This window comes from Podarcis liolepis, assembly GCF_965112155.1.
Source record: "Podarcis liolepis genome assembly, chromosome: 15".
NCBI lineage: Eukaryota > Metazoa > Chordata > Lepidosauria > Squamata > Lacertidae > Podarcis > Podarcis liolepis.
Window position 1 is genome coordinate 2,747,057 of NC_139566.1, and position 139,002 is coordinate 2,886,058.

General features: G+C 47.9%; 2 protein-coding genes and 1 long non-coding RNA gene across 5 annotated transcripts; all 3 read left to right on the top strand.

Annotated features, from left to right (window-relative positions):
- Positions 1-15,237: 15,237 nt before the first annotated feature.
- Positions 15,238-108,861, top strand: RORC (RAR related orphan receptor C). Of its 3 annotated transcripts, none has more exons than XM_083477187.1 (11): positions 15,238-15,286; positions 55,549-55,578; positions 92,046-92,131; positions 95,045-95,186; positions 96,546-97,061; positions 98,258-98,379; positions 101,348-101,480; positions 104,822-104,929; positions 106,481-106,591; positions 107,368-107,477; positions 107,886-108,861. In XM_083477187.1, the coding sequence occupies exons 2-11, from the start codon at positions 55,560-55,562 to the stop codon at positions 108,048-108,050; spliced, it is 1,512 nt and encodes a 503-aa protein (XP_083333313.1). In that variant the 5' UTR covers positions 15,238-15,286; positions 55,549-55,559; the 3' UTR covers positions 108,051-108,861. The 3 variants fall into 3 exon arrangements, with proteins under 3 accessions (XP_083333313.1, XP_083333312.1, XP_083333314.1); XM_083477186.1 differs by lacking the exon at positions 15,238-15,286 and adding an exon at positions 16,501-16,702; XM_083477188.1 differs by lacking the exons at positions 15,238-15,286; positions 55,549-55,578 and adding an exon at positions 62,900-63,022.
- On the top strand, positions 56,222-60,415 carry LOC310694454. Its single transcript, XR_014519719.1, has 2 exons — positions 56,222-58,335; positions 58,492-60,415. It is a non-coding gene; the product is annotated as an uncharacterized lncRNA (long non-coding RNA).
- A 19,484-nt stretch (positions 108,862-128,345) lies between the features above and the next one.
- Positions 128,346-131,211, top strand: LINGO4 (leucine rich repeat and Ig domain containing 4; the record flags this gene model as incomplete). The annotated part of the gene is made up of 1 exon (XM_083477163.1): positions 128,346-131,211. The coding sequence occupies one exon, from the start codon at positions 128,346-128,348 to the stop codon at positions 130,134-130,136; it is 1,791 nt and encodes a 596-aa protein (XP_083333289.1). The 3' UTR covers positions 130,137-131,211.
- Positions 131,212-139,002: the final 7,791 nt, after the last annotated feature.

A 139,002-nucleotide genomic window follows, 5' to 3' on the forward strand; every position in this document is an offset into this window, starting at 1 on the left:
GGCGCTCCTGTCTTCCACTGCCTCCCGCAGTCTGGACAAACTCATGCTGGTCTCTTCGAGAACACTGTCCCACCATCTCGTCCTCTGTCATCCCCTTCTCCTTGTGCCCTCCATCTTTCCCAACATCAGGGTCTTTTCCAGGGAGTCTTCTCTTCTCATGAGGTGGCCAAAGTATTGGAGCCTCAGCTTCAGGATCTGTCCTTCCAGTGAGCACTCAGGGCTGATCTCCTTCAGAATGGAGAGGTTGGATCTTCTTGCAGTCCATGGGACTCTCAAGAGTCTCCTCCAGCACCAGAATTCAAAAGCATCCATTCTTCGGCGATCAGCCTTCTTGATGGTCCAGCTCTCACTTCCATACATCACGACTGGGAAAACCAGAGCTTCAGTATCATAGCTGCCAACTTTTCCCTTTTCTGGAAAGGAAACCCACTCGGAATAAGGAAATTTCCCTTTTGAAAAGGGAAACGTTGACAGCTATGAATTCTGTATCTGTATCTCTCGATCTACATGGCAGGACAGAGTCTCAAACAAAGGTGTTCTCTCCGAGTTCCACGTCCCCAGGTGGGATAGCTCGGTCGAAAGAGCATGAGACTCTTAACCTGAAGGTCATGGGTTCAAGACTCGTGCTGAGCAACAGATTCCTGTATTGCAAGCGGTTGGACTAGATCAGTGTTTTTCGACCACTGTTCCGCGGCACACTAGTGTGCCGCGAGATGTTGCCTGGTGTGCCGTGGGGAAAATTGAAAAATTCGAAAGATTTTTTTAAAAAGAATGTCACATTTTCGCCCACTAGGCGGGTGCCGGACTGTGTCCACCCTATTTTCCATCCGTCCTGGGTGGGGATCAGATCGGATGGGATCGGATGAGAGTGGACAGGCGGTCTGCTCTCATCCGATTCCCCATAGAGAGCAGCGGGGCTCTGACATCTCCCTCTCCGCACACAGTGCGGAGACGGAGCTGTCATCCGCCGGCTCAGCGGGGATCAGCGGATCGATCCCCACTGAGCAGAGAACGGTCTGCGACGTTTTTGTTTGCCATTAAAGAAAAAATATTAAACCATGCTTGAATGTCGGAACTGGTTACTAAAATTTTTGAATCCCACCACTGATGTTAAGTGTTTGTGTTTATTTGATTTGTGTTTATTTGATTCCTATTCAAGAGAATTACTTTATATATAGTCAATATAGGCAAAGAGTTAAATTTTTTAACATTTTCTAATGGTGGTGTGCCTCGTGATTTTTTTCATGAAACAAGTGTGCCTTTGCCTAAAAAAGGTTGAAAAACACTGGACTAGATGACTCTCTAGTGGCCCCTTCTAACTCTACAATTCCGTGTTTGCACTCCGGCCTCAGAGATGCTGGCTTAGCCTTGTGCACAGAACGGAAAGGTAAAGGTAAAGGGACGCGGGTGGCGCTGTGTTCTAAACCCCTGAGCCTCTTGGGCATGGGTAGGCAAACTAAGGCCCGGGCACTGGTTGAACCACAGAGCCTAGGGCTTGCCGATCAGAAGGTTGGCGGTTCGAATCCCCGCAACGGGGTGAGCTCCTGTTGCTCGGTCCCTGTTCCTGCCAACCTAGCAGTTCAAAAGCACGTCAAAGTGCAAGTAGATAAATAGGTACCACTCTGGCAGGAAGGTAAATGGCGTTTCCGTGCACTGCTCGGGTTTGCCAAAAGCGGCTTAGTCATGCTGGCCACATGACCCAGAAGCTGTGGAATGCACGCCCCCTTTCAAATTTATCTGTCGTAATCGACAAGGAGGTGAGCTTAGTTGTTCATCTTTATTTATAAAAAAATAATATAAGATTTATACATGGCCGGATTGTTTATTTTTTATTTTATTTTATATTTTATTTTAAAAAACAAAACCTTGGAACAGTCTACAAAAAAGATGGAACAATAAAATCCTCCATAAGGGAAATTAGCAATAATGGAAAACTTTCCAAAAGTTGACATAACTGTAAACTAGGAAGAAATTAAAACTCACCGCAACTTTCTAAGCATCTGGGTAGGCTTGTCTAAACAAGAATGCTTTTCACATGCATTAAAAAAAAAAAAAAACAGTGCAAGGACAAGGAGTTCCGTTTATTGTGACATTTCTGACAGCTTCCCATTTCAGCCTCACTACAACCCCATGAGGAAGTTTCGGCTGAGAGAAAGGGCGGCTGCGAACTTCATGGTTTCATCATCATTTGCTGACATTTTGTGGATATTATTCCTGCCATATTATATGAAATCCATTATATTGGATTTTGCTGATTGCTGACTACTTGTTGGATTTTGAAATGCTTCTATGTTGACCGTGGGACTTTTTCAGAGGATAGAACCGTGTTAGATATTTTTTAGAAACTGTTTCAGCTATCCTCTGGGATAGCTCAGTCAGGAGAGCATGAGCTTCTTAATTTCAAGGTTGCAAGTTCGAGTCCCACATTGGGCAAAAAGATTCCTGCATCGCAAGGGGTTGGATTGATGACCCTTGTGGTCCCTTCCATTTCCACAATTCTGTGAGTCTATCCTTGCCAACAAAGGTCCGTATAGTTCAAGCTCTGGTTTTCCCAGTAGTGATGTATGGAAGTGAGAGCTGGACCTTAAAGAAGGCTGATCGCCGAAGAATGGATGCTTTTGAATTCTGGTGCTGGAGGAGACTCTTGAGAGTCCCATGGACTGCAAGAAGATCAAACCTCTCCATTCGGAAGGAAATCAGCCCTGAGTGCTCACTGGAAGGACAGATCATGAAGCTGAGGCTCCAAGACTTTGGCCACCTCATGAGAAGAGAAGACTCCCTGTTGTTGGGAAAGATGGAGGGCACAAGGAGAAGGAGACGACAGAGGACGAGATGGTGGGACAGTGTTCTCAAAGGTACCAGCATGAGTTTGACCCAACTGCAGGAGGCAGTGGAAGACAGGAGTGCCTGGCATGCTCTGGTCCAGGGGGTCACGGAGAGGCTGACACGACTAAACAACAACAACAGCAATCCTTCTATAGTGCCCTGCAAATGGAGAGTTTTTAGAACTGGGTGCATCGTTTAGAAGTCCAAAAATCTCAGCTAAAAGTCGTCATTTTTCTAGTCTCCTAAGACGGGGTTCCTTGGTTTTGGTTTTCTGTTGCAATTAAAAAGAAAACTGTGTTGCAACAACAGCGACACAACAAGGTTATGGCTCTTGGTGTCCCATGGTCACCCACCTCCCTGAGCCCCCTAGAGGTCAGGAGGAGGCAGCGCACCAGAAGGCAGGCGTGACCAAGAGACATGGGGGGGAATCGATCATCATCAGACGTGGAATATTTCACAACAAGCTCTTCACGCCTTGGAAAGATTTTGACCAATTGCCAAGAGCGTTGTTTAGGAGGAAGCCAACCGGAGTTGGGAAACATACAACTTCAAACGCAGGATGGAGGGAGGGAAAAGGGATCACCTGCCTTTAAACCGGGTGCCTCCCTCGCAGGAGTGGGAGGAGGTGTCGATTTCAGAGACAGGAGTCACTCCAGATTGGCACGCAGGGCAGATAAGCACCTTCGCAGACCTGGGCTCAATGGCAACACAGCCCTGCAATATTCAAATATTCAACACCCATCTTGGCCCCGAGGGCAACTTCTTGGCGTAATACGAGTGAGCTTCACCTGCCTCCCGAAAGACAGAAATGCAGGGGGTTTTTAAAAAAAGAAAAACTAGATCAGGACTCTCCCCCCCAAAAAAAAAATCCAATTGCCCGCATGTAGAGGCAGATTTATGCAAGGAGATTCCAGGCTGTTGCCATGTTCAGATGAGAGTCATCACATGCCGGCAAATCCAGGTGGTGCAATTAGAGTGGATTGGATAGTTGTGGCGCCATGAAACCTGCTTCCGCAAAAGAAAGGATGTTTTGCTGTAAGGAAAGTGACGGGGAAACACAATGGAAACAGAACTTGCTTTGATGCGCCGTCTTCCAGCCTCCCCACAAACAAACCAGAATGGGTGATCGACCCAGAGCCAAAGTCGAGGAGGAGGGTGATGCAGGAGGAGGGTGATTGATTGATTGATTGATTGATTGATTGATTGATTGATTGATTCATAGAATCAAGGATCGGAGTAGAAAGGGACCCTGAGAATAATTTAGTCCAACCCTCTACAATGCAAGAATGTGCAGCTGTCACTTATGGGGATCAAACCTGCGAACGTGGTGTGATTGATCGATTGTATTTCTCTCCCGCCTTTCATTCGCATGGTTCGCAATGCAGCTTGCAAACTTTCAATGAAAATATTGTATTAGAACATCACAAACATATATCATATAGAATAGCAAGCAAATGTCAGTAAAAACAATTGCAATCTATGAAACACAATTAAAATAACTAAAAATAATAATACAGCGGTAATTCCAGTTACGGACAGGATCCATTCCAGAGGCCCGGCTGTATCCCCAAAGCCCATAACCGGAGGCACCCTTCTGCGCACGCACACGGCGCAATTAAGCGCTTCTTCACATGCGCGCACAGTGAAACCCGGAAGTATACACTTCTGGGTTTGCCGCATTCGCAACCCGAAGTTTACGTATCCAGAGGGATACGTAAGCAGAGGTACGACTGTACTTGAAACAGCACAATGACAACAAGAGTCATATTACAGGATTCAGAAAGTGTCCCATTAACAGGCTTTCTGGGAGTGCCACAGTGACACCCAGAATTCCTTTTTCTTCTTGGATCAACTGCCTGAGCAAACATATCCCTCTTCGGAAGATTTTGACCTGTTTGAGGAACAGTTATCACAAACTTCTCCAAACCGCAGGGCAACACAATCTTTTTCTTTTCTTTTCCCTCTTTTAAACTTTATTCCAAAACCGAAAAAGAATCGCAAACATCAAATTCAAAATCCATATTCGTTTTGTAACATAAGCCTATTACATAGTTGACTAGATTAAAATATACCTAATTGCTATGGACTTCCCCTTGCTGTATATGCAACGCAATTAGAAATATTATATTAGAATTTTTTATAAATTCCCCTATACCCCCCACTTCCCTTCACCCATGTGTGATCTCAATATTATTATTTTTTTACTTCTTCCATCTTGTTGTGTTGTTGTAGTTTAATAATTATTCAATTGATTCTTTTATTATTTCCTTGCTTACCCCTGCACGTTTTACACATTATCTATTAATATTCAGGGCAACACAATCTTTTGGGATGCCCGAAGGCCCCTTGAAGGCCTTACTAGTCAGTAGCCAGCTCTTATCTCATGCCAACCAGACAGGGCATAGTGATATCTTAAGGGGAGAATGGCATTAATTTGGGGGTAGTAACGAGAAAGACACATTAACTGAAGGGCAGTGGGCTGCGTGAGTGATCATTAATGCGCTTCGAAAGGGAACATGGGGTATCGGGTGTATCTGTGAATGAATGGAGATTGAATCGGCAGAGCTGCACCAATTCTGAAACAGTTCCCCATCCATGAAGGTTTCAGAACTAGGCACAACATCCCCTGCTCCAAACCACCTTAAAAAGAGAATCAAGTTTCCGGTCCTCAAGAGAGCCTTGGGAGACCACAAGATCTCAGAAACCACCAGTGGGCATTGTTGTTCTGAAGGGCTGCCTTCAGATGTCTTCTAAAAGTCAGATAGTTGTTTATTTCCTTGACATCTGATGGGAGGGCATTCCACAGGGTGGGCGCCACCACCAAGAAGGCCCTCTGCCTGGTTCCCTGTAACCTCACTTCTCGCAGGGAGGGAACCACCAGTTGAGGAGAAGAAGAAGAGTTTGGATTTGATATCCCGCCTTTCACTCCCCTTCAGGAGTCTCAAAGCGGCTAACATTCTCCTTTCCCTTCCTCCCCCACAACAAACACTCTGTGAGGTGAGTGGGGCTGAGAGACTTCAGAGAAGTGTGACTGGCCCAAGGTCACCCAGCAGCTGCATGTGGAGGAGCGGAGACGCGAACCCGGTTCCCCAGATTATGAGACTACCACTCTTAACCACTACACCACACTGGCTCTCACCAGAAGGCCCTTGAATCTGGATGTTGGGGTATGGGCAGAATAATGGGGGTGAAGACGCTCCTTCAGGTCTACTGGGCCGAGGCTGTTTAGGGCAGGCTTAGGCAAACCCGGCCCTCCAGATGTTTTGGGACTACAACTCCCATCATCCCTGACCACTAACTAGGGATGATGGGAGTTGTAGTCCCAAAACATCTGGAGGGCCGAGTTTGCCTATGCCTGGTTTAAGGGCTTTGAAGGTCAGCACCAACACTTTGAATTGTGCTCAGAAATGTACTGGGAGCCAGTGTAGGTCTTTCAGGACTGGTGTTATGTGGTCTCTGTGGCCGCTCCCAGTCTCACCAGTCTGGCAGCCACATTCTGGATTAGTTGCAGTTTACTTTAACCTTCTCTATGAAACACAGATCCTCTAGCGCTGAGCTATGGTCCTTCCATAAAGCACCAACATGAACACAATGAGGATAAGGCCAATTCCGGACAATTCAGGGAAAGGCCAATTTCAGAGGCTGAGTTCCTGCTCTGCAGGCAGAAATTCCCCACTTAGAATCCAGGTGTCTCCACGCCATAGCTGTCAACCTTCCCTTTTTTTGCGGGAAATTTCCTTATTCCAGCGCCGCTTCCCACTGCTATCCTGGATTGTTAGATATCCCGTAGACTGTCCCCTGGATAGGTGAGGCTGCTGGTCCCTTATTTTTGAGGCTGCTATTCCCTTATTTTCAAATCTGAAAGTTGACAGCTATGCTCCACGCAGGGCTGGGCAAGGCACCCTGGAGAGCAGCTGCCGGTCCGTGCAGACATTACTGAACGAGATGGGCCAAGAGGCTTTCTAATCTGGGAACTTCCCTGCCTCTCAGCCCCACACGTTGCGTCAGCCAGCCCTTAACAGATACGGCGTTGGCCAAACTGCACTTGTGATACGGTTGTGCCGGTAAAAGCTGCACCTGTGAAACTGCGGCGCTCCCCGTCTGCATATCGTCGGTGAGGAGAGAGAAGCACCGCCAGAGCCCTTCTGGCGATGAGAAGGAGCGAAGGTGGCATCCTGCCCGGGCGAGTTGTTTTCGAAGGCTCAGCAACACCTGGCATTGTCAGGGAGCCAGAAGCAGCAGAGGGAAGGCGAAGCCCGGGGGCGGTGGGCAGGATCGGGCCCCTCAGCCCAGCCGCGCCCTGTGCTCTAGCCACTGAGCGTCACTGTCCACGTGCGGCCCCAGGTGTGGAGCCATATGTCTCCGAAAGTCATCCCGGTAAACAGTAATTATCCCCGGGTCAAGCAACTGGGTGTGTCCCATAGGAGAAAGGGGTTGGGAAATTTTAATGGGGATGTCGCCCAATTTATGCGTTTATGGCCTAACTCTTTTTTTTTCCTCCAAAGAGCTGAAGGTGACTTTTAATCCTCACAACGACCCTGCAAGGTAGTTGAGGCTGAGGGGGATTTTGACTGGCCCCCAAGGTCACACACCCAATGCATTTCATGGTAAGGTAAAGGGACCCCTGACCATTAGGTCCAGTCGTGGGGTTGCGGTGCTCATCTCGCTTTATTGGCCGAGGGAGCCGGCGTACAGCTTCTGGGTCATGTGGATGTGGCCAGCAGGACTAAGCCGCTTCTGGCGAACCAGAGCAGCGCACGGAAACGCTGTTTACCTTCCCGCCGGAGCGGTACCTATTTATCTACTTGCACTCTGATGTGCTTTCGAACTGCTAGGTGGGCAGGAGCAGGAACCGAGCAACGGGAGCTCACCCCGTCACAGGGATTCAAACCGCCGACCTTCTGATTGGCAAGTCCTAGGCTCTGTGGTTTAACCCACAGCGCCACATGCGTCCCCATCAAGACCTTTAGAGGGCTTCAAAAGATGTTGGTGCCCCCACATTGATCTAATTCAAAACAGAAACAAAAATAAAACGTAAAATAAAATGTTGGTTTTTTTCCGAAATGAAAGAAAACCTACTGTGAGATGGGAAGTGGTGTTTTAGTTTTGTATACTTCCACTTTATTTATACATGAAAATAATAATAAAAAATTTATTTATATCCTGCACTCCCCAGCCAAGACCGGGCTCAGGGCAGCTAACACCAGATATAAAACAATTGATTGAAATACAACTTTAAAAAAACAAGATTAAAATACAACATTAAAATGAAGCCTCATTTCAGCAGAAGCTCAAAAACTTTTTTGAGGACAAAAACGTCAAGTCTTCACCAAGGATAACTATCCAGATTGGTCCTACCTGGGCCAGAAAAAAGCCAGGGAAGTCCCCAAATAGGAGTTCCATCAGTTCCTCCTACTTTTTCTGATGGCAAAGGCTTTGATCTGATCTTCAAAACAAATCTTACATAACCCGTCGGCTTCTGTGCTTAGCAGAGATATGGCAACTGGCCGGCCTCGCTGCAGAGTTGTGCAAAGTTGGGATTTTTGATACACTAAAAAATGAATGCTCAGCTGAGCAATTTGGGACCATTAACGTTAAAAATCCGCCAGTGGAAATTTCTGTGGTTCCTCCCCATTTCCCTCGATGCCCTAAAAACCCGGGCTTATTTTGCTTAATCCAGCCCTGTTCATGTGGCCGAGTCAGAATTCATTTGGGCAAAAAAAATGAGAGGCACAAATACAAGATGGGTGACACCTGGCTTGAGAGCAGTACATGTGAAAAGGATCTAGGAGTCTTGGTTGACCACAAACTTGACATGAGCCAACAGTGTGACACGGCAGCTAAAAAAGCCAATGCAATTCTGGGCCTCATCAATAGGAGTATAGCATCTAGATCAAGGGAAGTAATAGTGCCACTGTATTCTGCTCTGGTCAGACCTCACCTGGAGTACTGTGTCCAGTTCTGGGCACCACAGTTCAAGAAGGACACTGACAAACTGGAACGTGTCCAGAGGAGGGCAACCAAAATGGTCAAAGGCCTGGAAACGATGCCTTATGAGGAACGGCTAAGGGAGCATGTTTAGCCTGGAGAAGAGGAGGGTAAGGGGTGATATGATAGCCATGTTCAAATATATAAAAGGATGTCACATAGAGGAGGGAGAAAGGTTGTTTTCTGCTGCTCCAGAGAAGCGGACACGGAGCAATGGATCCAAACTACAAGAAAGAAGATTCCACCTAAACATTAGGAAGAACTTCCTGACAGTAAGAGCTGTTTGACAGTGGAATTTGCTGCCAAGGAGTGTGGTGGAGTCTCCTCCTTTGGAGGTCTTTAAGCAGAGGCTTGACAACCATATGTCAGGAGTGCTCTGATGGTGTTTCCTGCTTGGCAGGGGGTTGGACTCGATGGCCCTTGTGGTCTCTTCCAACTCTAGGATTCTATGATTCTATGATTCTAGAATTCGAACCCTGGTCTCTCCTAGGTCCTAGCCACTACACCACCCTGGCACTTGAGGGTGTGCCTTGCAAGGCCGCAAGATGCAAATGCAATAAACAGAACTGTAGAATTGGAAGGGACCCCAATGCAGAAAACCTTTGCCCAGCGTAGAACTTGAATCCACAACCTGACATTAATCATACTCTACCAGTGGAGTTCTCCCTTGGATAGAAAATAAATTAGCTCACTTTCCCATTAGCACTTATTGAACATCAATTTTCCCATCCTTCCCTGGTTGGGGCAGGGGGCTATTTAGAGGTGCATATCCCCCCCAAAAAAATCCTGACATATTTGATGGCCTCTGTACTGCCCCCTAGTGCCTGATCTCAGTCTCTCCAATAGGTGTTTTATAACAAGAGTTTCTGCTTGGCGTTCACAGGTAGACTTCCTCGGTTCACGGAGGTTGTGGTTATATGCTTTAAGGTCCTCGCCTTCGTATGATCACACCTTGCTCTAATCATGGGTATTTAAAAGCAGCAAAGGAATAATTACATAAAGAACATTACATTAAGAACATAAGGAACAGGCTGGCTGGCTGGTTGTGGCCAAGAGTCTGGCATCCTGCTGGCACAGGGACCAAATAATAATAATAATAATAATAATAATAATAATAATAATAATAATAATAATTTATTATTTATACCCCGCCCATCTGGCTGGGCTTCCATAAGAAGCTAGGAATCTTTTTTTTTTTTTTGTCATTTTAGCCTCAGAGAAGAAACATTTATCCATTTCTTATTCCTTGCCCTGTGTCTTCACCCGACCTTGATATTATTTTGTAACTTTATTATTGAGATTGGAATTTTGTATCTTAATAATTAAACATTCAATCTTATATACCTGCTTAGTTTTCATTGTTGTCGTTTAGTTGTTTAGTCGTGTCCGCCTCTTTGTGACCCCCTGGACCAGAGCACGCCAGGCCCTCCTGTCTTCCACTGCCTCCCGCAGTTTGGTCAAACTCAAGCTTCAAGAACACTATCCAACCATCTCGTCCTCCGTCATCCCCTTCTCCTTGTGCCCTCCATCTTTCCCAACATCAGGGTCTTTTCCAGGGAGTCTTCTCTTCTCCTGAGGTGGCCAAAGTCTTGGAGCCTCAGCTTCAGGATCTGTCCTTCCAGGGAGCACTCAGGGCTGATTTCCTTCAGAATGGAGAGGTTGGATCTTCTTGCAGTCCATGGGACTCTCCAGAGTCTCTTCCAGCACCAGAATTCAAAAGCATCCATTCTTCAGTGATCAGCCTTCTTTATGGTCCAGCTCTCACTTCCATACATCACTACTGGGAAAACCATAGCTTTAACTATACGGACATTTGTTGGCAAGGTGATGTCTCTGCTTTTTAAGATGCTGTCTAGGTTTGCCATCGCCTTTCTCCCAAGGAGCAGGCGTCTTTTAATTTCGTGGCTGCTGTCACCATCTGCAGTGATCATGGAGCCCAAGAAAGTAAAATCTCTCACTGCCTCCATTTCTTCCCCTTCTATTTGCCAGGAGGTGATGGGACCAGTGGCCATGATCTTTGTTTTTTTGATGTTGAGCTTCAAACCATATTTTGCACTTTCCTCTTTCACCCTCATTAAAAGGTTCTTTAATTCCTCCTCACTTTCTGCCATCAAGGTTGTGTCATCTGCATATCTGAGGTTGTTGATATTTCTTCCAGCTTAGCTTAGTTTAGCTTAGCTTGACTTTGTGATATCCGTCTATACATATCAATATGTTCTTGTTGGAGCATCTTTTGGTCATGTGTTCTTCTACACGTTTCCATTCCTGTTGGAGATTAGATTGCAATGCAATCTAAAGAAGCTAGGAATCTTGATAGACTGCTCCTGGACCTGGAGGCTCCAGAAGAGGGTCAGAAGAAGCCCTGGTGGATCAGGCCAAAGGTGGGAGGGAGAGGGAGAGAGAGAGAGAGAGAGAGAGAGAGAGAGAGAGAGAGAGAGAGAGAGAGAGAGGGATGGAAGGAAGGAAGGAAGGAAGGAAGGAAGGAAGGAAGGAAGGAGAGAGAGGGAGAGAAAGATGGATGGAAGGAAGGAAGGAAGGAAGGAAGGAAGGAAGGAAGGAAGGAAGGAAGGCAAGAGAGAGAGATGGAAGAAAGGAAGGAAGGAAGGAAGGAAGGAAGGAAGGAAGGAAGGAAGGAAGGAAGGAAGGAGAGAGAGGGAGAGAGAGATGGAAGAAAGAAAGGAAAGAAGGAAGGAAGGCGAGAGAGAGAGATGGAAGAAAGGAAGGAAGGAAGGAAGGAAGGAAGGAAGGAAGGAAGGAAGGAAGGAAGGAAGGAGAGAGAGAGAGTGCTGTAGTTGCCAGAAACATCTGGTTGGACTGAGAAGCTTCACTAAATGAACATAGCTTCCAACAGTGGAAGTGGCCTCTGACAGCTGCTGACCAATCTCCTCCATATATTTGCCAAACCTCTTGCTATTTAAACCAAGCGGCAAATTCCCACATTTCTTCTCAGCGCTGCACCAGTTGAACTTCTGCCTGCGGCACAGCTGTTTAGAGTTTGCTTCTTTAACTGCGAGAGAGAGAAAAGCTCAATGCCTTATTATTTTATATTTTTGTAAACAGCCTCCTCAACCTCGGCCCTCCAGATGTTTTGAGACTACAACTCCCAGCATCCCTGACCACTGGTCCTCCTAGCTAGGGATCATGGGAGTTGTAGTCCCAAAACATCTGGAGGGCTGCAGGTTGAGGAAGCCTGGTTAGAGGCTTGGTAATTGTTTCTTGCTTTTATAATCAACCAGCAAATAAAGTGTTATAATAATATAATTGAATAATTATTCAATAATAATTTTTGAAGCAGGTCTGTCTGATTCTGCTTTAAGTTTGCAGACCAGCATCCAGAGGGGTTGAGGTTTAGGGAAGCCTGGCCTAGTAGGTAGAGCTGACGCAAGAAGTGTCCAGTTCAGGGTAAGGCCCTCAAGAAAAAGGCAAAGGCTGCAGTCCTAACCTGGGAGCAAGCCATGGCAGGCGGAAATACTACTGGTGCAGCTCCCACTGCCACTCTAATACAGAGCTGTCAACTGTCTTGGTGTGGTTTTTCCTGTGGATCTTTGTTCCCGACCAGGAAAAAGGCGAGTTTTCTAAATGCAAAACAAAGAGAGAAAACAAAACAGATGAAAAGCATTGGTCTTCCTGCAAAACAGGGGTGCACTCTTGCAAGAGAGTCTTTTAAAATGGGAATATAAAGTTGGGGGGATTTTAAACAACGGGCAACAGAAGGAGGAGATTCTTCTCAATGCAAAAATCCAATATAAATTCGGGACATTTTATAGATGCCTTGAAAAAGAGGAAGAGGGCATTCTTTAAATGCAAAGCAACCATATGAACTTGAGGGTTTTTAAAAACGCCTCATCAAAGATGGAAAGCGTGGGATTCTTTCAATTGCATGTGAAATGCAATTGCATGTGAAATGCAGGAACTAAGAGCCTTATAACAGAGAGAGGAGGAGGAGGAGTTTTAAAATAAAATAAAATAAAATAAAATAAAATAAAATAAAATAAAATAAAATAAAATAAAATAAAATAAAATAAAATAAAATAAAATAAAATAAAGGAAGCTAGCCTCCGGACGCCCATGCCCGGCTCCACGTGACGGGTGGGGAAGGGGTGGGCGGGGCGGCGGGGGATGATGGACAGGGCGAGTCACGCGGCCTCGGCGTGGCTGCCTGCGCGGCTGTGTTTACCGCCCGGAGTTTGGCGAGGCGCTGCTGGCCCCGATCCAGCGCCCGGGCTGGAATGACACGGAGCAAGAGCTCGTTGTGTAATGTGGCAGAGCAAAGCCCAGCCCCGGCTAATCGAGTGCTGCTGGTCGGAGCCGCTGGGTACCAGCCGGGCTCGCTCTCTAGGTCTCTTTTTTAATGGAAAAGGGCCGAAAGCCGTGGGTTTGGGCGTGCTGCCCCGGTTGGATTTCGGCCTGTCAAGACAGATGTTAAAGAGGGGGAGGCAGTTCGGCCGCGAAGGGGGATTGCAAGTGGCATCCGCTGGGAAATGATTGGCCAGTGGGGTTGCGCGCTCGTGGGGAGCTGCACCGGTTGTGTTTCTGCCTGTCAATGAATGAGATGTGCCGAGAAAAGGGAACGCAAATGCAAAAAAGACGGTGGGGTTATTTCGTAGGGTTAGGGTTCCCGTGCCTCACAGGGGAGCTGCACCGGTTGTGCTTCTGCCTGTCAAGGAATGAGATGTGCCGAGAAACACAAATGCAAAAAAGAGAGGGGGGGTATTTCGTAGGGTTAGGCTTCCCGTGCCTCTCAGGGGAGCTCTACCGGTTGTATCGCTGCCTGTTGCGGCAGCTGTCAGAGGAAGGAGAGGGGGCGGCCAGAACGGGACGTTGGTCGGATAACAGAATGGGAACGGGGTCCCCCAAAGGTCATCTACTCCAACCCACCGGAATGCAGGCATCACAACTGGAAGAATCCCTGACAGATTCAACCTCTCCCCCCCCCCCTGCCTGTTAATGCAACAATTAAAGGAAGATACCGCAGGGAAACGTGGCGCCCCCTGCAAATGTTTTGGTATGGAGGGTGGGGTGGTGGAGCTATACCGGTTGGATTCCTGCCTGCCCCTGTTAAAGTGCCGAGGGATTTGAGGAGAAGAGGTGGTACCCCATGTACTGTTGGGAGGAGAGGCGCTCCGGTTGCATTTCTGCCTGAGAGAGAGAGATGGGGAATTGGGGGTGGGAGAGACAGCCAAAGACCAGCTGGGGAGAAATAGTGGGGCTGGGGGACAGGAGCGGGAACTGCGTGCGCAGGACGCTGTACCAGTTGCATTTCTGCCAGCTGTGCAACTTTTACGCATAAACAAGAGGAGGAGAATGGCAACCGCTGGCCAATTCTTTGTGAGGATGTGAGATCTGTATGCCTAGAAAACTGCTTTTGTTGTACTTCTGCCTGTCAAAGAAGGCGTTTAAGGAAGCAGACATCTTCGGGACACATCAGAAAATACTGCAAGGGCAGGCGGCGTTTCATACCCAGACAACCGCACCAGTTGTATTTCTGCCTGTCCGGCAGTAGCTAAAACCACCACAGCCTCACCAGGAAAAAAAGAAATAAAAGGTTGCAGGTTTCTAGTGGAAAGTACGTTTTCAGGGTAGGGATGTCGAAGAACAGCACCAGTTGGATTTCTGCCTGCCGTGGGACATTTCAGTGCGCAAGAGACGAGAGTGTGGTCACTTTGGGGAAAATACGGGCTGGGGCTATGTGGCTTTCCTTCATTTTTTTCGCAAAATGATTCCTATCCGAAACTTTGCCCAAAAAATGTAATACGCTGCAATTCCTAAAAGAGATTGTTTTAACAAATGCCTATGAAAATACAGCCGCTCTGTTTATAAACGAGATATAATAGCAACCTGCACAATCCAATAGAGGGGGAGATTGTATATACCGGACTTAATGTCAGTATAAAAACTTTTACGAATAGGAAATCATTTTATTTATTTGTTTTGCAGACCTCATCCCAGTTAATTTGCAGCGTGTAGTTTGGCAAATGCACGTTAAAAACACTGATTCCGTTTTTTAGGGGGACACACCACCTGTTGAGTTTCTGTCTGTTGTGCAAGCTATTACGCGGGTGTTAAACGCAAAAGAGCAGGCCTCGCTGGGGCAGCTGGCAAGCCTGATATTTAATGTTTGCATGCGGAGCGGGGCGAGCAGATAAAGCTCGTTGCCGTCCAACAGGTGGGGTAGGGCTGCCCGAGAGGCAGAAAAACAGCTGGTAGTGTCTTTTCTTCCAAGTAGGTGAGGTGCTAGTTGCAGGAAAAGCTTCACCTGTTTAATTATGGCCTTGCTGCGCTGTTGGTAGGGATAGAGGCCTCATCGGGGCGGGGTGGCAGTCTTATATAAGAGGCAGGGAGGGGCCGAGGGTGGGGCGAGCTGGTTTCTTGGCCAGCAGAAATGCAACTGGTGATGTTGTTTAGGGAAAAGCTTCGCTGGTTTAATGGCAAAGGGTCAGAATAGGGAATGTGGCAGACAGAAATTCAACAGGTAATGCCCCCCAGATTTATTTATTTTTTTGGTGTTGGATTACTGTTCAGTGCTTAAAGGCACAGACGTCTTATGAGAGAGGGAGTGGGAGGGGACCTTCCTTGCCAAGATAAAGGCGGTAGAGCAACAGGTGATGTTTCTTCAAGTTTGGGAGAAGGATAAGAAGAAGCTTCACCTGTTTAATGACAGCCCATAATTGTGCAGTTCTTCAGCATCTAAGCTTAAGAGCTGAGGCAGAGCAAGCGTTTGCAGGACAGACAAAAATCCAACTGGTGAGGTCTGCCAGGGTGACACCTTCTGATTCACCTGTTTAATTAAAACCTGTTGCCGCAGTTATTAAAAGCTTCAGACGCCTTGTAAGAGAGGGGCCGCTAACATAACCCTCTCCCTAAGAATAACAACAATAACTATGGAACACCTGGCACAAAACAAGCGCCACGAAGCAGACAGGAATGCAACAGGTGCTGTGCGTGCGTTTCCCCGACCCAAGGTGGTTAGGAAAGCTTCACCAGTTTAACGACAGCCAGTTTTCCAGTTGTTAAACATTAAAAAAACAACTTCAAGCAGCGGTTTGAGTGACGCAAGCAGAAAATTAATGGATTATTTTTTTCCCAAGGGGGGAGCATTAATCAGAGAGGGAACGCTCGACCGGTTTAATTGCTGCCTGTTGCACGAGGTGAAGGGAGCGAGTGTCTGGTTAAGCATAGGCGAAAAGTCTACGGGTGACAAATCTTTTCCAACGAGGAGGGAGGAGCATTAATCAGAGAGGGGACGCTTGACCAGTCTAATTGCTGCCTGTTGCACGGGGGACGAGAGTTTAGTTAAGCACAGGCAGGGGAGAAGAAAAAAAATATATACGGGTGACGAATCTTTTCCAACGCGGCGCTGGCGAGTGGGGGAGGGGGAGCATTAATCAGGGCGGGTAAGCTTGACCAGACGAACTTCTGCCTGCTGCCCAGGCGGGAGGTGTTTGTTGGCGAGAGTTTGGTTAGGCAGAGAGGCAGAAAGCGCAGGGCCCGTCGCGCGATTTCCCAGCCGGGAGAGTGCCGCGGTCCGCGCGGGGAAGCTGAACCGGTTTAATTGCCGCCTGTTGCGCAGGCAGGCCGCGCGGGGAGGAGCCGGGCTGCGTCGGTGCGCCCCTGGCGGCCGCGCGCGGCCGGTGCAAGCGCGCCGCCGCCGGTTCGGAGCGCCACTGCTCTCCCCTGCTCCGCCGGAGCCGCGTCTGCCTCTAGCCAAGTCAGCCCAGCAGGGTCCTCCCGGAGCGCCGGCGGCTGCGCGCTCTTTCCGCGGCCGGAGCCAGCTGGAGAGGCGCAGGGCGGCGCAAACTCCGCGCCGGCTCCATGGACTTCAACGCCAGCCTCGGCAGCCCCGCGGGAGCCAAGCGGGGTAGAGAAGCCGCCGCCGCCGTCGCCAGAGGTAAGCGCGCAACGCTGCCCGCGAGTGCGCCCCTGTGCGCCCTGCTGCGTCCTGGAGACGCGCTCTGCCCCGCTGGGATCCAGGCGGCGGGGAGCAGAAGACCCCCAAAGGGAGGGGGCGCGGGGCTTTTTCCTGTGTTGGGATGGAGAGAAGGAAAGCTGTTTCCTTCCCCGATGGGAGGGACAAAAAGTGAAAAGGGGGGTCGTCAAAGACGGAGAGGGGGGAGGCGGGGTGAACGCGAGGTGGATTCCGAGGCGAGGTAAGTTTGTCAAGTGGGTATCCAGTTCGGAAAAGTGGGTGGCTCAGGGAGGGAGGGAGGGGGGGTTGGCGTTGGACACACCCACCCTCCGCGATCCAAAGGCAGGAGGTTTATTTGGGGAAAGGCATAGTTATTCCAGGGAGGGGGGTATCAAAAGAGAATTAAGTTGGGAGGGGGCTATTTGGGTGGGTGGAGAAAGGGGTGGTTGCGTCTCAGCGAGGGGCTTCAGTGACTCCGGTGAGGACGGCGATATCTGGCAGAAATAAGGGGGGGGGTCCGCAAAGTAGGGCTCTTTTCCCATCCTCTTTTAAGCAACCCTATTTAGAGAGTATCACTGTGGGGACTCAGCTTTCCCAAAAATTGGGGGGGGGGCTAGCCAGAGGGGGTTTCTAACCCTTTTGCAATCACTTCGAGATCATAGAGCACCAGTGCATGTCCTCTTCTGCTGCTGTTCCCCCCCTAAAAAAAAAAACACTCCCCTTAAAATTTCCATGGTTTTCCACTATGCTTTGCAAAAATCAGATTTGTTCTGTTGCTTTTTCGGTGAGAGTGATTTGCAGTTATATTCCCCCCCCCCCCAACCAAACCGGCGGTGATTATTCTTTGCCTTCACCTCCTAGAGAATCTCAGAAGTGCCATGGATTATTTCCTCAATCTGTTGGTATCAGGCTGTGTCCAATGTGTGGGGGTGTTTTTTGGGGTGGGAGGGAATGTTATATTCTCTCTTCCAGCGCTTTTTGTTTTCCGGGGGAACTCACCGGAACTCAGTTCCGGCCCCTCTCAGGTGTGTGGCATTGCCACTCCAAAAGAAGGAGGGAATTGTTTGTGGTGAATTCCGGCACCTCTTCTTTTAAAGAAAACAGCACTGCCCTCTTCCCTCTGTATCAGGCAATAAAGACATCGGATAGGGCTGTGTGAGCTGGCATCCTGTTCCAAACAGTGGGCAAAAATGCCCCTCAGGACCCAGAAGTGTGGATAGACTGCCGCTGGACCTGGAGGTTCCATCCGAGCCTCAGAGGACAACCACCAGATTCCCCGCTTGGGCTTCCTCAAAACTGGGATTGAGAGTCAAATGTGGCTCCAATAGGGGAGGCTGATCATAGGTGTCATGGCTAGTAGCCCCTGATAGCCCCCGCCAGTGGCGTAGCGTGGGTTGTCAGCACCCGGGGCAAGGCAAGTAATTTGCGCCCCCTAACCCGTGGATTTGCGCCCCCTAACCCGTGGATTTGCGCCCCCTAACCCTAACCCCCAGATGTTGCGCCCGGTGCGGCCGGCCCCCCCTGCACCCCCCACGCTACACCACTGGCCCCCGCCCCTGTGAGACATGAGTGATTGCATTGCTTACAAAAAAAATAATAATATTCTGTCCCACATCTTCCCTTGCAAAATGACCTATTGGCCATTGGAACCACGTCTCCAAAATAAGGAGAAGCCACGTTTATGCCTCAATGTCTTTTATTGCTTCCTCCCTTCTCCTTCTCCTTCTCCTCCTCCTCTATTTTTGCGGGATTTCAGTTTTGGCATGCTCAGTTTACTGCACAGAAAAGTCTCTTGGGAGTGGGGTCCATTTCGCAGAGAGGAAAATTGAGGCAGCTCTGTGGGGCAGGTGCAAGCTCCTCTTTACCAGTGTGCGGGAACAGGCATTTGTGCATAATTTAGGTGGACTAGAAGCTTAGTTCTGGACCTTGAGTACTGGCTCTGGACAGTCGGGGTTGACAGTCCTGAAGTTGAGGGACCGATTCCACATTCCTTCGTTCTTTTGACACCATCTCCTGTTTCTTTCTCAAGAGAGAGAATCTTCACAAAGGCACATTCTCCCCAAATAAGCCCCCAAAGGAAAATTATCCGAAATGTGCTTGCAAACACCCTTTGCTATTAAGAAGGAGAAAGGCATATAGTTCATTCTCCAGACGTTTGCTTTTTCAGGTGGAAGGTTGCAGGTTCAAATCCTGGCATCTCCAGGTGAGGTCAGGAATGTGCCCTGCCTGAAAACCAGGAAAACTGTCAGTGTAGACGAGGCTGAGCTGGGCGGACTAAGAGTTTCACACGGTACACAGCATTCTGGGGTCAAAGGTGAGGCTGGGACATTTCCCCTGCGCATTTTGACACCAACCCCCAAACCTTTTGGGATTATGTCTCTCTAGCCTGATCACCTGTTGAGGCACCTTCCTGGGGGCATGCCATACATTTGAAGCACATTTTCCTTCACCCCAAGAATCCTGGGAACTGTAGTTTTTGGGGGTGCTGGGAACCGAAGCTCTGTGAGGAGTAAGCTACAGTTCCCAGGTGCCTTTTATTGGGGGGGGGGTTATAATCTATGGTGCGTACACAGGCAAAGGGAGGCCTAGGCTGAAATCCAGGTAGGATTAATTATTCTAAGGCCCAGATTGCCCACCGCCACCCCTTCAGTGCGATTTTTTCTACCCTCTCTTTTTATTTTTATTTTTTTGTCCCCTTTGGGGTTGTTGACAAAACCCTCCTCCCATCTGAGAGAGAGAGAGAGAGCGCCCCAATTAAGTCATTTGCATGGTGGTTACGGCACAGCGGCAATCTCGAGTCCTTTGCTCTCTCCCGCAGAGAGAGGAAAAGAGATCATATCTCTCTCTCTCTCTCTCTCCGAGGCAGAGAGAGAGAGATGAGTTGTGAACGCGGCTTGGCCAGTTTCAGAGCGAAGCTGGGTTTCGTTCCGCAGCGTCTTCTGCCTCCCTAATGAACACCTTCACTCTCCTGTTAAAGCCATCTCCTGACACCCCAGAGGAGACTCCCTTTCTCCATCTCTCTTGGGACTGAGGTGGCCCAGAAACCTTTGGATTCCGTGGTACAGAGGGTGCACCCGGCCTCCTCCTCCTCCTCCTCCTCTTCCTCCTCCTCCTCCTCTTCTTCTTCTTCTTCCTCTTCCTCTCCCCCCCCCCCAACTGCTCCTCAGCCGTGACCTCCAAGAACCGGCGCTGCTCTCATCTCGCCGAAATCTTTTTCAACCTCTCCCCGCAAGAATACTTTCAAAGTTTTCAGCTCAACATCTGGCTTCCGTTTTCACTCTGCAAATTTGACATGTTTTGTCTCCGGGAGTTTGGGGGGGGGCGTTGTTAGAGGAGAGGGGCTTTTTCTGCTTTTTAAAAAATTATTTAAATATATATTACTTTGCTTTTCAATGTTCCCGGGCACTCCACGAAGAACCCTCTCCACTTAGGGCAGAGGCTGAAATTTGCATCTCTCTGTGTGTGAATCAGCATATGCAAATTGGGGTGCAGGTTAATTACTTCATTTATTTAATGAAAACACTTGTGTGCCATAAAAAGAAATCGAGGCGGTTCGTGGGAATCAAAACATATTCAGCCAACCAAACGGCAGGTTGGACTACATGACCCTCTGAGGTCCCTTCCAGCCCTACAATTCTTTGATTCTATTTTTCTATTTAAAAAATGTTTAAGCATTTGTTTCACAGGGTGAAGCCCTTGAGACTTAAAAAAGCCACAAGTATGCAGTCTGTCCCTGCCGGCCTTCTCAATAATGTCTAGCTCCTTTATTTATTTGGTTTTTCTTTCAGAGGTTGTGTTCCTCATATCAGAGCTTCCTGAATAGCAGGCTGTTTACTATCCCGTGCATTTAAAGCCTGCAACCTCCCCCCCCCCCAACACAAGAATCCTGGGAAGTATAGTTTTACCGGCTCACCAAACTACAATTCCCAGCACCCTCTGCAAACTACACTTCCCATAAATTCTGGGGAGCTGTGCACTTTGAAGATGCGGTGAGCACCCAGCACAGAGTAGACCCATGTCAAATGAATGACCCGTGTTAATCAGTTATTTCCCCTTTCCACTGATTTCTAATAGATTCGCAACTTTGACTCCATACTATAGTAGCCTGTTAGCCCAAATATTTTCCACAAAGTAGCCGGGTTGTTACTAAATTGTAGCCCTGCACCTCTGTAGTCTGATTTCTTCTCCCAGCTGACGGCTGCCAAATATTTACATCCGGATCTTGCGTCTTCCCCAATTTTTTATTTCCTTGCAGAACTAGCAGGTGAGCATCGTCTTGGGTTGTTTGCCTGGGTGGTCAGTTTGGGGTTCGAAAGCAGAATCCAACTATATTTTCCATCCTGGCTCCACAACCATGATGATTAGGAACATTGGGGGGGAGTGCTTGCATGTCATGTTGCTGGGATTTTTATTCCTAGTTAGGGTAGTGATGCCTAACAGTCAGAGCAGAGGTTTTTTGGCCAATTCTGGAAAGGACGTGTGTAGTCTGCAAATCTCAAAAGCTGAGAACTAGATTCCTTGGAAGTGTGTGCACTGTGGGACAGTGGAAGAGGCACCTAATGGCTTCAGGTAGCTGGCATGGCAGAGCTTCATGCGGCTGCAATGCTGTTCATTTAACTACAGTGCATCTGTTTCTCTCGTTGTTCAGGATTGTGAATATGTGTTTGCGTGTAGAGAGTGTTATCACAATGTCCCTTGAGCTCATCTTCTAACCCAGGCATCCCCAAACTCGGTCCTCCATATGTTTAGGTACTACAACTCCCATCATCCCTGACCACTGGTCCTGTTAGCTAGGGATGACGGGAGTTGTAGTCCCAAAACAGCTGGAGGGCCGAGTTTGGGGCTGCCTGTTCTAACCCTACTACTCCCCTCTTTACCAAAATCCTGAATTTGGTCCAGGGGTCAGCAAACTTTTCAGTCCACTGTCCCCCAGACCTTTTGGGGGGCCAGACTATATTTTGAAAAGAAAAGAAAAATGAATGAATTCCTATGCCCCACAAATAACCCAGAGATGCATTTTAAATAAAATTACACATTCTACTCATGTAAAAACATGCTGATTCCCAGACCGTCCACAGGCCGGATTAAGAAGGCGATTGGGCCAGATCCGGCCCCTGGGCGTTAGTTTGCCTACCCATGATTTGGTCTGCTTGGAAGAAAAGCCAGGTGAACTCTGCATCTGCTCAGAGGCACTCTTTCCATCCTTATTAGATGCTCCCGGTGGGCTTCAAGGCAAATTCTTTGGGCTGTGGTCCTGAGCTAGGTTGGAGCCTCCATCGAAAGCCCATTCCCCTCCCACCCGAAACAGAATGCTGGGAACTGTAGTATATTCCCCCACCCATAGCTACAGTTCCCAGCACCCAGTATTCTTCCTTTGGATGTATGAATGGGAAACCATGCTTTTGATGTGCTTTGAATGTGCAGCGCGTACTTCGTCTGTGGTCACAGTGCCTCTGAGCATGTACAGAGCGGGGGACCTTTTCAAGCACATCAGTCTAGCAGCTGGGCCATATAGTGTTTAGGGAAGCTTTTAATGTTTGATGCATTACTGTATTTTAATATTTTGTTGGAAGCCGCCCAGAGTGGCTGGGGAAGCCCAGCCAGATGGGCAGGGTATAAATTATTATTATTATTATTATTATTATTATTATTAGGCTCTCCTCGTTTAATCCCCACAAGAGCTCTGTGAGGTACGACAACCTGAGAGCCAACCACTGTCGCCCAAGCCAGCTTCATCTGGCAGAGTGGGGATCCGAATCCTGATCTCTCCCAGGTCCTAATCCGCCACTCTAACCACTACACCACCGCTGCCTCTCCCCTAGTGCTATTCCCAGGAGACTCACTGTATTGGTCAACATACCTAACATTTCAGTGAATTTATTCTAAGTGGAATGTAGTTGGAAAGGAATGACTAAAGGTATCTAAGGACCCTCCGGAGGCCTCGCAATTTTCCCGGCTGATTGGCATCCCGGGAGTTGGACCCGGGTAAACTCTGTTCCCGCTCCCTTCTTGCAAGCAATTGCTTTTATTTTTAACCGCTTAGGATTTCAGCTAATATGTTAATGCGCCGGGCAAGGGCTCTTTGCTGGGGGAGCAGCTGATCTCCCTCAGACGTGATTCCTAAGCTGCTGGTAATCTCTGCCCCACCTCCCAGCTCCAAAATCACCCCCCCCCCCAAATGGGCTGGCATGGCCCCCTTCGGTCAAGCCGGCCGTCAGGTGGGTTTGCTGCATCCTTCAGGGTGGGGAGGGCGCTTTCAAGAAACCGGCTGCCTTTCCCTCGCGAGAAACTTACATTTTCTCCCCTGGGTAGATGAAGAGACTTTTGCTGCATAAAGCAAAACAGAAAAACCCTCTTTGTTTGAGCTTTGGGGCCTCGGCTCTAGGGAGATGAGGAATTTCAGTAGCTTCCCTGTACCCAGTTAGACCATTGGCTTATGTAGCTTAGCACTGCTTGCACTGACTGGCAGCAGTGACGCTCCTGGTTTCAGAAAGGGGAAATCTTTCGCAGCCTGGCGACAGGGGTGCTCCGCTTCCTTCCGAAGAACCTGCGGTGGACATGAAGGGATGGATTTGACCCAGCAGCCCCACCCAGAAGGGCCACTGGTCAGGGGTGCCCCACCCCTGATCTCTCCCCCCCCCAATAGTGAGGCGGCACATCTCCTTCGGAACTCCCTGCCACTTGACATTAAGTCGGCGTCATCACTGTTCCCTTTTAGACCCCTCATGGAAAACATCGCTGCTGTAACAGGCTTATATCCAGACATCTGATTTGGTTTACATTTGCGGGTTTTCTTTTTGCTTGCTTTTTAAATGATTTGTCATGCTTAATTGTTTTCTCCATGTTTCTAACAGTGGTTTAAATGTTATTTTTAATTTAAAAATCAATAAGCAGGTGCATTTGCCACCCAGGGCTCCTCTGGGAGCTGCGTTTGAATTCTACTCAAGGTACTAAATTAGTTGCGCCAGCAAACTGCCCTGAGCAGGGCTTACGTTGAATAACGACGCTGAATACAGTGGCACCTTGGTTCTCAAACGCCTGGTACTCAACCAACTTGGAACCCAAACACTGCAAACCCGGAAGTAAGTGTTCCGGTTTGTGAACCTTTTTTCGGAAGCAGAACGTGCTCGGTTTTGAGTGTTCAGCTTCTGATTTGAGTGCCGCACTCGTGTTTGGAATGTTACGCTGAGGTCTGCCTGGTTTTGCTATTTATTTTGCGTTTTTGTTTTTGCGACTCTTTTTGTTTTGCTTTTGCGACTGTGTGGAACCCAGTTTAGCTGCTGATTGATTGATAGATTGTGTGCCTGCAGTACATTGTTTATTGCTTTCATTTTATGGATCAGTGGTCTTGTTAGATAGTGAAATCCATGTTAAACTGCTATTTTAGGGGTTGTTTTTAAAAGTCTGGAACGGATTAATCCATTTTGCATTCCTTTCTATGGGAAAGCACACCTTGGTTTTGGAACGCTTTGGTTTTGGAACGGACTTCCGGAACGGATTAAGTTTGAGAACCAAGGTACCGCTTCAAAATCATTTTTAAAAACGGTTTACTACTGACCGACAGAGGGTGAAGTATCTCAGGATTGGGGCCCCAAATGCACCCATCCGGTGCACTAGGTAGGGGGACGTAGCGAGCTGCATTTTACTGCTGTCGCACCTCGCTCAGCGTTACCAAGACAGGGTTGCCGGAGCTGTGGGAGCCTTTCCCAACCCTGCTGGCGGATCCCAGGGATTAAACCCGGGATCTGGTGCAGGTGAAGCCAGCACTCTCCCCCCTGAGCTGTACCCTTTCCCCATGGGAGGTGGGAGCCCAGCAACTTCCTGGAGGGGCCACAGATTCTCCGGAGAACGCACCTTCCTGGTGGAAAAGGAACACAAGGAGAGTTGGGGGAGAGAAACTCCAGGCCAATCCAAGAGCCGGAGTTAGCAGAGAGGGAGATACTCAGCAGTACCCCCAGGATCCTGGCTCTGGACTAGCTGAAAGTTTCACAGCAATTAAGGAGGTTGTGAAGACTTGGAGAGGTGATGGGAGCAGAAGAGCAGAGCGAAGTCCAGGGAGATGGCTAGCCCCCCCCCCCCCAAGCACCCAGCGGTTCATTCTCACCTGCCCAAGGGTGATGCTGATTTTGGAGGTGCAAAATTTAGCAGAGAGAGAACGCCAGGGCAGGATTTCGGTTCAGTAGCTGGCCGGCCCTGCCTTTCCCGCCTTGGTTTGCCCATCTGTGAAATGGGAGGGATGTTCGGCGGCGCTTTAAGCCGCGAGCCTCTCCGCTCGGAAAGTGGCTATTGAACGTAAAGGCTTTGGAACCCCTCTCTCAATCTGCCTGTTTTATAAAGTACAGGGGTACCTTAGTTCTCAAACTTAATCCGGTCCAGAAGTCCATTCCGAAACCAAAGCATTCCAAAACCAAGGTGCGCTTTCCCATAGAAGGGAATGCAAAACGGATTAATCCGTTCCAGACTTTTAAAAACAACCCCTAAAATAGCAATTTAACATGGATTTTGCTATCTTACGAGACCACTGATCCTCGATGGGCATCTTCTTATGGAGCCTCCAGGTCCAGACACAGTCTATCTAGAATTTCTGGGTCTCCGGGGGCGTTTGACCACTGTACAAACAGGACGCTGGGCTGTGACAGACCATTGGACTGACCTTTCAGGTTTTTTTTCCTCGTGTGCTTGTTATAAACAGTAAAAACCACACGGAAAAAGAATTCAGAACAAAGCTAGCGCTTTGTGTAGGGGTGTCAACCTTGAACCAATAGGGACTCCCTTGTTCACCTGTCTTGTGAGCCCGCCACACATTTCTAAGCACTTGCAGTTCCTTAATCCATTCACCCAGCTAACATTTGTCCTGGGTTGATTTGTCAGGAAAGAGGATGTTGTTGTTTTTCCTTGTTGGTTAAAGGTATTCCACAGAGAAAACCATAGGTAAAGGTAAAGGACCCCTGACTGTTAAGTCCAGTCGTGGCCGACTCTGGGGTTGCAGCGCTCATCTCGCTTTACTGGCCGAGGGAGCCGGCGTACAGCTTCCGGGTCATGTGGCCAGCAGGACTAAGCCGCTTCTGGCGAACCAGAGCAGCGCACGGAAACGCCGTTTACCTTCCCGCCAGAGCGGTACCTATTTATCTACTTGCACTTTGACGTGCTTTCGAACTGCTAGGTTGGCAGGAGCAGGGACCGAGCAACGGGAGCTCACCCCATCGCGGGATTCGAACTGCCAACCTTCCGATCGGCAAGTCCTAGGCTCTGTGGTTTAACCCACAGCGCCACCGGCGTCCCTAGACCCTTACAATCCCTTTTCCATCTTCCTGGATGAACTCTTCCAGCTCCAGGCAGTAAAATGAGAAGAGGTCAAAGATTTGATGCGTTCAACTAAGTCTGTTTCGGAGTTAGGGATGGGCAGATACGTCCAGTTTCAGTTTTTCCAGTATCAAACTCAGTTCTCCATATTTCCACATCAGCTTGTCTTTTTAAGTCCTTCAGCGTTCAAGTGCAAATCCCTCCCAATATACCCGTGTCTGTATGCATTTTTGCCTAAGGCATCCATTTTTAACAATGTGGTTCCCGCTATTTTCACTCAAATATTTACCTTTTGCACTAAACGTGAGAACGCTTTGCACTCTTGTTTTTAAATGTTTCGTGTCTGTTCTGTCCTGGGCTCCTTTTGGGGAGGAAGAGGCGGGTGCGAATATAACAAATAAATACCCTGGTATGTGCATTTTTTGGCGACACGTTACTGAACTGGGGAATTTTGCATTGCCACATCTGGAGAAGTGCGTATTTCAAATGAAACGACTTTGTTTTTGATTGTCTACTCCTCCTCCATCCCTACTCAGACCCAGCAAAATCAATGGGCTCAGAGAATCAGTGGGGTTCGGTAGCTGCGATTCTTCTATTCCATTAATTTCTGTGGTTCTGTTCTGTTCTGCATTGGACTTGGTTGGGTTCTGCTGGTGTTCTCAGCCGCTCCAGAGGGCATGGCTTGTAGTGACAAAAGAAAGGCACATTTCCTTTTTTATATATATAAATTTTTATTAGTTTTTCAACATATCATTTTCAACAATAATTAAGCGTACTTTTACATCATACACAATTTTTTTACTTCCATCAATCACATCTGAAAATTTTTCAATCTATTCACTTAATTTACGTTTCTTAGTTTAATAATAATAATAATAATAATAATAATAATAATAATAATATTTTTATATCCCGCCCTCCCCAGTCGAAGCCAGGCTCAGGGCGGCTAACAACAATAAAATAATACAACATTCTAAAATCATTTAATTATAAAATTAATTCAAATCAAATTGATGGCAACCATTGGGCTAGAGTTCTGTGAAGATTGCCAAAGGAGGGAGTCAGGCTGTGCCCTGGCCAAAGGCTTAAGGTCCTCTGCGGGGCAGACCAGGAGAGGCATTCCCATAAATACGAGGGCCCTAAGCCACAAAGTTAGCCTGGCCCCCTGTTGGCGGCCATGCAAACTACAACGTGACGCTTGCAAAAATATAACATAGGAGAGACGTTCCCGATCTGAAATGTGGTGTTTGAGAGAGGGGGGCCCAGGCTGCAGTTTGAGCCTGAAATACAGAGGGCATCTTTCAGACTGGTTTTCTATATAATATACTCAGGAGGCACATGCCCGATAGGGGCATCCTCTGGTCTCCGGTGAAAGAGCAGGAACGCTACAGCTCCTGGCACCTTTAACTCTACAGTTCCCAAGATTCTTGGGGGGGGGAGCCATGTCCATTGAAATGGCAGGAGTCGTGCCGACGTTCACACCCACATGCCCATTTAATGCCCACGTAGAATCACGAGAACCATAGTTTACCCCCTTGCCGTGCTACGCTTCCCAGCACCTCCAACAATCTACAATTCAGGTGCTTTAAGTGAGTGTTCTGGGAATGAGGCCAATTCCCCAGAAAGCTGTTTCTGCTTTCCTTCCTCCCCCACCCACCCCCAGTTTCTAAAGGTGTGTATGGGGGCACATCCCATCAATTAAAGCTTCATCAACGAGAAACTGAGTCACTGGTGAAACTGATACGGCTTTCTCTTGTCCTGACTAACAGCTGACACAACAGAAGTTTATAAATCTATATTCCAAGTGTGGCTGCACCATAGATTTTTATAACGCCATTAGGATCTTGGCAGTTTTGTGGAAGACACAAGATTTACCCACTTTGGAAGAATGGCAGATGAAGGTGATGGACTACATGGAATTGGCAGAAATGACTGGCAGAATCCGAGACCAGGAAGAAGAGTCGGTGGAAGAAGACTGGAAGAAATTTAAAGACTATCTACAGAAATACTGTAAAATTAATGAATGATAGAATTATGTTGGATAGTAATTAAGGGGTTTCCAGCTGTAATGATCTAAGAGAATATGAAAAAAGGGTTATAAATGGGTTATAATCTAATGGTAAGGATTTGCTGAACCAATAAATTGAAGTGGAATACAAAAAAGGGAGGTATGAGGAGGTCCGGGAAATAAGCTAAAGGAAAATAAGTAATAGGAAATATGTGTGTTTTTAACTGCTTTTATTTTGTATTTTTCTTTTTTCTTTTTCATTTTTACTGTAATATTTCAAATAAATATTTTATATATAAAAAAAGGATCTTGGCAGTTTTGCTTCCAAGTCCTTTCCTAATGATTGCTGGGATCTTTTTTTTTTTTTTTACAGCTGCCGTACACTGGTTCAGCATTCTGTTGTTTTTGTTTTATATATATATATAGCTTTTTTAATTGATTTTCCATTTAAACGTATATAGTAACATCGTTATTATTCACTTTCCTTCCTTGGCTCTTTAGAGCCTTTCAACTTCCTTCCCTCCCAACCCCTTGGCTTTCAAAAGTAATCACAGCATTTTATATATTTTCCAATTCTAATATAACTCGTTACAAAATACCTCATAATATAAATAAATATAGAAAGGGGGGAGGGAATTCTCATTACTAGTCTTCGGATAACCCTACTAGTGTTGTTATTTGCTTACAACGATCTTTTAAATATTGTGTAAATTTACTCCAGTCTTTTTGGAATACTTGGTTGTGCTGGTTTCGGATTTTTCCCATCAGCTTCGCCAGTTCTGCAAAGTCCACTATCTTCATCTGCCACTCTTCTTTCATTGTGGTTCAGCATTTTGTTTTATGTGCCACGACCCCAAGGCCTTCTGTTCAGATGCCATTAGTGTAAAATACGGGTAGGCAAACTAAGGCCAATTGCCTTCTAAATCCGTCCCGCGGACGGTCCGGGAATTGTCATGTTTTTACATGAGTAGAATGTGTCCTTTTATTTAAAATGCATCTCTGGGTTATTTGTGGGGCATAGGAATTTGTTCATATTTTTTCTTCAAAATATAGTCCGGCCCCCCACATGGTCTGAGGGACAGTGGACCGGCCCCCTGCTGAAAAAGTTTGATGACCCCTGGTGTAAAACAAGGGCAGCCAAAATGATGAACGGGGTGAAGCAACTCTGTGAGGAAAGGTGGCGGCGTTTGGGACGTCTTAGTTTAGAGAAAAGTCAAATAGGAAGTGACCTACTAGAAGTTTATGAAATGATAAAGAAAGTGGATAGAGGGGGGAAGTGGTTTTTCTTTCTGTCTCATAACACAGGGACTTGTGGACTTCCAAGGGAGTATGAGGTTTGGGAGATTTGGGACAGATGGAAGAAAGTCCTTTGTGCAGTGCAGTTAAACTGTGGAACTCCTTGCCACAAGAGAGCAGGATGGCCCCCAGCTTAAAGGTAAAGGGACCCCTGACCATTAGGTCCAGTTGTGGCCGACTCTGGGGTTGCAGCGCTCATCTCGCTTTACTGGCCAAGGGAGCCGGCGTACAGCTTCCGGGTCATGTGGCCAGAATGACTAAGCCACTTCTGGCGAACCAGAGCAGCGCACGGAAACGCCGTTTACCTTCCCGCTGGAGCAGGACCTATTTATGTATTTGCACTGGTGTGCTTTCAAACTGCTAGGTTGACAGGAGCAGGGACCGAGCAACGGGAGGTCACCCCGTCGCGGGGATTCGAACCGCCAACCTTCTGATCGGCAAGTCCTAGTCTCTGTGGTTTAACCCACAGCGCCACCTGTGTCCCTTAATTAAATCCATAGGTAAAGGTAAAGGGACCCCAGACCATTAGGTCCAGTTGTGGCCAACTCTGGGGTTGCGGCGTTCATCTTGCTTTATTGGCCGAGGGAGCTGGCATACAGCTTCTGGGTCATGTGGCCAGCAGGACTAAGCTGCTTCTGGAGAACCAGAGCAGCGCACGGAAACGCCGTCTACCTTCCCTCCAGAGCAGTACCTATTTATTTGCACTTTGACGTGCTTTCGAACTGCTAGGTTGGCAGGAGCTGGGACTGAGCAACGGGAGCTCACCCCGTTGCGGGGATTCGAACCGCCGACCTTCTGATCGGCAAGCAATTCTTCTGAATATGAGTTGCTAGAAACCGCAGGAGGGGGGACAATTGCTCTTGCGTTTGGGTCTCGTTTTGGGGTTTCCAATAGGGGCATCTGGTTGGCCACTGTAAGGACTAGATGAGCCACTGGTCTGATCCTGCCGGTCATCAGAGGAGCCCAAAATTGTCACTTTAAAAAAAATAGGTAGTTTTATAATAAGGTGATCAAAATATAAAGCCCAGCAACTAAGAATCACAAATCTACGTAATAAAATTACGTTGCCGTTTAGGGTTTCTTTCTTGAAAGCGTCTTCGCCTCTCTTCTCTTTATTGAAACAACGACAACCACTCGAGGTCCTGCTTATCAAAATAACCGAGTACGAAAAGACTGAAATTGAAGTTTCGAAAGGAAACATGGCAACCACAGCAGAAATTCAGCAGATTGAAAGTTAAGGCCGTTGAGAGCGGCAGCTGTCGGTGGGGCAGAGCCCTTCGTGGAAGGGAAGGTTTGAGCTGACTTTGAGAAGGCGGATCGAGACATTTGGGGAGGGTTGTAGCATGTGCCTTGCATGCAGAAGGTCCCCGATTCTGTCTCCTGTCTGAATCCCCGGAGGTCCACTGCTGCTGCCAGTCAGTGCTGGCGATCCCAAACTACTGGCTCTGCAGAAGGCATCTTTTCTTTCTTTCAACCTTTCTGCTCCCAGACCCTCGAACTCGCTCCCTGGAGAAGCCAGCCGGGCTCCAGCCTTGCTGTTGGAAACGTTCTTGTTCCAACAGAACATCTGGGACCTGACTGCTTTTAATGAAAGGGCTGTTGCCGTGATGTTTTTATTATAATTATCGGTATGGTTTTAATAGATTTGTGTGTGTGTGTGTGCATGTGTGTGTGCAGTTTTAATTCTCTTAATGCTTTGTTGTTGTTTTAATTATTGCTTTTCCGTGTTTTTAGCTGGACTCATTTCATCTGTAGCCTGCCCTGAGTCTGCGTCAGGAAAGAAGGCGGGTTAATATTATCATTATCGTTATCATTATTATTTCCTAGAATGCAACAGGTGCCTTCCTCAGGAGGGTGTCCCGGGGTTCAGCCATTGTCATGGAGAAGGCTGCATCACTGGTCGTACTGAAGAGCCACTCCAGACTGGGGTTTTTTTGGGGGGTAGGGGGTTGTGATTTGCACGATGATAATGCACCAGTGAGAGCTGGACCATAAAGAAGGCTGATGGCCGAAGAATGGATGCTTTTGAATTCTGGTGCTGAAGGAGACTCTTGAGAGTCCCATAGACTGCAAGAAGATCAAACCTCTCCATTCTGAAGGAAATCAGCCCTGAGTGCTCACTGGAAGGACAGATCCTGAAGCTGAGGTTCCAAGACTTTGGCCACCTCATGAGAAGAGAAGACTCCCTGGAAAAGACCCTGGTGTTGGGAAAGATGGAGGGCACAAGGAGAAGGGGACGACAGAGGACGAGATGGTTGGACAGTGTTCTTGAAGCTACCAGCATGAGTTTGACCAAACTGTGGGAGGCAGTGGAAGACAGGAGGGCCCGGCGTGCTCTGGTCCAGGGGGTCACGAAGAGGCGGACACGACTAAATGATTAAACAGCAACAAATGCACCAATGATTGGTTGATACCAGACTGTTTGCACTTTATCCTGCTTTCGTAGCTGCCTGGGAAGAGGGATTGATTGCTAAACCACTCTGGAGAATATAGCTCTGGGAAGGGAATCTCCTAGTGACTCTCATAACAAACTGCAACTCCCAGGATTCTTTGGGGAAAAGCAGGAGTGTTTAAAGTGTTTTCATGGTGCATAATAATAATAATAATAATAATAATAATAATAATAATAATATATTATTTATACATCCGACTGGGTTTCCCCAGCCACTCTGGGCAGCTCCCAACACAATATTGAAAAGAGATTCAAATATTTTAAAATTCCCTAAACAGGGCTGCCTTCAGATGTCTTCTAAAAGTCAGAGAGTTGTTTATTTCCTCGACGTCTGATGCTTTCAACCTGTGCTGTCATCTTGGTCTAAATCTGGACCTAAATCCTAATGCTGTATTGTTTTTAACACTCGACTAGGAGCTGCCCAGAGTGGCTGGGGAAACTCAGCCAGATGGCCAGGGTATAAATAATAAATTATTATTATTAATTATTATAAAGCCCCCATTGTCCTTTGGGGTGGGTGATTCAATTCAGTTTGAGTGGAAAAGCTAGCTTAACCTCATTCGTCTGTGTTCTGTAAGACGTTCAGGCAGGCTTATATCCCAGACGGTTGTCCTTTTTTATTTTTGATGGTGAAGATATATTTTTATATTTCATTTTGTGCTGCATTCTGTATGTATAAGGCGGAGGGGACAGTTGGATAGCAACTGATGGAAATAAAACAGCTTTAAGCAGGGTCCAGTATGGTTTCAAATTGGATGGGGAGCCCCAAGTTATTACTGGGATGTGAGTTCCAGCCTTGCCAGGTGTGCTGACGGTTATAGCTGTCAACATTTTATTCTGAATAGGATTCCTTGCAAGAAAAGGGAAAAGTTGGCAACTATGCTGACGGTTGATCCCGGACTTTAAATCACTTAACCTTAGGAGTTGGAAGGGGGGTCAGACAAAGTTAAAAAAAGGGGAGTGGTTTTTTATGTCAAAGAAAAATGGAACCCCAAGTTGTTGTTTAAGGATGAGGAAGGAAGATACATTGCCGTGAAAATTACAGCACAAGGCGATAAATATCTTTTATTGGGAATTTATGCACCAAATGACGGAAAAGTAGAATTTTTCAGAAATTTGGATTCTAAACTTAATGACTACGTGGAATACAAAATAATATTAATTGGAGATTTGAATGGAGTAGTCTCCACATTTTTGGATAAATCACAAGAGCAGAAAGTTCAAAATGCAGGCAGACTTCCAGAATTGTTTTTTGATATGGTAGACAAATATGACCTGTCAGATATATGGAGACTACACAGAACCTTAAGAGTTGGAAGGGGGACCGCAGGCGACATCTAGTCGAACCCCCTGCAAGGCAGGAACATTATTGAGCCATGCTATGCGGACTTTTTTGGGAAGGGGGAGGGGATGGCAACTTGACGCATCAATCTGGAGAACCGAATTCTTTTTTAAAAAGAGGGAGAGAAACCGGCACGTTTTCATTTGCCCTTTGGTACTGCGGAGTCGGCTGCCTTTCGGAGCTCCCTGCTTCTCCCAGTGGCAAAATGTGCCTGATTCTGGGGTGGAGCGATTGGTAATTCAGGCACTCGGGAGAGAAAAAGGAGCTGGAACAACAGCAGGAGAAGGAGGAGGAGGGCAGGATTTGGGAGGGGTGCGTCTCTTGGGGCGAAGCTCTTGGAGCAGATCAGGGAGAACAGGCTATATGTGTGTGTGTCTTCACATATGTGTGCGTTTCAGAGAGAGAGAGAGAGAGAGAGAGAGAGAGATCGGATCCGCCAGCTCAGCGCTGAGGAATTCTAGGAAGGTGCCACGGAAATCTTGGCTTTCGAACCTTCCTTGCTTCCGGAGGCCTGGGCGAAAAGCTTTGGGGACATTCCTCCCCGCTCCCCTTATATTCCGGAAGGCAGCAGCTGGAAGGCAGTAACGTCAACAGCTGCCTTTGCACCGAGTCCACCTAGCGCAGTATTTCTGGCACTGGCTGGCAGCAGCTCTCCAAAGGGGAGAGATTTCCCCAGCAGCCCTGAGATGGAGTTGCCGGGGTTTCCTAGACGACTTGCAGAGTTAGAAGGGGCCTTGAGAATCATCTAGTTCAGGCACGTCCAAAATCCGCCTTTGATTGATTTAATCTGGTCCCTGTGGCAGTATATGTCCTGGCGTAAAATCCTAACTATATGTGTGTGTGTGTGTGTGTGTGTGTGTGGTGGTGTTGTTGTGTGTGTGTGTGTGTGGTGGTGTCGTTGAGTTGTGTCCGCCTCTTCGTGACCCCCTGGACCAGAGCACGCCAGGCACTCCTGTCTTCCACTGCCTCCCGCAGTTTAGCCAGGATTCCAGGTGTGCTCTGACCTCTGGGAATTGTACCTCCAGGTGTGCTCTGATCTCTCAGAGTTGTAGTTCTGGGAAGGGGGAACAGAGATCTCCTATGAACTCTCAGCACCCTTGTGGTTGAGTCGTGTCCGCCTCTTCGTGACCCCCTGGACCAGAGCATGCCAGGCACTCCTGTCTTCCACTGCCTCCCGCAGTTTGGTCAAACTCATGCTGGTAGCTTCGAGAACACTGTCCCACCGTCTCGTCCTCTGTCGTCCCCTTCTCCTTGTGCCCTCCATCTTTCCCAACATCAGGGTCTTTCCCAGGGAGTCTTCTCTTCTCCTGAGGTGGCCAAAGTCTTGGAGCCTCAGCTTCAGGATCTGTCCTTCCAGTGAGCACTCTAATTGGAGAACAGCAACCTTGGCATTGTCTGAGCTATCCGAGGCCTTCCTGCATTCGAGGCCAGGGCTCTGCTTGCTGAGCTGTGTGGCTTTTGCTCTCATAAAATAAAGCAAGCTTCCAGTCCTCATGACTCTGCTTGGAACTGATTTCAGGAGGAACCTAGGATGTGGCCCAGGCAGACCCTCGGCCCGTCTCGCTCAGGAGCTGCCTGCCTGGAGATGTCGGAGGCTGAGCCAAACTGCGTGGCTTGCCACCCAGGGTTAGCCCTTCCCTTCCACATAAACCAAGGAGGCAGTCCTCATGGTTCTAGATAGAAGGTAAAAGGTAAAGGGACCCCTGACCATTAGGTCAAGTTGTGGCCGACTCTGGGGTTGCGGCGCTCATCTCGATTTATTGGCCGAGGGAGCCGGTGTACAGCTTCTGGGTCATGTGGCCAGCATGACTAATCCGCTTCTGGCGAACCAGAGCAGCGCACGGAAACGCCGTTTACCTTCCCGCCGGAGCGGTACCTATTTATCTACTTGCACTTTGACGTGCTTTCGAACTGCTAGGTTGGCAGGAGCAGGGACCGAGCAACGGGAGCTCACCCCGTCCCGGGGATTCGAACCGCCAACCTTTTGATCGGCAAGCCCTAGGCTCTGTGGATTAACCCACAGCTGCCTTGTATACCCAGTCCGGCCATCAGCCTCTCCAGATTGCGGCTGCCTACTCTAACAGGCAGTTACTCTCCAGGGTTTAAGGCAGGGGAGCCTACCTGCAGAGGCCAGGATCCGAACCTGGGACCGTTTGCGTTCAAAGCAAGACACAGCCATGCTTCCGGCAGGTGCCAGGAACCAAGCAAAGTGAGAGCCCCACTTACGGGGGTTTTTGGAGGTGCCTGGTTGGTCACTGTAAGAAGGCGGCCCCCAGAACTCCCTGCCTGGCCCTCGGGGTTCCACACTGCCCCCCACAGGTTGCTTTTGCCTGGCTGGAATTTGCCCCTGAACTTAGGCAACGCCTCTTGCAGTCCTGGGAGGAGGAACCCCCCCCCCCGCAGATGCTCGACTACTGTACAAAATGTTGAGCAGTCTGTGTGTTGCTCCGCCGACGTCTGCCTCTCTTGCCCCACTGGGTCCCTGGAGATTTCACCCAAAGGGTTTCCCCTGCTTTCAAGGGAAGTTTCTCTCCCCGGCCACCTTGATCTCCCCTGAGGCAAATGTCCTCTGCCTGTCTGAACCCTGGAACGGTAAGTCCCTGATATAACATCCTAGATTTCAGGGAGCGTCCTGTTTCCCTTTGTGCAAAACACAGCTGGATCTTCCTTCCGCTTCTGGGAGACGTAGGTTGGAAGAAAAGGAAGGAGTTTATTGCTCTTGCCTTTCCATCCTTTCTGATCTGATCTTCCAGATTTAATAGTAATAATAATTTATTATTTATACCCCACCCATCTGGCTGAGTTTCCCCAGCCACTCACAGATTTCAGAAGCGGGTTCAGGAAACCTAGAATCCCTCCCCGACTGTCTGCTCTCGTGGGACATTTCAGAGAGAGAATTTGCAAAGAAGACATTTTGCAGGGGGTGGACTAGATAACTCTTTGGGGCCCTTCAGGATCTGTGATTGTGATGGGTTTGGGGAGGGCTTTTTCTGTTGTGTGTGTGTGTGTGTGTGTGTGTGTGCTTCAAAGTGTTTCTGAAGCAGCCGCCTGTGTTGCATTTTAGAAACCTCTCCTTGACAATATATTCCGAAATGTCCTTCCTTTGAACGTGATTTTCCGCCATAAAAAAAACCCCAAGCAGCTCGGTGGTTGTTTAATTTTGCATTTTTAAAAGCTTTCTTGTAGATTGCTTTTGGATTTTTAAGTGGGAGCCGACTTCCAGATTTAATAAACCTCACCGTGATGGATTTATACTCAGAGCTGGGGGGTTCTGACCCAATCTCGTTTTACTAGCATTGAGCTGCCATGGGTATCAGCAACCTGCGTTGATCTGAACTGCTTGTGTCTTGTCAGATTGGTGGGGTGTAAATAAAATAATAATAATAATAATTTTATAAAACTTATGCTCCACTTGATTGTAAAAGAAAGAAAAGAAACAACTACTTGAAAGAAGCTTACAAAAGAAGTTGAAACAATAAAATTATCCATAAGAAAGACTAACAATAATAGAAGACTTTCAAAAGTTAAAATATCAAGAGACTAAAAACTGATTGAAACTCATATCAACTTTCTAAACATCTGGGTAGGCTTGTCTAAATAAGAATGTTTTCAGTCAGCTCCAAAAAGAGCACAGAGAAGGCGCCTGCCGGATATTCAAGTGGCAGGGAGTTCCAAGGTTCAGGTGCTGCTACACTAAAAGACTAGAGTTCTTACAGCTGTGGAACGGGTTAGGGTTTTAGATACCCAAGTAGTTAGAATTGAGCTTTCCTTGATACAGAACTTTAAGAAGAAAATAACCGCAAAATTCAAAGGTGTCTGTTTTTTTAATGAACGGCTTGTCTTCATGGGATTTAGGCATTGTAAGGTCCCTTCCCAGCGCCCTTAACTGGCCTTCCCTGAGGCCTGTGGAGAAAGCACAGCTATTTATAAAGGCGGATTATTAGCCGAGAGCCGATTTGCTCCGTCTTAACAGAGCCCCTTTCCCCACTTTCGACTCTCTGGCTTTGCAGGAAAGAAATTAGCTCAGAGAAAGGAGTTTACTCGGATTTGAGGTGGGGGGGGGAGGGAGAAAGGAGATAAACGCACTCCCCAGAAATGTTCCCTCAGGTGAGAGATTTAGATTTTCTGTTGACGTGCGTCAGGCAGGGTTTTCGTTTGAGTTTTTAAGTAAGGACGAAGCCGTCTTGCAAGGTTTTGCTCCCAAGATATGCTTCTGCGTTTAGGCTTTTCAGGGGCTGAGTTAATGTATTGTGCAGAAGCCCCTCCCCTCACAGGCAGTGTCCCCGCCCCTTGAGCTGAAGCCGCACCCCCTCCAAAGAGGGCGGGGCTTAACTAGCAGCTCCTTAAAGTTGCCAACGTTCTGCAGCCAAAAAAAAAAGGAAGTAAAGGGACAGAGTTATGCAAAAAAGTTGGGATGCGAGGACAGGGTGGTAGAGCTATAGGGCTCTTCGGATGTCCTTATGGAGCCTCCATGTTCAAAGGCAGTCTATCCATAAGCTTAGGGTCATTGGGCCCCTGCGAGAATGAGATGCTGGGCCTAGGGTTGCCATATTTCAAATAGTGAAAACAGGCAAACTACTGCCAGTGTCCTGGAAGAAGCAAAGATCGCCAGTGTTGAAACAATGATTCTTCAACGTCAGTTTCGTTGGACTAGTCATGTTATGCGGAGGCCTGATGATCGTCTCCCAAAGCAACTGCTCTATTCCGAACTTAAAAATGGAAAGCGTAATGCTGGTGGTCCACAAAAGAGGTTTAAAGATTCTCTCAAGGCAAATCTAAAAAAATGTAGTATAAACACCAACAACTGGGAAACACTGGCCTGCGAGTGCTCCAGTTGGAGAACAGCCTTGACCAAAGGTGTCATGGGCTTTGAAGACACTCGAACTCAGGACGCAAGGGAGAAACGTGCTAAGAGGAAGGCACGCTTGGCAAATCCACACCGTGATCAACTCCCGCCCGGAAACCTATGTTCCCACTGTGGAAGGACGTGTGGGTCCAGAATTGGCCTCCACAGTCACTTAGGGAATCATTGTTAAAACGGTGTTTATGGAAGACACTCAGTTATGAGTGATCGCCAAAGATGAAGACTTAGGCATAGCTGTCAACGTTTCCCTTTTCTTAAGGGAAATTCCCTTATTCCAAATAGGATTCCTCGCAGGAAAAGGGAAAAGTTGACAGCTATGGACTTGGGTCTCATCTGTCCAAAGGACATGGTTCCAGAAGTCTTGTGGCTTGTTCAGATGCAACTTTGCAAACCTAAGCCGTGCTGCCATGTTCTTTTTGGAGAGAGAAGGCTTTCTCCTGGCAAACCTTCCAAACAAGCCATACCAATGTCCCTGCTGTGGAAGGACGTGTGGGTCCAGAATTGGCCTCCACAGCCACTTACGGACTCACGGTTAAAACCGTGTTTATGGAAGACAATCTTACTCGGCTATGAGGGATCGTTGAAGAAGAAGAAACTGGGCTAGAGTGGCCTAGGCTTCCATATTTCAAACAGTGAAAATCAGGGACATAAAAGTTGTTGAGCTTTGGCCAAGTTGGGGGGGCAAAATCTCCCCAAAAAGAGAAATTTGAGCTATTTCAGGTAGTCCGACAAAACCTACACATCCAACATGGGTTGCCATACGTCCGGATTTCCCCCGACATTGAAGCGGGGATGCTCCCTGGACACTGTTTTCAGTTCCAGGCATATGGCAGCCCTAGATCGGCCACCTTTGGCCTCACCCAGCTCTTCTGACGGGAACATGGCGTTGTGAGTTGTCTTCCCAACCCAGAGTCCACCTTTGGGACCGGCTTGAGCTGCCGGCTGCCTCTGGAACTCCTTGCCCCATGATGCGCACAGAAGCGCACCCTGAAATTTCCTGGAAGTGCCACCGGGGCCACGTGCGCGGGCGCCTACTTGGGCGACGGCCTTTCCGACAACAGCTGGCCAAGCACCCGAGGGCGGCTCATCTAATTGTTGCCCTGCTGTGTGCCCGGGGGCCGGAGCCGGGATGAAGTAAGCAGATCTGGCAGGGTGCGTGACTTGGGCGGAGGCGCATGCCTCGCATCAGGGCGTTACATAATCTCCTTGCACAGGGGAGGGCGTGCCGCCTGGCGTTGGCACACCTGGGCGCGTCCGTGCCAAAGCCCAAACCGTCTCCACGGATGGAATGTGTTTGTGTGTGTGTGTAATGCCCTTGTTGTGAGCTGCGGGTGGGACGATAGATTGCCGCAATGCTCTCTACGTGGGGCTTCCCCCGCACCCGATCTGAGAAGCTGCAGCTGGCGCAGAATGCTGCAGCACAATTGCTGACGGGAGTGAGGCCGGGTTTATGTATCTCACCTGCGCTCCGAGGTCTGCGCTGGTTCCCAGTTTGTTACTGGGCCAGGTACTATTAGACCAAGCTTCTTCAAATACAGCCCTCCAGATGTTTGTTTGTTTTTCAAAAAAGTTTATTAATTTTCCACATTTCTAACAAATATAGGGACATGGGTGGTGCTGTGGGTTAAACCACAGAGCCTAGGACTTGCCAATCAGAAGGTCGGCGGTTCGAATCCCCGCGACGGGGTGAGCTCCCGTTGCTCAGTCCCTGCTCCTGCCAACCTAGCACTTCAAAAGCACATCAAAGTGCAAGTAGATAAATAGGTACCGCTCCAGCGGGAAGGTAAATGGCGTTTCCGTGCGCTGCTCTGGTTCACCAGAAGTGGCCTAGTCCTGCTGGCCACATGACCCGGAAGCTGTACGCCGGCTCCCTTGGCCAGTAAAGCGAGATGAGCGCCGCAACCCCAGAGTCAGCCACGACTGGACCTAATGGTCAGGGTTCCCTTTACCTTTACCTTTATAACAAATAGAACATATAAAAGACACAAAACAGAATACATTACAATACTAAAAATAAAAAACAAAAACACTTATTACTTCTTAAATCCAAATTAACTTTCATTGTTATCTGACTTCCTCAAATCCCCCCTAACTGAATTTCATTGTGACACCTTTATGGCAGTTCTCCAAGATCATCTTTCCAATACAATTAACTCTTTCCATTGACTATCTTCATCTCTCTTCTTACTAGTTTAAATCCATATTACTATACAACATTCCTATTCTAATCCTAGGCCTATTTGATACTTTCAAGTACCTTCTAATTATCCGGCCATCCAGATGTTTTGAGGCTACAATTCCCATCATCCCTGACCACTGGTCCTGCTAGCTAGGGATCATGGGAGTTGTAGGCCAAAAAACATCTGGAGGGCCGAGGTTGAAGAAGCCTGTATTAGACTATAAAGCACTCGACAGCTTGGGACCTACGAGATTGCCTCACCCCATAAACGCCCACTCGACTCCTTCAGTCAGTTGAATTGGCATGTCCTCAGGTGTCACGTAATGCCTGTTCCATATTTGAAAGAAATTGATCTTTTAACGTGGCTGCACTTTGGAACTCCCTGCCACTTGATACCAAGCAGTTGTTTTTGTTGTATTCCTTTCAGCACCTGCTAAAAACATCCTTGTTTAGGCAAGCCTACCCAGAGGCTTAGAAATGCTGGTGGGAATTTTAATCTGCTGCAGTATATTGTGTTTTTTTTTTTGTATGTTTTAAAGCAGGCAGCCGCAAACTCGGCCCTCCAGATGTTTTGGGACTACAGTTCCCATCATCCCTGACCACCGTTAGCTAGGGATGATGAGAGTTGTAGTCCCAAAACATCTGGAGGGCCGAGTTTGGGGTTGCCTGTTTCAAAGGATTGTAATACGTGTCTTGGAAGTTCTAGAAAATTAGCAAGAGTTTAAATCTGTGTTCGGTCTGTTATTGCTTTAACCTTTCCGACATCTTAAATTGTTTTTCTTGGTGGTAATTTTATCTCTCTTTGAGGGGTTTCCCTTTCTCCAAACTAGCAGTGTATAAATATATATATGATAAAAATCAGGTAAGAGCATTGGACTGGAACCTGGCAGTCCAGGGTTCGAATCCTCGCTCAGCCACATGCAGCGCACTGGGTGTTAACTTGGGCCAGTCACTGCCTCTTGGTTTATTTTTATTTATTTTTATTTTTTAAAAAATAATGTTTATTAAAGTTTCACAGACAATAAAAAGTTTCAGAATTTAAACATAAGAAGAACTTCAAGAATAAAAACATACGAGAACAAAACATATAAATAATACCCAATAAACAACAATTAGCAGAAGAAAGGAAGAAAAGAAAAAAGAAAAAACAACCAAAAAAGCAAAACAGAAAATAGGTTAATATTTTCATCTCTTATACTTCATTCACTAGTTTCTTGACCTCCTCACACCTCCCATTTTGTATTCCAGTTCAAATATTAAATTCAGCAAATCCTTACCCTCTAGCATTTATCCTTTATCAATCCCCATTTACATTTTCTTAAAAGTCTTTTAACCAATACCACTTCTTTTTAATCAGACATCATTTTAACATTCCTTAATTTTACAGTGCTTCTGCAAGTGGTCTTTAAATTTCTTCCAATCTTCTTCCACCGACTCTTCTCCCTGGTCACAAATTCTGCCAGTCATTTCTGCCAGTTCCATGTAGTCCATCACTTTCATCTGCCATTCTTCCAGTGTGGGTAGCTCCTGGGTCTTCCAATACTTCGCGATGAGTATTCTTGCTGCTGTTGTTGCATACATAAAGAAAGTTCTATCCTTCTTTAGCACCAATTGGCCGACTATGCCCAGGAGAAAGGCCTCTGGTTTCTTCAGGAAGGTATATTTAAATACCTTTTTCATTTCATTGTATATCATCTCCCAGAACGCCTTAATCCTTGGGCACGTCCACCAAAGGTGAAAGAATGTACCTTCTGTTTCTTTACATTTCCAGCATTTATTGTCGGGCAAGTGATAAATTTTTGCAAGCTTGACCACTGCCTCTTGGTTTAACTTACCTCACAGGGCTGTTGTGAGGATAAAAGGGGGAGTTGGAGGAACCATGTGATCCCCGCTTGAGCGCCTTTTTTATAGGAAAAGTGATATATAAATTCAATAAAGAAATAATACACACACACACCAGCCACAGAAAGCAGAATATTCAGTCATGAATATTCAGTTGCGAATATCCAGAGAATCTGGATGTTGAAAGATTCAGGAAGATTTAGGTTCGATGTTGCTGGACTACAACTCCCAACATCCTTGACCATTGGCCATGCTGGCAGGGCCTGATGGGAGTTGGAGTCCAACCACCCATTTCCATACTGACTGCTGGTTGGTCAGAATGCTTGTGAAACATTCCGTGAGGTCACATCAGCTCAGCCAATGGGAGGGAGGGAACAGAAGCTTCCAGCAAGTTCCCTTAGTCCTTAGCTGGAAGAGTTTCTAGGCCAATGGGGTGATGTTTCTCTGCCTATCAAAGGAGCATCTATAGGTCTCCGACCCACTGATTTTTACAGTGGTACCTTGATTCTCAAACTTTATCCGTTCTGGAAGTCCGTTCCAAAACCAAAGCATTCCAAAACCAAGGCACGCTTCCCCAAAGAAAGTAATGCAAAATGGATTAATCCATTCCAGACTTTTAAAAACAACCCCCAAAACAACAATTTAACATGAATTTTACTATCTAACGAGACCATTGATCCATAAAATGAAAGCAATAAACAATGTACTGCAGTCACACAATCGATCGATCAGTAGCTGAACTGGGTTCCACACAGTCACAAAAACAAAAGAAAAAGAGCCGCAAAAACACAAAATAAATAGCAAAAACAGACAGACCTCCGCGTAACACTCAAAACGGAAGTGCGGCACTCAAAATGGAGCACATTCGACTTCCGGAAAAAGTTCACAAACCGGAACACTTACAGTGGACGCTGGGGTTGCGAACATGATCTGTGCGTGATCTGGGCTATGTACCCATGATCTGAACATGCAAGTTCACAACCTGCAGCGCCGCGTCTACACACGCGCAGGTCACGATTCGGCGCTTCTGCGCATGCGCAAAGCGCAATTTAGTGCTTCTGTGCATGTGCGAGCGCCGAAACCCAGAAGTAACCTGTTCCGGTACTTCCTTTTTTTAAAAAAAAAAAATATTTATTAAAGTTTCCAATTTTTTACAAACAAAAAGCAAAAAGCAAACATAAAAATATTAAAAACACATAAATTTCAAAACTTATTTTCTCATAACATATTTCCCCGACCTCCTCATACCACCTCCCCTTCTTGTATTCCAGTTCAAATTATTTATACAGCAAATCCTTATCTCAAAGCATTACAGCTTAAAAAGAAAGAAAAAGAAAGAAGAAACACCTTATTTTCTCTCCAACATCTTAAATTGTTATAACTTTAAATTCTTGCTTTAAAAAAGAAAAAGAAAGCCATTTTATCATAACTACAGCTTGAAACCACTTAATTTCAGTCCAACATCATTCAACATTCCTTAATTTTGCAATATTTTTGTAAATAGTCCTTAAATTTTTTCCGGTCTTCTTCTGCCGACTCTTCTCCCTGGTCACGGATTCTGCTAGTCATTTCTGCCAGTCCCATACAGTCAATCAGCTTCATCTGCCATTCCCTGTTCCAGTACTTCCAGGTTTCAGTGCATCCATAACCTGAAAATGCGCAACCTGAAGCGGCTGTAACCCAAGGTATGACTGTACTTTCGGGTTTGCAGTGTTTGGGTTCCAAGTTGTTTGAGTACCAAGGCGTTTGAGAACCAAGACACCCCTGTACTTATTTTTACGTGGAGGGAGAACAACAAATAAAGTCTCTGGAAGGAAGGAGCGTTGAAGGAAGTGGAAACTTTTAGAAGAGGAGGGGAAATAAAACGGGAATTAGGGGGAGAGGAAGGGGAAAACCCCATGGAATGATTTCTGTGTCCCCACGAAATCCTGATGTGGTAATTCCAGGAAACTCCAAACCTGGGAGCGGGGAGGTGGGTGGGGTGGTTACATCTGTTTGGGAATCTCTGTATCGCTTCGGGGCGAGGGGGGGAATACTAGGAATATTCCCGATTCCTGCCCGCCCTCGCCTCAATAAATTCCACAAAATGTCCTGCTTTGTTTCTGGATATATTCAGAACATAATAATAATAATAAATTTTTATTTATACCTTGCCCTTCCCGGTTCAGAAAACCGGGCTCAGGGCGGCTAACAACAAATTTAAAACACTTAATTGATGCAACAACAAAACAACATAAATACAGTATAAAACGTGAATAATAAGTTCGGAATTCAAAAATCAATTTAGGGGGGAAATCCATCCAATAAACATTAGATGGTACCAGGGCTAAATAAGTCCTATTTGGGCCAGCGAGGAGACCAGGGGAGAATTAGCTGTGGGATCCCAGAGCGGGTAATCTTCATAAAAAGGGGAGGGGGAGGGAAGGAAGGGGAATAAAAGATCAGGCTGAATTCAAATTAAAGGCCAGGTGGAATAGCTCTGTCTTACAGGCCTGACAGAAGGAGATTCAATCCTGCAGGGCCCTGGTCTCCTAGGACAGAGCATTCTACCAGGTTGGAGCCATCACTGAAAAGGCCCTGGCCCTGGGGGAGGATAGTCTGACATCCTTAGGGCCTTAGGGAGGAGGTGTCTCTTACGGCACGGTTTGCTTTGGAAAAGAGGGGAAATACGATGCAGAGGGAGAGCAGACTCCCCCCAGGCTTTGGGAAAGGGTTTGGGGCTGTGTGCGGAGTGCTCAAAGCCATGTGCAGAGTGCTGCCCCCACCAGGAGAGGACAGCATAATCTGGGAGCAAAAGCAGAACACATTAGAAGGAAAGTATGACACCCCTCGAAATTAACTAGATGGCTGGACTTTACCTTGGAGACAAAGAAAATCCTCTTCTAAAAAGATTTTTTTTTTGGCAATTTGTAAGAGCAAATTTGGGGACGCGGGTGGCACTGTGGGTAAAACCTCAGCGCCTAGGACTTGCCGATCGCGTGGCCGGCGGTTCGAATCCCCACGGCGGGGTGCGCTCCCGTTGCTCGGTCCCAGCGCCTGCCAACCTAGCAGTTCAAAAGCACCCCCGGGTGCAAGTAGATGAATAGGGACTGCTTACCAGCGGGAAGGTAAACGGCGTTTCCGTGTGCGGCTCTGGCTCGCCAGATGCAGCTTGTCACGCTGGTCACGTGACCCGGAAGTGTCTGCAGACAGCGCTGGCTCCCGTCCTCTAGAGTGAAAAGAGCGCACCACCCTAGAGTCTGTCCAGACTGGCCCGTACGGGCAGGAGTACCTTTACCTTTTTAAGAGCAAAGTAGCAACGGGGGCGGAATAATTATAATGTTGTTATTATTATTATTTGTGCCCTACTCACCTGGCTGAGTTACCCCAGCTACTATGAGTGGCTTCCAGCAGATACAAAAACATTAGACATAAAAAACTGCTTTCAGATGTTTTCTATAGGAGCTTAACCCTTCCCCTGCCGAGTGGTTTTCTGCTGCAAACTTGTCCCAGTCTCATTCGTTTCTCCCTTCAGCAAGTGGCAAAGAGGGCTAAGGGATTTCTGATGGGGAAGTCTGACCGGAGAGGGTCCCCCGCCCAGTTGTGTCCAGCCCCTTTGCAATTCTACTCCCCAAGCTCCTTTCTCCCTTGCAGGCAGGACTGGCGCCATGCGAGTCAACCCAGCCGGGCATCACTCATGGGCCCACATCTCCCGTCTCCCTGGACCTGTCCCTCCTCTCCAACATGGCGACCTGCTTGCTTCCTCACCTGCCTCTCGCTCTGGCCCAAACAGTGGCGGTGGGGGAGAGGAAGATGGAGTAGTAGATGCCATGTCTATTTCTTCAGCGGCTGCTTGCCTTCCAAGAAAATGGGTACATAGCCAAGAGGAGGAGCTGGTGATGGTGGCAGGAAGCAGGAACACTCACCAAGGGAAGGGGGCTTGCAGATGGGGGGCTTGCTCAAGAGATTCCCAAACCTGGAACAGACAATGTCTCTGGGGCTCAAAAAAGAGCGTGAAGAGGAGCTCAGGGGAGGGTTGCGATGGAAAAGCGACAGGCGGGGAGAGGGTTAAGCAGGCTTCTCCCTGCTGCTTCTCTAGTCTAGATCACTCCAAGCTGCTTCTCCTCCTACAATTACAGTGGTATCTCGGGATTGGAAAGGGATCTGTTCCGGAGCCCTGTTCACATCCAGAAGCAAATGTAAATAGAGACGGCACGTCTGCGCATGCACACGTCGCTTTTTGCTGCTTCTGCGCATGCACGTGACGTCATTTTGAACGTCTGCGCATGTGCGAGCGGCAAAACCCGGAAGTAAGGTGCTCTGTTACATCCGGGTTTCCACGGAGCGCAACTTGAACGTGCTCAACATTAAGCATATTCAACCCGAGGTAGGACTGTACAGTGGACCCTCCGGATATGAATTAAATTCCTACCAGGGGGCCATACTTAACCTGAAAAGTCCGTAACTGGAGGTGCCGCTTCTGCGCACATGCACAGCATGATAGGGCACTTCTGTGCATGTGTGCATGGCGAAACCCAGAAGTACAGTGGTACCTCTGGATGTGAACGGGATCCATTCCGGAGCCCCGTCCGCATCCTGAGTAGAACGTAACACGCGACTGTGCTTCTGCGCATGCGCCGTTTCGCCGCTTCCACGCATGCGTGACATTATTTTGAACATCTGCACATGCGCGAGCGGCAAAACCCGGAAGTAACCTGTTCCGTTACTTCTGGGCCGTCGTGGAGCGTAACCTGAAAACGCTCAACCTGAAGCATATTTAACCCAAGGTATGACTGTAAATAGGTACCGCTCCAGTGGGAAGGTAAACGACGTTTCCGTGCGCTGCTCTGGTTCGCCAGAAGCGGCTTAGTCCTGCTGGCCACATGACCCCGAAGCTGTACACCGGCTCCCTCGGCCAATAAAGCGAGATGAGCGCCACAACCCCAGAGTCGGTCACGACTGGACCTAACGGTCAGGGGTCCCTTTACCTTTACCTATGACTGTATACACTTCCGGGTTTACTGCGTTCGCAACCTGAAAGTTGTGTATCCAGAGGGGTATGTAACTCGAGGGTCCACTGTATCAACTGTCCTGGCGGAATGCTCTGTCCCATGAGACCATGTTTCTGCCTCCCCCTCCTCTTTTATGAAGATCTGAGACCCCACAGTTAATTCTCCCCTGGTCTCCTCGCTGGCCCAAGTAGGACCAATTCAGCCAGCTAGCCCTGGGGATTATGTAATTGATTTTTGATTTTTGAATTTTATTGTTATTCATGTTTTTAGACTGTATTTTATGCTGCTTTTATAATTGTTTCAAATTTGTTGTTAACCGCCCTGAGCCCGGTTTTTGAACCAAGAAGGGTGGGGTATAAATTAAAAAATATATATTTTTATTATTATTATTCCCCTCTGCCGACTTTCCCAAATTTAGCGCGGATTTATGGGTGCCTATCCCTCCCATCCCTCCTCGCTTCCAAATGTATAAATGGAAACTGGCTGGTGGGCTGCTCCACCCCAGAACCGGCCGCAGCCCCGTGCCAGGCGATCGATTCCCGTTTGCCCCACCTGCCCCGCTTCGGGGCCTGAGTCAGTGGTGTCTGTTGCCACGCTTGAGAGCTGGGTGTTCGGAGTGCTGCACTGTGAAAGCCTTCTGGGGAGCGGAGAGAGAGATTTGGAGAGGTGGTAGGGAGAGTGTGGTTGTTGTTTTTCTGTGCGTGATTTTAATAAGAATAATAATGATAATTGATTTATATCCCGCCCTCCCCAGCCGAAGCTGGGCTCAGAGCGGCTAACAACAGTAAAAATAACACAATTTACATAAAATCACAATCAATTAATTGAATTGCATTCTAAAATCAATTCATTCAAAAATCAATTCAGAGTCAGATTAATGGCAACCATTGGGCTAGAGTTCTGTGAGGATTGCCAAAGGAGGGGGTCAGACTGTGCCTTGGCCAAAGGCCTGGTGGAACAGCTCCATCTTGCAGGCCCTGCGGAAAGATGCCAAGTCCCGCAGGGCCCTAGTCTCTTGGGACAGAGCGTTCCGCCAGATCGGGGCCACGGCCGAAAAAGCCCTGGCTCTGGTTGAGGCCAGCCTAACCTATCTGTGGCCTGGGACCTTCAGGATGTTTTTATTTGAAGACCGTAAGGTCCTCCGTGGGGCATACCAGGAGAGGCGGTCCCATAGGTCTGAGGGTCCTAGGCTGTATAGGGCTTTAAAGGTCAAAACCAGCACCTTAAACCTGATCCTGTACTCCACCGGGAGCCAGTGCAGCTGGTAAAGCACCGGGTGAATGTGATCCAGTGGCGAGGACCCCGTAAGGAGTCTCGCCGCAGCATTCTGCACCCACTGGAGTTTCTGGGTCAGCTTCAAGGGCAGCCCCACGGAGAGCGAGTTGCCATAATTGAGTCGGGAGGTGACTGTTTCACATAGCTGTCAACCGTCCCTTTTTTTGTGGGAAATTCCCTTATTCCAGTGCTGCTTCCCGCTGCTATCCCGGATTGTTAGATATCCCGTAGACTGATCCCTTCTTTTCAAATCTGAAAGTTGACCGCTATGCTGTTGCACGGATCACAGGGGCCAAGTCCCTTATCCTTGCCACCTCTTTTTGCAGCCGTTTCTCGACAGCCTCCCCCTTCTCCCTCTCCCTCTCCCCTTCCTGGCCTGTACAGGGCTGCAAGCGGGGTGGAGAAGGCGAGAGGCACTCCCCAGCTGGCGTTGGCTCGGCTCGGCTTGCTGGAGAAGCTTCCACCCGCTGGGGCCTGGCTGCTTGCCAAGGCTTGGTAGCTGAGTTATGTAACGGCCGGGTTCGCGTGAGGACAGCTCTCTCATCTGGCTGCAGGCTCCCCTAGCGACCGGCTCACTTCCTTATTTAAACCTCATCCGTGGAAAGAGAGGGAGAGGGATTTGGCGGAGGGGAAGGAACGGGGACTCGCTTTTCGCTCTCGGATCCGTGCGGTTCCTCTTTTCCCCTCCCTCCCCTCCTCTCTTTCTGCTTTGATTTTCCTTCCTCCGTTTCTTTCTATTAAATGATTTCAATATACGACAACAACACTATGCGGATCAATGCTTAAACCCAGAAGTTGGGTGTTTAGGCAGTGCGCATATTCTTCCTGTCCCTTCCTGCTTTGATTTTCCTTCCTCCATTTCTTTCTATTAAATTATTTCAACATGCAACAACACCGTGCAGATCACTCCTCAAACCCAGAAGTTGGGTGTTTAGGCAGTGCTTGCAAAATGACCATCTTCGCCCCTGGATCTGTAGAGTTCCTTTTTTCCTCCTCCTCCTCTTCTTCCCGTCTCCTTCTGGTTTGATTTTCCTCCCCACCCTCCCTCTCTATAAAATTATTTCAACGTATCGCAACAGCATACGTATAAATAATGGAATATCCCACCCCAGCCTGGACGTTTAGGCAATATGTGCAAAATAACATAGCAAGTTCTTGTCGCAGGCTGCTCTTTGTAGAGAAGGCAAATCTTTAGCCGTTTTATAACATGAGAGGTTGTCCTTTATTTTCATTTTTCTTTTTTAATCATGTGCTTTCTAAAGCTCTGCCGTTCAGTTGCAAAAGAGTCTTCGTGCTTCGGCCTTGTGCCAATCCTTTTTTTATATATTTAAATGTTTCCACAAGGGCTGTGTTTGCTATACTTCATGGTACCAGTTTGTCAGAGAAGGACCTTCGAAGTTCTGGCAGCGTTTTAGTTATTATGAAAGCTGGCTGCTAGGAGAAGAGAACTCCTCTCCACCCAAAAACTGATGGATTTTGCAGTTTCTTCAGAGAAATCGAAGTTCAGGGGCAAAGGAAGCAAACAGAAACTAAAGGCAAACAAACCTTTGCTGTTTTTCTTATGAAAAATAAAAAGTTCAGGTGGGGAGAAACAGAATGCTAGAACATGCCAGATGTGTTTAATTTATTTATCTTACGAGATGTGGCGATAAAACCTCAAAGCGGTTGATGGAAAGAATAACACGGTTAAATTACAGTCATACCTTGGAAGCCGAACGCCTTGGGAATCGAACGTTTCGGCTCCCAAACGCCGCCAATCGGTTGCAGCCAATCGGAAGCCGCGCTTTGGTTTCCGAACGCTTTGGAAGTCAAACGGACCTGCGGAACGAATTCCGCTCGGCTTCCGAGGTACGACTGTATTGGCAAAAGAAACCCCAGTTCAAAGCAGCCGGCGGTGGTGTAGTGTTCAGAGAACCCTGGGAGAGACGCGGGTTCAAATCCCGCTGGGTGTGTGACCTTGAACTCGCAGGGTTATCGTGAGGATAAAAGGGGGAGGAGGATAAGTCTGTACACTGCCTGGAACTCCTCGGAGAATGGTTTTTTGGGGGCCGATCCTGTTTCATTTCCAGTGGTTTCCCAGCCTGTAACCTGCTGAAATCCTGTATCTTTTTATATCACAAATCTTCCAGTTTAAATCTCTTGCGCTAGAGTGCAAGAGTGCCCCTTTTGGACAGCAAAAATGTGTTGCTGTTGGGAAAGCACCTCAGAACAACTAAGAAATTAGAAAGATGTGTGGACAGTCCATTATCTGTGTACAGTTGTATCTTGGAAGTTGAATGGAGTCCGTTCCGGAAGTCCGTTTGACTTCCAAAACATTTGGAAACCAAGCTGGACATTTGGCTTCTGAAAATAGTTTGCAAACCGGAACAGTTCAGGAGCCAAAACGTTCGGGAACTAAGCTGTTCGAAAACCAAAGTACAGTGGTACCTCGGGTTAAGTACTTAATTCATTCTGGAGGTCCGTTCTAAACCTGAAACTGTTCTTAACCTGAAGCACCACTTTAGCTAATGGGTCCTCCTGATGCCACTGGAGCACAATTTCTGTTCTCATCCTGAAGCAAAGTTCTTAACCTGAGGTACTATTTCTGGGTTAGCAGAGGCTGTAACCTGAAGCATATGTAACCCGAGGTTACCACTGTACAGCTGTACCACTAATGCGCTGAGATTGTGGCAATGGGATCTTACAGAATACACTGGCAGAAGACCAACACCAGTTTGCAGTGACCCTAAGGTTTGAAAAGCGAGTTTCCCGATCTCACGGTTATGACCAGAGGACCGGCTCGCTATCCATTCTACACTTGTGACTCGCATTATGGTTATTGACTGTAATTAAGGGATTGATTGATTTTTTGACTAGAGGAGAGGAAGGGGTGTCTTTAAACAGTTTGGGGTTTTTGTGCAACTGTGCTGCTGTTTTTCAGATCTTTTTAAACCGCTGCCCCACAGGCAGAAAATTGGGCTAAATAAATACAAAGGAAAAGGTCCAAAAGATGCAGGAATTGCATTCCCACCCCTGTCAGTCCTGCGTCTCTCTCCACACCTACCCAGCCGCCACTGCAAAACGCCCCTGAGACTTCGGCGGGTGCTGTCCTTGCAAAGCGGTCACAAGGACTAGAACCACGGAGGCCTCTGTTTCTTTTCTGAAAATGAAACCTGGCTAGGTTTCTCAGGAAGGCTAGTTCTGTGCCAGATCGCGGGTGCGTGATGCCCTGCTCCCCCAGTTTTTTATTAATTTTTTTTTATTACTATTAAGGCCACAGAGAGGTTAGGCTGGCCTCAACCAGAGCCAGGGCTTTTTCGGCTGTGGCCCCGACTTGGTGGAACGCTCTGTCACAAGAGACCAGGGCCCTGCGGGACTTGACATCTTTCCGCAGGGCCTGCAAGATGGAGCTGCTCCACCAGGCCTTTGGCCAGGGCACAGCCTGACCCCCTCCTTTGGTAATCCTCACAGAACTCTAGCCCAATGGTTGCCATCCATTTGATTTGAATTAATTTTATAATGGAATGATTTTAGAATGTTGTATTATTTTATTGTTGTTAGCCACCCTGAGCCCGGCTTCGGCTGGGGAGGGCGGGATATAAATAAAAAATATTATTATTATTATTATTATTATTATTCTTTTTGCGGGATAGCTCTGCACCCTTAAGGACTAGCAACTTGCTCAAAAAAATAAAATAAAGCGGGAGAGCTGAGTTTCTCGGAGGCGGAGTGGGGTGGGAGAGTGGCGCTCCTGTTTTGCAATGTGCAGAGTGCATCCTGGCCCAATTATAAATAGACCCAGAGATAAAGGAGTGAAGATGAAGAACAGAAAGGGTAAAGCGGCTTAGACGTGGCTTAGCTACCGCAGAGGATCTTCCAATTAGCTCATCAACGGTACGGGGATTTCACTGCCACACGTACGCAGCGCGGCTTTGAAGGAAAGGGTGGCCGAAATGATCGAGGGGTTGCAGCCAGCCCCCTATAGGGAATAGCGACAACCTTCGGGGCAGCTTAGTCGTGGGGCACCTTTGTCCCCACCCCCCAGTTGCTGCAGGACTCCCAAGTCCCATTGTCCTTGTTTGTTGGCAGTGGTGATCTGCAGGCCTGATGGGAGTTGGAGTCCGGCAGCCCCTGGCAGTCCACAGGTGTTCGCCTCTGATGGAGTTAAGAAAAGGTGAGTAACGTGGAAGAGATGTACAAAACCGTGGAAAGCGATTGCAAGAATTGCAAGGACAGACTTTTTCAGAGCGGGGCATAACAGATACTGTATTTTTTGCTCCATAAGACACACTTTTTCCTGCCTAAAAAGTAAGGGGAAATGTGTGTGCATCTTATGGAGCGAATGCAGGCGGGAGGCAGGCGGGAAAAGCCCCCAAGAGCCGCACACATGCTCCGCGCAGCAGTTGCGGGCTTTTTCCTGAGGAGGGAGAAGGGCAGCCCATCAGTGATGGGCAGCCCTTCTCCTTCCTCAGAGAAAAGCCTGCAAGAGCCACACGCACGCTCCACGCGGCTCGTGAAAGGGAGCGTGAGCAGAGCCTGGGATGGATACAGGCTCTGCTCAGCACTCCCTTTAAAAATATTTTTTTTCTTGAATTCCCCCTCTAAAAACTAGGTGCGTCTTATGGAGCGAAAAAAAAGGGTAATCTGCGGAACTCCCTACTGCTGCCTGGATGGCTTTGAAAGAGGATTATTAGTTAGATTTCTGTACCGCCCTTCGTCAGAAGCAGAGAGTGGCTACTAGCCACAATGGCTATGTTTTCCTCCACGGTCGGAGGCAGTGCAACTCAAAAGAGTACAAGTTGTTGGGAGTCGCAATAAGGAGCGTTGCTGCTCCCCTCCGGTTCTGCTTGCGAGCTTCCCTTGAGCTCTTCTAAAGTTCTCTTGAACCTCCAGGTTCAAGGACAGTCTATCTAGATTCCGAGAGCCAGGAGGCTAGTACATGGACTTTTACAATTTGAATTCCAATTTTCCCTGTGAACTATAATAAACGGCTTCGGCCCAGTATACCTGAAGGAGCGTCTCCACCCCCATCGTGCCCATCTTGTACATTATAGTTTATTGCATTGCAGTACGGAGTCTGCGGGTGACCTGGGGCCTGTCTTGCTCTCTCAGCCTGGCCTGCCTCACAGGGTGGTTGTTAGGATGTGGCGGAAAAGGGGGAGAATTCTGTACACCACCCTGAGCTCCTTGGAGGAAAAGTCGGGGTGCAAATGTTGTGGAAGTAGCAAAAATAATCAATAATTCCAACTCTGCAATTCTGTGATTCTGTGAATAGTAAATCTTAAAACTGGAATTCAAATTGTAATGCAATATAATAAATAAAAATAATAAATAATAAATAAAAGGAGCAGTAAGGAATGCAATTGAAAAATCACACCACGTCTAGCACAGAGAATTAAAATTCCTGCACCTGGCAGGAAAATTATTTAACTGATCCAGCAAAACTCTCAACAATTTTCAATTGGTCTGTGCCGGGGGTTGGGGGAGCGTTTGAGAACCGTTGCTCCAATGCGAAGGACAAAGCGTGCTGCAGCGAAACTCCAGGGTTTTATCAAAAAGCAATTGATCGGTTTGATTCTCTCGATCGAAGAAGTTATTTTAACTCTCCTCACCACCAGGTTGTTTGGGTGCTCCCTCTTGTGGCCAAAGTGCAAAACTGCAACACTTTTTGAGAATGTTTACTGTCAAATAGAAATCCAGATGTTTGCTGGGAATTCATCCTGATTTGCTTGAGGGGTGTCAGACAGCTTCCCATTAGGGATGGGAGGAAAAATTGATTCAGTTTGCATTTAACATCGAATTTATGAAATTTGCAAATTTCAGAAACGGTGTAACCTTGAAGCAGACATCCGCTGAAATTTCTGCTAATCTGAATTTTGCAATGGAGTTCTTCGGTCAGAGTTTGCAAAAATGCATGCAAGGGGGTGAAAGGAATAGAACTGTGAGGATAACGTTTTAAAAATGCCTTGTATTAGTGGAAAGTTCATAAAACGAATACGTCTGTGGAAATAATAGGGGGGGGTGCATTGTATTAGGAGATATTGCTTGCCAAAATGTGTCTGTTTGTCAAGACAGTGTGTAAAAATCTGTGCATTGGGGGGAGATTCGCACTAAAATGCTGAAGAATTTTCATTAGGATTTTTTTTTAAAAAAAGAAGTCAAAAACTGATTTGGGAATGTGGAGAAGGGAATTTAAGAAACTGCAACAACTGAAACAGACAAATCCTACCATCCCAACTTTCTGTTAATCAGTCTCCCACCTCACACTTTTCGGGGCTATGCCCTAAAAGGGATTTGTTGTGCTAAGACAAGAAAGCACTTGACTTGAACCCATTCTGAATTATACCATCCTAACTTTCCCATCTGCCCTTAGATCAGTGGAGGCTGCTCCCATCTTGCAAACTAGTGGTAATATGGAGCCTAAGGTAAAGGTAAAGGGACCCCCGACCATTAGGTCCAGTCGTGGCCGATTCTGGGGTTGGGCGCTCATCTCGCTTTATTGGCCGAGGGAGCCGGCGTACAGCTTCCGGGTCATGTGGCCAGCATGACTAAGCTGCTTCTGGCGAACCAGAGCAGCGCACAGAAACACCGTTTACGTTCCCGCCGGAGCGGTACCTTTTTATCTACTTGCACTTTGACGTGCTTTTGAACTGCTAGGTGGGCAGGAGCAGGGACCGAGCAACGGGAGCTCATCCCGTCGCGGGGATTCGTACCGCTGACCTTCTGCTCGGCAAGTCCTAGGCAAGTCCCACACCCGCGTCCCTAATATGGAGCCTTAAAAACTGGTATTTTCTGCTCCCTGAAAAAGCAATTTTGATACATCAAAATACCAAACTCTTGACTTCCCTCTTCCACAGACCTCTGCCCTTTTCTGTCCTTACCTCTTGGTTTCTCGGCCACTTTGCCTCTTTGTTGCTACCCCCTAGCTCTGCTTCCTCCTTAATATCTGGGCACCGTACCTCACCTCACCATGCCCTTCTCTCCCTCCTTTCCACCACCCCGTCTCGTTTCCCTTTGGCAAAGTTCTTTCCAGCCAAACTTTCCCAGTCGCTCTGAGCAGGTGGAGTGTTTGCTTTAATTCCGTAGCCAACCTTTTTCATGGCTTGCCAAACATTCCGTGACATCACAGCAGCTTGGCCAATAGCAGGCCGGGGCTGTGGGTGAAGATATTTCACCAGGCAAGCAGGCAGGCAGGCAGGTTACACTGCGTTGGACCATTGGTTTGTATTTGGTCTCATTTACTTATTTCCTGAAAACGAATGAACCCATCTTAACTTGCCCTCTTCTTGATTCGCAGGGTCAGCAGCAATGAAGAAGACGCACACGTGTGAGTAGGATTTCATTATTTGTTGGGTTTGGTAGGAGGACGGTAGCTTTTTTGAAAAAGGAAAGTCCATGAAATTACCAGATTTTTCCTGCCCCTCAGCTCACCCCGATCTCTGGGCAAGTGCAAAGTACCCACTACTCAACACCAGGTTAACTACAGCGGAGAACGTAAGCACTTAGAAAGTGCCCTGTATCTTCCTGCCAGCTGCTAAGCACTTTGCAACAACTGGTGGGCTCCTTTGCGAGTTAATGATAGGCAGCTGCAAATGCAACACTCAAATGCTTTAAAAAGAACAGCGTCCTGGGATAATAATAAGAATTATCGTTTCCCCAGCCACTCTGGGCAGCTTCCAACAAAACACTAAAATATAATAACCTATTAAACATTAAAAGCTTCCCTAAACAGGGCTGCCTTCAGATGTCTTCTAAAAGTTTGGTAGCTATTTTTCTCTTTGACACCTGGTGGGAGGGCATTCCACAGGGCGGGCGCCACCACCAAGAAGGCCCTCTGCCTGCTTCCCTGTAACTTGGCTTCTTACAGTGAGGGAATCACCAGAAGGCCCTTGGAGCTGGAACTCAGTGTCTGGGCAGAACGAAGGGGGTGGAGACGCTCCTTCAGGTATGCTGGACCAAAGCCGTTTAGGGCTTTAAAGGTCAGCACCTTTAAAGGATCTCGCAAGCAGGTCTTGAAATCCATTAGTGACACAGAGAGATGTCTCACACCAAGCCAAGGCCATTGTCCCATCTAGATCAGGACTCCCTACACTGACAGGCAGAGGCTCTCCAGTATTTCAGACCAGGATGTCCCCTGTCTGGAAGTGCCAGGGACTGGCCTTCAGTAACTGGCCTTTGCAGGTAAAGTGTCACTGCACATGGAGGCTCCATTCAGCTGTCGTGGCTTGGCGACCATCTATGGCCCATTCCTCTGTGTATTTGTCAAATACATTAGGGTGCAGCCTTCCCAAACCTATGGTCCTCTGGCTATTGCTGAACTACAGCTCCCAATATCCTTGAGAGTTGGCCAGAATGTCTGGGGCTGATGAGAGCTGGAGTCCACAAACATCATAGAACTACAACGCCCATCATCCCTGCCTGTTGGCTACACCGACTGAAGCTGATGGGAGATGTAGTTCAATGGCGTTCTTTGACTCCAGCTCCCATCGGCCGCTGCAAACATGGCCAGCGAGGATGGTTGGACCACCAGTGTTCCTGGACTCCAGTTCCCATCAGCCCTAGCCAACATGGCCAGGAGTACTAACTTGGCCCCACGACTGTGGGTGCCCAGGGGCATGGGTACTGCGAACCTGGCACCGAGTTGAGTTGATAAAACTTTATTCGCATTAGCCAATGGCCATAGCAACAGTAAAACATTACAGTATACGCAGAAAAGGAAATTTGATAAAAGAGCACAATTTAAAGTCCTGAATCAGCCATCAGTTAGTGGCCCTTATTCTGATGGCCCCTGCTATGAACCTCGCAACCTTTGCTGTGATCTGCTCATTTTGATCTGATAGAAGAAAGGACATTGTGGCAGTGGTTGAGCGCCCTGGGATGGTTAGTGCGAGTGGGGTGAGGATCTCGTTCCTCAGGTCTTTGTAGAGAGTACAAGACAGGAGGACATGTGCCGGTGTTTCGGTGCTGCCATCTCCACAGGGGCAAAGACGTTTCTCAGGTGGGATCTTTTGGAATCGACCCTCAAGCACCGCAGATGGCAAAACATCCAGTCTTGCAAGTGTAAAAGCACGTCTGTATTTTGGGATAATACATTTGTGCAGATATGGGGCCAGAGAATCAAAATGGAGAGGTGGAAAATGAACATACCAAGGGCAGAATTTCCTTATAGCGGCCAGGTTGTTCTGATGCTCGATATCTTTTAGACATTGACCAGTTAGACTGTTTGCTTTAGTGGGGCCCATAGTGAGTAGGTGTTGTGGGGATAGGACACAAGAGTGAAGTTTTTGATAGACGGTTTTAAGCCAGGCACTTTTATGGGAGTCTTGAAGTACTAGGGATAGTAAACAAGGGGGATTTGAGTTTAGGCAGGGCCAGAAGTTAAGAGTTCTTTGCCAAGTCCGTACTTCTACTGAAGGGAGACTTGCCTCCAGTTTCAACAATGCATTTGGGACGCTTGGCGGTACAGAAAAAATAAAAGTTAGGAACTTTGATTGAACAGCTTCCAAAGTGCTAAGGTGGTTCACCAGTCCAAATTTGAACCCTGTATAGTAGCTGTGCCAGGGGTTTAGCTTGGAAGACTTCTAGGGCTGATGGTATATGTTTGCCACCCTTTTTCATGGAAAAAGCGAGTCAAAGTCTTGGCACTTTGGGATGATTTTCTTTTGCACATTTTTGGTGTGCTGCCCATGACCCCGTGGACTGGAAGATAAGGCCCAAATATTTGAAAGCTTTGACCTGTTCGATTGGCTGATTGTTCATGTGCCAACTGTGGGGCTTCTATTTTCTTGAGAAAACCATAACTTTGGTTTTCTGATAGTTTACGACCAGGTGTTCTCTCTGGCGATACACTGAGAATTCTCTTATCAATCTTTTTAGGCCTCTTTTTGTTTAGGATAAGAGGACCGCATCATACAGAGATTGGTTTTGAGGCCAGTTTAGGGGCATGGGTATTTGTGGGTGCCCGGACCCTTCATGGGGAATTTGTGGGTGCTCAGTGTCAGGTGCTGTTGCGGTTGCTCGGGAGTAACCAGGCAGGACTCCGACCTGTGTTTTGCAGGCTTTATTTTGCTGCAAACTATTTACAGTAAACAGTGGCGTAGCGTGGGTTGTCAGCACCCGGGGCAAGGCAAGTAATTTGCGCCCCCTAACCCGTGGATTTGCGCCCCCTAACCCTAACCCCCAGATGTTGCGCCCGGTGCTGCCAGCCCCCCCTGCACCCCCCACGCTATGCCACTGACAGTAAAGAGCCCCAAAGCTCATGTCTGGCTCAATCGCTAGCAGAATCCGGGAGTGGTCTTTTTTTGGGACCTCCCCCAACATAAGAGTTTCCTTACCCCCAGCTGTCTCCTCCCCTCTCTGTGCCCCAAACTACTGCGCAGGATGGGCGATGGCAAGGGCGTGTTTCCCTCCTGTCCGGCTTGCCCAGAAGCGGAGTTAAAGCTCCCAGCAGCATCCTCTGGTCCTTGCTCCTCTTCCCCACTGGAGGTGGGGCTTTCCTCCTCCCCGGAAGAGGAACTGCTTTGCAAGATTTTCGGAGGCTCCCTGTAACACACCTGCCCTTCTATTTCTCGCCTCTGAGCCTATGGCACTTCCCTGACACTCGGGCACCCAGGGCGCCAAGGAGATGGCACCTATGAACATGGCCAAAGGTCAAGGATGATGGGAATTTGAGTCCATTGGCTCGTCTAGCTTGGAACTGTCTATTCAGACCACTAGTCCTGCTGGTTGCCAGGAGCCACAGTCCAGCCAACGCCAACAAGGTCGTGCCCGTGGGCCCTTGTCGTACCTCATTCTATTGTGGCGCCTTGTGCTCAGTTGCTTTTCTCTTGACGCCCCAGGACCTACTTTCTTTCCACCTCCGGTGCCTCTGTGGGTTGGGGCTGGTAGGGGAGAGAAATGGGGACATTGGCGTATTTCCCCCTCTTATTTGGTGCCTGGAACAAGATCTGTGTGGTGGGCCCCTTCCTGTCGCTGTGGGACGCAGATCAGCACCACGGTTCTCTGCACGACGGGATGCGGTTGGGCTCGCCCAAGCGCTGAGCGGGGCTCCATCTCGGGAAACAGAGGGCGTCCCTTCCTGACGTCGTGCTTTGCGGTGGGAGAGGGGGGTGTTTGACCTCGATAAACAGGGAGGGCGAGGTGGGTCGGCCACGTCAGATGTGTCAAAACAAGGGTGCAGGCCTTGAGCTTGGAGGCCCACCTTGTCTAGCCTCTTGTTCTCACCATGGCCAAATGTAGCCATGGCTGCCATGTTGGGTGGATGGACAAACTTGTGGAGGAGAGGGCTTTGTTGTCATTTAGTCGTGTCCGCCTCTTCGTGACCCCCTGGACCAGAGCACACCAGGCACTCCCGTCTTCCACTGCCTCCCGCAGTTTGGACAAACTCATGCTGGTAGCTTCGAGAACACTGTCCCACCATCTCGTCCTCTATCATCCCCTTCTCCTTGTGCCCTCCATCTTTCCCAACATCAGGGTCTTTTCCAGGGAGTCTTCTCTTCTCATGAGGTGGCCAAAGTATTGGAGCCTCAGCTTCAGGATCTGTCCTTCCAGTGAGCACTCAGGGCTGATTTCCTTCAGAATGGAGAGGTTGGATCTTCTTGCAGTCCATGGGACTCTCAAGAGTCTCCTCCAGCACCAGAATTCAAAAGCATCCATTCTTCGGCGATCAGCCTTTTTTATGGTCCAGCTCTCACTTCCATACATTACTACTGGGGAAAAAGCAGAGCTTTTACTATACGGACCTTTGTTGGCAAGGTAATGTCTCTACTTTTTAAGATGCTGTCTAGGTTTGTCATTGCTTTTCTCCCAAGAAGCAGGCATCTTTTAATTTCATGACTCCTGTCACCATCTGCAGTGATCATGGAGCCCAAGAAAGTAAAATCTCTCACTGCCTCCATTTCTTCCCCTTCTATTTGCCAGGAGGTGATGGGACCAGTGGCCATGATCTTCGTTTTTTTGATGTTGAGCTTCAGACCACATTTTGCGCTCTCCTCTTTCACCCTCACCGATGGCTATTAGCCACAATTTCTATGTTCTGCCCTCACAGTTGGAGGCAGTCATGCTTATGGAAACCGCAGGAGGGGAGAGGACCTCTTGTACTCAAATCCCGGTGTGGGTTTTGCATAATGGACATCTGGTTGGCCACTGTGAGCACAGGACCCTGGGCTAGATGGCCCACCGCTTGATCCAGCAGAGCTCTCCATATGTTCAGGGGCCCCAAAGAACCAAGGAATGGAGATAGACTTCCTCTGGACCTGGAGGTTCCATAAGAACCTCTGAAGATCCTGCAGGCCAGAGGGGACCCATCTAGTCCATCATCCCTGAATCTTGCAACATCCATTGCATGTTCTTTTTCCCCATTTTTTTAATAGTAAATTTTATTAGTATTTTCCACACAACAACACTAAAAATAACAATACACAAAACACAAAAACCAGCATACAAAAAAACCCAAATCCATACCTTACAAGTTACTAATATAAACACTAAAAGGAAAAACAAACATTGACTTCCACCAATCCCACCGCACCTCCTTTAACTCTCATTGTGTCTTCCTGTTTTCCTGATCATCTCTATCCTAGCATCTAGATATAAATCCCTCTTTCTTATCCTTTCACTTCACAAGGTTATTCCAGACTCGGCCAGATTTCTACCCTCGAACCTTAGCTTTTAAGGTATTCATTTAGACACTCCAGTTCCTTTTTCACTTCACTTTTTGGTTTTTGTCTTGTTATATCTGTCAATTTGGCTAATTCTAAATATTCTGAAAGCTTACACAACCATTCTCCCCTAGTGGGTAACTGATTCCTTTCCAATATTTAGCCACCAGGATTCTTGCTGCAGACGTCGTGTCTAAGAAAAATTTAGTTTTGTCTTTTTGAATATCATCATTTAAAATTCCTAAAAGGAATGCCTCCTGCCTTTTACTATATGATTTTCTTTATTTCTTGGTGGATCATGCTCCAAAATTTCCCAATTTTGGGGCATGTCCACCACATATGGTAGAAGGTTCCGTTTTGTTTCTTACATCTCCAGCACTTATTAGTATATGTTTTATTCATTTTTGCTGGTCTTCCTGGCACCAGGTACCACCTGTGATCCATTGCGTGTTCATGAGTTCAAGTGTCATGAGGGAGGGAGAAAAACTGGTACCACCAGTAACGTTTTCCTTTCTGATCTGAGTGCTGGACAGATGTGCTGTTGGGGTGCTATTTGTGGGGAGTAATCTCCCTAAATGGGCAGCCACACACTTCCTTTCTCCTTCTTCTCCTGCTCCTTCTTTACTTCCATATTTGGAGTCCTTTCTTGACACTCCAGAAACGGCTGTACACTGCGCATCCGAAATGCTTGGTTTTAGCCACGTCAACTGTGCGCACGCTGTCAGTGGTGTCCGAAGGGGTCCCAGGTCTGAAGACCTCTTGCTCGAAACTGCAGGAGTTCAGCCGTTGTGCTCGAGTGCTGCTTGCAAGTTTTTGGGGGGAACCATGTTAAGTCACTGTGCTGGTCCCAGGGGAAAGGTTACCGTTGGCGTAGTCAAAGTCCGGTCCTGGGTCACTAATAAATAGCCTGGAAACAGTTCACAAGGAGCGGGGTGAGGTCCGAAGCAGGAAGCCGGGCGGGGACAGGAACACTGGAGGGTCAGGTCTGGGTCCGGGCAGGAACAGGTACTCAACAACGACGTTGCTTCCGAAACCTGGGACCGGGCTGACTGGCCTTTATCTTCTCTGAGGCCAGGGGCGGTCCTGGCCCCCAGGAGACCCGCCTCTCCTGGCCTTAAGGCAAGCACTCCTCCTGGGAGAAACCAGTTCCCTTCGCCTCTCTGCCCTGAGCCTCTGCAGTTCAGGAGAGGCTGAAGGGTTGCTGGGCCCAGGGGGAGACTCACCTGTAGGCACTGAGTCCTCAACCACCTCTGGAGCCAGAGTGGATTCACCTGGTGCCTGCTCCTGAGGATCCGGCACAGGTGCAGGCGCCTCAGAATAAAGGCCCTGCCCCAGCTCAGCCGGCCCTGGAGGCGGGGACTCCTGTGCAGGCTGGGATTCCTCCGGTTCAGTCTCTGAATCGGATGTTGGCCATCACAGTCACTGTGGGAACAAGGTGCTAGAGCATTGCATCTCCGGCCTGATCCAGCCTTTGGAACCAGGCATTTTGGGCCATATCACGCCGATTCTGCTCCGATTTTTGCCAGTTGCTTACTTGTTTCCAGGCCCAAATCTGGGCACTGATTTTTAACCCTTAAACAACCTGAGGCGGAGTGTGGTACCTTTGGCCATTCCAGGGACGACGTTGCCATCACGGCCAACCCTTGACGTGACTTTCCCCTTGAAACAGAAAGCCACATTCCAGCCTCAGAGTTTTCTGCGCTCACCATCTCCCGCCTCAGACCCTCTCATCCATCCACGTTTCCCCCCCCCCAACGGAAACTTTTCTTGTGGCTTTTTATCTTCTCTCTGCCTTTCTCTTTGGCCTTTTGTGGGTTTGGAACTTTCCAACTCACTGCTGCCTCTTGCTCTCTTATCCCCCCCCCCCAAAAAAATTACAACCGGAGTTTCTGATTGGCCGTTGGGAGCGCCAGTCTGTGGGGTGCTGCATCACCTGTCAGTCTGCTGATGTTGCTGCCTTTTTTAAAAAAGGAAATCTGACTCCACACACACGCACGCACACTCCCCAGAAGCGCTTCTCGCTCGTTGCAGCTGATGCCCAGAGACGAACAGGTGTTGCAGAACCAAACCGCTGCCAGTCCCCTTCCCCACAAGCCGTCTTCACCATGCGAGGTATGTGGGGAGAGGTTGGGGGAGGCGAAGCGACTGCTTGGGGCCACCTGTTGGCTTACAGCCGGCGCCCGAGCAATGGGGTGTTTCATGAGACCCCCAGAAACCCATAACTGAGCGGAGGCAAGGCTGCAAGATGCCACCTGTGGCTTTAAAGTCAGCTCCAGAGCCCAGAACAATCGGGCTGTGTGTGTGTGTATTTGCACTGAATTTTTCAAAGGTTTTCGCGGTAACCTTCAAATCAAACGCATTGTTTCCTAAGTTGACTTTCTCACCTTCACCTCCACAGTGTTTTTCCTCACACCTTTTCTACTGCATTATATCTTTGTCTATCACAAAAAATGTTTCTCTATTGAAGTTGTTATTTTATCATTTTTCTTCCCTGCTTTTATCTCAAATACTGCCAACGATTTGACTGTCTCTCTCTCTCTCTCTCTCTCTATATATATATATAGTGGTACCTCGCCACTATATATATATAGTCCACATACGCTTCAGGTTACAGACTCCGCTAACCCAGAAATAGTACCTCGGGTTAAGAACTTTGCTTCAGGATGAGAACAGAAATCGTGCAGTGGCGGCAAGAGGCCCCATTAGCTAAAGTGGTGCTTCAGGTTAAGAACTGTTAGAGGTTAAGAACGGACCTCCGGAACGAATTAAGTACTTAACCTGAGGTACCACTGTATATATATGTGTGTGTGTGTGTGTGTGTGTGTGTGTGTATAGTCATTTAGTTGTGTCCGACTCTTCCTGACCCCCTGGACCAGAGCACGCCAGGCACTCCTGTCTTCCACTGCCTCCCGCAGTTTGGTCAAACTCATGCTGGTCGCTTCGAGAACACTGTCCAACCATCTTGTCCTCTGTCGTCCCCTTCCCCTTGTGCCCTCCATCTTTCCCAACATCAGGGTCTTTTCCAGGGAGTCTTCTCTTCTCATGAGGTGGCCAAAGTCTTGGAGCCTCAGCTTCAGGATCTGTCCTTCCAGTGAACACTCAGGGCTGATTTCCTTCAGAATGGAGAGGTTTGATCTTCTTGCAGTCCATGGGACTCTCAAGAGTCTCCTCCATCACCAGAATTCAAAAGCATCCATTCTTCGGTGAGAGAGAGATATATATAGTCCACAAAAGTCCTCTATGAAGAGTTGGTCATTTTGATCTCTAAATTTTGCTGTTTCTGCATAGTCCATTGCTTTCAAAAACCACTCTTCAGGATCTGTCCTTCCAGTGAACACTCAGGGCTGATTTCCTTCAGAATGGAGAGGTTTGATCTTCTTGCAGTCCATGGGACTCTCAAGAGTCTCCTCCATCACCAGAATTCAAAAGCATCCATTCTTCGGTGAGAGAGAGATATATATAGTCCACAAAAGTCCTCTATGAAGAGTTGGTCATTTTGATCTCTAAATTTTGCTGTTTCTGCATAGTCCATTGCTTTCAAAAACCACTCTTCAGGATCTGTCCTTCCAGTGAACACTCAGGGCTGATTTCCTTCAGAATGGAGAGGTTTGATCTTCTTGCAGTCCATGGGACTCTCAAGAGTCTCCTCCATCACCAGAATTCAAAAGCATCCATTCTTCGGTGAGAGAGATATATATATAGTCCACAAAAGTCCTCTATGAAGAGTTGGTCATTTTGATCTCTAAATTTTGCTGTTTCTGCATAGTCCATTGCTTTCAAAAACCACTCTTCAGGATCTGTCCTTCCAGTGAACACTCAGGGCTGATTTCCTTCAGAATGGAGAGGTTTGATCTTCTTGCAGTCCATGGGACTCTCAAGAGTCTCCTCCATCACCAGAATTCAAAAGCATCCATTCTTCGGTGAGAGAGAGATATATATAGTCCACAAAAGTCCTCTATGAAGAGTTGGTCATTTTGATCTCTAAATTTTGCTGTTTCTGCATAGTCCATTGCTTTCAAAAACCACTCTTCCTTTGTTGGAACTGCCTCTTCTTCCCAATTCTGTGCATATAATATTCTAGCTGCCGATATCACAGACATAAATAGTTTGATCACTCTCTTTGGGACAGCTGTCCCTATTATACATGTAAGGATTTTTTGAAATACCCATTTAAACAGGTTCTTCATTATATTATATTTTCCCCCAAACTTTTTGGTTATGTACATATCCACCACATGGAACAATCATGTTTTTTTATGGGACCCCCAAAGGCCCAATCCCTGAGCAGAGCCAAAGTTGTGGCTTTCCTAATTTAAGGGCTGTGTTGCTCAAGGAACCGCCTTCAAAACAATAATAATGCTAATATTGCTGGTGAGCTGATCATTGTGTGCAATGCTGAATTTCTTGCCTACATTCCTGGAGGCTGTAGAGTAGGGATTTGGCGAGAAATCTGAATTGTATGTATAGCTTATATATAAACCGTGTTTTACATTTGTCTGATCCTGTTTGGCTGCAACCTGTGCTTGGTTGCCTTGTTAATCAGATTGAATTCAAACTGGTTCACACAGAAAGGTGATCCGGACCTAATTTATACTTTCCTAGCCGAAACTTCGCCGTCCTTTGAAATCCGTACACTTGCGAATTTTGCAGTCTGGGTTCTCCAGCCAGCATTGCATCAAAAAGAAAAAAAGGCATATGCACATTGGTAAAAATGAGATATGCACCCCCAAAAAGTGTTATTTTAGGGAATACAGGGAAACGGCTTTGCCAAAATGTGCGTTGGGAGAAATATTTGCCGGTGTGTCTGTTAGGAGAAATTTGCACAAGAAGGCTAGTGAATTTTCATGAGGACATTTCATTTTATTTTACATCCTAGATTGATGGATTTCATGGTCCTTGGTTAAACATCTTGGTTGTAATTTTAGCTCTGGAATTTATGGGTGCAGATTATAGATCCTTCCAATGAATGAATAAAATGCCACCTCACATCCCTGTCTATCGCAGGGATGGGGCCGTAGAGTTTTTCTTGGCTTTGCAAGAAGGTGAGACTGTAATGGGCTTAAGTTACGGAGGGAGGGAGAGATTTTGGCTGAAAGTTCTTAGCAGTTCAGAGCAATTCAGCAGTTTCCAAAAGGGTTGTGGTGAACTCTCTCTCTCACCAGAGCTCTTCCAGATGGGCAGCCATCCATCAGGGTGGACCTAACTCTCGATATCTGGCACTGAGCAGTTGCAGTTACAGATAGGTAGCCGTGTTGGTCTGCCATAGTCAAAATAAAAAAATTCCTTCCAGTAGCACCTTAAAGACCAACTAAGTTAGTTCTTGGTATGAGCTTTCGTGTGCATGCACACTTTGGTATCTGAAGAAGTGTGCATGCACACGAAAGCTCATACCAAGAACTAACTTAGTTGGTCTTTAAGGTGCTACTGGAAGGAATTTTTTTATTTTGACTGAGCTAGATTTGACTAGATGGCTTTACAAGGACCCCTTCTCTGGCACTGCCATTATTTAAAAAGCAAAAGCAAATACTGAAAGTGATCATCACTTTTTTTTAGCCTTCGGGATACCTTTCGATGTATCTTGGTCATACAGTCACTGAAAGTCAGTGCAAGTTTGCTCTTACTCTCTCCATTTTACGGATGAAAGGAAACAGCGGTAGTTTAATTCGCGACCTCTTCACATATCTGTGCTGCATCAAGATTTGCAATGAGAATTTCCCTGTTTCTTGCTGGTACTCGGCATTCGACACAGTCGAGAATGACAGGGGGAATTTAAAACCGTTTCCTTCTGGTAATGAATCACGGGTTGTTTCTCTACACACCCCAGTTAAAATATTCTCACCCTTATTAAATCCAGGTATATTTAATTCAAATCAGGCTCATGCATATTCTGTTCTTTCTGGGCGGGGGGTTGCTGAGTCGTGTTACAACATGTTGATTTTCCTGGGTTGGGGGGCAAATATATTTTTCTTTCTCCATTGCCTGGCCATTTAGAAGTCTCTTGAGTCAGCCTCTCCCCAGATCTCCTCCTTTCGCAAAGACAACCTGAGTTTTTCAGGGTTAAATGGAGCACCCCAGTCGGTCAGGTGTGAAACTCTTGCTGGGTAGAATCATGGTTTTAATGCTATTAGTGGACTACCATTGATCTGCACTTGACAAAGGAGAAAGGAGGGACCAGGTCTTCTGCCCCCCCCCCAATGACCTGTAAAAAATGGGTGCCAGGGAGACAACAGAAAGAGCCGAAGGTGAACAGAACAAGCTTCTGTGTCTGATTAACATGGACTTAAGGTTAGGGTCAATAGGAGGGTGCCTGCTGTTATAATTTGCCCTTTCGAAAACGGTCGGCAAACTGAAACTTGGCCATCCTTTATCATTTGCATTTCTCTGAATTTTGCAGTGCAGTCTTCCCTCCATGCAATGTCTCCAAAGAGGCATATAACTGGGGCTACGGGTGTGTAAAAATGCACTTTTGCGACAGTAGTGTACAAAAACGCATTAAAATTAGGGGAAATCACTTTGCAAGCATTTGCATATTGGACAAAATTGCAACAGTGTATACGAGGCGAAATCTGCAGATGGCTTTAATTGACGGCTTCTTTCAAAAATTGTCAAAATGATATGGAAATGCAGGAAAATGAACTTGAGACTGGGGGGAAATGAGAACCCGAGAGGAGCCAAAATGGACAGATTTGCCCATCCCCAGTTTTGAGTGTGTCTTAGTAAGAACTGTCCTACCTTACAAAATTGTTGTTCGATCCATGCAGAGCTTGCAATACTCTTAAAATCAGTATATAACTTCTTTCCAAAAGAAGGACAGGATCGAGCCCATCCACTTATTTTATAGCCACACTTTTCTGAATTTCAGTAGAAGATGTATTTCTGATATCCAGCACTGTCTTATGTAACTGAAGCTATTCATATTTTCTTAGCTCTGCCACACTCCCACATGCTTTAATCTTCCTGCATCTGGACCACAAATATTTCTGTGGTGTTGTTTTTTTTTAAAAAAACGTGTCATCTTTAAAGCTAATTGTTTGAATTAACTACTAATTCGACGTGTTTCTCTGCACTCTGAAAGTCATTCTTAAACTATTTTTATTATTGTTGGCCTCTTCAAAAGGGCTCTTATGAAACAGTTCTATGTTTAGGCAATTAAAAAAAATCTAAAATTAAAATATTTGGCGCTAGTCCTCAAGGTGTTTTAGCGGGGGGGGGGGGCTCAGATTCAATATAAAGCGGTCTGGATGATTTTGTGGAGTTTAGCAAATGCCCAGGCAAGTATCTGCAGACAGGAACTGAAATTTGAATCTTGGAACTGGTTGCCGCTAGTCCTCATTGCGAAGTGACAAATTATTCAGAAGAAAGCTGGGTTGATTCAGTTTGTCATACTTAGTAATAGCAGTTAGTAAGGAGCTCTGATAAACTTGAATGAATGGGTTATTTGTTGTGGTCGCTGAGCGATAGAAGTGAACACACAATTAAAGTATGCAGCTGGTTAGAACAAGACGCAAATATAATGGTGATGTATCTTCACGAGGACTTGGGGAAAGAAAAGAAAAGGAAACAATCCCTAACTGGTGCATAAATGTTGGGAACTGAACTCAAGACAAAAAAATGAGGTAGCCCTCAACACCTATTTCAGCCTTAAAAACGAGCAATGTTGTTTCAAAACATGAAATCACACAAATCAGCATTGTGAATCTTCCAAAAGCAACAGCACCCAGGAACCGAGTGTCAGCAAAATACCGATGGTTTCATCCAGCGAAGTCCCACTCAGAGTTGCACCCATTGAAATGAAGAAGCCTAACTTAGTCGTGTATATGAACTTCAGTAGGTCTACTCAGCGTAGGACTAGCATCGGATACCACCTGTACATTCCACCCCACTAGGAACTGACCCAAAACATTGTCCAGCTCTGAATGTATTTTGCAGCCGTCTCAGTAATATGGGAAGAAGTTTTCCTTAGCCAAAAATATACCCAATCTATAGAAAGGAGCTCTTAAATCAGGCATCCCCAAACTCCGCCCTCCAGATGTTTTGGGGACTACAACTCCCATCATCCCTAGCTAGCAGGACCAGTGGTCAGGGATGATGGGAACTGTAGTCCCAAAAAATCTGGAGGGCTGATTTTGGGGGTGCCTGTCTTAAATAGAGGGAAAATCAACCTTAGTCATGCCACATGACCCAGAAGCTGTACGCCGGCTCCTTCGGCTAATAAAGCGAGATGAGCGCCACAACCCCAGAGTCGATCACGACTGGACCTAATGGTCAGGGGTCCCTTTACCTTTACCTTTTACTGAGAGTTAATGAGCGCAGCTACCATAGGTTCATTAATTTCAGTAGTTATATGCTGAGCAGTTGAACACAACACTGATAAATTTGTGGATGATGATGATGATGATGATACAGAAGATTGCATCATTGTACGCCATAGGAATTCACCTAGGCCAGGGATGAGGAATCTGGGGGTCTCGATACATTGCTAGGCTTTCATAATCCCTGGCTGCTAGCTATGCAAACTGATGGGACTGAGTCCAGCAACATCTGTCCCCACCACCACTTGTCTAAGCCCACGTTTAAATCTCTGCTGGGACTTCCAAAACCTTCGCTTCGACTCAGCTTTAGCCTCCTTCTCTTGCCCTGTCCGCATGTTTGTTGCTTTTTTTTTAACCCTGTCAGTTAAAGCAACAAAGACGGTCCCTTCCTCACTCAACTTGCCCCAGAGGTTTCTCAAGGAAACACTTTGCGCTCGACTTAACAGCTTCTTTCCTGCTCCCCACAACTTAAATTTTCGGCAGGCGCCCAGAAACCAGAAAAGCCGTTCCTCTGGCAATCTCCCTGAAGGGAGATCACTGCTCACTCTGCTTAAAATCTTTTTCGTGCGCAAAACGCCTCTCTCCGGGGTTTTGAAAAGGGTGTGAAGACTTCAAAATTAGTTGCCACCTTCCGTTTTTCTGTGGTGAAATGGGCACTGTTTTTTTAAGGCTCCCCCCCTTGCTTTCCTTCTCACCCCCCCTCAACCTACACCTTCCTTCCCACTCTCTGTTCTGAGAAATAAATGCCTTTCGTCTGTGTCAGATAAAAATCTGCTGGGCTAATCTGTCACAGACTATCAGATGGGAGATAGGGGATCCCAAAGTTTTGCAAAAGGTCATGGGCAAAATTAATTTCAGCGTGTGTGGTTTTAATTTTATATTGCTGATTGCAATGTAAAATTAGTTGTTCCCTTTACCTTCCTGCGCAATTTACAATTGCTAGCTGGGACTGGTGAGCGCACAGTGGCCCCTGGTGGCCTAAAGGTTCTTTGCAACGGGTGGTCCTGATCCCGAGATCTTCTGCTTTGCATTTGGACAGGGCGAGGGAGAAGGTCTTCCGTGGGTGCATGGGAACCCGGATGTTTCCGATTCAGTAGGGTAGCTTTCTTATGCCCCTATGATATGATAGCCATGTTCAAATATAGAAAAGGATGTCACATAGAGGAGGGAGAAAGGTTGTTTTCTGCTGCTCCAGAGAAGCGGACACGGAGCAATGGATCCAAACTACAAGAAAGAAGATTCCACCTAAACATTAGGAAGAACTTCCTGACAGTAAGAGCTGTTCAACAGTGGAATTTGCTGCCAAGGAGTGTGGTGGAGTCTCCTACTTTGGAGGTCTTTAAGCAGAGGCTTGACAACCATATGTCAGGAGTGCTCTGATGGTGTTTCCTGCTTGGCAGGGGGTTGGACTCGATGGCCCTTGTGGTCTCTTCCAACTCTAGGATTCTATGATTCTATGATTCTATTTAAATCTGTCTTCCATTCAGAGCCATGAGGAATGGAATCTTAATGGGGGGAAAGGGCAGGTAGCTCAGACAGCAGAGCACTTGCAGCGCATACAGAAAGTTTCAGGTTCAGTTGGGAACCTCCCCGATTCTGGGTTGAGATTGATAGCCACAGCACACACCTTGTTGAATAAATGTTTTGGGGGCTGCTTGGTCTGCCTGCATCTCTCAAGGAAAAGCTGAGGCTGGATTCTGGCACAGGGTTTATACAGTGGTACCTCTGGTTGCGAACGGGATCCGTTCCGGAGGCCCGTTCGCAACATGAGCAGAACGCAAGCCGCAGCGGCGCGTCTGCGCATGCGCTGGTTGCGATTTGCCACTTCTGCGCATGCATGTGACATCATTTTGTGCGCCTGCACATGCACGAGCAGTGAAACCCGAAAGTACGCTTTCCGCCACGGGACGCAACCTGAAAAAAACATATCAGGAAGCAAAACGTAACACGAGGTATTAATGTATTGTGTTAATTTTCCCTGTTAGAATGCCCAGAGCTTCTGCGCCGTTTTAAAACATTCCTTTCACATTGCGGCGGAACCTGTTGTGCTATGGAACTGTGGCTTTTCGGCCGATAGATCCACACGTCACACTAAATTTCATTTGTGGCAGTGGGTGCCATGAGGAGCGACAACAGACGTCATTGAGCAATGCAACTCCTCCCCATCTTGTCTGCGCATGCTGCCTGTGGTTCGCCTGCAAATTCCCCCATAAAGTTGGCAGGAGAAAATGTTTTGCCGATACAGTCATATCTCATGTTACGTCCGCTTCATGTTACGTTCTTTCAGGTTACGTCTCGCGGAAAGGGTTACTTCTGGGTTTCACCGCATGCACAGAGGCACAAAATGACGTCACACACATGCGCAGAAGCAGCGGATCGCAACCCGCGCAGGCGCACAGATGCGCCGCTGTGGGTTGCGCTCTTTTCATGTTGCGAACGGGCCTCTGGAACGGATCCTGTTCGCAACCAGAGGTACCACTGTATAGCGCCCCAACGTTTGTCACTTTATGCCTGCAGTTTTCCAGGTTCCGGGGGCTGCAAACTCTCTCCCCCCCCCCCCCGAATCAAATAACATGCGAGTAAGTGCTAAACCCATGTTATAGCCCATTATGTTTGTGGAAGTGGCTTTTGTGGCATGTGAAAGCTCAAATATCATGCAGAATTAAAACAGGGAAACACATTCTTTATGGAGTCGAAAAACACTGAATCGTATAATTGTAGAGTTGTAAGGGACCCCAGGGTCATCTAGTCCAACCCCCCCAATGCAGCCATCTCAACTGGAAGCATCCTTGACAGGTGGCCACCCAACCTCTGCTTAAAAACCTCCAAGGAAGGAGAGGCCACAACTTCCCAAAGGAGACCATTCCACAGTCGAACAGCCCTTACCATCAGAAATTCCCCCCTGATGTTTAGGCATGTGTTGTAGTCCATTAGTTTCCTAGCATTAGCTTCTGTGCAGTGCGGAAGCTCAGATATAACGCAGAAACCACTGGTTAGGGAAATGTTGGGGAGATGGAATAAACTGCCCTGGGGGTTGCACCCGGAACCGGTCTGGGAGCCACCCATGGGCTCCTTTCAGAGAAGGTTTTTCCCGTCCTCGGGGGGCTGAAAAGAAGGGATGTGGGGAGAAAGCCTTGAGTAGGTTGATGGAACTCGGATGTGGGTTGACGCCATGCACCAGCAGACCGAAATGTTAAAGCAACGGGAGGAAATTGAGGGGGGAGGCTTGTTTTCAAGGCCTGACGGAGGAACCAGCGAGCTCCTCTTTGAAGCGTCAGCTCTGTGGCTTAAGCTTCGCGTGCAAACCCTTCTTCTCCGTTCCTCACGGCAGTTTTGCCCCCCACCGCACTGCCGCCGCTTCTAGCACCCGTCGGAGACCCCCTCAAGCTGCCACGGCACCTCCTTTTAAAGCACGCACCTGCCTGCGGAGAGTTTTGCAGCATCACTAGAGTCCGGTGGGTTTGTCGTGGCCACAAGCACCTCTGTAGGTTTTGCAGGCAGCCCTGTTTAGGGAAGTTTTGAACAACTGGTGTTTTTGTTTTCAAAAAAAAATTATTGGTTTTCCACATTTATCACAAAATGACATGACGAAACACACAACAAAGAAAAACACACTACAATACAATAAAATTAAACACACAAAGGAATTATTTCTTCTAATACCTAATTCTCTTAACATTGCTAACTGACTTCCTTGAATCCCCTCTAACTGAATTTCATTATATCACATTTATAGCAGTTCTCCAAGTTCATGTTTCTAATAATATTAACTCCTTTCATTTACTAATCTCTTCTCCTTTATTAATATCCCAATCCTTAATGTTTACTACCACATATCCTTATTCTACCCCTAGGCCTATTTGTTACTTCCAATGATTTTCTGTTTATCTTATTTTACAATATTTAGCTAAATATTATTCCAGTCCTCTTGTGTCTCCTCTTCTTTCTGGTCACAGATTATTCCGGTTAGGTCTGCCAGCTCCAAAAAATCCAACATCTTCATCTGCCATTCTTCTATTGTTGGTATTCCTTGCGATTTCCAATTTTTGGCTAATAATGACTGTTGTTTTAATGTATTTTTAACCTTCTGTTGCAAGCCACCCAGAGTCACTAGGGAAACCCAGCCAGATGGGCAGGGTAGAAATATTATATTACTATTTTTTATTATTTATTCCCCTTGAGAAATGTTAAACAGATAGATCAGGGGGCAGGAAGCTTCATCCCTAAATGTCTTTGCCCCCCATCATCCAGCCTGGACACCGAGGTCCAGCTCCAAGAACCTTCTGGCAGTTCCCTCATTGCGGGAAGTGAGGTTATAGGGAACCAGGCAGAGGGCCTTCTCGGTGGTGGCACCTGCCCTGAGGAACGCCATCCCATCAGATATCAAGGAACAATCTGACTTTTGGAAGACTTCTGAATGCAGTCCTGTTCAGGGAGGGTTTTAATGTTTGATATTCTTTGTGTTTTAATATTCTGCTGGGAGCTGCCCAGAGTGGCTGGGGCAGCCGGGTCAGATGGGTGTGGGTGAATTATTATTATTATTATTATTATTATTATTATTATTATTATTATTAAGACTGAGGGCCACACTCCCTTCTTGGCAGACTTCCTAAGGGCTGTATGCCTGTGATGGACAGGGCCAGAGGTTTAAGTGAGTGAGGTGACGCATGCATTCTTTCCTTTGTACGGTACTCTATTTTCCACACACACACACACACACACACACAGGCCACATTCCTCCATGTAAAGCACTATGGTGCCACTCTAAGCAGTCCTGGCTTTCCCCAGAGGATTCTGGGAGCTGTAGTTTGTGACGGGTGCCGAGAGTGGTCAGGAGAGCCACTATTTCTCTTGGAGAACTGCAATTCCCAGAGTTCCCCTGAGAAGAGGGGTTGGCTGTTACTCCATAGTTTAACTAAAGAAATACCGTATTTTTTGCACCATAACACTCACTTTTTTCCTCCTAGAAAGCAAGGGGAAATGTCTGTGCGTGTTATGGAGGGAATGCCTACGGGTGGCTGGGGGGATCTGCTGCAGTCGTGAGCAGAGGATCCATGGTTCCCCTTCCTTCCCTCCTCCGTGGCTCGCTTTGAAACAGCAAAGTGGGAGAAGAGCCGCTGAGTGGGGAGGAGAGAGGGACAGAGAGCCTGCTTCTTTAAAGGAGCAAAGTGGGAGAGGAGAGGAGCCTTCTCCCCTTATACCCCTCTTCTTCATTATTAGCAGCATCCTTCTCCACCCACCCCACGCATGCTCCTTGTTCTTTGAGTACTTTTCCTTCCCTCCCCACTTAAAACGTGGTTACAAAGCACGGATCCACATGGATCCTCAGGAATTTTGCACTGGGTCACCCCAAATTCACCATCAGATCACATAGCATGTCCATGGCTACAGCTTGCACCAAAAAAATCACGCACCCACTGTTGCCTGGGGCCACAGTGGTGCAAAAACGTGGTTACAAAGCATGGATCCACGTGGATCCTCAGGATTTTTGCATTGGGCTACCCCAAACTCACTGTCAGATCACATGTCTGTGGCCACAGCATGAACCACAAAAATCATACATCCACTGTTTCGTTTAGAATATTTTTTTCCTTGTTTTCCTCCTCTAAAAACTACATGCGTGTTATGGTCGGGTGCGTATATAGAGCGAAAAATATGGTACTTGATTTTCTCTGTCCTGAATCTTCCAACATTTGGCTTCATTGGCCGTCCACAAATTCTAGTGTTAGGATAGAAAGAGAGGAAAGCTATTCTCCACCCACCTTCTCCGTGCCACACCTAATTTTATAACCTTCTGTCTTGTGGTCTCTTTCTTACTTTTCTTCCAACGTGTTTCTAAAGCCTGCGTCCCCATTCACTGGCTAGAAATGCCGCCGAATAAGATTTCTATAGAGATGTCCTCTGCCTTGAATAATTTCAGGTTGGCTGCTTGCAATGTTAAACCGCTATATCATTTTGCGTGTTTGATTCGATTCCATTTATGAATCGCCTCCGGTGAAATACCTCAAAGCGATTTCTCCGTTAAAAAACGCAGAGAATAAAAACGATGCACCGAAATACGAGGAAGCGGATACTTTAAAAAGACAGCCGTCAAAACGCAGCAAATGAAGAACGAGAAAAGTAACAACAGCAGATATCGCAGATACACACACGCTCAAAAAAGCATGACCTTTCTAGCATTTGGTAATGATGCAAACTTCCTAACTTCGCTCTGCCGAATTAATACCTGTAGTTGTGTGGGAGAGGACTGAGCTTTTGGTTGAGTCCAAAACAAATCAATTCAAAAGCGCTGATCTAATTGAGTTCTGGAGTTTGATGTCATCATCTTACCTGGTTGGCCCCGGTGAAAACAGGATGCTGGACTTTGAAGGGCGTTGGGCCTGATCCACCGACAGAGCTCTTCTTTATTTTATTTTCTTTTTTAAACTTTTATTTTGCTTTAAACAGGTACCGTATTTTTTGCACCATAACACTCACTTTTTTCCTCCTAAAAAGTAAGGGGAAATGTCTGTGCGTGTTATGGAGGGAATGCCTACGGGTGGCATGCCTACGGATTTTCCTCCTCTAAAAACTACGTGTGTGTTATGGTCGGGTGCGTGTTATAGAGCGAAAAATACGATACATATAAATATAGACAAACAAAATTACAAAGGAAAATTCCTTAATAGTAATGGGGGGGAAAACTAGAAAAAAATATCGAAGTACATGACACAGAACATAAGCAACTATGGGAAAGATAGAAGAAAAGAAAAAAGAAAAATAGAAAAAGAAAGAAAAAGAAAAAGCTAGATGAGCCAAAGCAGGAAAGCTCATCTATTGTACACTTCCGTCAAGCTCACAACAGATCATTATTCTTATCAATTAACTCCATCTGCATTCCAAAGGAATCCCTCATCTTGGTATCAGGGAACATTTCTCTATGCGGTATCATTCTAAACAGAGCCAGATCTTCCTTGCTGAGCCCTTGTCCCCTAAATAATTAGTTAAACATTCCCATTCTTCTTTCACCAACTTTTTAGGTTTATCTCTTATTGCATCTGTCAGCTTTGCGAGCTCCAAGTACTTGCACAATTTGACTACCCATTCCTCTTTAGTGGGTGTATTTTTGTCTTTCCAGTGTTTTGCCACTATAACCCTTGCTGCTGACGTTGCATACATAAATAGCCTAGTTTTGTTTGACAGAGCTCTTCTTATGGAACCTGCAGGTCCAGAGGCAGTCTATATGGATTTGCAGGTTCTTAAGGGCATGTGGCCACTGTGGGAGCAGAATGTTAGGCTAGATGGGCCCCTTTGGCCTGATCCAGCTACAGAGCTATAGAACCATGGAAGTATAGAATTGGAAGGGACCCTGCAGATCATTTAGTCCCAACCCTCTGCAATGCAAGAATATGCAGGTGTCCCATACAGGAATTGAACCTGCAACCTCGGCGTTATCAGAACCACCATCTAACAAACTGATCTCTTCTGGTGTTCTTATAATAATAATAATAATTAATTTATACCTGCCCATCTGGCTGGGTTTCCCCAGCCACTCTGAGCGGCTTCCAACACAATATTAAAATACAGTAATGCATCAGACATTAAAAGCTTCCCTAAACAGGGCTGCCTTCAGATGTATTATAAAAGTCTGGTAGTTGTTGTTCTCTTTGACATCTGACGGGAGGGTGTTCCACAGGGCGGGTGCCACCACCCAGAAGGCCCTCTGCCTGGTTCCTTGTAGCTTTGCTTCTTGCAGTGAGGGAACCGCCAGAAGGCCCTCGGAGCTGGACCTCAGTGTCCTTACTTCTTTTGGGATGGAGTTTGAAAGATCTATTTATTTTATTGCATTTACACCCTAGCCTTTCCCCCCGAAGGAATTCAAGATGGCAAGCACAGCTTTCCCCGTCCTCATTTAATCCCCACAACACCCATGTAAAGTAGGTTGAGAGTGAACGAGTGGCCCAGTGTCACACCCAATGAGTGGGGCCTTCAGCCCTGGTCCCTCCCAGGTCCTAATCTTACACTCTAACCACTACGCCGCCACCACCGGCTCTCTAAAAATAAGCACTTCTGTGAATTTTTGCTGTGCAACTCTCCAGCAAAGGAATGTGCTCAAGAAAAGGCATACGACAGGGTAGAGTATGCCGAGAAATGCATGTGTTCGTGGAAATGATGTACAAAACCGTTCTGTGAGGATGAATTGTTCGGCAGAAATAGGGGGAATTGCACGCAGAGGTATAAGGGGAAATTCGTCACGAAATGGTTTTTCATGAGGACTGCCTTAAAGAAAAAGGAAACGAAAGAAATTTGCAAACCAATGTGGAGAACGGAACTTAAAATTGGAGATCAAATATTTATTGCTATGGTCAGTAACCGGCCTTAAGGTTGGAGAAATGGGAAACTGGGAGAAAGTGGAATTATCCTATCCCTGTTTGCACCTGTGATTTGAACCCCACCCCACTCACATTTATTCCAAGATATATATATAGAGAGAGATATAATGGTGTTAAGTTATTGACAGTTTTGCTTCCAAGCCCTTTCCTAATGATCCATAAGATGGGAATTTCATTTCTTACAGCTGCCACACATTGAGTCAGCATTTGTATTATGTGCTACGGCCCCAACGCCTTCTGTTCAGACCCTATTAGTGTAAAAGAATGGGGGGCAGCCAAAATGATCAAAGGGGTGGAGCAACTCCCCTGTAAGATAAGGGGGCAGCGTTTGGGACTTCTTGGTTTAGAGGAAAGTCAAGAAGGAAGTAACTTGATAGAGGTTTATGAAATGATGTTTCTCTTAAGGGTAGGACTCAAACCAGTGGCTTCAAGCTACAAGAAAGGAGATTCCCACTAAACATTCGGGAAAACTTTCTGACGGCAAGAGCTGTTCGACAGTGGAACACACGCCCACTAGAAGTGGTGGACTCTCCTTCCTTGGAGGTGTTTAAGCAGAGGTTGGGTGGCCATCTGCCATGCATGCTTTGGCTGAGATTCCTGCATTCCAGGGGGTTGGACTAGATGACCATTGGGTCCCTTCCAATTCTATGATTCTATGAAAGTGGATAAAGAAAATGTTTTCCTCCCTGTCGTAACACTAGAACTTGTTGACTTCCAAAGAAGCTGAGTGTTGGGAGATTCAGGAGAGATGGGAAAAAAGTCCTTAATCCAGTACATGGTTAGACTGCGGAACTCCCTCCCACAGCAGGCAGAGATGGCCGCCATCTTGGGCGACTGTATTTATCTTTTAATAAATTTTATTAAGGTCTGCAGAGGGGAAATGCAAAACTTAAAATCTCTTGCCAAACCGAACCAAGACTTTTATCTAGGTGCAATAAAAACACAAAGGGGCAGGATGGGGAGAAAGAAATAGAGAAGGAGAAAGAAAGAAAGAAAGAAAGAAAGAAAGAAAGAAAGAAAGAAAGAAAGAAAGAAAGAGAAAGGTAGAAAAATAAGATTCAGAAACTAAAGAACTTCCGATTCTTCCTCCATCCGCTATGCAGAAACAAAATTCACTTCGTCCAATCCAACATATAACACTTCACAAAGAAACTTTCTATAAACAAACATTAATCTTACATCCTCAAACCATCGTGGGCATCTTTAAAAGAGGATTAATTGATTGTGATTTTATGTAAACTGTGTTGCTTTTACTGATGTTAGCCGCTCTGAGCCCGGCTTCGGCTGGGGAGGGCAGGATATAAATAAAATTTTATTATTATTTTATTATTATTAGTATTCGATAAATTCAAAGGCTATCCGTGTCTGGTCGCCATGTTGGCTGCACTTCCACAGGTGGGCGAAGGGCTGATCTAGACTTGGTCGCTGCAACCGCGACCACTTTGTTTGGGTGCCGAGATCACTGCAGTCGTGTTCCTGTTTTGTGACTCACGATCAAAGGGATAAACGACTGACGGCAGAGGAACTTTTGCTTGGGGGCAAATCGCCGTCGGTAAGGGGCGAGGCAGCGAGGCTGAATCATAGAGCTGTGGGAAGACAGTCTCGGGTCAGAGACAGGTTGCGGGGCGAGAAGCAAGAAAATATAAAGACACACATATTTTCCAAAATAATCCTCCCTGCCTTTTTGAAGCCTGTGTTCAAACCGGGTTCATCTTCAGTTTTCGGGTTTTGCACCTGGGCGGCCACTGTGAGAACAGGATTCCGGGCTGATTCAACTGGGGTCTTCTTCGGTCCTTATGGAACCTCCTGGTCCAGAATAGTCTATCTCGATTCTTAGGTTCTTAAGGGCATTTGGCCACTGTGAAAACAGGGTTCTCAGCATCACCTTTCAGTAAGTCAGAATATCTCAACCACTTATTCTCCATATTTAACTTTTTTTGTACCTGAGCTTCCACTGGTGAAATCCATTTGGGTGTTTTTCTTACCAAAAGATCCTGATATCTAATCCATACATTATAAAGCGCCTTCCTGATTATATGGTTCTTAAAACCACTATGGGCCTTTACTTTATCATACCAAAGATATGCATGCCATCCAAACTATTATCCAGTCCCTCCAAGTCCAAAATATCCTCATTTTCTAATTTAATCCAGTCTTTAATCCAGCAGAAGGCCGCTGCCTCAAAATATATCTTCAAATCAGGCAGGGAAAAACCTCCTCTTTCTTTTATGTCCGTAAGCAGCTTATACTTAATTCTCAGGTTTTTCCCCTGCCAAATAAATTATGCGAACAGGGTTCTGGGCTAGATGAGGACCGCTTGTTCTTCATTTCCTCTATTATGAGGGGAATGTTGGTGAAAATCACATTTTTTAAAAATGACAAGATGGAGTATGGGGGGATGAGCAATAAGTATAATGCAGCAATTAATAAGATAAGAATAAAGATAAGAATAAAAACACCACGGCGGGAGAGGTGGGAAGTTAAAAAGGGAAATGTAAGTGAATGATATATTGTATGTGAGGTAAACTTGTTAAAAACCTTTGGGGAAAAACAAATAAAAAATAACATTTAAAAAATGTTTTATGAGACAATCACACACACACCCCCCCAAAAAATTGCATTTTAGGAAAAATGGTGTGTAAAATATTGCCACATTTTTGTGAGGAGTTTAAGATAAAATTGCAAACTCAGGTGGAAAACAGGAGAAATTGCAAGAAATGGAAAGGTTTCTCCATCATCAACATGAAGTTCCCAGCAACTGGTACCCAGAAGCATCCTTTCTCTGGCAGTGGGGGCAGAGGCAGGTGAGCTTTGCCCCACAGGTGATGTTCTGCTGTGATAGCCACCCTGCTCTTTACGGGAGCAGCCGAACGTTCAGGCAGTTGGTGTACACATCCTGGGCTCAGTGGAGCACAGTCATCATTGGGTCAATAAGGAGGAGGCTATTTCAGTGGGTCTACTCTGAGTCAAGGGACGCGGGTGGAGCTGTGGGTTAAACCACAGAGCCTAGGACTTGCCGATCAGACGGTCGGCGGTTCGAATCCCCGCGGCGGGGTGAGCTCCCGTTGCTCGGTCCCTGCTCCTGCCAACCTAGCAGTTCAAAAGCACATCAAAGTGCAAGTAGATAAATAGGTACCGCTCCGACGGGAAGGTAAACGGCGTTTCCGTGTGCTGCTCTGGTTCGCCAGAAGCGGCTTAGTCATGCTGGCCACATGACCCGGAAGCTGTATGCCGGCTCCCTTGGCCAGTAAAGCGAGACACAGACACAGAGTTGTCTGTGACTGGACCTAATGGTCAGGGGTCCCTTTACCTTTACCCATGTACTATCTAAAACCAGAGTGACCCAAACCCTCAATCCGTGTACCTCAGTATGGTTTACACGAGGCTTGTCCAACTCACAAGAGACTGCGATCTAAAGGTAAAAGGTAAAGGTACCCCTGACCATTAGGTCCAGTCAGCCGAAAAAGCCCTGGCTCTGGTTGAGGCCAGCCTAACTTCCCTGTGGCCCAGGATTTCCAAGATGTTTTTATTTGAAGACCGTAAGGTCCTCCATGGGACATACCAGGAGAGGCGGTCCCATAGGTACGAGGGTCCTAGGCTGTATAGGGCTTTCAAGGTTAAAACCAGCACCTTAAACCTGATCCTGTACTCCACCGGGAGCCAGTGCAGCTGGTATAGCACCGGGTGAATGTGATCCTGCGGCGAGGACCCCATAAGGAGTCTCACCACGGCATTCTGAACCGCGGGAATTTCTGGGTCAGTCTCAAGGGCAGCCCCACGTAGAGCGAGTTACAATAATCATGTCTGGAGGTGACCGTCACGTGGATCACAGTGGCCAGATCAGGGCAAGAGAGACACAGATCAGGGTGAGAGAGACCACATACAGTGGTACCTCAGGTTACAAACACTTCAGGTTACAGACTCTGCTAACCCAGAAATATTGCTTCAGGTTAAGAACTTTGCTTCAGGATAAGAACAGAAATCGTGCTCCGGCGGCGCGACAGCAGCGGGAGGCCCCATTAGCTAAAGTGGTGCTTCAGGTTAAGAACAGTTTCAGGTTAAGTACGGACCTCCGGAACGAATTAAGTACTTAACCCGAGGTACCACTGTACATGGCCCCCCCCCTCGTTTAATCCCCGCAACAACCCTGTGAGGTAGCTTAGGCTGAGAGGCAGGGATTGACCCATGGAAATCCAGTTCCTAGGGGAATGATTTGAACCGTGCTCTCCCCAAGGTCTGCACTCGACCCGCTACGCCACCCTAGCTCCCCTTGATGTTTTCTCCATCCCCAAGCCTCGCAGGGCTCTTTGCGTCCCAGGACCCCTCAGGTCCTGCCACTCTCGGCCACGGCAAAGGGAGTTTGGGGTTGTTTCCCTTGCACCTTCACTCTTGCCAGAGCGCCCGGGCGAACTGAGTAAGACACGCACACCGGGTGGGAGTTGGGTTTCCATCTCTCCCGGGGGCGCCTGCTGTGTTGTGCGTCTTTCCTGCTTTGATTCATGTGGCGAGGGTGTCAACGACTCAGCCTTCCTCCACGCTGCTGCTGTGGCTGCCCCTACGCTGCGAGGGGGGGAAGGAAGGGGAGGGGGGCCATGAATCGGCAGCAATAAACACACAGTCATCTCGAATGCCTCTTTGCCTTTCATCCTGCGTTGTGGCTGGGTTTTGTTTTGCTCTCTCTTTTATAACAGGTGCAGTTTTTGAGCGAGAGCAGATTTCGATGCCGTGTCGAACGTGCTGGTGGTAGCCTTTCAAACCTAGAGTTGGCCAGGTTCAAAACCCTTTCCTGGCATGTTGTGGACTTCCCAGATACCAAGGGGGGCAGCAGGGACAGGAAGGCAGGCTGTGGTTGGAAAGGTGCGCTCTTCATCTTCCCGGGAGGTCAGGAAGTGGTGTCAGCAGTGGGATCCCCTCTCTGGGGAAGGGAGGGCTCTGAGCGGGAAGGGGCGAGCCCAGTGGGAGCCAGTGACTCAGCCATGACCATAACCCCAACACCAGTAAGAGTTTAACACAGGGACGGGGAGCATCTGTGATGTTTTCCAGGTGCTAGGACTCAGACTCCCATCAGCTGCCACGAACACGAGCAACGGTCAAGGGTAATGGCGCCGTAGTTCAGGAACAACTACGGGAACACATGTCCATTGTTTTTCCCGAAACAATTTGGCTGCTTGCAAGTATAGGTGTCTAGGATCAGAGCGGGTGGCGCTGTGGGTTAAACCACAGAGCCTAGGACTTGCTGATCAGAAGGTCGGCGGTTCGAATCCCAGCCACGGGGTGAGCTCCCGTTGCTCGGTCCCTGCTCCTGCCCACCTAGCTGTTTGAAAGCATGTCAAAGTGCAAGTAGATAAATAGGTACCACTCTGGCGGGAAGGTAAACTGCGTTTCCGTGCGCTGCTCTGGTTCGCCAGAAGCGGCTCAGTCATGCTGGCCACATGACCCGGAAGCTGTACGCCGGCTCCCTCTGCCAATAAAGCGAGATGAGCACCGCAACCCCAGAGTTGGTCATGACTAGACCTAATGGTCAGGGGTCCCTTTACCTTTTAGGATCAGAGTGTCAGAGAACGGAAAGTGCCGTTAACATCCTCACATTCAGGCCAGCCGCTGGCTGGTTCTAACCTGCAAGGAACATCTTGCACATGTCACAGATTCAAGTGATTACATTTTCAAAAGTCCAGGCTAGAGTTGTGGAACATCAGAATGCCACTTATTATTCAACTCTACACGTGAACATTAAAAAAAAAACAACTTGCCCCCAAAGGGAAAATCAGGAAAAGGATGGTTTCCCAGGGACCCCAAGCTCAGGGCTGTTCTGGGTGCCTTGGGAAATGAGGGCGGCAGGGGGCTCAGATTGGTCTAGAGTGGCGCTCTGTAGCGTGTTGGGTGCCTGATGGTTTATTCAGCTCTCTCTGTTTTGTATAGAAGAACTAGGTGAGTTTTCTTTTTTATAATCTCCTACCCACAGTCTGTCACAGCTGGTGCCTGTGCCTTTGTGACCCCAAATACCACAGCTGGGAGTAGAAATGAGCCCCCTTACCGATTACGTTCTCCTCGCCACGGCATCCTCTGATGTTATCAGGACCCTTGGCAGTTCACAAACAGCTATACCACTCCTGGGTCTACTGACATCTTCAGCCCCCCTTAGAAAACACACCAAAAGAAAGAAATAAAAGGTTTAGGGTTTCCTGGAAACCAAACCCACACACCCCAGCCTGGGTCTCTGAAAAGCCAGCAGGCACTTTCTGCCCCACTCACCCGCTGCCGCCCCTCTCGCCTAGTTCACAGACCCCTCGGCGCCTCTTCCCCACGACCCCAATCAGGGAGGGGGGAAAGAGTTGTCGGCCCCAAAGGGCAGAGGGTTAAACTGCCTCATCAAACAGATTGTAATCTCGACCGGTTTGGGAAACGCTGTGCGGGGAGAGTTGCAAGCAATGGTTTGCTTTGAGCCCCAAGTCCTTAGGGTGGCTGCTGATGCGTTCCTTGGCGCAGAGCATTGTGGCGCATGCGCTAGCCAGCAGACAACCGTCCTCTTCTCCCATGTGCAGCTAGGAGTGCTCATTTGGGTGCCTCCCCAATCCAGGTCCCTTCGGGATTTGGAAAAAAACGGGGTTACTTTCCCCCTTTTAATAACAAAAGGAGACCCTGCTGAGTCAGGCCAAAGGAGACCACCTGGGGCAGTATCCTGTTCTCACAGTGGCCAACCAGGTTGCCTGTGGGAAAGTTGCAAGCAGGATCCGAGTGTCACGGTCTGGTCTACGGGCGATCGAAGTCCCGGCTGGGGACGTCGGGACCGGGGCAAGATGGCCGGGTGGGAGAAGGAAAGAGAGTCCAGAAGTCAGGGGTCCGAGGGTCAGGAAGCAGGGAGTCAGGAAGTCAGGGGTCCGAGGGTCGAGAAGCAAGGAGTCACGAAGTCAGGGGTCCGAGGGTCAGGAAGCAAGGAGTCACGAAGTCAGGGGTCCGAGGGTCAGGAAGCAAGGAGTCACGAAGTCAGGGGTCCGAGGATCAAGAGGCAAGGAGTCACGAAGTCAGGGGTCCGAGGGTCGAGAAGCAGGGAGTCAGGAAGTCAGGGGTCCCAGGGTCAGGAAGCAAGGAGTCACGAAGTCAGGGGTCCGAGGGTCAGGAAGCAAGGAGTCACGAAGTCAAGGGTCCAAGGGTCAGGAAGCAAGGAGTCACGAAGTCAGGGGTCCCAGGGTCAGGAAGCAAGGAGTCACGAAGTCAAGGGTCCGAGGGTCGGGAAGCAAGGAGTCACGAAGTCAAGGGTCCGAGGGTCAGGAAGCAAGGAGTCACGAAGTCAAGGGTCCGAGGGTCGAGAAGCAAGGAGTCATGAAGTCAAGGGTCCGAGGGTCAGGAAGCAAGGAGTCATGAAGTCAAGGGTCCGAGGGTCGAGAAGCAAGGAGTCATGAAGTCAAGGGTCCGAGGGTCAGGAAGCAAGGAGTCACGAAGTCAAGGGTCCGAGGGTCGAGAAGCAAGGAGTCATGAAGTCAAGGGTCCGAGGGTCGAGAAGCAAGGAGTCATGAAGTCAAGGGTCCGAGGGTCGAGAAGCAAGGAGTCACGAAGTCAAGAGTCTGAGGGTCAGGAAGCAAGGAGTCACGAAGTCAAGGGTCCGAGGGTCGAGAAGCAAGGAGTCACAAAGTCAAGCGTCCAAGGGTCAAGAAGCAAGGAGTCAGGAAGTCAAGAGTCTGAGGGTCAGGAAGCAAGGAGTCAGGAAGTCAGGGGTCTGAGGGTCAGGAAGCAAGGAGTCAGGAAGTCAGGGGTCCGAGAGTCGAGGAACAGGGAGTCATGAAGTCAAGGGTCCGAGGGTCAGGAAGCAAGGAGTCACAAAATCAGGGGTCCGAGGGTCGAGGAACAGGGAGTCATGAAGTCAAGGGTCCGAGGGTCGAGAAACAAGTCACAAAGTCAGGGGTCCAAGGATCAAGAAGCAATGAGCTGAGGTCCGAGGATCAGGAAGTAAGGAGCCAAATGCAGCAAGGCAGGAAACGTGTTTTTTGGCAAAGAGCCGAAGGGAAATGCTGACCTTATATCCCTTCTGGGCTCTTGCCACCAGGTGCTGTGAGTTACCAAGCAGCCTCACCTGTGCGGCCTTGCCTTGCCTCTCCAGAACAAACTTAGGAAGGCCCCAATCCTGCGAACCCCTACTGGTCCCAGGGCCTGTGGCTCCTGCAGGCACTCCTGACACCAAGCTCAAGAGCAACTCTCCCCTCCTGCAAATGCTTTTCAGAAGCATTGTAGCCGTCGATGCCGCTCTCCTCCATGAATTTGTCTAATTCTCTTTTTGAAGTTGTCCTAGTTGCTGGCCGTGCTGTGGGATCAAGGTCCACAGTTTCTGTGCTGCACAGAGAAGGACTTTCTTTTCTCTGTTTTGAATCTTCCAACATTCGGTTTTCACTGAATGTCCAGGCCAGGCATAATCTTACAGACTTCTATCACGTCACCTTTTCTTCGCTTTTTCTCTGCACTAAAAAGTCCTAAACACGACAACCTTTCCTCCTTAAGAGAGTTGCTCCTGGAGTGATGCTGATCTAGATATCTTCTGCTACAACCTCATTTCGATTTCCCCATTTTCTCCAGAGAGCTATGCGTCCTGCACACTTTGATGCATCAGGCCATGAACTCCACCCCTCAGGTCATGGATTCAAAAATGGAAAGGGATAAGAAATGTGGCCAAAAAAAATAGAGAATGATCTCAGTGCCCTCATAGGTTCCATTGTTCGTTCCTATGCTTTGCTTTTCCTGATGCATGAGAGTGCGTGAACACATTGGGCAGATGCCACACGAACAAAGAACCCTACTGTGACTCCATGTGATGCCCAGATTGTGTACTTGTTGTGTTTGTCGGTTCAGATGACACCCGACACATACACCATTCACTCATGCCCAAGGGAGCCCATGTTTTCTGTTTGGGGTAGGGCCTTTTCAAAGGCGCCCTAGTGTGGTGTTCTTGAAAAACGAAGGCAAGATGGTGTCGGGCCCTGTCCGGTTGCTATGGTAACGCAGCCTGGGGTTGCCATCTTCTGTCAGGCAGGCCCTCCAATTTGCCTTGCGTTCTTTATAGTCAGCAGTTTCAAAAGAGGGCAGGGAGTTTTCCTGTAGTTTCTGAGCCTGGAGTCCAACACAGCGACATTTGTCATCCTTTCTCATTTCTGTAACACCATTTGGCACCCAAAAAAATCTGTTTGTCGTTTTCTCTCCACCCTGCTCTTCAATTCCCACTGGCATTACGTTCAAGATGGTGGCAACTAGGGATGGGCGAATGTGCCCACTTTGGTTTCTCATTCTTTCAGTTTGAGTTCAGTCCTCTGTGTTTCCTCATCAATTTGCGATATGTATTTTTAAAGTCCTCATGAAAATTCATTGATATTTCGGTCCAAAATTTCTCTTGTTGCACACATTTCCATATTGCAGTTTTTTTAATGCACACATTTCTTTGCAAAACGGTTTCCCTGGCACATTTTAAGCATGTTATTTTCACTGAAAAGCATGCATTTCAATGCACACTTTACACTAGTATAGTATTTTTGTGCACACAACTGGACTGGAGAATTAGATTGCAAAATTCAGAGCAGTGCAAATTTCAAAGGATACTTCTGTAAAGTGCAGATTAGAGCCACATTCACCCCATGCTTTTTTAAAGCCCTGTTATCCCATTTTAAACAGCCATGGCTGCCCCCAGAATTCTTAAATTTGTTAAGGGTGCCGGAAGTAGTTAGGACAGCCCCACAAAACTGCAATTCTCAGAGTAGTTTAACAATCAGTCCCTCTTGGGGAATTTTAGCTCTGTGGGATAAATTGAGGCACCACCTAACAGCTCTCGGCACCGTTAACAAACCACAGCTCCCAGAATCCTTTGGGGGGGAGCCATGATCATTTAAAATGGTATTATAGTGCTTTAAATGTATGCTGCGAACACAGCTGAAGTGAAGATCACTTTTCGCTGCAAACAGAACCGAATCTCTTCCCCTGAAGGACAACGGAGAATTGGGGAGGGGGCTCTGTTTGTCTCGAAAGAGCGGATTTTTAGCACAGCTCCTCGCCCGGAGTGAACGGGGTCCGCCTTCATTCCTTTTTCTGCTGACGCAAGCGCCATTTCCGATGAGGCAATGGAAGCTGTGACGCGGAGCCTAGACGGGAATCAACCCCCCGTTTCCGAACCGCATCAGCACGTATATAAAATACAGATACATATATGATTATTATTTTTTGCTTATTTGGTTTGTGTGTTTTTGCTCTCCTCTTCATTTTGCAATCGACCCAATCGTGTGCACCCAGAGCTCTGTTGACCTTGCGTCAGGAGGGCGGATTTACTGGCATCAATCTCTGTATAAAAGTGAGAGTTGTTCTTTACTGGCAGAATCTTCAAGGTGGACGGGCTGACTAATTTAGGGGCTGACTCATGCGGCTTCTTGTGGTTCAGGGAAGAAACCACTGGCCTCCGTGGTTTAATTTTCCTCCCCTTTCTATTATTAATATGACATTACACTTAGGTAGCTGCAGGTGATGCAATGCAAAAAAACAGTGTCGTTTACCCTGCCTGTAAAGACCCAGAGACTCTCACAAAGCAGAGAGAGTCCCTGAGGGTCTCCTTGCAACAGCGCTGCAAGATGGACTAAGGCAGGAATGGAGAGATGTAAACTTTTCCAGATTGACTTCATTATTATTTTTTAAACTAGACTTCCAGGGGATGGCAACTTGAGTCAGGCGCAAACGACTTAGGTTTGTAGCCAGCAGTATAACTCCCTACTCAGTGTAGACCCGTTGAAATAAATGAGCGTGTGCCACGTGGTGCATGCTCTGATTATCTCTCGCTTGGACTACTGCAATGCACTCTACGTGGGGCTACCTTTGAAGGTGACCTGGAAACTGCAATTAATCCAGAATGCGGCAGCTAGACTGGGACTGGGAGCGGCTGCCGAGACCACATAACACCGGTCTTGAAAGACCTACATTGGCTCCCAGTACGTTTCCGAGCACAATTCAAAGTGTTGGTGCTGACCTTGAAAGCCCTAAACGGCCTTGGCCCAGTCTCCCTGAAGGAGCATCTCCACCCCCATCGTTCTGCCCAGACTCTGAGGTCCAGCACCGAGGGCCTTCTGGCGGTTCCCTCTCTGCAAGAAGCCAAGCTACAGCGAAACAGGCAGAGGGCCTTCTCAGTGGTGGCGCCCGCCCTGTGGAACGCCCTCCCACCAGATGGCAAAGAGAAAAATAAGTACCAAACTTTTAGAAGACATCAGAAGGCAGCCCTGTTTAGGGGAGCTTTTAATGTTTAATAGGTTATTATATTTTAGTGTTCTGTTGGAAGCCGCCCAGAGTGGCTGGGGAAACCCAGCCAGATAGGCGGGGTATAAATAAATTATTATTATTATTATTATTATTATTATTATTATTATTATTATTATTTTCAGTGGATCTGTTTGAGTAGGATTGAGATGAGGTGCAGCTTATAAGACCTAACCCTGCAGCAAAATACACCCACTCCAGATCTAATTTCTACCCACATGCTTGAGCTGAGAGGCAAGGCTTGTGTGCACATTACTCTGGACACGGGTGCAAGCCGCCTCTCTACACATGGGCAAGGGGTCGTGTGAAAGAGTGCCGGATCCTGGACCAGATGGGTCTTTGGGGTCTGATCCAGCAGCCAAGCTCTTCTTAATGTCGTATAAAATGCCGTGACAAAGGGTGGGAAAATAGATTTTCTTGTCCTTCTGTTTCACGTCTCGGGGGTCTTCCGTCTCCCCTTCCCACAGCCACCTGCAGAGGTAGGATGCAGCCCTCTCCCCTTTCGTGTGGTTTGCTGCGCCGACATCCCTGCCTCTGCACGGTGGGTTCTCCCCGGTGCCACCCCAGGGTGGTTAAACATTTCTGGTGCGAGAAGCGAGGGGGTCGTTCTGCCTCGAAGCAGCTGCCTCTTTGCTCCCCCTGCCATCGCTCGCCACAGCTGAGCTGCGGTTATTCAGCGGGGTCAGCAGGGAAACGGTCTCTGCATGCGCCTTAGGGCACTGTTGTCGACGACGATTTGTGGCTCGCGGCTCGTGTTCCCGGGGATGCGGGTGGCTTTGAAAAAGAAGGTTCTGCAGTTGAGAGACTTGGGAAAGGGCCCAGGAGTCCTGCGGCGACTGTTAGCATGGTAGCAAAGGCAGAACCACCTCAATTGCAAGCGAAAGACCAAATCGACCCAAAAGGGGTTGAGGGGAAGAAATTCACAACTAAAAATGGGATGTTTTTGGTTGCCAGCATGAAAGCAACAAGAGAGGAACCAACATCTTGGTTCCCAGGGGGTGAGATTTGGAGTTATTGGGGTGTATTCCATTTATATTCTCACACACAATACAGATCCTTTTAGCTCTGCCCCAAACCTGTGTAGGGGAATTTTTGGGAAATATCCAGGCAGCGGCATTGTGTAACTCACGTAAGGCAGGCAGGCAGCCCCAGACTAAGCGCCCTGCTAAAAATCTGTCTTCACGCAATCCTTTTCAGTTTTTAAAAGCACTGAGCTATTTCATTGGTCCTAACAGCAACTCCGGGGACCTAGGCCCACTTTCCTGCAAAACTGAGAGGTAGTGACTTCTCCGTGGTGACTGGTTCAGGCAGGATTCGAACTCAGGGTCCCTGTGAAAGGTGGGGAGGTTTCGTTTGGTTCCTAGAAAGTATGAGCAGGAAGTCATTTCCCTTACCACCTCAAACCCCTACCGAAAACATGCGAGCTGGTAAGGATTTTGAAAGCCGAAAGAGTCGGACACTTCTCATATGCTCAGAGGCTCTCTTGCCGGGTGGTGTTCTGAAAGCCAGTGAGGAAGAATGTAGTACAAGGGTGCCCCCTAGTGGACCAAGGTCTGTATTGCAGCTGGTGCTTTTTGCCAAAAGGGGACAAAATGTACCTATCTTTCCTAAACAGTCTGGAAAACGACAGAAGAATAACTCTTTCATGACAAGCCCCATAATGTCACTCACTGGAATGTTGGGCTCCAAAGACGTCCATTTCCTCTCTTAACTCTTTTGCCTTATTTCCTGGCAGTAGCAAAAGCCAGGTAGCATCTTTCAAGGGCGACGGGGTACTTTGTGCTCTCAGCAGTGAAGTTTGGAGTTCAAATCAGAACCTGTGAGATCTGGGGCCTCTGCCTGGTTCCCTGTAACTTGGCTTCTCGCAGTGAGGGAACCGCCAGAAGGCCCTTGGAGCTGGACCTCAGAGTCCGAGCAGAACGATGGAGGTGGAGACGCTCCTTCAGATATACTGGACCGAGGCCGTTTAGGGCTTTCAAGGTCAGCACCAACACTTTGAATTGTGCTCGGAAATGTACTGGGAGCCAGTGTAGGTCTTTCAAGACCGGTGTTATGTGGTCTCAGCGGCCGCTCCCAGTCACCAGTCTGCCTGCCGCATTCTGGATTAGTTGTAGTTTCCGGGTCACCTTCAAAGGTAGCCCCACATAGAGCGAATTGCAGTAGTCCAAGCAGGGCTGAGTGAGATCAATGCCATTTTAACTAATGTGTGACAAAGTGAACCAAGTTTTTAATGACAAAACGAATGCAAGGATGAGTTCCTAACTCCCTATACAGCTCAGAAGCAGCTAAATGGAGAGACCGCTTTAGCCCTTATACACCTAATAAAAAAGGTAAAGGTAAAGGACCACTGACAGTTAAGTCCAGTCGCGAACGACTCTGAGGTTGCGGCGCTCATCTCGCTTTATTGGCCGAGGGAGCCGGCATACAGCTTCCGGGTCATGTGTTCAGCATGGCTAAGCCGCTTCTGGAGAACCAGAGCAACGCACAGAAACGCCGTTTACCTTCCCGCCGGAGCGATACCTATTTATCTACTTGCACTTTGACGTGCTTTCGAGCTGCTAGGTTGGCAGGAGCAGGGACCGAGCAACGGGAGCTCACCCCATTGTGGGGATTCAAACCACCGACCTTCTGATCAGCAAGCCCTAAGCTCAGTGGTTTAGACCACAGCGCCACCCACATGCCATATACACCTAGTAGATCGCATCAGTCCATTAGAGAGCCTTTCCCGCAAGCTTCAAAGATCTCACAATCCCCCTACACAGGAACCCAGAGCAGGGCTTTTAGGGTGGCCGTCCCTGTTCTGTGGAACAGCATCCCTGGCAAGAGGCATCAGAAATCACTGAAGACGTTTTTTGTTCCAACAGGGTTTCCCAGCTGCACAAATGGGTCTTTTCAACTTGTTAAGAGTTTTAGTCTTCTTTTAAGCCTATATGTTGCTTTTGTGTTTTTAAAACTGTTCTCGCTTACCTCGTGTGTGTGTGTGTGAATCGGCTTGAGGCGCTGGTTTGGAAAGCGATTAACAAATCAGTTGCAAGAACAAAAGCAACCCTAATTTCTGCGAGCTCCTAATGAACGCAAGCCTAAAATGGAAGTTCTTTATTTAAACCAGATTTTGCCTTCTTTGCTTCTTATTTTAACCAGATTTTGCCTTCTTTGTTTCTCCCTCCTCCCTTACTACAGCCCAGATCGAGGTGATCCCCTGCAAGATCTGCGGAGACAAGTCCTCCGGGATCCACTACGGCGTCATCACGTGCGAAGGGTGCAAAGTGAGTCAGAAGAGGCAGCCACAACCTGCTATGGGCATAGCTGTCAACCGTCCCTTATTTGGTGGGAAAGTCCCTTATCCCAGCACCGTTTCCTGCTGCTGTCCCTTTTTGATGATGTCCCTTAAATTTCCCGGGTTTCAAAAGAAGCAGCTCCTCTCCCTCCCCTCTGCCGGCCAGGGAGGAGGGAGGCTCCAACTGTGTTGCTTGGCTGCGTTCCTCACCCAATAAGGAGTCTAAGAACGACTGTGGGGTGGAGCTTGCATGCCTTGTGCCAATCAAATCGGCCGCGTTGCCTGGGGACTCGCCTTTGCTCAGCGCTTCCCAGCGGAGAGGTGATGGTGGTTTTCCTTGCCGCATCCCCTTTGCCGGGTTGCTGCGCTGTGGGAACCACCGCTTGAGGCTTCGTTGGGCTGCTGGCTGGGCTTTCTGCCTTTGGCTTGGAGGGACTCAGAAACTGAACATACCTGTGCTGGGAAAATCCCTTATTTTGGCTGCTGATCCCTCATTTTCGAGGCTGCTGGTCCCTTATTTTCAAATCTGTAAGTTGACAGCTATGGTTATGGGTTCCATGGCACTCACCAGTGCCATAGAAACCCAGATCAGCTAAGGGTGTTATCATGGGAATTGGGGTTGCTTGTGTGTAAACCTCCAGCTGTTCCAAACTGCTTAGGGGTGGTTGCGTCTTTCCCCGGCTGAGCAGCCCTTTTGCGCGGCTGCTCAGTCGCTCGCAGAATCCATCAGTGGGCGTCTCCTAAATTTCCTCCAGCATAAGAATTCCTTAACGGACAACCTTCTCCTCGTCTCTCTGCGCGGAAGCCTTCTGCGCAGAGTGGGCGTGCCAAGTGGTGGTCCTCCACCCTCCTCACTGACTTCACTGGAAGAGTCTCGGAGCCTCCCCTCCGAAGTGCTCTCTGCCTCTTCCTTCTTCCTGGTGTCACCTGGACTTCCTTCCCCAGAGGACGTTCTCGCTCTTCCCTTACTTGTCCCCTCTCCGGCAGAATCTGGGAGCCTAGCCTCTCCACTCTGCTCTGATGTCAGTTCCCTGACAGGTGTTATCCTGCAAAGGCCAAACTACAACAATTCAGTGGGAGTTGTGGCCCCAAAACATCTGATTTTATAAATAAACTAGGATTCTGGTAGATCCATTCCAGCTCCATATAAAACATTTTTGGTCTTCTTAAGTAAAAATAGGAGCTTTGGGCAAATTACGAAAACTGAAACGTGGATTTAATTGTGGATGTTGTTTTGGTTGTAGGTTAGGAAAGAAAACCATGACTGCTATAAAGGGGGGGGGAATAGTGTTATGTATTATGGAATGTTACGTTCAATACAATATTCTTAATTCTATTTGTTAGTGTTGTTAGGAGTTCCTCTTTCAGAGAGCAGCAGTTTTCCCAGGGTGGTTTAACAATCGATCCCTCTTCCCAAGGGAACTCTGGGGATTGTCGTTCTGGGAAGACAACATCTCTCAGCATTTTTAACAGTGCCAGATTTACGTATAAGCTAAATAAGCTATAGCTTCAGGCCCCACTCTCTTGGGGGGGGGGCCCAAAAAAATTTAAAGGGAAAAAACAACTGGATGTACATTTCCAAAATATAAGATAAAGAACAAATAAAATAAAACCTACATACAGCAACAGTGTTTTGTGTTGTGTAGGCTCCTATGGTGCAAGTCATGGGCCCCGCCTACTAGCCTGCTCCCTCAAATATCACTGCTTTGCTCCTTTCTATATATCGGGTGCCTATATTCTTCATGGACTGGTTGCATGGCCACATGGGCAAATGGCTTGAGATACTTATTAGGTCCATAAATTAGCATATAGCATATATTCAACAACAAAAAACCAGTGACAATTTGATATTGCCTAAGGACAGCTGAAGGGACGTGGGTGGCGCTGTGGGTTAAACCACGGAGCCTAGGACTTGCCAGTCAGAAGGTCGACGCTTCGAATCCCCGCGACGGGGTGAGCTCCCGTTGCTCGGTCCCTGCTCCTGCCAACCTAGCAGTTCAAAAGCACGTCAAAGTGCAAGTAGATAAATAGGTACTGCTCCAGCGGGAAGGTAAACGGCATTTCCGTGCGCTGCTCTGGTTCGCCACAAGTGGCTTAGTCCTGCTGGCCTTATGACCCCGAAGCTGTATGCTGGCTCCCTCGGCCAATAAAGCGAGATGAGCGCTGCAACCCCAGAGTCGGTCACGACTGGACCTAATGGTCAGGGGTCCCTTTACCTTTACCTTTTTAAGGACAGCTGGACCTATAAAGGGCCCCATTACCTTCAGTAGCTCAGGGCCTCATCAGACCTAAATCCGGCCCTGATCCGTAACAAAGTGCAGTTTCCGAGATTCTTTGGAGCAGCGGTTCTCAACCTGTGGATCCCCCCAGATGTTGTTGGACTACAACTCCCATCATCCCTGAGCTCTGGCCTTGCTAGCTAGGGGTGATGGGAGTTGTAGTTCAACAACATCTGGGGACCCACGGGTTGAGAATGGCTTCTTTGGAGGAAGCCGCGATGGTTTAAAGTGGGGTGATAGTGCTTTAAATGGGTAGCGCGGATGATGCCCGTATTCTGAGGGGGTCCATGTTATGTACTGAAGTTCTCACCCTAGGCCAGCAGGGGGATACTGTAGATAGTTTTCACTCAGGTCCACATATGCAAATAAGGGATTGAAAGTGACGTTCAGTGATTGGATAGTTACAGAAAGTGGTTACTGTTGCGTTGTAGTGGAGCTCTATATAAGCAGGCTGGCTGAACCCTTCAGTTCAGTTCTGTTCTGGCCTGTGAATAAACAAGGGCTGTTTGAAGATTTGGTGTGTCGTCTGATATGTTCACCCACAACTTAACAGTCCAACACTCTCTCTCTCTCTCTCTCTCTCTCTCTCTCTCTCTCTCTCTTTCTCGGCCTTCTGCTCTCAGGGTTTCTTCCGGCGGAGCCAGCAAGGGAATGTGACCTATTCTTGCACCCGACAGCAGAACTGCCAAATCGACCGCACCAGCCGAAACCGGTGCCAGCACTGCCGCCTGCAGAAATGTCTCAGCCTCGGCATGTCTCGGGACGGTAAGAGACGGGTTGGTGGCAGGGTGGATAAAAATCAATTGTTTTTAAAAAAATTAATTGGATTCTTATTTTTATTTAAATCAAATTTTTAAAATAAAATGCTTTTGGAGGAAAAATCTTTCTAAGGATAGTTTTCTATTTCCAAAGGCTATTCATCGGGAAATAAGGATTTGTTTTAAGTTTTTCATGTGTGCTAAAACTCAGTCTAAGGTGTTTAAAAACAAACAAACCGTTTAACCACATCGGTTAACAAAAATAGATACATATGCTATAATGTTACTGCTTTAGTTAAATAAATTGCTTAAATTTTTATTAAGGAAATGATTATTTTTCTCCTTCCAATAAAGTACGGCAGAAAAGTTGTCCAAATATAAACAGTGAACTTATTGAACCTCACAATAATTTCATGATTATCTGTCAATGTGTTTCTAATTGTATAACCAAATCAGTGATTTTGATGTAACTGTAACAACTACTCTGGAAATTTATTATTCCAAAAATGAAACCTGCATCTGGTTGTAAAAATATGAGATTGTACCAGCAAGAATGAGTCTTTCTGTAAAAAAAAAGAGAGAGATTTAAATCAAGTCTTACTGACTAGTGTGAATATGGCCTTAATCATGTCAATAATAATAATACAGTGGTACCTCGGGTTAAGTACTTAATTCGTTCCGGAGGTCCGTACTTAACCTGAAACTGTTCTTAACCTGAAGCACCACTTTAGCTAATGGGGCCTCCTGTTGCTGCCGCACCGCCGAAGCATGATTTCTGTTCTTATCCTGAAGCAAAGTTCTTAACCTGAAGCACTATTTCTGGGTTAGTGGAGTCTGTAACCTGAAGCCTCCGTAACCCGAGGTACCACTGTAATAATAATAATAAATATTCATACCCAGCCACTCTGGGCAGCTCCCAACAGAATATTAAAAACACGATAAAACATCAAACATTAAAAACTTCCCTAAAAAGGGCTGCCTTCCTACGTGTTCTAAGTCACATACAGTCATACCTCGGGTTACAGACGCTTCAGGTTATGTTTTTTCAGGTTACGGACCTGCCAAAACCCGGAAGTTCCAGAATGGGTTACTTCTGGGTTTGGGGGGTCATGTATGCGCAGAAGCGCCGAATCGCAACCCACACGTGTGCAGACACGCTGTTGCGGGTTGCGAACGCTGCAGGTTGCGAATGTGCATCCCGCACGGATCACGTTTGCAACCCGAGCCTCCACTGTAGTTGTTTATCCCCTTGACATCTGATGGGAGGGCGTTCCACAGGGCGGGTGCCACCACCAAGAAGGCCCTCTGCCTGGTTCAGGCAGGAACATCCGACCAATGTGTAACAAATCTCATTTTTCCTCCCTAGCCGTCAAATTTGGCCGGATGTCCAAGAAGCAGCGGGACAGCCTCCACGCTGAAGTCCAGAAGCAGCTGCAGCAGCAGCAGCAGCAGGATGGAGAGGCTTCGCCTTACTCTCTGGGTGTCGCCAACGGGCAGTTGAAGTTGGCTCCCCCGCCGGACCTCCTGGAGGCCTCGGCCTGCTCCACCACCGCCCTCCTGAACGGCCAGGCGCGCCTCAGCCAGTGCCCGGACGAGACTGCCACCTTGGCTTACTCCAACGGACTTGCCAAGGCCCAGAGCATTCTGGGAGAGGACCTGCGCGCCCCCTTCACCAAGGAGTACAGCCCTGAGCGCATCAAGATGGAGAGCCGGGGAAGCGTCTATTACGCCCTGGGGACGCAGGCATCGCCGGAGCTCTCGCACCCGGACGCCCACGGGGCCAAGCGGCCGGCGTGCGGCGAGGGGGAGAGCCTCGACTTCTACACCGCCCCCAGCTTCACCAGCCTCTTGGAGTCCCCAAACTCGTCCCTGACGGAGATCGGTGAGTGGAAGGAAGAGGGTGGACTTTTCTAGCTTGGCACTTTTGAGCCACGGCACCGAGGGGTGAAGCAGTATGGGGTTGTCGTGGCCAGGCAGGTCAAAGGCTTGTTGCTGGTTCTGCAACAAGGTCCCTTTCTCCAACGCCATGGTGTCACGGTCCGGTTCATGGGCGATTGAAGTCCCGGCAGGGGACATCAGGACCAGGGGCAGGATGGCGGGGTGGGAGCAGGGACAGGGATCCAGAAGCCAGGAGTCAGGAAGCCAAGAATCCGAGGGTCAGAGAACCAGGAGTCAAGAAGCCGAGGGTCCGAGAGTCAGGAAGCAAGGAGTCACGAAGTCAAGGGTCCGAGGGTCAGGAAGCAAGGAGTCACGAAGTCAAGGGTCCGAGGGTCAGGAAGCAAGGAGTCACGAAGTCAAGGGTCCGAGGGTCAGGAAGCAAGGAGTCACGAAATCAAGGGTCCGAGAGTCAGGAAGCAAGGAGTCACGAAGTCAGGGGTCCGAGGTTCGAGAAGCAAGGAGCCACGAAGTCAAGGGTCCGAGGGTCAGGAAGCAAGGAGCCATGAAGTCAAGGGTCCAAGGGTTGAGAGTAGGGAGTCACCAAGTCAAGGGTCCGAGGAGCAAGAAGCAAGGAGTCACAAAGTCAAGGGTCCAAGGGTCAGGAAGCAAGGAGCCATGAAGTCAAGGGTCCAAGGGTTGAGAGTAGGGAGTCACCAAGTCAAGGGTCCGAGGAGCAAGAAGCAAGGAGTCATGAAGTCAGGGGTCCGAGGGTCAGGAAGCAAGGAGTCACAAAGTCAGGGGTCCGAGGGTCAGGAAGCGAGGAGTCACGAAGTCAGGGGTCCGAGGGTCAAGAAGCGAGGAGTCACGAAGTCAGGGGTCCGAGGGTCAAGAAGCAAGGAGTCACGAAGTCAGAGGTCCGAGGATCAAGAGGCAAGGAGTCACGAAGCCAGGGGTCCGAGGAGCAAGAAGCAAGAAGTCACAAAGTCAAGTCTGAAAGACCGCCCTGTGTTCCGGGTTTTCCCCAGTGGGCGTATGGAAGAACAGGGAATGCGCAGGCTGTGATTTGGGTCGGAAGCACCCACACCCACCACTTCCCCTCTTTTCTGGTGGGGCAGAGGGAGGAGCCAGAGGAGGAGGGGGAGTGGCTAGCCGAGTCCGCGCAAACCCTGACCTGTCCGCCTCTTCCCCGCCGTTCCCCAGAGCACCTCACGCAGAACGTCATCAAGTCCTACCGAGAGACGTGCCAGCTGCGCCTGGAGGACCTCCAGCTGCTGAGATGGGAGACCTTTACCCGGGAGGAAGTGGGGAGCTACCAGAAAAAGGTGAGGGGGCGCTCTCCTCAGTGCCAAAAGGCTCCGCCTCTTTACCGTGGGGTATTGTCTGTAAGCTGCTTTATTATTATTTATTGAATCAATCAATCAATCTTTATTATGGTCCAGAGACAGGAAGGGGACGTCCGAGGGGGGGCACCTAGTAACTCTGGTTTCCACTCAATTGGTGTAGTGGTTAGGAGCGGTAGACTCGTAATCTGGTGAACCAGGTTCGATTCCCCGCTCCTCCACCTGCAGCTGCTGGGTGACCTTGGGCCAGTCACACTTCTCTGAAGTCTCTCAACCCCACTTCCCTCACAGAGTGTTTGTTGTGGGGGAGGAAGAGAAAGGAGATTGTTGGCCACTTTGAGACCCCTTCGGGTAGTGATAAAGTGGGATATCAAATCCAAACTCTTCTTCTTCTTCTTCTTCTTCTTCTTCTTCTTCTTCTTCGTCTTCTTCTTCTACTGAGCGCTCAGTTTTCGAGCAGCTAGCGCTGGGGATCACTTTGCATCTGGAATCCAAGAGTATCATTCTTGTTTCAGCTTATATCGCACCATATCCAGTGCAAACACAGATCGAGAGCACATGGCGTAAATTCCACAGTTTCCTTTAATGGTAAAGGTACCCCTGACCATTAGGTCCAGTCGCGGATGACTCTGGGGTTGCATGCTCTTCTCGCTCTATAGGAGCCGGCGTTTGTCAGCAGACAGCTTCCGGGTCATGTGGCCAGCATGACTAAGCCGCTTCTGGCGAACCAGAGCACCACACGGAAACGCCATTTACCTTCCCGCCGGAGCAGTACCTCTTTATCTACTTGCACTTTGACGTGCTTTCGAACTGCTAGGTGGGCAGGAGCAGGGACCGAGCAACGGGAGCTCACCCCATTGTGGGGATTCAAACCACCGACCTTCTGATCGGCAAGCCCTAGGCTCTGTGATTTAACCCACAGCGCCACCGGCGTCCCTAGTTTCCTTTACTCCCTACAAACTAAGTACCCCAGATCGCCATTTTACATAATAGGAGATATGAATGCCAGAATAGGCTCAAATGATGATAGCCTGGAAATAAAATTCCCAATATTAAGAGATCTAAAGGAAAGTAGCATCCTCTTTCTAAACCCACCCCCTCGTAGACATTCAAAAGATTCTCAAATCAACTATGCTGGCTTCTGCCCAGCTTTTTTACAAATAAGTCTTAACCTTATCATTGTTAATGGAGTGCTCCTCGGAGACAGAGAAGGTGAGTACACATTCATAAATACAAATGGAGCCAGCACAGTAGACTACTGTCTCACTAACAGGGAGGCTTTCGAATCAATTAAAAAATTCAACATCGATATTAGGACTGAAAGCGATCACCTACCTCTAATCGTTTCCACTACTGGCCAAAATTCAATTCAGCGCTCTTAGGTAGAACACGAGGAAATAGATAAAGCAAATGATCCATCATTGCGCAGAAAAAAATGGACACCTGAGATCGCAATTGCAGCTGAGAAGAGATGGAATTCACAAACTGCAGTTAAGACCAGTTATGATTAACAATTTATCAATAGATTAATAAGCCCTGACGGCTTACGAAAATCTCATTGAGTCCTAGCAGGATGTGGTCTCTGTCAACATAAACTCAGCCGGCAAGCCTGTTGCGTGGCGAGTCCCCTCCCCCCTTGTGAAATGAAGACACAGGACACATTATTTAAGGCTAATGGGTGTAAAAGGCCACAAGTTTATTGATTACAGGAATTGAGAGGTATTGGCCTTAGGCATTGGTTCCTATCGACTACCTGGCATGGAGACCGGGAAGGGTTAACCACCAGCCGGGGGAGTCCTGCTGAAGTACGCCAACTAGGACCCCCCCGGGTGTCACCGCTTGGGGGCGTGCCTTAGGCCCACACCTCCATAGGCTTTGGACAGGGCAACGCCCCCCGGAGTCCTTTATCGGACTACCCTTCGCCTTGGGGGAAGGTGATGGCGCTTCCTTCCCCCCTTCATTTGCATAACAATGACCCCTGCCAATGCCTAACCGCCAATACCGGGAAAGTTGTGACGTTTGCTACGAGGTAGGCGAAAAAACCAAATGGCTGGATATTTGCCAAACGGAAAAATTCCTACCAGGCCCCTTGCGGCAACCAACCGGAGTCCATAGCAAGGTCAACGCTGGCTAAACCTAAGGGAGGGTGGGATGGGAAGCCGCAGCAGCTGGAACGGGGAAAAGAGGGCAGTCCCCGGGCGCGCCAGCCTTAAATGTGCTAGGCCACGCCTCCCCGGCCTGTTGATTGGCTGGCCGGGGCATTGACGCGCCCGAGGATTCCCCTACTCTCACGGGGGCTGTGAGCCAGCCCCCGCGTGCATGGAGAAGGGGTGGGCCCGCAACCCCACCTCTTCCCCAGCTCGGAAGTGGCTCTATTGAATTTATATACCACCCTATACTTGGGGGGGGGGGTCTCAGGGCGGTTTGCAGAATTAAATCAAGGCTTCTGTGACTGTGCCAGTTCTGCAGATTGAACCAGCCGAGTGGGCAAATTGGGGGGGCGAGGCGATCTCACAGGTGAACTAGTCTCAAGCCCTTAAGGGCTATTATTTATACACTAATGGTAACACCCCAGACTTGGCGCAATTCCTCTCCCTCGCTGCCAACACCACCGTGCGTAAGCATTCTGTTGGCGTGCGCTTAATTTGGTGGAATGCCTAAGCCGGTGCGGAACGGGGCGGTTTGGGGCGAGCGAGAAAGCTCCCTTTGATTTCAGCCGCTCCCGTTGAGTAACGAGTGATCCTTTGCTCTGTGCATGCCTTGAATGACTGAACCAGTGACTCAGCCTGGCAGATGGGCCAGGGAGGCGGGCAAGTCAGCTCTCAGCACCAGCCTTGGGATGAATCCCTCTCTTTTGCTTGCTCACTGTGATTTACTGCTGGCTCGTTCCTGTCCCTATAGTGGGTTTTCCCTCCCATCCCAATCTCTCTCTCTCTCTCTCTCCTTCCAGTCCATGGAAGAGATGTGGGAGCGCTGCGCCTGCCGCATCACCGAGGCCATACAGTACGTGGTGGAGTTCGCCAAACGCATGGATAGCTTCATGGACCTGTGCCAAAACGACCAGATCGTGCTCCTCAAAGCGGGTGAGGAACGGAGCTTCTTTGGGCGGGTCGCAGTTAGGCTTCTGTAGCTGCCGGACATTTTATGGAGCCAAATCAGCTGAGAAAGGAAGAGGAGAATCCATGTGGCTTTGGCCCAGGCTATCTGCAAGGTCACACCTCCTGATACATACCTGCCCAGGAGCTTAAAATCCTCATCTCTCGTTCCCATCGATATCACAGACTGACACAGGAGAGAGAGCCTTTTCTGTGGCTGCTCCCAGATGGCGGAATCCCCTTCCAAGATAATCTTTATTTTTTAATACATTTTTATTCATTTTTAAAATATTAATTAACATTCATACAACAGAACTTCTCATCTTATGCAATATTTTTTGGGCTTCCGTCAACACCTCTGATGATTTTACGTACTTACTATGCATTTCTTAATTTCATATTACCTTTAAATATCTTTAACTAATAATTCTCATTGTCTTTTTTTTTTTTTTTGCAATATTTCTAATAATTCACCTTACAAAACTTCTTGCAAACCTACTAGCATAATATGTTCGTCACAATTACTTTTCAAATAGTCTGTAAATTTACTCCAGTCTTATGAGAATCTCTGGTCCTGCAGGTTTCGAATCCTTCCTCTTAGTTTATCTAATTCTGCATAGTCCGTCATTTTCATCCTCCAATTCTTCTTTCGTCGGTAATTCTTCACTGCAGTAGTATTAGCAATAGTATTCTCGCTGCAGGCTTTGCGTATAAGAACAACTTCCAATCCTTTCTATTTATATCATCTCCTACAATGCCAAGTAAAAATGCTTCTGGTTTCTTAATAAATGTATATTTCAACTTTTTTTTTCATCTCATTGTAAATCGTTTCCCAGAAGCTTTTCCCTCCCAAGAGAATCTAGACTGGCTCCTTTTTGGTTATATTTCTGCCTTCTGGCTAAAACCCGGAGACAGACCTTTGGGAAACGAGAAGGAAGCAGCGAGAGGCAGGGAAAATTCGTTTTCGTTTGGGGAGAGAGCTGAGGATTTAGGCCCAAGTCTGAGATGAGTTTTGAATTCCTGCTATGGCAATGGTCATAGAATCCTAGAATTGTAGATTAGGAAGGGGCCACGAGGGTCATCTAGTCCAACCCCAAGCAATGCAGGAATCTTTCGCCCAACCTGGGATTCGAATCCGCAACCCTAAGATTAAGAGTCTCCTGCTGTACTGACTGAGACATCCCAGCTCACGTCTGAGGGCTAAGGAGGTGGCGTTTGTGCTTCTTCCAAGTCTCCACTTTCCCAACTCTCTTTATCTGCCTTTTTAACTGCTGGCACCCAGGGTGGGAGAAATATTCCATTCATTCTGTACACAATCCTACCCAACTCCCGAGAAAATAGCACTTTTACAGCCGCTCTCGGAAATTCGCAGCTCTCTGGATTTTGCAGCGTAGTTAAACAACTCACACATGCACGCCCTGCAAATTGGTGGTCTACAGCACAGTTTTACTCAGTAGACCCACCGAAATGATTGGAACCACCTTCAACGAGCCCCCTCTGAAGACGACAAGCGGTGGGTGCAAACCCAGTGTATTGGGGGGAAAGTTTGGATTAAAAATGGGTATACAGTGGTGCCTCACAAGACGAAATTAATTTGTTCCATGAGTTTTTTCATCTAGCGAATTTTTCGTCTTGCGAAGCACGAAATCCCATAGGAATGCATTGAAATTCAATTAATGCGTTCCTATGGTCAAAAATAGGCCAAACAAAGCCAAATTTGGTACAACAAGAGTTTATTAAGTGCTCTTTAAAGTCACACATACTGTAAACAGCATTTCAAAAATTGAAGGAACAATAAATTAAGTTTCTAAACATGACAGAAAAACATTTAAAAATCAACAAAGTGTACAGTACATTTTCTAAGACTCTGGGGGACAACTCAAAGAAGGTTCCTCTTCCACTCTTTGCTTCTTTCTGAAGAACCCCCTCCCCAACTGTTCCCCCAGCCACCCACCACACAGAAATTCAAATCCAGATTTTTTTAAAAAAAACAGCAGAGTGGCCCAATGGTCACAGAAAATCAGAAAAATGCAGGAAAAAACCACACAAGCTTCCAGATTCTTGCAAACCCCTCCTCAACTGTTCCCCCAGCCACCCACCACACAGAAATTCAAATCCAGAATTTTTTTTAAAAAAAACAGCAGAGTGGCCCAATGGTCACAGAAAATCATAAAAATGCAGAAAAAAAACACACAAGCTTCCAGATTCTTGCAAACCAACTCCCCAACACCAAGTCCTTGAATTCCAAACACCCCAACCAAAAATCAAAAACCCCCCAAAAAATTTTAAAAGTTTAACTTACCAAATGGCTGCAAAAGAAGTTTTGGAAAAGCTTCAAAAATCACCAAAGTCTTCAAAAACCTCAAAAAAGGCTACCACACCTCGTTCTATGAGTTGCTCCTCGAAGTCAAGTCGCAACTGTATTAACGGTGTTAAGAAAAAGGAAACAAACTTGCAAGACGTTTTCGTTTTTCGTCTTGCGAAGCAAGCCCATAGGGAAATTCGTCTTGCGAAGCAGCTCAAAAAAACGCAAAACCCTTTCGTCTAGCGAGTTTTTTGTCTTGCGAGGCATTCGTCTTGCGGGGCACCACTGTATTTGCAAAAATAATACAGTGCAGTGTATTGTGGTATTAAATTGCTTGAAAACATATTATGTTGGGCAAGGAGAAAGGCAAACATTAATATGCTGACCTGATTTGGTGAAGAAATTTTTTTGAATCTTAAACTACAGACTAGAAAAGCCTCCAAAGATCAGACTTTCCAAGAGCAAATTTTGGAATTTATGAAAGATAATAAGCAAGGTTTGCAGAGTCTTGCAATTGAGGTCAGAGCACTGTCTCCAGGAATTTAAAAAAGACTTTGGAATTTTGCGCAAAGACCTCCGAGAGGTTAAAACAGAAGTGGGAGGTTTGCAAAAAAAGGGCATTAGAGATTGAAAATGTTCAAATTACAGATTTAGAAAGATTACAGGAAGAATCACAATCTGCAATAGCTTTTTTACAGCTTAGGGAAGCTGATTCAGTGAAGATATTTTTTTAAAATCTCAAACTGGTGAACGAGGTTGGAGGAATGAAAAACTGGGTGTCCACTAGGGCCACCCTTAGATGATACTTGCTTTGGGGGGGGGTCTCTTCCCAGTCTAGTCCTGGGAATGAGTCCCCCCTATCTCCCCACCCACCCTGAAAAGGGGTGCCCAACTTGGCTGCCCCCCACATTCCCACCTCCTTCCAAAGGTGAGGCAGGTTTTGAGAGAAAACTCTGCACCTTCCTCTTTTTGCTTCATCCTCACCTTTTAAGTCTTTATTTTCGTTTTGCTTCCGCCCCGCCAGGTGCCATGGAAGTAGTTCTGGTGAGAATGTGTCGTGCCTTCAATTCCGAGAACCGGACGGTCTTCTTTGAAGGGAAATACGCCGGCCCAGAGCTCTTCAAATCCCTCGGTATGACGCCGACCGTCATCTCAGGACGATAGACTAAAAAAACGGGATGAGCCCGCTATGGGTCCCAAGGCCAATAGTTGTGCCATCGAAAAGAAGTTGAGGAAAGGGGGATAAGTCTTTGGAGGAGGAGTTGCCAGGCTAGAGCAGGCCGTGCTTTGAGCTCTCAGCTTGGCCTACCTCGGAAGTTTGTTGTGGGGATTTAAAAAGGGGGTGGACAGACCCACGTATTTGCCACCTTGAGCTCCGGGCAGGGAAAGGTGAGATATGAACACGCCCCCCCCCAAAAAAAAATTTTAAAAAAGGAAATGTCCATTAAAGCTGAGCACCAAACAGGCCGATAATTAACTGAGAATGCATCTCTGCTACTCTCTCATGTGTGTTTAACTTAGATTACATGGGAGGGGTATTCAGTTGCAAATCTTCATTTTGCGGGAGTTGTCTTTGTTCTCAAGCCGCCTTTTGCAGATGCTTCTCTCTGTGGAGATGCAGGCTGCATGGAGAGAAAGAACTTTGATTTCTGTTCTGTTTGGAGTAATTTTACATTTCTAAGATGATGTACCTGTGCTTGGACAAGCACACATACCTATTTATCTACTTGCACTTTGACGTGCTTTCGAACTGCTAGGTTGGCAGGAGCTGGGGCCGAGCAACGGGAGCTCACCCCATCGCGGGGATTCGAACCGCCGACCTTCTGATCGGCAAGCCCTAGGCTCTGTGGTTTAGACCACAGCGCCACCCGCGTCCCCTGAGCGCCAAACAGGCTGATAATTAACTGAGAATGCATCTCTGCTACTCTCTCATGTGTGTTTAACTTAAATTACACGGGAGGGGTATTCAGTTGCAAATCTCCATTTTGCGGGAGTTGTCTTTGTCCTCAAGCCGCCTTGTGCTGATGCTTCTCTCTGTGGAGATGCAGGCTGCATGGAGAGAAAGAACTTTGATTTCAGTTCTGTTTGGAGTAATTTTACATTTCTAAGAAGATGTACCTGTGCTTCGACAAGCACATGATTTTGTGCAACTATTTGAACGTATCGCTATTGTTGTAAGTCTGTTTTGAAGAAAGTTCTGCTTTATTAAAGCTTTTGGAACCCAAATAAATAGAGATAAAGTAAAGGTAAAAGTACCCCTGACCTTTAGGTCCAGTCATGGCTGACTCTGGGGTTGCGGCGCTCATCTCACTTTACTGGCCGAGGGAGCCGGCGTACAGCTTCCGGGTCATGTGGCCAGCAGGACTAAGCCGCTTCTGGCAAACCAGAGCAGCGCACGGAAACGCCGTTTACCTTCCCGCCAGAGCGGTACCTATTTATCTACTTGCACTTTTACATGCTTTTGAACTGCTAGGTTGGCAGGAGCAGGGACTGAGCAATGGAAGCTCGCCCCGTCGCAGGGATTCAAACCACCGATCTTCTGATCAGCAAGTCCTAGGCTCTGTGGTTTAACCCACAGCGCCACCCGCGTCCCTAGAAATAGAGATAGGAACGCACTAATAAATAGGTTGATTATCTTTTTGCTGTTGTCACTGATCCAAGTCTCCCCATCTTCCACCTCCAGGATGCAACGAGTTGATCAACTCCATCTTCGACTTTGCTCACAGTCTCTGCGCTCTGCACTTCTCTGAGAACGAAATGGCCCTCTTCACGGCGCTGGTGCTTATTAACTCAAGTAAGAGGCTGCCGATTCATCCTGCGCCGTGTTTGAGGAAGTCGCTGGAGGTGGCAGAGGGCGGGGTCCTTGTGGCTGGGAGGGGCCACCTGACTTCAGCTCCCAGCATGCCCCGGTGGAGAAGTCTGTGCTGTAATCTTTTTGCTACACTTGCACTTTCTTCCCCCTACTTTGCCCCCAAAGGATCCTGGGAGTTGTAGTTTACTTACAATCCTACCTATACTGCCTTATGTAGCTGCCTTAAATATACCAGAGAGGTCTCTTCTGGTCTGCTGCAGGAGGTTAATGGCGGTGAGCTCCGTGTCGTCCGATTAAATGATTACACGGTCCCGGCAAAATAGGGCTTGAGGGTGCCGCCAGGGCTTGGCGCACCCCTCAGAAACCCCCCACAGAAGAGTGGGGACCCTAAAGTTCCAGCAGAGCGAAGAAACTCACCCCCTTAAATATAACAGAGAGGTCAGACCAAGCGGTTTGATCTCAACCCAGTTATTATCCGCAATGGAGAGGGGCACTGAGAAAATCCAGTGGTGGGGGTGGTCTGGGAGAGTCCTGAGAGCCGGGTAAAGAGCCCTGGAGGGCCTCATCCAGCCCCCAGGACTGAGGTTCCTCACCACAAATGTTGATGTTTGCTTTGAACAGCCAGTTGATCTGCATGTTCGAAAGAGGCCAGGTGTCGCTTGCAGACGATTCACTGCTCACCCCAGGCGAATTGTAAGCCGGCCAGCTTTCCCAACAGCCGCAATGGACTCTTTCCAAGTTTTTGTCCTTCCTTGCAGATCGTCCCTGGTTGCAAGAGAAGAGCAAGGTGGAGCGTCTGCAGAACAATCTGGAGTTGGCCTTCAGGCACATGTTGCGGAAAAACCACCGGGAAGGCATCCTGGCCAAGGTGCGTATCTGCTGGGGACTTTGCTGGGTGCATGTGAGAGAGACCCTCCCCCTGTCTTAAGCACCTCCTCTCCCTCCGTTAAACACCTCACCTAGATCACCGGCTACCTGTACTGCTTGCCTGCCTGCTTGCCGGCTATTCTATTATCACGCTGGAGTTGATGCTGCCACCTATTGGCAGCTACACAGACTGCAGCATGACAACAACCTTACGTTTTTATGTCTATAGGAAGATATATCAACCTCTCCCTCCTTGTCCGCTTGCCTGCCTGCCTGCCATTCTGTCGTCATGCTGGAGTTGATGTGGCCACCTTTTGCCAGCTGCGCAGACTGCAGCATGACGACAGCCTTACATTGTTATGTATATAGGAAGATATATGTAATCTCTCTCTCTTCTCGCTTCCGACAGTTACCCCCCAAAGGGAAGCTTCGAAGCCTCTGCTGCCAGCATGTGGAGAAGCTGCGTTCCTTTCGCCAGATGTACCCCATCATTGTCCACGCCGTCTTTCCGCCCCTGTACAAAGAGCTCTTCAGCGCAGACTGCGACCCTCTACAGGGAACAGCAGGGGTATAATCCCCCTGCTCCCAGCAGGGCGAGGACCCTCTCTCTCTCTGCCTTTCTCCAGCTTCTCCTCTGCAACCGACACCAGAGCGGGAAGGGGCAGGAGGTGGTAACCAAGACCGAAACAATCTTGCTGCCATCTTTGCCTGCCCAAAACGGAGCAGAGCAGCTGGAGCGGAACGCCTGGGTTTTGTGCTCGAAAGATCCCCACTTCTGACACCAGCTTTGGTACGCAACCTCGACCGCATCTCTTCGTCCCTGGATAAGCACGGAGCGAGCCCACACTACCCCCTCAGAGGAAACCGCGGGGCTGAGGGACTAGGCAACATGTGTGAGAGCTGCTTTGGAAAGCATTTGGAAGCTGTGGAAGCTTAAAAGTATTAAGTAAGGGGAGGGTCTTGTGGACAAACAGCACTCCTAGCGTGAGGAAGCTCTCGCCGTGATGAAGTCTCCCTGGAGGGGCAAAGTCCAATTAGCTGCCCACGTTGTAACGCCGTGGCCAAAATGGCCGACTTAGGTAGCCAAGAAATACCTCATTTTTGCTGCCTAATGGCACAAGACTCAACCAAGCTGTTCTGTTTTTTGTTTTTTCTTGAAACCAAGTTTTTAAGAAATAATAATATATATATATATATATATTGTGGACAAATGTGGTTCTATAAGATAGATCTCTATTTTTCAGTGTCTGTCCGCTTCTGTATTTGATAACGAAAGAGTCTCTTGTCTTTTTCTCTCATTGTGTGTGTGTCTCACACACATGCTGACCTCTTGGTTTAGATTCTAACTCACCAGCAACTTCCAAAAACCAACAACCCCCCGCAAACCTCATATCCTGCTGCTTTCGCTTTCTTTTAAAACGGGAGGGGGGGGAAATATTGGCACATATGCACGAAACCCAAATGCTTTTGGGTAACTTTTGCCCAAGCAGTTTCCCGATGAACTGGAGTAGTTGCCTGCAGTGGCGTAGCGTGAGTTGTCAGCACCCGGGGCAAGGCAAGTAATTTGCGCCCCCTAATCCGTGGATTTGCACCCCCTAACCCGTGGATTTGCACCCCCTAACCCGTGGATTTGCGCCCCCTAACCCCCAGATGTTGCGCCCGGTGCGGCCGGCCCCCCCCTGCACCCCCCACGCTACGCCACTGGTTGCCTGGGGTTGCCTCACGTCAAATGTCTCGCGAAGCCCATGCCACCTTCTGCCACGCTCCTCCTGTGCTTAAAACAAGATTGGGCACAAAACGGTCGACGGAAGGATGTCGACAGGTTGTGCGGTTTCTGTGAGGGAAGTGAGGAGGTCAGGCTGCCTGGGAAGAAACCTCCCGTGTGGCTTAAGCACAGAAGGGGCCATTGTGTTTGTAGGACAGCAACAAAAATGGAAACTGAGGCTGGATCGGGACTGGATAGCCCAGGAAGGAGGGGAATAGCTTCAAAACTTGACTTGAATTAACCAAGTCACATTTTTCTGTAGCTTCCACCCCCCCACCCCCGCCAGCAACTTCCAGTCTTGCTTAACCAGCCCTCACAGCTTTCCTTCACCCCAAACCACACCTGCACTTAAAAACTTTTATCAGTCTTGTACCAGTTTAACATTTGCCTCAACAAAGCCTGGGAATTGTAATTTGCACAGAAATGGGGGGGGGCCGTGTGGAAAATTCCTTGTCTCTTCTTCCGGAACGGGGTTGAGAAGGGGGAGACTGTTACCGCTGGGTGATGCAAACCTACCTTTTTCTTGTATCTTTTGTTAGGACTGTCTCTCAGTTAAAGTACGCTTAGTCAGTTTGTTGTATGGGTTTGGATCGGCGGATTAAATCCGCCTATGAATTACGTGAGAGGTCAGAAAGCAAAAATAAAAGCAAAATAAAAGCACCAGCCTCCCTTTTTTGGCCTCATGTTCCCTTGTTTGATGCGTTCCCTTCTTCTGATCTACGGCCCTCCAAATGTTGTTGGACTCTTGGGGGGGGGTATCCCAAAACCTCTCTGAATTTTATTTTTAAAAAGTTCTGCTGGTGACAAACATCACAGGGATGCTAAGGCTTATTTCTGAAAAGGGCGTATTTCCATACAACAACAACAACAATAAATTATTATTATTTATACCCCGCCCTTCTCAGTTCAAAAAACCGGGCTCAGGGCGGCTAACAACAAATTTAAAACACTTAATTGATGCAACAAAAAACAGCATAAAATACAGTATTAAACATGAATAATAATAAATTCAGAATGTGCAAGAGAGTGAGAAGGGTCACATTTACACCACACATTTGAAGGACCACAGTGCCGCTTTAAACCTTTGCGGCTTCCCCTAAAGGATTCTGGGAGCTGTAGTTTGTTCAGGGTGCCGAGAGGTGCTAGCACTACATTCCCCAGAGTCCCCTGTAAAATTGATATTGTACCTCTCTGTCGGGAATAAGGGAGTCTCCTAGCAACTCTCAGCGCCCTTAAAAAAAAAACAACCTACAGCCCCCAGGGTTCTTTGGGGGGCACCACGGCTTTTTAAAGTGGGGTTGTGGCAGTGGCGTAGCGTGGGTTGTCAGCACCCGAGGCAAGGCAAGTAATTTGCGCCCCCTAACTCGTGGATTTGCGCCCCCTAACCCTAACCCCCAGATGTTGCGCCCGGTGCAGCCGCCCCCCCCTGCACCCCCCCACGCTATGCCACTGGGTTGTGGCCTAAGTCCCACAGAACCCGATGGAGTTTATTTATTTTGCCATGATTCTAAGCTTCAGGCTGGCAGGAGCCGAATGCAAATTATTGCATAAGACTGTTGGGGGGGTCAGCCCTCCTCCGCTCCCAATTAACCTCCATCTCTGCAAATCATTGCATAGCTTTCTGTGGGATATGCCCTCCACCACAACCACCGCCTCCGCTTTCCCAGTTAACCTCCGTCTCCTGAGCTCAGTGCTGAGAGGGGCACATCGCCTAGGTCTCAGGTTTGGGTCCTGAAGTCTCAGTGAGTGGGGCGTACCTGGCCTGGCAACCATAATGGGGAAACATCTGTTGGGCTTTCCAGAGGGGCACCAACTTGAATAAAATAAAACACCGGGGGGAGGGACCAGGTAAGCCCTGCCACGCATCACTGACATGGCGCATACACGCATCATTTGAATGGCAATGCACTCAGAATGGGTGACCACACACGCAGGTGATTTTGTCTACCTGGGTTCCACCATAACCAGCAACCTCTCCATCGATGCTGAGCTGGACAGGTGTATTGGCAAGGCAGATACAGCAATGGCCCGCCTCTCCGAAAGGGTCTGGTAGAATGTGATACTTAGCGGCCAATACCAAGGTGAAGGTCTAGCAGGGCTTGCATGTTGAGCACGCTGCTTTGTGGTCATGAGACATGGGGAACTGGAACCCTCCAAGAGCAACACTGCAACAGCTTCCACATTCACTGTGTCAGGAAGATTTTGGGCATCCCACGGCAGGACAGAGTCTCAAAGAAAGATGCTCTCTGTCATGCCCACATCCCCAGCACGTTCACACTGCTGTCTCAGCGATGTCTGTGGGAATGTTCAGGGATCCAGGAGAGGATATATTGTTTGATTATAGCCTTTCCAACTTGTGTGAACAAGCTCACAATTTAGCAGAGTAACATTCCCCTTTTTAAACTCACAGCGCATGCGTTTGCTCAGGCTCGCTAAAGCCTCTATAATAACTGTTCTGGTATCTTCCCCTTAAAGGTAAAGGTAAAGGGATCCCTGACCATTAGGTCCAGTCATGGCCGACTCTGGGGTTGCGGCGCTCATCTCGCTTTATTGGCCGAGGGAGCCAGCGTACAGCTTCCGGGCCATGTGGCCAGCAGGACTAAGCCGCTCCTGGCGAACCAGAGCAGCACACGGAAACGCCGTTTACCTTCCCGCCAGAGCAGTACCTATTTATCTACTTGCACTTTGACGTGCTTTTGAACTGCTAGGTTGGCAGGAGCTGGGACCGAGCAACGGGAGCTCACCCCATCACGGGGATTTGAACCGCCGACCTTCTGATCGGCAAATCCTAGGCTCTGTGGTTTAACCCACAGTGCCACCCGCGTCCCTTATTCCCTCATAAAAGATAAGACACGACACAGTCTTCTATAAAAGTATAAAAAGAGTTTAATCACATTCTGTTCACAATCGGATCCCAGAAGGCAGACTTAGCTTAGAAAAGTAACATACACCTGGAAACTATCCCATAAAGAGACAGTCCCTTTGTTCTCTCTTGGCTAGAGGCCAAGAGAGCATCTTTGACTAAGCAGATGTTGCTTCTTCGATGCATGTAGTCAAAAAGAGAGAGATGGCTGCCCTGCCCTGTACTTTTGTCCTTACCTGCACAGGTGAGGCCACGCCCACCTTTAGTCCCATGCAATGGAAGTCTGTCCCAGCCCAGAAGGAAACAGGAAGTTTCCTCTAGGAATGTTGTACTTGACTGCTCTTGTGTTTCACATCCCACAATGTCTACGCTGACTTGGCCATGTGCACAGAATGGAAGATGGCAGGAACCCCAAGGATTAATTGGATTAATCCAGAATGTGGCAGCTAGACTGGTGACTGGGAGTGGCCACCGGGACCACATAACACCAGTCCTGAGAGATCTGCATTGGCTCCCAGTACGTTTCCGAGCACAATTCAAAGTGTTGGTGCTGACCTTGAAAGCCCTAAGTGGCCTTGGTCCAGTATACCTGAAGGAGCATCTCCACCCCCATCGTTCATCCCGGACACTGAGGTCCAGCGCCGAGGGCCTTCTGGCAGTTCCCTCATTGCGAGAAGTGAGGTTACAGGGAACCAGACAGAGGGCCTTCTTGGTGGTGGCACCCGCCCTGTGGAACGCCCTCCCTTTAGATGTGAAGGAAATAAGCAGCTATCTTCTCTTTAAAAGACATCTGAAGGCAGCCCTGTTTAGGGAAGTTTTTATTATTTAATGCTGTATTAACACTCAATTGCAAGCCGCCCAGAGTGGCTGGGGAAACTCAGCCAGATGGGCGGGGTATTAATAATAATAATAATAATAATAATAATAATAATATTGACGTGCTCTACTGGGAGCTGGCTTCAGGCACCAGACTGGTTGTTGGACCAAATCTGTGCTACAAAGACTTCGGCAACATAAACTCCACCATGTGGGAATCCCTTGCAGATGACCGACCGCAGTGCCTGGAGACAGACAGTCAGGTTGTGCATCCATAGCAGTGACCACAGGAGGAATGACCGCTGGGAGGAGGGCAGAGAGAAGAAACGCCATGGGGCACCTGCAGCAGCAAACAGGTGCCAGACGCCTTCACCTGCCCCAGCTGCAACAAAACATCTCTCTCCCCTATTGTTCTCTACGGCCACAGCAGGCGCTGTAACTCTCCAACAGTCTGATTTCGCCCCCAAAGGCGCCGTTCTGCATTGTCTCCCGAGACAGATGGATGCCAGCAATTAACTCTCTTTCCCTTCTCCTCTTTTGTCAGGCCACCTTGTCTTGGAACGATGGTGGCTTTGGCTGTTTCGACGCCGCCGTCTGCGCTGAGTTGTTCAGCACAGAGAAGAAACTCTGGGATGGAACATTCCCTTGGCAAAATGACATCCACGTGGCTGGCGGAGGGAGGGGGGAGAGAGAGGGGGAGGTGGCGAAGCGGGGTGGGGGGGCGGGAGAGAGAGACAGGCAGGGAAAGAGACACACATGAGACATCATTGGGCAGAGAGAAGCCTCCTCGTTGTGTCTCCCCGAAGCACGTTCCAGGTAAGCCGCCCGGCTCGCTCCCTTGGAGAGACCGGAGCAGATTTTTAAAAGGGGTGGGGTGGGGATATCAGCAAGTGGCTCGGTCCTTTTTGCCACGGGAGAAAGCGCGTTGTGTGCTTTTTGGACCTTTTGGAAAGCTCAAGGAGGAAGGAAGAGGGTGAGAGAGGTTTGCAAAACCATGAACCTGGTTCGCGCATCTCCTTTGCGCGAAGAGCGCTCTCACGGTCCTGTCCTGGGATTCCCGGTTTGGAACCGGTTTGGGGGGCAGGATTGGGGGCAGAAGGTGACCTGGGCGTAAGAGCCCTTCTGGATCCATCTGGTCCGGAGTCACGGTTTCTCAAATGCCCCGTGGGAGGAGCGCAACAGCAGGACTCTGGTCTCCACTGGCGAGTCCTTGCTGCCTCCGTCCGTGGCGAGGGAAGGAAGGAATCGTGGCGAACATCTGCTGCTGCTGCTGCTGCTGCCAGTCCAAGTCGAACATCTTGGGCTGGATGGACCAATGGTCTGCTCCAGTATAAAGGCAGGGTTCCTAAATTCAGGATGAAAGCATGTCATGATTCCTGCGCTCCAGGGGGCTGGACTAGATGATCCTTGGGATCTCTTCCAGCTCTAGGTTTCTATGTGCTGCGGAAATCCCAGGCTTACTTGCCGGCAACATCCGTGCGCGTGAGGTTTGGGAATGGGGGGTGCTTTGAAACAAACCAGCTCTGCTCCAACTTGAAAGGTCCCTGCCCGCAAAGAGCTTCCAATCAGAAAGTCAACACAGCAGAGACTCCAGAGGAAAGAGATAAATTTGAGCGGGGGGTGGGGAGAGAAGATCTGCATTTATTTACACACACTCCGTATTTCAGTTACAACTCACTTTTGCTTTTTGCTGCCTTTCATTTATACATACCTCGTCATTTACAGCTTTGAAAGAATCTATGTTGCAGATATAAAGATTAGCTGGGTTGATTTTTTGGAAAATTAGGAGGCGGGATGCTTTGGGTTGTACCCAGTGCCGGTCCTACTCAGAGTAGACTTGTTGAAGTTAATGGGCGCGGCTCACCTCGATTTCTGAATTTCGCTGGGTCTGCTCTGAGCAGAGTTTAGAAGCGATAATTATTTTCATTATAATCACGATTGTGGCTCCTGATCCCTGCAGCTGTTGGCTTACGGCAGAGATCCACTAAATCTCTTTCGGTGCAGCTGGCAAAGGGCTGCAAAGGGGGCCCAAAACAGTAGGCGGAGCCAGAGCCGACAAGAGGCGGAGCCAAATGATTTTAGCTTTGTCCCCATCCTTCTGCAAGGGGCACCACTGAGACTAAGGAAAAAGAGGAGGTTTACTGGCAGGGAGAGGCACCCCTGGGACTGGTTGTGAGTAAGGGGGCTGGCCATGGGGGGCTAGTGAGTCTGTGCCCCGTTTGCCCCCATGGACCAGACTCCATTGCCGGAATGTGGACCCCCAGACCCGCACGTCTGAAGGGATTTTCCAGCCCGAAAGCATCACCGTTCTCTTCCGTTTCCCCAGTTGTGCATTCATTCATTTTTATTTTTAAAAGGCGGACAGCGAATATGATGCTGCCGGCTCCGTCTGCCAACATCCAGGTGGCTTCCAGTCTTCGTGGGAAGCTTTTCGCGACATTTGGGAGAAGGGGGTGAGTTTGCGCTTCAGCTGCAAATGCTAACCGGCTTTTTTTAAAAGCGCGGAGAGATCCACAGCAGACAATGGTAAGTTAACTCCGACTTCAGCACCCCACGCCCCTCTCCCTGCAGAAACACACACGCGCGCAAAACCCCCCGCGCAAACTCCCGCGTACTTAAATGGATCTTTCCTGCCAGATCGGAGAAATAAACGATGACTTAGGAACGGAGGCTTGCACACATTTGGGAAATACATCCGCCCCCTCGTCGGAATAGGCTGAGCTTAGCGGGTGGGATGAGGTGTTACATGCGTAATGAGTAGCAAAAGCAGCTTTGGGGAGGAGGATCTGGAAGGGGAAAGCTCTGCGGGGAGGGAGGCTTGACCCTTCGCCGCCCACCGCTTCTCAGTCTCAAATCGCTGAGCGTTGGCAGGCCAGCCATTGGGGTCTCCTAGACCCAGACTCAAGAAGCAATGGCTACTCGTGGGAGAGAGACTCCATCCTTCTTGAGAGGCAGTGTGGTGTAGTGGTTAGAGCCCTGGGAGTCTTGGACTCAAATCCCCGCTTGGCCACAGGAGGCACAATGGGGGAGGGACACGGACCTTGGGACGGCTGCCGTCTCTCAGCCTAATCTACCTCACTACTACTTCTGAAGTACACACGAAAGCTCATACCAAGAACTAACTTAGTTGGTCTTTAAGGTGCTACTGGAAGGAATTTTTTTATTTTGACTATATCAGACCAACACGGCTACCTATCTGTAACTACCTCACAAAGTTAAGGAAGACCCACGTAGTCAGTAAATACATATCTCCGTCTAGGGGTCAGCAAACTTTTTTAGCAGGGGGCCACTCCACTGTCCCTCAGACCTTGTGGGGGGCCGGACTATATTGGGGGGTGGATGAACGAATTCCTATGCCCCACAAATAACCCAGAGATGCATTTTAAATAAAAGGACACATTCTACTCATGTAAAAACATGCTGATTCCCGGACCGTCCATGGGCCAGATTTAGAAGGTGATTGGGCTGGATCTGGGGCCCCCGGGCCTTAATTTGCCTACGCATGATCTAGAAGGCAATTGGGCCTGATCTAGCCCACAGGCTTTCGTTTGCCTACCCAACTCTGTGGCAATGTTGTTCAGCTTCAGATCCCCATGTCCTTTCGGACTATTTGCAAATAAATATTTATTTATCGCTCCAAGGAGCTCAAAGTGGCGCATGTGGTTCTGCGCCTCCTCAGTTAATTCCCATCACAACCAGAGACTGGCCCAAGGTCACCCAGCAAGCTTCATAGCTGAGTGGGGGATTCGAAGCCTGGTCTCCCAGGTCTTAGTGCGACACTCTAACCACTACACCACCGCTGCCTCTCTACACTGGTATACTCCAGCCTTCTCCAACCTCCAGATTATGTTGGACTACAACTCCCAGCAGTCCCAGCTGACAGGCGTGGCCCAAGGGTCACAGGTGATGGGAGTTGTAGTCCAGGAAGACTCCAGGGTCATTATGACAAACCGCTTCTACTGGTCTGCAATGGGCAATGGGCACCACCAAATGAGGGTGATTTCTTAAATGATACAGAGCAATGGGAAACACTCGCAGCCAAAGGGAACCTTGGCACCTGGAAACATGCGGAAATTCCCATGCTCGATGCAAGACCGGCGAAGAATTAGCTCTGAGAAGCTGGGCCTCAGCTCAGCACAGTTGAAAACTCTTTTTCCTCCATGAGGTCTAGAACCCTGAAAGCTCTTGCCCAACTCAAGACAGCTTTAAAACCCCCTTTTTCCTCAATGAGGCCTGGAAGCCTGGAACCCAAACATTCCAGATTCTGTTTGGGAAAGGAGACCAAGGAATTTGGAAGCCCCAAATCTGGAGAGAGCTTCAGATGAGGAGAATTTCAGAAGCCGTCCTATTACTTTGGTGGGCTCAATGCAGATCTGTGCATCTCTCCTCAGTCCCATTTAAGTCTCGCACTTTTGGAGGCTCTCTCTGCTTTGCTGGGAGAGGGCAGGGACCCCGGCCAAAGCGGGGCCATCAGGAGATTGGTTTTGGCAGAAAGCATCTCATATTTCCCCCGCGCGAAGCGCCAGACACCTTGTTCCTTCAGTCTCTGGCCTGTATGTGATCGCATTAGCCTGATTAAGTTTCTCCGCTAGGCTGAGGACACATGCTGGCAGCTATTTGCCACCGTCAGAGAGAGGTTATTTCCCCCGCCTCTTGCCATTCAGGGAACGAGGCCCTTCCCACAACTGCTTTGCCTCTCTTGCCTCTGTTCAAAGCATGGCGCTGTTGTTGTTGAGTTGTTTAGTCGTGTCCGCTTCTTCATGACCCCCTGGACCAGAGCACGCCAGGCACTCCTGTCTTCCAATGCCTCCCTCATGTTCGTAGCTTCAAGAACACCATCCAGCCATCTCATCCTCTGTTGCCCCCTTCTCCTTGTGCCCTCCATCTTTCCCAACATCAGGGTCTTTTCCAGGGAGTCTTCTCTTCTCATGAGGTGGCCAAAGTCTTGGAGCTTCAGCTTCAGGATCTGTCCTTCCAGTGAGCACTCAGGGCTGATTTCCTTCAGAATGGAGAGGTTGGATCTTCTTGCAGTCCATGGGACTCTCAAGAGTCTCCTCCAGCACCACAATTCAAAAGCATCCATTCTAAACAACAACAACGTGTGTCCCGTCTTCCGGGAAAAAACACTGGATATTCAAAAGCATTGGCTATCCTCCCAGAGTTCTCCACGACACATTATTGTGAACAGGGATTTTCGACTCTGACAAATACAAAAGGTCAGAAAAGACAAGGAGATGAGAGTTTCTCTGTCTCAAATTAGACCTCATGCAAATGAGATTACTCGGCCAAAGCAAACTCACACCTCTCATTGAGCTTGCAATACATGCTGAAGAGGCTCATTTATGTTCTGCAAATGATTCATGCTTTTATGTAGCTGTGCTGTTTTATACTTTCTGCATGCCCCATAATCATATTATTAAGTTGTTGTGTTCTGCGTTATAAATCAAGCCTTGTTGGGAGTTGTTTCTTTTTGTTTTCCAATGTGTTTCTTATCAATATTAATAATAATAATCAGTTTGGCGCCAGCAAACTTTTGTTCTGAAAGAGAAAAGTTTGACAGCCACTGCTGCAAAGTGTCGTTTTTGCAAATCTAATGAAGCGAAATGTTTGGGAGATCCAGGACAGGCAAAATGAAGTACTGGGGGAACAGTTAAACCAGAGGTCAGCAAACCTTTTCAGCAGGGGGCCAGTCCACTGTGCATCAGACCTTGGGGGGGGGGGGGACTCTATTTTGGAAAAGAAAAAAACAGAACAAATTCCTATGCCCCACAAATAACCCAGAGATGCATTTTAAATAAAAGGACACATTCTATTCATGTAAAAACACGCTGATTCCCGGACCGTCCATGGGCCAGATTTAGTAGGCGATTGGGCCGGATCCAGCCCCCGGGCCTTAGTTTACCTAGCCATGAGTTAAATCATGGGATCCACTCCCAAAATTGATGCTCAGCAGCCTGAACGACCTTAGAAATCTGACCTTCAGGACAGATCCTGAAGCTGAGGCTCCAAGACTTTGGCCACCTGTGTATCTGAAGAAGTGTGCATGCACACGAAAGCTCATACCAAGAACTAACTTAGTTGGTCTTTAAGGTGCTACTGGAAGGAATTTTTTTATTTTGACTATGGCAGACCAACACGGCTACCTATCTACTACTGGGACCTTAGAAAGGGTTAGAGAAATTCATGGAGTGGGTGACTTTCCATGGCTGCTAGCCATCAGCGCTGTCTCCTGCCTTCAGGATCAGGAGCAAGAAGACGTTGTTGTTGTTTAGTCGTTTAGTCGTGTCCGGCTCTTCGTGACCCCCTGGACCAGAGCACGCCAGGCACTCCTGTCTTCCACTGCCTCCCCCAGTTTGGTCAAACTCATGCTGGCAACTTCGAGAACACTGTCCCACCATCTCGTCCTCTGTCCTCCCCTTCTCCTTGTGCCCTCCATCTTTCCCAACATCAGGGTCTTTTCCAGGAAGTCTTCTCTTCTCATGAGGTGGCCAAAGTCTTGGAGCCTCAGCTTCACGATCAGGGTAATAAGAACCATTAATTTAGATATTTCTACCTTCCTACCCACAATTCCCGATATTTCTATACCAATCTGATTCCAAAATTCATTAACTAACGGACAATCCCACCACATATGAATAGTAGCCATGTATAGCGCTCTCCTTCTCCGTGAATTTGTCCTTTAAAGCCATCCAGCCTGTTGGTCATCACTGCGTCTTGTGGGAAGGAGTTCCACAGTCTTTAACTCTGCGCTGCATGCCAAAACCCGTTCCCCCCCCCACACACACACACACCTGTCCTGACTCTTCCAACATTCAGCTTCCAGAGATATCTGCGAGTTCTGGCCTCCTCCCCCCCCCCCCCCGGAGAAAGACAAAGGTTTCACTTTATTCATTCAATCATTCGTCCCTCTCTACATTTTTTCCAATTTTAGATTATTTTTTTACAGACATACAAATCAAATAACTTCCCAATAAACACACACATATGTACATATACAGAGAGAGAAAGATGCCCTTCCCTTCATCCCCTTTGAGGTTTCTTATAATGCTAATTTTTAACACCGCATTTCCTATGTTATTCCATTTATTAGTTACTTCCCTGATTTTTACCTTAATCCTGCTAATGAACTTAATTGTGCACATTTTTTTTAAAAAATATAACTTTATTGAATAATACAAATTTCCAGATATATCTGCAGAAACACAATTATTTACATATTTGCCAAACATAAACTGCGAAAGAAGATAGAAAATAAGAAAAAACGGGGGGAAAGAAAATGAAGAAAAAGAAAATGCTGTTTTCCATAAACAGTAATTCCAGAATTACACTTACGTACATTATAAAATATAAATCTTAATTAAAATTTCTTAAAAGACTTCCACCACCTAAACCACACTTCTTTTGTTATTTAATTCTCCTTTATCTCTGATCTTCACTTCCAGCCCTTTAGATCCCTTAGGATCTTCCAAAATTTGTGGAATACTGTATCTGAATAAAAGAAAATTGTACACAGTACAAAAATACTACAAAAATACTGTGTACAATTTTTTTATTCAGATACAGCATTCCACAAATTTTCGCCAATCGCCCTGAACTGATTCAAATGTTATAGCCACAGCCTGAAGAAAACGGGAGATGATTTCTCCTTCCGCCATCCTCTGGTCTCAGAGGGGAAAGACAGGATTTTGAGCAGCCTTGCAGGAAGCGCCGTCGCCTGTCCCAAAATGCCTGCGTCCTTTTCCAAACCCACCTCGGCCAGCACCTTATGCCTCTCTCTCTCTCGGCCTTTTTTTTTTTTTTTTTTTGCTTATAAATCATCTTTGATCCCTCCCTTTTAATGCATCTTCTGGAGTCGTGCCAAGGGGACACTTAGAATAAATTGAGTTCTGGTTCCCAAGCAGAGACGGCGAGGCTGTGTTGTGCTCCGGCCAGTCAGAGACATGGAGAGCCTTCCAGAGCAAGGAAGGGATGGCTGCAAGACGCTCTGTGGATCCCATCAACGCTAGAGATTTACCGTATTTTTCGCTCTATAGGACGCACTTTTCCCCCTCCTAGTAATAAGGTTGTCAAATTTGCAGATGACACAACTGTGATTGGGCTCATCCCTGAAAGGGAGGGTGAAACGGATTATAGAGATGAGGTGGAGCGGCTGACAGAGTGGTGCAGAGCTAACAACTTGCTCATAAATACAAGGAAGACAAAGGAGCTTGTGGTGGACTTCAGGAGACAGAAGAGCAACGTCCAGCCACTTTTGATTGATGGGGTCTGTGTGGAGAGGGTAGCAACATTCAGATTTTTGGGCATTGAATTACAAGAGGATCTGTCCTGGAGTGTCAACACAAGGGGGCTTGTGAAGAAGGCGCAGCAGAGACTGTATTTTTTGAGAATACTAAGGAAAAACCATCTTCCGCAGAAACTGCTGCTTGCCTTCTATCACTGTGCCATTGAGAGCGTGCTCACTTATGGCTTATGTGTGTGGTATGAAAGCTGTACTACCCGGGACAGGTTGGGGTTGTGCAGGGTTGTTAAGGCAGCAGAGAGCATTGTTGGCTGCCCACTCTCCACCTTAGAGCAGATTTATGCCACAAGGTGCCATAGGAAGGCACTGGACATAGTAAAAGATCCATCGCATCCTGGTCACTGGTCACTGTCTCTTCGAGCTCTTGCCGTCGGGACGGAGATACAGGACGATAAAGATAAGAATGAGCCGTCTTAAGAACAGCTTCTTCTCCAGAGCGATCTCGGCCCTGAATGGGAAGCCTGGACTTTGAAAGCCATCTAATCTTCCTTGCTATACTATACTGTATTGTTTAATTAGTGTTTTTATGGAGCAGTCAAGTAATTTCGTTGTCCCCGAGAGGAGGCAATGACAATAAAGATATTATTATTATTATTTAAAATGAAGGGGAAATGTGTGTGCGTCCTATGGAGCGAATGCAGGCTCCTTGGCTTCAGCGATAGCAATGCGAAGCCTCCGAAGCGCAGAGGGAGCGCTCCCTCCATGCTCTGGAGGCATCGCGTTGCTTTCGCTGAAGCCTGGAGAGTGAGAGGGGTCGGTGCGCACCGACCCCTCTCACTCTCCAGGCTTCAGGAATAGCCACCTGAAGCCTTTGGAGCGCAGCGCGAGTTCCCGCTGCGCTCCGCAGGCTTTGGGTTCCTTTTGCTGAAGCCGGGAGAGCAAGACAAGAAACACAATGGGCAGAGACAAACAGTATGTGCATCGCAATTAGTGTGTCAAGCTAAGTAACCTGGGAGAGCAGAGTTCGAATCTTCACTCAGCCCTGAAGCTCGCTAGGCTCCCAAGATGCTGTGGTTACTATTATTAATATTATTTATTAAATTTGTTTGTTGCTTTATCTTTCCCAAGGCATCCCAAAGCCTCAAACAAAGACACACACACACACATAGATACATTGAAACCGGGGAGGGGGAGTGTGTTAAAAACATCCCACCCACATCTAAAAGCCCACAGATAGTTATTACAGAGGAATGTTTTTGCCTGGTGCATGAAGATATGCAAGGAAGGTGCCAGCTGAGCCTCTCTGGGGAGAGTATCGCACAAATGGGGAGCCACCACAGAAAAGGCCCTGTTCTCGTGTTGCCACCCTCTGAACCTCTCTTGGAAGAGGCACATGAAAAAGGGACTTAGATGATGATTTCAGGGTCCGGATAAGGTTCATATGGAGAGAGGCCGTCCTTGAGGTGTTGCGGTCCTTGGCCGTTTAAGGCTTCAAAACCAGCACTTTCAATTAGGTCCGGAAACTAATTGGCAGCCGGTGCGGTCAGACCAGGATGGGTGTAATATGCTCAAACCATCTTGCTCCACTGAGCAACCTGGCCACTGAATTCTGCACCAGCTGAAGTTTCCGTCAGTCAGTTTTATTGCACATCGCCAAAGGCTGCCGCAATGTACACAAAATCATTCAACAATTAAAAGAAAATATACTGGATTGATCCAAAAAACCTAAAACATTTCTATTACCAAGACATTCCCTACTCTAAACAGAGCTATAAAAGTACCTTAATATACAAATTAAGACATTAAACAATAACACTTATAACCTAAAATTATCACATGGCCACTATTATATTTTTAAAAAAATGTTATTACAGTGTGCACTTATATTCGGAGTTTGGTGATAAAGAATATAGCTTGATGTGGATAGGGTCAAATAAATTCATCTCCTTTACAGCTACCTTGGCTATATAATTTCTCTGATTTTCCCATATAATTTCTCTGATTTTTTGCCGTCTCCAGAGGCAGCTAAACGCGAGTTCAAGTGTCACAGCGAGATCTTATCCCCATCAATTTTCTCCACATCTGTAGCGTCACATGTCCTCATTGCCAGCTTCAAAGATTTGTTGTATTTTTCGAAAGGCACAGGGGAATTTGCAACTGCAGGCCGTGGCTAATTTCGGCCTCGACGGGTTATGCGAGTCCTTTGAGCTAAATGCCACGTTTAATGAGGATCTAACTATATGAAACGATGATTCACCTCAAATTAGGTTCCGCCTGCAGTACATTACTTTTTCTGTTTGTGCTTTTTTTGTTTCCGAAAGGGGCGGGCGCAGATAAAAACCGTATAAACGGAAATCGGGTGCGTTCGTAGGAACTTAAGAAAAGAGTCGGGCGCCTTTTGAGGACGGTTCTTCGCACAACTATACGTAAGTAAAATCGCACAGATTCTTTATAAAAAGAAATTGCCAAGTGGGCATGAGTCTGGTTTAGGGCTGGGGGGAGGGGAAAGAAAGAAATTCTATGCAGTTCGCATTTTAAGGCAAACTTTCCCTCGTACTCCGTTCCTGAGATAATCTGAGAAACCGATATCCTTTGAAACTCACACCAGGGCAGTTCTTCAGCGAAAATAGGTGTGCAACAATACACATTTTAAGGGTTAGTGTGCATTAAAGTGCATATATATATATATATATATATATATGCAGGTTTTGGTGTCTTCGGGTGTCTTCCCGTGTAAGAGTTGGGGTGTCTAGGCGACGTTTCGACGAGGTCTCACTCGTCATCTTCAGGCTGGTGCTTTCGGCTTCTTGTTACTGGAACAGAGCAGGATCTCAGTGTTTGAGTTCCTATAAATACTGTTGAGGGGGTGTGGTGTGTGGCCTCCAACGTTCTGGGCAGAGAGGAAGTCCCAGGTTAGTGTGCCTTTTCTTCTTTTGTTCCTTAATTACTTGAGGGATATCCTGAGTGATTTCTTGAGTGATATTCTGAGTACCACTTAGGTGGGTCATTAAGTGTGGATTAGTTGCTAAAGCTTTCGTGTCTTGACCTCTTGAGCTTGTGAAGAGTTTTTCTGAGAAGATGGCTGTACTGCACTTAGTTGTGCTCTGGCTTGGCTTCGTGTATAGGGGCGAGCTGTGGTTTTGTGCCCTGTGCCCGCCAGATCTGTGTCGGGACTGCAGGGGGGTGCAGCATCTGGAGGTGCCACCATGGTCTGGCTACTGGATGGTGTCTGCAATTTATCTGTGGAGAGGGTCTGGGTTTGGGTCTGGTGTGGTTGATTGGTGATGGCGTTCTGTGTGCCTCTGGTTCTGGTGTCGGTTTTTGTGGGGAGGGCTAATTTCCAGATGTCTGGCAGGCGGGACGTGTCGTCACGCTTGTTCATGTTGTGAGGGTGTTTCTCTATCTCGATGGCTTCCATGATTATTCTCTTGTGGTGATGTTCCATGTTAAAGAGCAATTTGGAATCTGCAAAATTAATTTCGTGTCCTGTTTCTTTCATGTGTTGGAAAAGAGAGGAAGTTTTTTCTTCTTTTTTGACGGCATTCTTGTGTTCTGCGATACGTGCATTTATTCGTCTGTTTGTTTGTCCAATGTACGTGGCTGGGCAGACTTTGCAGGGTATTTCATAGACCCCTTGGTTTTCCAACTGGATTTTATCTTTGGGGTTTCTGAGGATATTGGCTATTTTTTGGTTGGTGCAAAAGGCTGTTTTGATATTGTGTTTATGGAGGATTTTGCTAATTTTATCTGTAGTGCCCTTGATATAAGGAAGGAGGGCCATGCCGTTGTTTTCTTCTGTGTCTTGGTTTTTGGGGGGTGTTTCTTTTTGGATTAGCTTCGTAACCTTATTTTGCTGGTATCCATTGGCGATTAACACATTTGAGAGATTCTGTAACTCAGTTGTCAAGTGGTCTTTGTCAGCCAGGCGTTTGGTTCTGGAGATGAGAGTCTTGGCTACGGAGTTTATTTGTGCAGGGTGGTGGTGTGATTGTGCATGTAAGTAGCGGTTGGTGTGTGTTTTTTTCCGGTAGATGGTGTGTCCTAGGGACACCATCTACCGGAAAAAAACACACACCAACCGCTGCTTACATGCACAATCACACCACCACCCTGCACAAATAAACTCCGTAGCCAAGACTCTCATCTCCAGAACCAAACGCCTGGCTGACAAAGACCACTTGACAACTGAGTTACAGAATCTCTCAAATGTGTTAATCGCCAATGGATACCAGCAAAATAAGGTTACGAAGCTAATCCAAAAAGAAACACCCCCCAAAAACCAAGACACAGAAGAAAACAACGGCATGGCCCTCCTTCCTTATATCAAGGGCACTACAGATAAAATTAGCAAAATCCTCCATAAACACAATATCAAAACAGCCTTTTGCACCAACCAAAAAATAGCCAATATCCTCAGAAACCCCAAAGATAAAATCCAGTTGGAAAACCAAGGGGTCTATGAAATACCCTGCAAAGTCTGCCCAGCCACGTACATTGGACAAACAAACAGACGAATAAATGCACGTATCGCAGAACACAAGAATGCCGTCAAAAAAGAAGAAAAAACTTCCTCTCTTTTCCAACACATGAAAGAAACAGGACACGAAATTAATTTTGCAGATTCCAAATTGCTCTTTAACATGGAACATCACCACAAGAGAATAATCATGGAAGCCATCGAGATAGAGAAACACCCTCACAACATGAACAAGCGTGACGACACGTCCCGCCTGCCAGACATCTGGAAATTAGCCCTCCCCACAAAAACCGACACCAGAACCAGAGGCACACAGAACGCCATCACCAATCAACCACACCAGACCCAAACCCAGACCCTCTCCACAGATAAATTGCAGACACCATCCAGTAGCCAGACCATGGTGGCACCTCCAGATGCTGCACCCCCCTGCAGTCCCGACACAGATCTGGCGGGCACAGGGCACAAAACCACAGCTCGCCCCTATACACGAAGCCAAGCCAGAGCACAACTAAGTGCAGTACAGCCATCTTCTCAGAAAAACTCTTCACAAGCTCAAGAGGTCAAGACACGAAAGCTTTAGCAACTAATCCACACTTAATGACCCACCTAAGTGGTACTCAGAATATCACTCAAGAAATCACTCAGGATATCCCTCAAGTAATTAAGGAACAAAAGAAGAAAAGGCACACTAACCTGGGACTTCCTCTCTGCCCAGAACGTTGGAGGCCACACACCACACCCCCTCAACAGTATTTATAGGAACTCAAACACTGAGATCCTGCTCTGTTCCAGTAACAAGAAGCCGAAAGCACCAGCCTGAAGATGACGAGTGAGACCTCGTCGAAACGTCGCCTAGACACCCCAACTCTTACACGGGAAGACACCCGAAGACACCAAAACCTGCATTCCTATACCCGTGAAAATCTACGAAAGCATATATATATATATATATATATATATATATATATATATATATATATATACACACACACACACACACACACAGTGGTACCTCGGGTTAAGTACTTAATTTGTTCCGGAGGCCCATTCATGCTCCGGCGGCGCAGCGGCAGCAGGAGGCCCCATTAGCTAAAGTGGTGCTTCAGGTTAAGAACAGTTTCAGGTTAAGAACAGACCTCCGGAACGAATTAAGTTCTCAACCCGAGGTACCACTGTACCTGAAAGTACTTAACATTTGCTCTCTTCTCATATAGAAGATTGGATCCCAAAACCGACAGAATATGCAGAATTAGACGGTCTAGCAGAAAAATATAAAGAATAAATCAAAACAGGAATTTGTTTCAAAATGGGAGGTTTCCAAAGGATATTTGAAATATAAATATTGTAGTTTAAACTCGGTTGCAGCATTCGAGGAACTTCAGTAGTAGTTGAAAGGCAGATATAAGAATTAAGACATATTAAGGAAAAGTTTGATGATGATAAAGTGTGTACTGGCAATGTTATACGAAATTGACGGGAGGTGGGGTCTTTAGTGTGAAGACCAAGTTATGTTTTATCATTTGTTAAGAAAATTATGGGTCTATGGTTATTCCTGTGTGAAATTTGGTATGTGTGTTTTCTCTTTTTGCTTTTCTTGCAATTAAAAAAAAAAAAAGAGGGGGGAAAGTGAAAGTACGTACTTAACATTTGCATTTTGCTCTTTGTGCAAAGCTCCGGGAGTGGCGCAAGGCAGCGCTCTTTCTTTCCCCCGTCCTGGTCTAGTTTTCACAGCAACCCTCCCAGGAAAGTTAGGCTGAGAGACTAAAGTCGCCCAGGGAGAGTTTTGAGGCCAAGAGGGAATTGGAAATCAAATCTGCCTAGTCTGACTTTGCAAGCATGGCACCACCACCAGCTCTCCAGGAGGGAGTTTTTGGATCTAGTCATCTAGCCCAGTCCCTTCCAATGCAGGAAAATCCCCCCCCCCCTCTCTCTCTCTCTCTCTCTCTCTCTCACACACACACACACACACACACAACACTCCCACTTTTCTCTCTGTGTGTCACACATAACACAGAGCTTCTCCCTCACATGCTCTCCCTGTTTCACACACACACCTCAAATTATTATTATTATTATTATTATTATTATTATTATTATTATTACAGTGGTACCTCAGGTTACATACGCTTCAGGTTACAGACTCCGCTAACGCAGAAATAATGCTTCAGGTTAAGAACTTTGCTTCAGGATGAGAACCGAAATTGTGCTCCAGCAGCACGGCAGCAGCAGGAGGCCCATTAGCTAAAGTGGTGCTTCAGGTTAAGAACAGTTTCAGGTTAAGAACGGACCTCCGGAACGAATTAAGTACTTAACCCAAGGTACCACTGTATTATTATACCTCACCCATCTGGCTGGGTTGCCAACAGCTACCAACATATATAACTACATAATATTACATTAAATTTCTTTTTAAAAAAATCTTCCCGATACAGGGCTGCCTGCGGATGTCTTCTAAAAATTGTGTAGTTCTTTATTTCCTTAACATGTGACGGGAGGGCATTCCACAGAGCGGGCGCCACCACCATGAAGGCCCTCTGCCTGGTTCCCTGTAACCTCACTTTTTGCAGTGAGGGAACGGCCAGAAGGCCCTCAAAGGCGGACATGTCTCCACACGATCAGGGAGCTGTGCTTTCTCTCTTTCCAATCCTCTCCCTCTAACCGCAAGGCTCTCTTGCTGTCATTACTATCTTCAGGAAAACAAGCAAGATGGAGGCTTCCCCCAGGACAAAATGGCGGCCCCTGCTGCTGCTGCTGCTCCTCGCCGCCATCCCAGCAACCTTCTTGACGGGATCCAGGCACACCTGCCCTTCGCGGTGCAGGTGCTTGTCCCAGGACAAGGTTGTCTTCTGCAATGGCCGCAACCTGACAGCGGTACCGGGCCGGATCCCTCCGGATTCTGAGCTCCTGGACCTGAGCCAGAACGTCCTCCGCACCCTTCAGCAAGGCATGTTCTCCCGCCTTCAGGCTCTGAAAGAGCTCGACCTGAGCTACAACGCCCTCTCCAACATCGAGCCGGGCGCTTTCAACAGCCTGAAGAGCCTGATGACCCTCCGGCTGACCGGCAACAAGCTGAAGATGGTCCCCTCTGGCGTCTTCACGGGGCTTCCCAGCCTCGCCATCCTGGACATCAGCGAGAACGAGATAGTCCTCTTCCAAGACCACAGCTTCAAGGACCTCTCTAGCCTACGGAAGCTGGAGGCCGGAGACAACCACTTGATCTTCGTCTCGTCCCAGGCCTTCAGCGGTCTCCAGAGCTTGCGGCAACTCACTCTGGAGAAGTGCAACTTGACCGGCGTCCCAACAGAAGCTCTCTCGCATCTCCGCCATCTTGTGGAGCTGCGGCTCAAGGTCCTGAGCATCGGCTCCGTCCCCGACCACTCCTTTCAAAAACTGCATCGTCTCAAGGTCCTTGAGATCCACCGATGGCCTTCTCTGACGGCGCTGAGGCCTCACAGCCTCGCGGGCCTGAACCTCACCGCCTTGTCCATCACCAGGTGCAACCTCCGCGAGGTGCCTTACAAAGCCATCCACCACTTGGTCCACCTCCGGTTCCTTGACCTCTCGCACAACCCGATCTCTGTCCTCCGTGGGAGGAAGCTCGCCGAACTATCCCGCCTTCAGGAGTTCCACCTCACAGGCGGGCGGCTGGCCACCGTCCAGGCCCACACCTTCCACGGCCTCGTCCACTTCCGCGTCCTCAACCTCTCGGGCAATGGCTTGCAGACGCTTGAGGAGGGCGCCTTCCACTCGGTGGGGAACCTAGAGGTCCTACGGCTGGACGGAAACCCCCTGGCTTGCGACTGCCGCCTCCTCTGGATCATTCGCAGGCAGCGGAGGCTGAACTTCGAGGCCCGGCAACCCGTCTGCGCCACCAACTCAACGGGCGAGGGGAAGGTCTTCCGCAAATTCTCCGACATCCTTCCTGGGCACATCACCTGCAGGAAGCCCACCATCAAGAAGGAGACCCCTCCTCAGAGACTGAGCGTGGAAGAGGGCGGCCGGGCGATGCTGACCTGCAAAGGTGACGGCGACCCGCCCCCCACCATCTCCTGGGTGTCTCCTCACAACGTCTCCCTGGATGCCAGCCGCAGAGGCCGGCTCGCGGTCCTTCCCAACGGCACGTTGAGGATCCACCACGCCTTCCCTCAAGATGGCGGGGCCTACCTCTGTGTGGCCCGCAACGCCGCCGGGAATGACACCATGTGGGCCCACCTCCGCGTCTTCAGCAACTTCTCCGTCAGGGTCAACGCCAGCGCCCTCAACGCCTCGAGCGCTGCCCTCCCGTTCCTCCTTGACGTTGGCACCTTGGCGGGGATCCTGGCCATTGGGATCGTGCCCTTCCTCTGCTCGGTGGCCATCTGCTTCGTCTTCATCTCCCTCTGGAACAAGGGCAGGGGGAACGCCAAGCACCACATCATCAACGCCGTACCCCGATATTCCCGGGGCTACAAGGCCGTAACGAACAGGCACAAAAGGGTGGCCAATAAACCCAGATGAGGTACCAGCTCAATGTCTGAAGGCCGCCATGTTGGTTCTCTTGGAATGAACCAAAGGAAGCCATTTTGATTTTCATAGTTTACACCGAAGTTCTCCTGCTTCTTTGGCCCCCCAGCAGTGTAAAGTTTGCCAAAGAAACGTGTAGATTCCCTGCTCCCAGATAATTTTAGAACCAAGATGGATGCTTTTTAGTCAGAGGCAGTGATAATTCTGAATCCCAGTTGCTGGAAACCATAGAAAGGGAGAGTTGGTCTTGTGTTCGAATCCGGGTATCCGGTTGGCCCCTGAGAGAATAGGATGCTGGACTAGATGGGTCAATAGTCTGATCCAGGAGGCTCTTATTATCATATGAGAATTATTATTACTTTTCTTAACCGCCTATAACCATAAGAACCCACGGCCACCAACAATTTGAACTACAATATCAGAAACAAATTGCAACAAATTACAATCGCAAGGCTAGCGTGAGTCATAATATTATCTACAGGTGTATCAGGTGTCAAAGGTAAGGAGGGTGCGCCATCCGCGTACGACGAAAACTGTCTAGTGAAGGTGCCAGGAGCACCTCTGTGGGGATGGAGTTTCATAGCTGAGGGGCCACCACAGAGAAGACCCTCTCCCAGGCTGCCACCCCCGAACCTCTGAGGGGGGAGTAAGAACGAAGGGGGACTCCTCTGGCAAGCTGGCACCTAAGAGGCTTAGTGGGGAAGGCAGTGGTCTTTCAGGTATTTGGGGCCGAAGTCATTTAGGGCTTTAATAATAATAGTAATTTATTATTTATACCCCGCCCACCTGGCTGGGCTTCCCCAGCCACTCTGGGCGGCTTCCAACACAATATTAAAATACAGTAATGCATCAGACATTAAAAGCTTCCCTAAACAAGGCTGCCTTCAAATGTCTTCTCAAAGTTTGGTAGTTGTTCTTCTCTTTGACATCTGGTGGGAGGGCGTTCCTCAGGGCAGGTGCCACTACCAAGAAGGCCCTCTGCCTGGTTCCCCGTAACTTCACTTCTCGCAATGAGGGAACCGCCAGAAGGCCCTCGGAGCTGGACCTCAGTGAACAATGGGGGTAGAGACGCTCCTTCAGGTATACAGGACTGAGGCTGTTTAGGGCTTTCAAGGTCAGCACCAACACTTTGAATTGTGCTCGGAAACATACTAGGAGCCAATGTAGGTCTTTCAGGACTGGTGTTATGTGGTCTTGGCAGCTGCTCCCAGTCACCAGTCTAGCTGCCGCATTCTGGATTAATTGCAGTTTCCGAATCACTTTCAAAGGTAGCCCCACGTAGAGCACATTGCAGTGGTCGAAGCGGGAGATAACCAGAGCATGCACCACTCTTGCAGGACAGTGTTCAGGCAGGCAGGGTCTCATCCTGCATACCAGATAGAGCTGGTAGACGGCTGCCCTGGACACAGACTTGACCTGCGCCTCCATGGACAGCTGCGAGTCCAAAATGACTCCCAGGCTGCGCATCTGGTCCTTCAGGGGCACAGTTGCCCCATTCAGGACCAGGGAATCCTCCACACCTGCCCACCTCCTGTCCCCCCAAAACAGTACTTCTGTCTTGTCAGGATTCAACCTCAATCCGTTAGCCGCCATCCATCCTCCAACCGCCTCCAGACACTCACACAGGACCTTCACCGCCTTCACTGGTTCTGATTTGAAAGAGAGGTAGAACCCTTTAAACACTAAAGGGTCGTTAATTAGGCCTGAGTAATGAGAATACGACACCTCAAAGAGGGAAGTTTAAGCAGCAGGCGGAAATGAAGAATTGGGAGCCCCCCTCAGGCTGAGAGCGGGCTTCCGGTTCTCCCCTAGCTCCTGCGCCTTGAACTTTCCCTCACCTGAGAGGAAACACCTGAGGTCATGTGATGTGGCTGACGTCACAGGGTGCCCAGTGACTGACAGATGGGCGTCAACCTATCAAAGTGGCCCTGGTTGCAGAGGGCTTGCTCCCTATTTGACCCAAGCCTCTGGCCCAAAATGGTCCCATTCCCCGTACATTGAGTATTCCAATAAAAAGTAAACAGAGACTATATCTGTCACCACACCTGATAGCTCAGTGGTTGAGCATCTGCTTTGCATGCATAAGGTCTCTCCTGGGAGGGGGGTGTCCTGGGGCTTTTCATCTGCTGCTATCTCCCGTCAAAGTTGGGGTGCCTGTGTTAGAGGGGGGGTCCCTCAGAGGGCATTGCCAAGGCCCCCGATCTATGCTGCAACTGGTTCCATGAAAGCAAATCCACTCTCCTTCTTCTCTCGTACCTGAATCAGCCACCGCTCACTTCTAACGCCAAACCAGGTGGCCAAGTGCCTTTCATTTTTCGAAGTGAAATGGAGCCACCCCAAAAAAGGCCATGTTTTCTCCAGGCTCAGGTGACTCCCCAGGGATGTAAGAGTTATAGGTAAAGGTAAAGGGACTCCTGACCATTAGGTCCAGTTGTGGCCGACTCTGGGGTTGCGGCGCTCATCTCACTTTACTGGCCGAGGGAGCCAGTGTACAGCTTCCAGGTCATGCAGCTGGCATGAGTAAGCTGCTTCTGGCGAACCAGAGCAACGCACGGAAACGCCGTTTACCTTCCCCTCTAGAGCGGTACCTATTTATCTACTTGCACTTTTGATGTGCTTTTGAGCTGCTATGTTGGCAGGAGCAGCGACCGAGCAACGGGAGCTCACCCCATCGCGGGGATTCGAACCACCAACCTTCTGATTGGCAAGTCCTAGGCTCTGTGGTTTAACCCACAGCACCACCCGTGTCCTGTAAGATTTATACTAGGTTGCAAATGGACAACAACAAAAAAGGGCTCGCCCTCTGTCGCTTCCAGGACCTGAGTGCCTGGGTGGGATGAAATTCTGCACTACTATGCATGTTTCCCTGGGAGTAAGCCCCGCCGTGTGCCCAGGGGCTGTTTCGGAGGTGAACGCTAGCGGCTGAGGGACCGCCGCCTTCATCCCCCACCTCACAAGCGTCCGGTTGGCCAATGGGAGAAGCAAGACTATATATGGACTCTTTAGTCACATCCATTGGAAGCTGGCCGATTAGGGTCAAATGGATCAGGGCCCCAACGAATGTGGGCAAAGCAGGTGGAAGGTTTTCATATTTTTCAAAAGTGAAAATGCAGACATCTTGCCTATTTCCACCCAGACACTGCTTTCGACCACAGTATTCCGGGTATGTCCGGGGAATTCCGGACTTATGGCAACCCTAGTGGAAGAAGCTGTTTTCCGGTAGATTCGATTCCATGCCAGCAAATTCAGGGTTGCGCGATGAATGCTGGTTTCGCCGCGAACATCGCCATTTTTTTGCTTTCAGGAAAGTGACTGTGAAAGGCCCTGAGGTGATACTTGCTTGACAGAATGGCACCCAAAAATTCAGAATAAGTGCCCGATAGCAGCATATGACCTCACTGCGAACAAATCGGGTCGAATGCTCTGTAAAAGAGTTGTCCAGAGGCAACCAGAGAGAGCTTTCTGTTCCTCTCTTGTAATACTGGAATCTGAACGTTGGAAGATTCGGGACGGAGAAAAGGAAGGATTTCTTCCCAGAGTGAAGGGTTAAACTGGGGAACTGCCTGCCACAGGAGACTGCCACCAACCTGGGTGGCGTAAAAAGAGGATTGGACAAATTTGCAGATGAGAAGACCATCAATGGCTTCATATACACACACACACACACACACACACACACACATTTTTATTGATTTTTTAACATATCAGTTCCAACAGTCATACAACATATCTTCTCATCTTATACAATGTTTTAGACTTCCATCATCACCTCTGATGATTTCCTGTTCTTTATCACTTATTCTGCATTTCTTGATTTCTATATTGCATTTAATTGTCCTTAACTAATAATTATTTTCATAGTCTTTCTTGTAACATTTCAAGATAACCCACTTTACAGAACTTCTTGCAGTCCTATCAGCGTAATCTGTTCATCACAATTACTTTTCAAATAGTTCATATATTTACTCCAGTCTTCTGAGAATCTCTGATCCTGCAGGTTTCGAATCCTTCCTGTTAATTTACCTAATTCTGCATAGTCCATCAACTTCATCCTCCATTCTTCTTTCGTCGGTAATTCTTCTTGCGACCATCAATGGCTTCTAGCCACAACGGATAGGTTTATCAGCTGCCGGAGGCGAGATGTCTTTGAATCCCAGTTGCTGTTGCTCTCAAGGTCATGTTTGTGGGTTTCCTGTTGAGGGAGCATCTTTGGTCATTTCCACACATGCAGCCCCTTCTGCTCCCTGGAAGTGAGACGGGATGCCATAAATTCACCCCAGGGGACGACGTCAGATTTTGGAGCTGTGCCGAAGAACAAGGTCCATGAGGAAAATGACTTCAGTACAGTACACGGCAACGGTGTTGCCTTCAATTCCATAAGCAAGTTTCTTCGGGCGCTTCTCACAGACGAATGTCAGCAGCAAGAATCTCAGCAGCGCTGGGTTCGAATTCTGACGGCTGAGCTCCCTGCAGTGACAGTTGCAGAGGAAGAAGAGGCGTAATAATAATAATGATCTCCTTGGGATCTGAACCCTGCCTGGAGATCCCTTCTGCCTACGCTTGGTGCTCAATGATTTCGAATCAGCCTGTACATTTATAAATAAATATGATTCATTTTTTTGGCACATGAAACTCTCCGTCTCTGGTGCCTTTTCTGTCTGGACAGAAATGATCCCTGCTGGGTTGTTGTAAGAGATAACAAAAACCAAAAAAAAAAAAAACCCCACTGGTTCCTAAGACTTAAAAGTCCCAGAATCCTTTAAATAAGTTCTGGGCAAAATTGGCGAAGTAGGAAAAGTTTATTGAAAGGAAAACATCATTGCAAGATGGGTGACCGATGCAGGCACACCTGGTTCAGGAAGTCACAAGTATTATATCCATAGCTGTCAACCGTCCCTTATTTGGTGGGAAAGTCCCTTATCCCAGCGCCGTGTCCCGCTGCTGTCCCGGATTGATGATGTCCCTTAAATTTCCCGGGTTTCAAAGGAAGCAGCTCCTCTCCCTCCCTCCTTGCCGGCCAGGGAGGAGGGAGGCTCCAACTCTGAGAACGACTGGGGGGTGGAGCTTGCATGCCTTGTGCCGATCAAATCGGCCGCGTTGCCTGGGGACTCGCCTTTGCTCAGCGCTTCCCAGCAGAGAGGTGACGGTGGTTTCCCTTGCTGCATCCCCTTTGCCGGGTTGCTGCGCTGTGGGAACCGCCGCTTGAGGCTTCGTTTGGCTGCTGGCTGGGCTTTCTGCCTTTGGCTCGGAGGGGCTCAGAAGTTGAACATACCTGTGCCCCTTGGAAAATCCCTTATTTTGGCTGCTGATCCCTTATTTTCGAGGCTGCTGGTCCCTTATTTTCAAATCTGTAAATTGACAGCTATGGTTATATCCTTTTCCCGAGCGCAAAAGTCCCTCCTCTACACGCCCACCAGGAAGGGGCGTGCAAAGTTTACAGCGTATCGCGTCTGCCTTATTAACATATGACACCCCACTTCCCCTGTTAATCGTTGTGCAAATATGGTCAAAGCCCCTTTCTATTTGACATAAGCAATATACCACAATTTGTCCCAGTTATGTGTGTTAACCACATATGCAGGCACAAGTTAGTTTCTCATCTGATAAAGCTAAAAGGCAAACCACAATTTGCCTACCAAATGATCCAGCCCCGGGTGCAAGAGGGCTCCATGTCTGGGTCTCTGACCACAAGATGCATATCTTACAAGCATTGTAACCACGAGTTCTGCTAAATGTGTATATCTGTCACCTTGAAACCGTTTGTGGTCAGCTATCAGATATATATGTTCTCAGTTTGTGGTCACCTATCAGTTATACATTCTCAGCATTTGCAACCCTTATCAGATTCTACCTTGGTCCTCAAACTTAATCCGTTCCAGAAGTCCATTCCAAAACCAAAGCGTTCCAAAACCAAGGCGTTATTTCCCATAGAAAGTAATGCAAAATGGATTAATCCGTTCCCGACCTTTAAAAGCAACCCCCAAAACAGCAATTTAACATGAATTTTACTATGTAACGGGACCATTGATCCATAAAATGATAGCAATAATCAATGTACTGTACAGTGGTACCTCGGGTTACAGACGATTCAGGTTACAGACGCTTCAGGTTACAGACTCCGCTAACCCAGAAATAGTACCTCAGGTTAAGAACTTTGCTTCAGGATGAGAACAAAAATTGTGCGGTGGCAGCAGGAGGCCCCTTTAGCTAAAGTGGTACCTCAGGTTAAGAACATTTCAAGTTAAGAACGGACCTCCAGAACAAATTAAGTTCTTAACCAGAGGTACCACTGTACTATAAAATAAATAAGACGGCATTGTAGATGATAATTTTTTTTCTTTTTTCTTACCTGCACTGATGATAGTCATTGTTTGGATGAGGGCTTTTATCCATTTCCACAGTCACACAATCAATCAATCAGTAGCTGAACTGGGTTCCACACAGTCACAAAAACAAATGAACCGAAAAATCCTCAAAAACAAAAATGCAAAATAAATAGCAAAAGCACCAAACTTAATCCGTTCCGGAAGTCCATTTGACTTCCAAAATGTTTGAAAACCAAGGAACAGCTTCTGATTGGTGCAGGCGCCCTGGAAACAATAGCCGACAGCCAGGTCGGATATTCGGTTTCCAAAAAAAGTTTGAAAACTGGAACACTTACTTCTGGGTTCTGCCATTTGGGAACCAAGGCATTTGAGAACCAAGGCAGCACTGTATAATAAACACAAAAGGACACTGGTAATTTAGGTTAATGGGCAAAAATAGGCCACAACTTTATTGGTTACAGATGTGAGCGATTTGACTTAGGCACTGGGTGAAACCAGAATATATCCCGACTCCTGCACATCTGGAGGGAGTCTCCTAAGGGTAAACCACTGGTAGGGGGAGCCTTATGACTGAAATAAAAAGAAATTAAGGTCTTTTATATATATAATAAATGTTCATAAATGTACCAAACACATACATAAATATATAAACCACATGTCTGAAGCAGCACAGGAAAGCAGCCATGAGGCCATTTTGATTCCCAAACTGACCAAATGTTTTCTTTGCAAGGTCGAAGGAAAATGGAAAGGCCTCCCCCTTGTCTTTTCATTCACAAACCCTGTCTTAAGGGTATGTCTGTGTATGAATAGGGTGAGCCTGTGAGCTGGCTGAGGAACTAAGTATTTATCATTGCAAAAGACTGGCCAGGCTCCCCAGGGTATCCAATCAAGTGAGCATTAACAGGTAACCGGCCAGACAGGAAGTAAACAACGCACTCAGATTTCTGTTGTAGACCACCCTTTCTGTGATGTAGGTATGATGTTTCTAGGGGTGGTCTTGGACTCCAGGGCAGGTAATTTAAAATGTCTATATAAGAGTGAACACACCTTTGTTCTGGGTCCTCCTCTTTTCCTGCGTGTGAGGGGGGCACCCTGTTGCAACAGATCAGTAAAGATCAGGCTTACAAGCTGCTTTGCTTCTCAGTATTCTCTGGTTGGCCTCTGTTTTTTCCTCTGACCGATGGAGAACCTGCAAAGGACACTATAAGGGCTCTTGTGTCCCCCATAAAGGAATAAGGGCAGATTTTCGTTTATTACATGATATACATCAAATTGGGGTGCCCCCAGGGTCGCCGGTGGGTCATGGCATGGCCCTAGCCCACGACCAGGCTTTGGACAGGATCCACACCCTCTTTAATGGGATAGGGGCAAGCTACCACCTTCCCTCCCATCACAAAGGCTTACCTAACCACACAAAGTTGTGACGGTTGCTACAAGGAAAGCGAAAACCAAATGGCTGGTGCCAATTTGCCAAGTGGGGAAAATTGCTACCTGGCCCCACCAATATGGCGGCCGACATATGTCCGTAGCAAGGTCAAGTCATAGCAAAGCTTAAAAAGAGGGCGGGTGGACTGGGAGATCCGGCAAGGAGGCGAAAGGAGGCCCCACCGCGCCACAGTTTTAATGTCCTGTGGCCACACCCCCGGCCACCCCAATTGGTCAGCTAGGGGTATGATGCAGCCAGGAATCTCGGGGACATGGGCGGCAACCCTCTGTCCCCAATCCAGGTCACTGGGGGTCCCAGATGCCAGTTTGCAACACGCCCCCCCTCCCCGGGAAGGGGAGCGGATTTTGCAACTCCTGTCAAATTCTACACGCACACACTATTGTCCTACAGACAATTGCTTAAGAACATCCGTGTTGCTTAAGAACATCATTTAAAATGTCAGAACTATGGATTGAGGTCTTTAGACCCGCTTTTATGGGAAAGCATTACTAAAAAGCATGCTTAAAATTATAAAAACATGGAAAGGCAATATATATCTCACAGTTGTCATTCCCTGAATGCCCCAATTGTGAAGGCTTAGTACAACCTGCCTGTGTTTGGCATCTTCCCTTAATACTCCAAATATTAGCTAAATTATAACATTTACTAATTAAAGAATTTAGGGGGATCTGCCCAATCACCCTGTTGTCTTTGTCCATGGAGTTTTCTTGGCAGGGATACTGGAGTGGCTTGCCGGTTCCGCCTCCAGGTGGATCAAAGCTCTCCACTATGACCTGTTCATCTTGGGTGCCCTGCTCGGCATAGTTCATAGCTTCTCTGAGTTATTCAAGCCCCTTCACCACAGCAAGGCAGTGATCCATGATGGGGGCAAAAGTAGAGACATCACCTTGCTAACAAAGGTCCATATAGTTAAAGCTCTGGTTTTCCCAGTCGTGATGTATGGAAGTGAGAGCTGGACCATCAAGAAGGCTGATCGCCGAAGAATGGATGCTTTTGAATTCTGGTGCTGGAGGAGACTCTGGAGAGTCCCATGGACTGCAAGAAGATCCAACCTCTCCATTCTGAAGGAAATCAGCCCTGAGTGCTC

Coding starts and splice junctions, on each gene's coding strand:
- RORC (XM_083477186.1), top strand. CDS start 16,627: ATGGACTTCAACGCCAGCCTCGGCAGCCCCGCGGGAGCCAAGCGGGGT. Junction 55,579..92,045: donor AATGAAGAAGACGCACACGT/GTGAGTAGGATT, acceptor CCCTTACTACAG/CCCAGATCGAGGTGATCCCC. Junction 106,592..107,367: donor GCTGGTGCTTATTAACTCAA/GTAAGAGGCTGC, acceptor CCTTCCTTGCAG/ATCGTCCCTGGTTGCAAGAG.